This window comes from Mirounga leonina, unplaced genomic scaffold (genome assembly GCF_011800145.1).
Source record: "Mirounga leonina isolate KUSES-001 unplaced genomic scaffold, KU_Mleo_1.0 Mir_126, whole genome shotgun sequence".
Classification (NCBI taxonomy): Eukaryota; Metazoa; Chordata; class Mammalia; order Carnivora; family Phocidae; genus Mirounga; species Mirounga leonina.
This window is the reverse complement of record NW_023270314.1, coordinates 18619215-18763393: the sequence shown is the minus strand read 5'-3', so window position 1 is coordinate 18763393 and position 144179 is coordinate 18619215. Positions and strand designations below refer to the sequence as shown.

Sequence of the window (144179 nt, the reverse complement as noted above, 5' to 3'; positions counted from 1 at the left end):
AAGTACTAATAGTGACAAGAGGCTAATTAGCCAAATAAAGAGAAAAAAATAGCCTTAAGGACAAGAGCACAGCTGTCATAAACCACCTACCATGAGGTGTTGGAGGGGTCTGGGTGTACTCCCACCAAGATGGAAATACCTAAACTTGTGTTACTACACCAACTACATATAAAGAAAAAGAAGTCATACCTTGTAGCTGTCATAGTCAGTACAAACATGTTGATGGACTGAATTGTGTCCCCCCAAAATTCATGTGTTGAAGTTCTACCCCCAGTACCTAACCAGTTACTGGGTTTGGAGGTAGGGCCTTTGTTTATTTATTTTTTTAAGATGTTATTTATTCATTAGAGAGAGAGAGCACACAAGAGGGGGGATGGGCAGAAGCAGACTCCCTGCTGAGCCGGGAGCCCGACAACACAGGGGTCCACGCAGGGCTCAATCCCAGGACCCTAAGATCATGACCTGAGCCGAAGGCAGATGCTTAAGCATCCGAGCCTCCCAGACACCCCTGGAAGTAAAGAGATAATTAAGGATAAATGGAGGTCATATAGGTGGGTCCTCATCCAATATGACTGGTGTCTTTATAAGAGGAAGAGATACCAGGAAAGTTCACCCACATGAAAAAGGTCACATGTGGGTGGCTATCTGCAAGCAAAGGAAAGAGAGACTGCAGAAGAAACTAAATCTGCTGACACTTTGATCCTGTACTTCCAGTCTCCAGAACTGTGAGAAAATAAATTTTTGTTATTTAAGCTACCCAGTCTGGTATTGTTATGGCAGCCCTAGCAAACTAATACAAAAGCATGTAAATCTATATTTTATCTTTCATATGTCTGTGTGAAATTATTTTGAAAGGTCTCATGCACATTGGATTTATTTTTTTATTTACTTTTTATTTTATTTTATTGTTTTGTTAGTCACCATACAGTACATCATTAGTTTTTGATGTAGTGTTCCATGATTCATTGTTTGCGTATAACACCCAGTGCTCCATGCAATATGTGCCCTCCTTAATACCCATCACCGGGCTAATCCATCCCCCCACTCCCTCCCCTCTAAAACCCTCAGTTTGTTTCTGAGTCCATAGTCTCTCATGGTTCCCCCTCCAGTTCCCCCCGCTTCATTTTTCCCTTCCTTCTCCTAATGTCCTCCATGCTATTCCTTATGTTCCACAAATAAGTGAAACCATAAGATAATTGACTTTCTCTGCTTGACTTATTTCACATAAGTTCTGCATAAAAGGGCATTTTGTAAACTATAATGTTTTCACAAATGCAAAGCAATGTCATTAATTTTTAGGATATTCTACGAGTACATTGTTTGCAATGCATTGATTTGTATATGGTTCATAGGAATATTCTGAGAACACAAGAAAATGTAATCTGTTTCTATGTCATAAACAAATGTAACTTCACACATATTGTTTAGGGGGTATAGCTCAGTGGTAGAGCATTTGACTGCACATATATTGTTTAATGTGTCCTATAAAATCTAACATACAGTATTGGCAGGACTTCATGTGTATGTAATTATACATGAGAATATAATGGCTTCATAAAGTGTGTTCTGGCTTTTATGACAAAAGTATTAGGCAGTATGTGCTATTTTCATACTATTTATTATATTTGACTGTCGAGAATAATATTTCTATTGGAAGTAAAAGTTTATCTTTTACCTTCTCCCATTGTCCTTCGATTTTTTTCAAACCCAGCATCTTTTGCTTAATACTTGTCTGAATTTGGCACAAGCAAGCTTGTGAGAAGCTATTTCTTAATCCATTAAAGCAATACTTAAGTTGCTATAGATGTCAAGTAAGATAAAAGAATGAACATTTCTTTGTAAATTACAGAACATGGTGATATTATGTAAGTTTTATATGTTATGGCTCAGCAATTCATGTCTCTGGTAGGAGTGTAATAGTTGTGGCAAGGCGTGGTAGGAGAGGTGATGGAAAGAGAATATTAGCAGATCAGAAAAGTGTAAGGAGCTTTCATGGAAATTGAATATTAAGTCTTTCTTGTCAAATAGATGCTGTGGAAGGAGAGGACAGGAAGACAACTGGAAGAGATCTTAGTGTGATGATACAGAAGGGAAAGTAATAATGACATAATTAATACTGGGGAAAATGGCACAAAAGCATGAATTTAGATATAAAATTCAATGGCTTCCTTCTTCTCACCTTCAGCAAGGGGGGAGCTGAAAGGAGGAAAATTCCAAACAAGAAGCAGCATCCAATGTCACCTCCAAGAAACAAAGAGGCAGGGGGGTGGGGGGATGGGTTAGCCTGGTGATGGGTATTAAAGAAGGCACGTTCTGCATGGAGCACTGGGTGTTATACGCAAACAATGAATCATGGAACACTACATCAAAAACTAATAATGTAATGTATGGTGATTAACATAACATAAAAAGAAAGAAAGAAACAAGGAGGCAGAGGGTTAGTGAGTCTTACCCCAGTATTCTCCAGGACAAATGTTTCCAAATCCAGAGGAGAAATGAAATTACTCCTGCTTTCCTAGAAGTCCCTCTCTGCCACAGGAATCAATGTCATTTTCCATGTTTAAAAAACGAAATATAATTAAAAATAATTAAATGCACAGATCTTAAATATATAGCTCAAAAGGGTTTGGACAAATGCAATACCAGTGTAACCCATACCCCCATTAATAAATATTTAATAAAGAAAAGTCCTTTGTGATACTCACCAGGAAACCCTCTTTCTTCTCACCCAAAAGATACACTTTTCTTATTCTCAAAATAGATGTGTATGTGTTGTGTGTGTGCGTGCATGTGCACACACGCACCTGAATTCTTTCTCTGTGTATGTCTTTGTGATTCATTTGTGATGTTTTATGTATCCATATATATTCCTTTTATTGACAAATAATATTTCATTTGTTTTAAAAATCTACAATTTGTTTATCCATGTTCCCTAATACATAGTTGAGTTGTGCTGTTGCCAGATTGTGACTTTTATGAATAGAAATGGTATTATTTAATTTTTGTACATGTTAGAACCATATGTTTGAATTTTATTGGGTAAATAAATAAATAAATTCCTAGAAAGGAATGGTTATGTTATAGAGTGTATGTATTTTTAACTTGCAAAAATCTGCCAAATTTTTTCCCAAGTGGAAAAATGTGCAAACATTTTTTTTTAAAGATTTTATTTATTTATTTGAGAGAGAGAGCACATGAGAGGGGGGAGGGTCAGAGGGAGAAGCAGACTCCCTGCTGAGCAGGGAGCCTGATGCGGGACTCGATCGTGGGACTCCAGGATCATGACCTGAGCCGAAAGCAGTCGCTTAACCAACTGAGCCGCCCAGGCACCCGAAATGTGCAAACATTTTAACATTCCCATCTGCAGTGTATGAGAGTTCTAGATGTTCTGTGTCCTCACCAACTTTTAGTGTTGTCAGTTATTTTAAAATAATTTTAGCCATTCTACAGGCTATAAAACAATTTCTCATTGTGGGTTTATTTATTTATTTATTTATTTTAGGAATTTGCCTTTTTTTTTTAAATTCATTTGAGAGAGACAGAGTGTGCGAGAACACAAGCAGGGAGGACAGTCAGAGGGAGAGGGAGAAGCAGACTCCCTGCTGATCGGGGTGCCTGATGCGGGGCTCGATCCCAGGACCCCGGGATCATGACCTGAGCCGAAGGCAGCCCCTTAACTAACTGAGGTGCCCCCTCATTGTATTTTTAATTTGCACTTCCCTGATGATGTACACACTACTGAGCACCATTTCCTGTGCTTATTCACTATTCATATATCTGCCTTTAGGGAGTATCTATCACATCCTTTGCTATGACAGTCTGATAGGATGTACAATAAACATTTTTTCCCAAGGTGTGGCCTTTTTTTAATGGTGACTTTTAAAATTTTATATAGTATGATTTGAAATTTTTTGTTGTTCTATATTATGGTTAGTGCTTTTTGTGCTCTCTCTACTGACCGTATAAATGCTGATCTATCCTTGGATTGTCTACTCAGCTCCATTAGTTCCATTAATCTACTTTTTTTTTTACACCAATACCACACTATCTGATTACTCTATCATTACAATAATTTTTGAAATAAGCCAATGTAAAACCTCAGATGTTGTGTTAGGTTCATTGCATAGCCATATAAACTTTAAAAGCACCTTAGGAATATCTATTTTAAAACTTGTTCATGTTTTGATTGGGATTTTGTTGAATTTACAGATTATTTCATGAAAAATAGATTATCTTAACAGTATTGAGACTTTTAATCAGGGAATATGGTATAGCTTTCCATATACTTGGGTATTTTCAGTATCTCTCAGTAATATCTTGTCATTTTAATGTAAAGGTCTTAAGTATATTTCACTAAATATATCCCTAATTATGTCAAGTTGTATGATATTATTGTTAATTATAATGTTACTTTCACTTAATTACCCAGCTGCTGCTTTTATATAAAAATAAAATTGATTTTTGTATTTTGAGCCTTTCTAAATTCACTTACTATCTCCTGCTATGTCTGGTAGTTTTGGGGAGAATTCCAGAGAAATGGCTATGTGCACAATCGTGTCATATAAAAATGATAATGTTTCTTCTTCCTTTCTGAATATTATACATTTTACTTCTTTCCCTTGCCTTTGGGCCATGGATATGAAATCTAGTAAAATGTTGAATAGAAGTGGTGAGTGCACAAGTCCTTGCTTTTTTTAGAACACATGCCATAGTTTACATTTATGGATTATGAGTATAGTCATTTTCTAATGTTGCCATAATGAGTTATCACAAATTTTAGTGGCTTATGATGGTACAAATTTGTTATCTTACAGTTCTGTAGGTTAGAAGCCCAACACAAGTCTCCCTTGGTTAAAATCAGTGTCAATAGGCTGTATTCCTTTCTTTTTTTTTTTTAGGTTTGTTTATTTATTTATTTAGAGAGTGTGGTGGGAGGGGCACAGGGAGAGGAGAGACAGAATTTCAAGCAGGCTCCCCGCTAAGCGTGAAGCTCCGAAGCCGGGCTCGATCTCACAACCCTGAGATCATGACCTGACCTGAAATCAAGAGCCGGATGCCCAACTGACTGAGACACCCAGGTGCCCATAGGTTGTATTCCTTTCTTGAGGCTTTAGGGGAAAGTCTGTGTCTTTGACTTTTGCAGGTTCTAGAGGCAATCCACATTTCTTGACACGGGCCTCTTTCATCTTCAAAAGCTTGTTGAGTCCTTTACATGCTGCCATCTCTCTGACTACAGCTAGGAAATAGTCTCTACTTTTAAGGACTCATGTTCTTAGATTCACCCCACTCAGTTTATCAAGGATAATCTTCCAGTCTCAAAGTTCTTAGTTAATATTAATCACATTTGTGAGCGCCCTTTTGCCATAGAAGATAACATATTCACAGGGTCCAAGGATTAGGATACAAGGCATTGTTCTTTCTACCTTAATGATATCTATAGGTCTTTTTATAAATGCCATTTTCCAGATCAAAGAAGTTTTTTTCTCATGCTAGTTAACTCTGAGAGACTTTATTTTTATTATAAATGATTGTTTAATTTTGTTTAATGCTGTTTCTACTCTGTTGATCATGTGACTTTTCTCCTTTACTTCATTAATGTTATGAATATATTGATTTTTAAATGTAGAACCAACCTTGCTTCCTTAGGATAAATGTCTCTTGTTCATGATGTGTTATTTGTTTTATGTTAATGGATTAATGCCAATATTTGATGAATATTTTTTATATGTTCATAAGAGACTTTACTCTGTAATTTTTTCTCTTTGAAATGTCATCGTCGTTCTTCTTATCAGAATTGTGCTGACAGAAAACAAGTTGGGGAGCTTATTTTACTTTATATATGAAAGAATTTTATGATGTTAGTATTATATTTTTCTTACATATTTAATAAAACTCACCAGTGAAGCCATCAGACTTGAAGTTTTCTTTGTGAGAAGCTTTCTTTTTTAAAGATTTTATTTATGTATTTGACAGAGAGAGAGCACAAGTAGGCAGAGAGGCAGGCAGAGGGAGAGGGAGAAGCAGGCTCTCTGCTGAGCAGGGAGCCCGATGGCGGGGCTCAATCCCAGGACCCCGAGATCATGACCTGAGCCGAAGGCAGCCACTTAACCAACTAAGCCACCCAGGCACCCCATGTGAGAAGCTTTTGAAATGAAAAATAAATTTCTATAGTAGACATGGTATTATTTAGATCTTTTATTTGTGACTATATATTCTGAATTTTTTAATTCAAGGAATTTTTCAATTTTATCTACTAATGTGTTTCTGAGTTTTCACATATTTTGGAGCTTAACTAAAGACATTGCTATTGTTTATTATTATTATTATTATTTATTTATTTGAGAGAGACAGAATGAGAGACAGAGAGCATGAGAAGGAGGAAGGTCAGAGGGAGAAGCAGACTCCCTGCTGAGCAGGGAGCCCAATGCGGGACTCGGTCCTGGGACTCCAGGATCATGACCTGAGCCGAAGGCAGTCGCTTAACCAACTGAGCCACCCAGGCGCCCCGCTATTGGTTTTAATTTTAGTTCAGTCAGTAAAAGATCATAGTCTGTGTAATGAAATCCTATGAAATGTTTAAGACTCATTTTCTGATCAAGCATATATTCTATCTTGGTTAATGCTTAACATGCTCTTTAAAAAGTGTTTGTTGGAAAGTGTTGGTAGTATGTCTACAAATTTCAATTAATTAAAATGATTGATAGGGGGCACCTGGGTGGCTCAGTCTTAAGTGTCTGCCTTCAGCTCAGGTCATGATCCCAGGGTCCTGGGATTGAGCCCCGCATTGGGCTCCCTGCTCCACAGGAAACCTGCTTCTCCCTCTCCCACTCCCCCTGCTTGTGTTCCTGCTCTCGCTATCTCTCTCTCTGTCAAATAAATAAAATAAAATCTTTAAAAATTTTTTTAAAAAAATGATTGATAGTATTTTCAAATCTTCATCCTTACTGGCTTTTTGTCTACATATTCTATCAATTATTATAGGAACAAATGCCAATATAGTTAACTGAAATTGTGACTATGTCTCTTTCTCCCTTTAGTTCTTCTAGGTTTTGTTGCACATATCTGAATTTCTACTATGTCCATGCATTTCTAGACTTGCATTTTCTTCTTGATAACTCACCCTTTTTATTATCAGGGGGTATCCTTTTACCACTGGTGTCAAACTCTTGGTTGAAGTCTATTTGGTATAGAGTTACACAGCCTTTTTATGCTTAGTGTTTCTACAGTTTGAATTTTCTGCTCTTTTAATATCAATCTGGGACTTTAGTACTTAAAAAATGTGTCTCTTATATTTGCTTATATTTGCCTGTGCTTTTGTTGTCATTTCCAAGAATCACTGCTTAGATCAATGTCATGAAGTTTTTCCCTTGTTTTCTTCTAGGAGTTTTACAGTTGTATGCCTTATCTTTAAGTCTCTAATCCACTTTATGTTAATTTTTATGCGTGGTATAAAAATAACGGCCCAATTTCTATCTTTTGCATAATAAGTGGAATTATATCAAACTAAAAACCTTCAGCACAGCAAAGGAAATAATTAACAGAATGAAAAGATGACCTGTTGGATATAAGAAAATATTTGCAAACCATATATCTGATAAAAGGGCTAATATTGAAAATACATAATGAAATCTTATAATTCAATTCCAAAAACACCCCAAATAACCTGATTAAAAAGTGAGCAAAGGACTTGAATAGACATTTTTTTCAAAGAAAAACTACAAATGGCCAGCAGGTATATGAAAAGATGCCCCATATCACTCATCGTCAGGGAAATACAAATCAAAGCCACAGTGAATTATCACCTCATATCTATTGGAATAAAAAAAAAAACACCAAAGATGACAAACACTGTTGAAGATGAAGAGAAATTTGAACCCTTGTACACTGGTGGGAATGGTGCAACCCCTATGGAAAACAGGGGGGTCATGAAATTTTTAAAAAGAATTACCATATGATCCAGCAATCTCACTTCTGGGTATATATCCAGAGAAATTGGAATCAGGATTTTGAAGAAATATTTGCATTCCCACGTTTTCTGCTGCATTATTCACAATAGCTAGTATTTGGAAATTACCTAAATGTCCATCAGCAGGTATATGAATAAAGAAAATGTGCTATATACATACAGTATGCAATACAATAATAATTTGACCTTAAAAAAAAGAAGGGAATCTTGTCATATGTGACATAATAAACCTTGAGGATGCTAAGTTAAATAAGTCAGTCACAGAAGGGCAAATGCTGCATGATTTCACTTATATGATGTATCTAAAATAGTTAAACTCATAGAGGCAGAGAGTAGAATAATGATTGTCATGGGTTAGAGGGAGGGGTAAATGAGGAGATGCTGCTCTATGAATATAAAGTGTTATTGTAAGATGAGTAGGTTCTAGAGACCAGCTGCACAACATCATACCTACACTTTATACGATATCGTACACTTAAAATTCTGTTACGAGGGTAGATCTCTTGCTAAATGTTCTTACTACAATTTAAAAAAAAGTGTTTCTATTTAAATAGATATAGTGGCTTTGAGTGTTTAGTCAATTTACGTTTACTATCTTTATTTATATGTTTGTAGTTATGTCTACTACCTTGGTATTTGCTTTATATTTGTTTCTTCTCTGTTCCTGCATTCCTGCCTTATTGTTAATTATTTTTAATATTTCTGTTCTCTTTTCTGTTGATATTTTAGCTATACAGTTTTTGTATGTATGTGTGTGATTGCTCTGGGGATTGCAGTATATGTCATGATCTTATCATAGACAAATATTCAAATTATATTTTATTTTACAAGCAACACAAGAACCATAAAACTGTATGTTTCTACATAGCTCTTTATAGTCTTTTATACTATTGAAGTTATGCACTATAATTTGGGGCCATGATTTCTTTCAGTGATTTTTCTGCATCAGTCTCTCTCCTCTCTCCTTTCCTATGGGACTCAAATTATAGGATATTAGACATCTTGATATAATCCCATGTGTCACTGGGGCTCCTTTATTTTATTTCTTCTTTTTTAAAAAATCCTTTGAATCTTTGCGCTTCAGTTTGAATACCTTGTATAAACCAGTTTTCAAATTAACTGTTCATTTCTCATGCAGTTTCTGTCTTCTACTAAGTTCATCCATCTATCTAGGGATATTTTTATTTTAGTTATTGTATTTTTCCATCTTGAATTTTTATTCAATGCCTTTTAATAGTTTCCATTTCTTTATTAATATTGCCTTTATTTTTATTTATATTATCTACCTTTCCTTTAATTCATTAATCCTATTTATAATGCTAAGTTTTAATTATGTATCTGCTAATTCTGATATCTGTATTATCCCTCATTTTATTTTTATGACTGTTTTCTTTTCCTGGCTATTGTCGCATTTTTTTTTTGTCTTTTTTTTTTTTAATATAAACTTAGATTTTACGCTTGACATAGTAGATGCCATATTGTTGAGAGTCTGGATTTTGTTATCTTCCTTTAAAAAGTACTGAATTTTGTTACTGCTGGCACAGATAGACACTTTTGCTCCTTAATACTTCAGCTGCATTCTGTGCCCAAGCCAATCCGCCGTTTCCTCCACTGCTGCTGCTTGGATTTTACTTCCCTATGCTACTCTGTGAAAAGGGTTTCTAAGGCAGAAAGCTGGTGTTGATGTAGTGCTTCTGTAATTCGCTATACCCTGGGAAACAGCCTCATGCCATCTCTTGTCCAATGCCTCAGAACAGTTTTTTTGTATGGTTTTCTAGTTTTCCAGCTTATTTCCTGTGTATTTTTATGGTGGGAGGATAAGTTCAGTATCCATTAATTTGTCCTGGATAAAATTGTAGGCTCCCTTTATTATTTTAGCTTGATTAAATAACTACTATTATAGCTGGGAGGAGGGATTTGGATTCAGTAAAGCTAATCATGTCTGTGCTAACTTGCTGGGAATGGCCAGCACTCCCTGTATGGACAGATGAAAGATGACTCCAAACTTTGCGGTGAAAGAGAGAAGGCAAGGGGGTCAACACTCAGAAACGAAGACCCTTTACTCTTCTTGGCTCCCGCTTTCATTGGTCCTTCAGGATATCCTTATCACTGTTTCTCAGGCACTTGATGTGTGACAAGGAGTCTTACTGGAACTGGGAAGATTTATGGGAAAGATAAGATATGCTAATCTGTGTGTGCTAGACATAGCCTAAGGGACAATGCATACATCTCTTAGATCACAGGGCAGCTGTTTGGGCTAAGAGAGCTTTGGGGAAGGTAACTCCCTGCGGCATTCCAACGGCAGAGTGGTCATGCAGGCCCTGGCATCCCAAAGGCCCACGCTCTTCTCCGAAAGACTTCCCTCACCCCAGGCAGTCTCCTTGTTACATTTTAGCAAGCCAGGTATTGTGGCTGATTTCATGCTCTGTATTAACCCCAACACTAACTGTTCATTTTATTAATTTTTAATATATATAAAATAGCCTCTCTTTTTTCAGGATTGAATTGTTGAATTCCATGTTTCTTGTTATGCTGTGGATTTACTGTTGTGGTAACGGGAGAAAAGAATTAAGTTTTCCTTTCTCTTACACATACTTAGTGTATGTTCTATGTATGACATGGTAATTTTAGTGTTGGTGAAAGAGGCCAAGTGACTATTAATCTGTCTTTTGAAACTAGAGAGGCAGAAAATAAAATGCCAGGACCAAGTGTTATAGATATAATGTGACCGAAACTAAGATTCTCTTGTTGTTATGAGTGAAATGAAATATATTTAAATATTAAAGAATTAAGTGGGGGGGCTCCTGGGTGGCTCAGTTGGTTAAGCGACTGCCTTCAGCTCAGGTCATGATCCCAGGGTCCTGGGATCGAGTCCCGCATCGGGCTCCCTGCTCTGTGGGGAGCCTGCTTCTCCCTCTCCCATTCCCCCTGCTTGTGTTCCCTCTCTCGCTGTCAAATAAATAAATAAAATCTTTAAAAATAAATAAATAAATAAATAAAAAATAAAGAATTAAGTGGGTTGGAATGGCAGTTTGTCATTTTAAGTCCCATTATAGACTTGTGTATGTTTATGCAAGTTTAAATAGCCTTAAGTTTAAAAATATATGAAGTAGAATAGATTATTAAAAATATTACTTATGATACCAAATTTTCCTCAAGGAAATTATATTCCTTTGTTCACCAAATTTGAAATTCCTCCACCTTTTTTATTCCTATCACAATATATGTGAATGTGTGTATATTAATTCTGTCAGTTTCCATACATGTGCTCCAACATAAAGTCAGATTCTCTTGAAAATATAAAGTAGGAGTACTCTTCCCTTTTTGAATAGGAAAACTGGGAAAATAGTATTTTATTTATTCTGGGGAAAATAATATTCTGGAGACAGATTTTTTACCTTGAGGATATATCAACATTTTGATCAGGAAATTCATTACATCAATGTTTACATACTAAAGGATTAGTCTTTATTCTAGACATTTCAGTTTTTGATTAAAATTATAGAAGACATCATTAATATTATGATCAACATTTGATGATATATGGCTAAAAAATAGTTGTGGAGTAGCCAACTTTTAAGCTAGCTTAACATTTATATTCTTCTTTGATTTTTTTGAGCCACTTAGTCAGAAAATTATTTTATCCCAACATGTTTTCAATATTGAGGTTTTTAAATAGATTTTTGCAATGAAATTGATACCAATAGCATGAATTTCACACAGTAAAGTCCTCTTTTCCTTTGAACTCAACTTTATATAAGCCCCTTTTTCATATCCTTGAAATTTCTATCATAGAAGTTAGTAAACATGTCACCTCAATTATCCAACACCAACCAGACATTTTCCAATTGCCACATAAATCAAAATAAGAGATTCTCTTCCTATTATTTTTCCTGGATAAAACTTCACCGGTTGGCCTGCTTTTTCTTTCCCTTAATTATTTTTGGTGGAGAGTTTGAATTTTTATTTTTATTATTTATGAACATAGATCATGCCTTCAAGAAGCTTAAAAATGTAATAGTAAGATATTATTATTATTATTATTTTTAAAGATTTTATTTATTTGACAGAGAGAGACATAGTGAGAGCCGGAACACAAGCAGGGGGAGTGGGAGAGGGAGAAGCAGGCTCCCCGCGGAGCAGGGAGCCAGATGTGGGGCTTGATCCCAGGACCCTGGGATCATGACCTGAGCCGAAGGCAGACACTTAACGACTGAGCCACCCAGGGGCCCTGGTAAGATATTATTAATGCAGTGAAATAATTAGAACAAAACTAGGTGACTAAAGAGTAGATGACTTAAAAGTCAGAATTATAAAACTGCCCTGGAAGCGGGACATAAGTGGTAAAGGCTTCATGAAGGAGACTGAATGTAAGTTAATATTTATTAATAAAAACTAATGTTTAATGAGTATTTACAGAGTTTCAGGCATTTGTGTAATGTTTTTGCATGTATATTTTAATTGAGTTTTTACCAGGACCTTACTTATAAGTAAATACTATAAATAAGTTTCTTAAATTGCAAATGATAAATCAAATTTAAATAAATAATAATTTGACCAGGATAATATGGCAACACATGTTGCTTAGTTAGAATTTATCAGTTACTGTAACTAAGGGGCTGCTCTATTAACCACAGTACTTTGAAGCAGAGGTTAAAATTGGCCCTGTGGAGTGAGAAAATCAATACTGATGCAATACTATATAGCAGAGGTTGGCAAACTTTACCTGTTAAGAGCCAGATAGTAAAATATAAATATTTTAGGCTTTTCAAACCATACATTCTTCGTGGTAACTATTCAGCAATGTGGTTCTATCACAAAAACAGACTTAGACAATACACAAATGGGTGTGGCTGTGTGCTGATAAGCCTTTAATTACAAAATAGGCAGTGACCCAAATTAAGCATGTGGTGGCCCGTAGATTGCCAACCCCAATATATGGTCCCAACTGGTTTTTGTTTTATTCCGCCAAGGAAAAACAAATGATAATACTCTAGTTTTAAAAGAGCAATAGAGTTGTTTATACATCACAGAAATAAGTTCTATAAGACAACTATAAGGTTACATATCTTAAATGCATAGACACAACACCTAAAGATATATAATACATTAAATGCTCAATGCATAGTATAAAGAATTACACTGAGGATCCTATGTGAGTCTTTCCCTTGTCTCTTGACACCATTCTTTCATTCAACAAATGTTCTAACATCAAAAAACCTATCTATTTTATACAGATGGTCATCATTAGCTACCAGTAATTAGGTTGTTTTGGAAGCCTCTTTCTAAATTTTCAGCTCAGTTTCCTGGCATGATGGGTATTGCTGATTTTCGCTAAGTGGAGAAAAGGAAGCCAGGACTACTTTCTAAGGTGAGTGCAGTTGTAGTACATATCAGGGTAATTTGTCAAATTAGGCACTGCAAACAAACAGCAATGGAATCACTTGGTTTAGGTTTTAAGGTTATACTTTTTCACAAGATTTTTGCTAATAATTGAGTATTCAGGAGAAATATTACCCCCTTTTAATGAGTTAAGAATATTTTCAGGAGTTCTATGTGGTATTCTAATAAGCTTATTGAGTTCTGTTGGGAATGTCATTTCCTTGGGGATTTAGAATGACAATTGAGAATATCTTGTTTTGTTTGTTTGTTTTTAAAGCTCTATCACATGGACTTTACAGTTTAGTGGCAGGGTTAAGGATATATTATAATTTAGCAATAATATTGATGCTCAAGGTATTTGAGATACCGGGGCTGTTCAATAGCTCTACTTTAGAAACAAACTTTCTGATGATGATGTCTTTAAATCTGCTCCAAGTCCTGGTCAGCCTTGGCTCAGGAACAGAGCAAGGCTGAAAACATCTGTATTAGCTTGCTAGGATTGTTGTAACAATCTGCCACAAATTGGGTGGCTTAAATAACAGAAATGTATTTTCTCAGAATTCTCGAGTTTAGACGTCTGAGATTTAGTGTCAACAGGGTTGCTGCCTTCTGAGGGTTTTAACAAGGAATCTGCTCCAGTGGTTTGGCATCCGGTGGTTTGCTGGCAGTCTTTGGCATTCTTCGACCTTCCTGTAAATCCCTAAGATCTGCCTTCATCTTCGTATGGCATTCTCTCTGTATGCATGTTTTTGTCCAAATTTCCCTTGTTTTAAGAACCTTATTTATTGGGTTAGATGCCCACCCTGCTCCATTATGACCTCATCTCAACTAATTACATTTGCCACAATCCTATTTCCAAAAAATCCACATTCTGAGGTATTGTGGATTAGGATTTCAACATATGTAATTTGGGGAGATACAATTTAACCTATAACAATATCCATGAAAGGGTTTCACGTAAATAATATTCAGGTCTATGAGTCAGAAAGATTCAGTTCTCTGAGACAGACTGACCCATCTTTTGCCACCAAGTAAATATTGGGTACGAATTTGTAGTGCTCTACTTTCTACTTACTTTAATTTTAAATATAACATTGTAGAAATATTTTATCTTTAATATGAAATATTAGGGAACAATATAAGTCAATCCAAGGTATCTGAAAACATTCTAGAAACTAATATGTTATCCTTACCATAGAAAGAAAAAATACCAAACGTCCATGATTTCTTTTAAAAGGTTATGATTAATAAAAACAGGTCATTATTTAATTCCTATAGAAAATTAGTTGGGTTGTGTACATCATTTGTATATTTTTAACAGTGAAAATTTTACAAAAATCATTCTCCCACTGGTATTTATATACTATGATGTTTTAAAGTATTATTTGTCTAAGTTATAAACTATATTTCTAGTCCTTTAAAAACTTTCACATAAAGCATTTACAATTTTTTCATTGTTACAAGATTAATGATTGTGCCTCAGTTTAAAAATATTCAGTAAAATATTTTATAAAGACTAGGTATTTTAGTTTTAAAATTATCTTTTGAGTACCATATGCATTCAAAATGGCCATCACAGATTGTAGTTATACTCTCCTTATATTATATTTTAACCTGTTTAAAACTTGTTTAGCTGTGATAATAGGCCAACAGATTTTTTTGTGTGTCAATGACATAATCTTACTTTTTCTCAATGTTTAAAGAGATGATGATTACATGAATATAAATGAATTGACCTTGTCAATTCTATTACACCAGTTAGTCTGATAATGCAGAAGATACATGTATTTTTTAAAATACAATATTAGTTTTCTCTTATACTGAATTAAAATTTTCAGCATGCTTACTATTACCGTGGCAATAGGTAGGTAGTTTAGCATTGTGATGAGACTATACTTATAATTGCCTAGGACAAGTGTTTATTGCTTTGGTTTGTTATTTTGATAATACGCTTTCTCTTTACACATGAATTTCATTATAGACTGAAACCACTTTTTTTTTTGTTTTAATTTTATTTTGGAAGAATTTTAGATATGCAGTAGAGTTCCTAAGATAGTACAGAGGTTTCCTGTGTATATTTTACCCAACTTTCCCTAATGTCAACCTTTTATATAACAATGGTACTTTTCTCAAAACTAAGAAATTAATATTGATGAAATACTATGAAATCAGACTTTATTTGGATTTAACCAATTTTCCACTGATTTTTTTTTATATTCCAGAGGGATTTTTTCTATATTATCTTTATTTGTCACATCTTCTCTAATTTGTGACAGCTCTGTCTTTCCTTGTTTTTCATGACACTTAACGAATAGGGTTAAGACATTATGTAGAATGTCCTTCAATTTGAGTTTGTTTAATGTTTTCACATGATTGAATTAAGGCTGTGGATTTTGGGGGAAAATGCCACATAAGAGAAGTGCCCTACATCCTATCAGGGGGTGCATGATATCCACATGAGTCATTACTCATGATGTTAAAGTTAACCATTTGTTTAAGTGGTCTCTGTCAGGTTACTATTTTCCCTTTCCATTCTCTGTTCTTTGGAAATGAGTGATTAAAGTGAGTGACTAAGCCAGTCTGTATACAAAGGGAAGGAAATTATGTTCCACCTCTTAGAGGGAAGTATATAAAAAATTTTGTGGACATGTATTAAAGCAAGCAAAATAAGCATGTTAACTCATTTCATTAAAATGATTGTATGCATTTCTGTATTTATCTACACAAGTTCATACTGACATCTCCATCTCTATCCCAAAACTACAGTGTGCATTATAGCATTCCTCCTTACTTATTTGTAACTTCTCTGAGAGTGAGAAATCTGACTCTCATTATATACAGTCCATTTACTCATTTGTTCAATCTTAATATACATATAAGTATTGCTAAATTATAGCCTTGTGAGAAACAAAATTATCAACTAGAGTATACTGTTTGTCTTTAGCCTTACATTTATCTAGACAAAAGATTATTCCAAAATGATTTTAGTCAATTACTTTCTTCCTCATCTACTTCTACTGAAGTTATATCATAAATTTGTAACCCAGTTAATCCATTTTGCAAAATCTCCATCGCATCGTCCCCTGATACCCTGTTTTATTTTTTTGAGGTACAATTGACATACAACATCATATTAGTTTTAGGTACATGACATAGTGATTTAAAATTTGTATATATTGCAAAATGATTACCACATAACTCTAGTTAACATCCTTTACCATACGTGGTAACAAAATGTTTTTCTTGTGATGAGAACTTTTAAGATCTGTGCTCTTAGGAACTTTCAAATATGTCATACATTATTGTTAACTATAGTTTTCATGCTGTACATGACATCCCTATGACTTATTTATTTTATAACTGGAAGTTTGTCCTTTTTTGACTCCTTTCACCCATTTGGCCTACCCTCAGTCTCCACCTCTGGCAACCACTAATCCATTCTTCACATATATAAGCTTGTTTTGGGGGGGGGTTTGTTTGTGTGTTTGTTTTTTAGGTTCCACATATAAGTGAGATCATATAGTATTTGTCTTTCTCTGTCTTATTTCACTTAGCATTATGAGGACTGTAGTGATATCTCAATTTGCATTCCAATATTGGCAATTTGTGTCTTCTTTTTTTTTTGGTGAGTGACTATGGTTCTTACCCACTTTGTTCATTGTTATGTCCACTTTATGCATCTTTTCAAAGATGAATCTTCATTCCGTTTTTATTTTTTGATTTTTTTTTAAGATTTGTATTAATTTATTGAGAGAGATAATGATAGAGAGCGAGCATGAGAGGGGGGAGAGTCAGAGGGAGAAGCAGACTCCCCGCCCAGCAGGGAGCCCGATGCAGGACTCGGTCCCGGGACTCCAGGATCATGACCTGAGCCAAAGGCAGTCGCCCAAACAACTGAGCCACCCAGGTGCCCTCTTCATTCAGTTTTTTAAAAAATGAACTTTGTTTTCATTGATTTTGTTTATTGTTTTGGGATTTAAATTTAATTAAATTTAAATAATTTCATTATTTATTTTTTTTAGTTTATTGCTCTTTAGTTTCTTAAAATACACACTAAGGTAACCAACCTTATCTCTCTTTTTTTTTTTCTAATATAAACATTTAATGCTATAAATTTCCCTCTATGTCAGCTGCATTCAACAATTTTGAAAGATTTTAATTTTTTAGTTAATTTTTGTTTTAAATTTTCTTTCAGTATCCCTTATTTATTCATACATTATTTTTTCAAAAATTCTGTATTTCCAAATATTTTTGCTGATTGTTCAAACTTATTTCTGTAACTGATTTCTAGTTTAATTTGTTATGATCTGAGAACATAGTTGGCATGATATTTATTCTTTTAAAATTGTTAATATTTGTTTTTTTGCCCCATTTTGGTGAACGTGCATATGTCTTGGGAGACAACATATTTTCTGATGTTGTTAAGTTTTTTTTAACCATCAGTTGGGTTAAGTTGGTAAGCAGTATTGTTCAGGTCACCTATATCTTTACTGATTTTTTTTTTTTTCTGGTTCTTTTACTTAGACTATTGAATCCTACAACTATAATTGTGAATTTGTCTATTTTTTTCTTTCAAAGGTATCAGTTTTGCCTCATTTATTTTGTGGCAGTATTGTTAGGTGCATACACATTTACAGTTGCCATAGCTGCTTAGAGATTTTATCCTATTATATAATACCCCTCTTTAGCTCTGATTATATTCCTTGTTCTGAAATCTCCATCTTAATTTTAGATATCCTATTCTGCTTTTGTTTTCTCTGTATGGCACAACTTTTCACTCTTTATTTTAATTCAGATATGTCTTTATATTTAAAATAGGTTTCTTGGGGCACCTGGGTGGCTCAGTTGGTTAAGCATCTGCCTTTGACTCAGGTCATGGTCTCAGAGTCCTGGCATTAAGCCCTGCTCGGTGGGGAGCCTGTTTCTCCCTCTCCCTCTGCTGCTCCCCCTCCTTGTGCTTTCTCACACTCTTTCTCTCTCTGTCATAAATGCAATCTTTAAAAAAATATATGTTTCTTAAAAACAGTATATAGTTCCAAGGGGTTTCCACCTGTGTTCTACAGTGGCAGATTTTGTTCTTCTTCCTGCAAGGTTGAAATTTTCCTCCCATAGCAGAGATAAGGGAGTTGGATCTTGGCAGACTTCCCCCTCTGTTAGCCAGTATTACAAGAACAAGTTTCTCCATGTTCTTTTTGATCTTCCATGTGACTGTGACTGCCTGTAAAGTTTGTGGAGAAAAAAGTCTACAGGTAGGTACAAGTGCCTGTTTGTCTAGCAGCCTGGGGCTTTAAATTTCCATGCTATCCCGCACTCGGCCTTTAGTAATGTGTTTACGAAAACACAGCTGAATCTTTTCCCCAGCTTATATAGCCTCCAGTGGCACCTGCCCTGGTGAACCAATGCTTGGGTGACTTAATGCTTGAACTCTTGCTCCTTGCAGGTACCTCTCTATCACTCCCCAGATGCCAGGTCAGTTCTTTGACTTGTGCATTAGTTTATCATGGCTGCTGTAACAGATTTCCACAAGTTAGTGGCTTAGACAACACAGTCTATTATTTTTACAGTTCTGCAAATTAGAAGTCTGACACGGATCTTACTGGGCTAACATCAAGGTGTTGTCAGTGGTGCCTCCTTTTTGTAGGCTCCGAGTAGGATTTATTTCCTCATATTTTCCAGCTTCTAGAGGATGCACCTAGTTCTGTATCTTCAAAGTTAGCAAAGGGGAGCTGAGTCCTTCTCATATCACATTACTCTAAGCTTTACTTTTCTACTTCTGTGGTCCTTTGTGGCTACATTAGACCCATCCAAATAATTCTGGATAATATCCCTATCTTAAGTTCAAAAAGATTAGCACCCTTAATTTTCCTTTTCCATGTAATGTAACATATTCACTGGTTCTGGGATTAAGACATGGACATCTTGGGGCGCCTGGGTGGCTCAGTTGGTTAAGCGACTGCCTTCGGCTCAGGACATGATCCTGGAGTCCCAGGATCGAGTCCCGCATCAGGCTCCCTGCTCGGCAGGGAGTCTGCTTCTCCCTCTGCCCTCCCCCCTCTCATGTGCTCTCTCTCATTCTCTCTCTCTCAAATAAATAAATAAAATCTTAAAAAAAAAAAAAGATATGGACATCTTTGGGGGGGCCATTATTATGACTACTACAGTGTGTCCTCTGGCTCCTAAAGAGTCACATCTGTTCCACATGCAAAATGCTTTCATCCCCTTCGAAGGTCTCTAAAATTCTCAACATGTTATACCATGTGGACTCAGGTCTCTGATAGGCTCAAGGAAATTAATCAATTTGTTCTTTTCAGCTCTTTTTCAATTTATGTAAGTGTTTTTACTTTTGGAAAGAAATAAGAAATAAAGTATGAAATAACAGTGAATTCTTACATGAACAGGAAATTGACTTTGAAAATATGAGTAAATAATTTACTAACTACATTTGGCTCTGTTTTATTTTTATAACATTGAGTGTATTTTGATATGAAATATATCTGCTTCCTATATGTCCAGTGAGTTTAGTAATATCATAAGATCCCTTTTCTTATGTCAGTCTCATCAGATGTAGAGATAGGATATTTAAAACTAATGTAAGATATTAAATGGCTTGACATTTCTAAAATATACCTTCTAGCTGTATAACTCAGTATCTCTATTATTTATAAAATGCTTATGCTTTATTTAGATATTTGGAGTTATGGTCATGTTATCAGATAATATATTCCATGCAGCATTTAGGTAACTATTTAGATAATACCAGGTTGTACAACTGTCACATTCAGATTTTTCAATTGATACATAAGATGTCCACAGAGCACCACTAAGCACTTCAATTTGGTTTTTTGGTTCTTGGTTCACTTCTAAATATTATTAAATTTTAATTTTATTTGAAATAATTTGTAAATTCAAATATTATTTAGGAAACTTTAAAAATTGCTATGTAGTTACAGTTTCAAATCTTCTAATCTTTTAATGAGTCAAATCTTTCCTTCCTGCAATGCTCTGAATACTTCTGATTAAGTTTTTGAGCCTCACTGAAGTTCATTCTAACGTGATAACCTTTCAATTATTGTGCTTTAAATTAACTTTTGGCTCCTTTTACCCCTTAGTTTCCCTAGAAACATTGTATTGTTTGATTATTTGGTGAATTCCAACATATGAACATTATTATCATCCTCTAGAGTATTTTTGAAAGTCCCTCAAAAATTATGGTACCTATATCAAGCACAATATTGCAGATATATTCTGACTATCCAAGGGTACCCTGCAAAGAACAAGAGGCAATAATAGATTGGAGGGAGAAGTTAAGAAAGAATACATGATAAACAGATATTGATTTATTCCAGCATATGGCAGTTGCTTTGGCATGATCTACATATGGTAAATAGATACATATTGATGGATACATCAGTTATGGGATATCTTGGCAATTGTTCCCTAAGACAAAAAATAGTTCTAGAAACTTTCAGTTACAAAAGTTCAGGCATGTTCTTGAATGGGAAGGAAAGTTAAGGCTAAGCCAAGTCACTTAATCAGACTTTGGTGGCTACAAAATAAGAGTTATAGTAGATAGATGCTAACTAACTTGATGGTTTAAAATTAAAATATTAATTCAGTTTATCCAAAATAGTACTGATACAGGCATTTTCACTACCTAAATTCTTGGCTGAGATTAGAGTAGGCACTTTGAAGTGCTAAAAGCTTAAAAGTGACATTTTTGGGATTATCATATTATTTTCAAAATTTTCTAAAATATAGGTCTGGGGATATCTTAATCATTGGTCTCTACAAATTGCAGAAAATTTATATACAGCAAAATAAAATGTGTGTACACATTCAAGAATGTGATGCCCTTAATAGTCTGAGAGAAGCAAGTGTATGGTGATTTTGAGTAGCATTAGGAATTTAAATTATTAGGCTTTAGGAATTCATCATATGTCTCATAAATAGAGTGATACAGCAATAGGATTATAGTAACTTTCACATAGTATCTCTTTATGAAAAGAGAAGTGACTCCTTTGGGATACGCCAGGTATTTATTTGATTTAGTAATTCCTTACAGGAGTAGCTGTGGCTGATTTATATCTATTTACTGGTTTGTGATGTAATGATGTGCTTGGCAGAGGTAAGTTAGTTTAACAAGCTGACCTGCTGACATAGAACTTATAAATATTGCATGGGTGGAAGCATGAATTGGGTCTTTTGATTGCACGGACTGAAATGAATGGCTTTTCAGAGGAGTTTTGTACTTTCTATAGCATTTGTCAGTTTCACCCTACTCAAGGAAAGGTCACTGGCTTGAAATACCTTCTGAGCATATTTTGAATTTACTTCCTAGGCATCCTTCTAGGTTCCTGTGCATAACACAGGAAATTTGCTAACCAGTGATGAAACTGGTGCCTACATTAATCAATGAGGTCTTAGGCTCTTTAGTTTTGACAAAATGAAAGTTAGCTTCAAGAGGTTTCTGTGGAAAGTATTTCTCTTTAAGTAATTAGAAATATAGGTAACAAAGGAAATTATTTGCCTAGGTTTTATCATATGAAAAATAAATTAAAAATTTTTATCTCGTATATAACCTAGTTTTATGAAATGCAAAGCAGAGAATAATTCAGGTTTATAAATAATCTTTTTTTTTTTTAAAGATTTTATTTATTTATTCATGAGAGACAGAGAGAGAGAGGCAGTGGGAGAAGCAGGCTCCCAAGGAGCAGAGAGCCCGATGCGGGACTCGATCCCAGGACCCTGGGATCATGACCTGAGCCGAAGGCAGACGCTTAATGACTGAGCCACCCAAGCACCCCAGGAGTTTTAATTTAAATGCTACAAGTTAGCAAAACCTAAATTTTAAATACTGTGAAAATTGTATAAGATATTTAAGTAAACTAGATAGTGTAAGTCAAATAAGTAGTGGTTATTAAATCCACTCAGATAAAAATGAAGGTAAGGCCGATGTAGATAAGTAGATACAGATATATAGGTACGGTATAGATATAGATGAAAAGGAAACTTTCACGGTAATCAACCAAGTGATTTAGGTAACCTAATTATCGTAAGATTCTAGTACTTTATTGGGCCATAGAGAAATTTTTACAAATGGCCATCTACTTATTTTATTTATTTATAAATAAATATTTATATTTATTTAAGATTTTATTTATTCATTTGAGACAGAGAGATAGAGGGAGAGAGCATGAGTGGGGGAGAGGCAGAGGGAGAGGGAGAAGGAGGCTCCCCACCGAGCCAGGAGCCAGGTGTGGGGCTGGATCCCAGGACCCTGGGATCATGACCCGAGCCGAAGGGTCTAACCATCTGAGCCACCCAGGCGCCCTATAAATAATCTTATAGAAATTATAAAAGCTGTCACTGAATATTTGAATACAGCCCATGTTTTAAATTTTGAAAGTATGATGCAAAATAAGTACTAATTAAATATGCTATTAGTTTACTGCATCTCAGTGAAATCGATTTCAAAATTGATGGTGGAAAATTGTGTATTTTAATTATGTATTTAATATTGTATTTAAAGAATATTGTCTCACGAATACAATGGCATGTCTTCGTTTATAATAGCAAACAATAACTTCCTTGAAGTTTCTTAGCACAGACTATAACCCTACATTTAGATAAATTTGTTTCTTAACTACCTAGAAAGGTATATTTTCAGGGTATAAATAAGACATAGAGAACATTTTTGCCCCCATTTTGGAAATGGACCTTGAAACCACTTCTGAGACAGCTCAGATGTCTAAATGCTCTCTGGAAAACATTAAAATGCCATCTCAGTCCTTGTTTAGACATTATTGATTTTATATTACAAGTAGATGAAAGGTCCACTTGGGGAATACAGTTGTATAATTGCTGCAATGACCTAGCCGTCTAATACTACCCAGAGCAAAAGCCATTTGATCAAAATCAATGTAAAATATACATTTATCCTCCTGAGACTATTAGGGTGTAGAGGAGAGGAGACAGAAGACACCAAATATGAAGAGTGCTATTTAATAATGTGACATCAGAAGCAACTGCAATTATATCTTTACTAACTCTCAAATGCAAATAACCCTACGTGGCTCTGAATTCTGGAGCTGTGTGGCTTATCAACAACAGAATAAGCAAATCAATAACTTCTGCAGAAACTCAGAGTGTTTTGAAAAAAGGAATCTTGTATTAGTGCCAGGAATGTAGCTTTACAAACAGCCCAAATGCCATGCCCTTTTGTTTGTTAAAGCACATGGTTGGATAAAAATATATTCAGGGCAAGGCTTATATTACATCTTCCCTAGCTCTTTCCTTAGTTGGAGGACCCATATAGTCAACACTTTATATCCACATGGAAACTCTTCTCAAGCTAAGGAATATTGGTCAGATTTGTAGAATTCAAGTTCTCTATGTAGTCCAGTTTCTTATCTGATCCCAAGAACAGGAGAGTGTGGTTGGACACTGCTGATGGATATCTTTTATCAAGAGGTGCACTTACCATAAACAAATGAAACTTAAATTTCAGACCATCCTAGGCAGGACCCTTTGTGCAGCCCTGGAAAGGACCCTAACAATGTACATATATTCATACATGTTTGTGAAACATATGTTTGTAAAAAAAAAAAAAAAAAAAGTGAGGTACTTACAATTTTCTTGATTTTGTAATTCTAAATAATGCAAATACTATTATATTCATGTTTTTCTTTTTTCTTTTTTTCCTAGTATTCTTTTATTTTTAAGTTTTTATTTAAATTCTGTTAGTTAACATACAGTCTAACATTTGTTTCAGGTGTACAATATAGTGACTCAGCACTTCCATACATTACCTGGTGCTCATCACAAGTGCCCTCCTTAATCCCCATCACCTATTTCACTCATCCCCTCCGCTCACCTCCACTCTGGTAACCACCAGTTTGTTCTGTATAGTTAGGAGTCTGGTTCCTGGTTTGTCTCTCTCTCTCTTTCTTTCTTTTTCCCTTTGCTCCTTTGTTTTGTTTCTTAAATTCCACATACGAGTGAAATCATATAGTATTTGTTTTTCTCGAACTTACTTCACTTAGCACAACACTCTAGCTCCATCCATGTTGTTGCAAATGGCAAGATTTCATTATTTTTGATGTCTGAGTAATATGCTGTGTGTGTGTGTGTGTGTGTGTACATCTTCTTTCTCCATTCATCAGTCAGTGGATACTTGGGCTGTTTCCATAATTTGATTATAGATAATGCTGCTGTAAACATCAGGGTGCATTACCCCTTTGACTTAGTATTTTTGTATTCTTTGGATAAATACCTAGTAGTGTAATTGCTTGAAGGTAGGGTAGTTCTATTTTTTTTTTAATTTTTTCCTTCAATTTTTTATTGAAATTCTTGTTAGTTAACATATAGTGTAATAATGGTTTCAGGAGTAGAATTTAGTGATTCATTTACATATAACACCCAGTGCTCATCATAACAAGTGCCCTCCTTAATACCCATCACCTATCTAGCCCATCCCCCACCCATCTCCCTCCATCAACCCTCCGTTTGTTCTCTGTCATTAAGAGTCTCTTATGGTTTGGCTCCTGATCTCTCCTCTTGTTTTTCCCTTCCCACATGTTGATCTGTTTTGTTTCCTAAACTCCACATATAAGTGAAATCATATGGTATTTGTCTTTCTCTGACTGACTTATTTCACTTAGCATAATACATTTTAGCTCCATCCACATCTTTGTGAATGGCAAGAGTTCATTCTTTTTGATGGCTGAGAAATATTCCAATGTGTGTGTGTGTGTGTGCGCGTGCGCGTGTGTGCACGTGTGTGTGTGTATACACACACACCACAGCTTTTTTTTTTTTAAGATTTTATTTATTTATTTGACAGAGAGACACAGCAAGAGAGGGAACACAAGCAGGGGGAGTAGAAGAGGGAGAAGCAGGCTTCCTGCAGAGCAGGGAGCCCGATGCGGGGCTCGATCCCAGGACCCTGGGATCATGACCTGAGCTGAAGGCAGATGCTTAACGACTGAGCTACCCAGGCGCCCCGCACACCACATCTTCTGTATTGATTCATCATTCAGTGGACACTTGGGCTCTTTCCATAGTTTGACCATTCTTGATAATGCTGCTATAAACATGGCAGTGCATGTACCCCTTCTAATTTGTATTTTTGTATCCTTTGGGTAAATACCTAGTGGTGCAATTGCTGGATCATAAGGTAGTTCTATTATTCACTTTTTGAGGAACCTCCATACTGTTTTCCAGAGTAACAGCACCAGTTTGCATTCCCACCAACAGTATGAGAGGTTACCCATTCTCTACATCCTTGTCAACATTTGTTGTTTCTTGTGTTGTTAATTTTAGCCATTCTCACAGGTGTAAGGTGGTATCTCATCATGGTTTTGATTTGTATTTCCCTGATGATGAGTGATGTTGAACATCTATTCATGTGTCTGTTAGCCATCTGGATGTTTTCTTTGGAAAAATGTCTACTTATGTTTTCTGTCCTTTTTTTAATTGGATTATTCATTTGTGGGGTCTTGAGTTTGATAAGTTCTTTATATATTTTGGATACTAACCTTTATCAGATATGTTATTTGCAAATATCTTCTCCCATTCCATAGGCTGCCTTTTAGTTTTATTGACTCCTTTGCTGTGCAGAAGCTTTTATCTTGATAAAATTCCAATAGTTCATTTTTGCTTTTGTTTCCCTTGCTTCAGGAGCCATATCTAGTAAGAAGTTGCTATGGCCAATGTCAGAGAGGTTACTTCCTTTCTCCTCTAGGATTTTGATGGATTCCTGTCTCACATTTGTCTTTCATCCATTTTGAATTGATTTTTGTATATGGTATAAGGAAGTGGTCCATTTTTATTCTTCTGCATGTTGCTGTCCAGTTTTCCCAACACCATTTGTTGAAGAGACTGTCTTTTTTCATGGACATTATTTCCTGCTTTGTCAAAGATTGGTTGACCATATAGTTGTGGGTCCATTTCTGGGTTTTCTATTCTGTTCCATCGATCTATGTGTCTGTTTTTGTGCCAGTACCATACTGTCTTGATGATGACAGCTTTGTAATAGAGCTTAAAGTCTGGAATTGTGATGCCTCCACCTATGCTTTTCCTTTTCAAGATTGCTTTGGCTATTCAGGGTCTTTTCTGGTCCCATACAAATTTTAGGATTGTTTGTTCTAGGTCTTTGAAAACTCCTGGTGGTAATTTGATAGGTATTGCATTAAATATGTAGATTACTTTGGGTAGTATAGACATTTTCACAATGTTTGTTTTTCTACTCTACAAGCTTGGACTGTTTTTCTATTTCATTGTGTCATCTTCAGTTTCTTTCATCAGTGTTTTAGAGTTTTTGGAATACAGATCTTTTAACCTCTGTGGTTAGGTTTATTCCTAGGTATCCTACAGTTTTTGGTGCAATTGTAAATGGGATTGATTCTCTTGATTTCTCTTTCTGCTTCATTATCGGTCTATAGAATTGCCACTGATTCCTATACATTGATTTTTCTATCCTGCATCTTTATTGAATTCATGTATCAGTTTTAGCAGTTTTTTGGTTGAATTTTTGAGAGTTTTATATACAGTATCATGTCATCTGCAGAGTGAAAGTTTTATTTCTACCTGCTGATTTGGATGCCTATATTTCTTTTTGTTGTCTGCTTTCTGTGGCTTTATTTTTCTCACAGAAGAGTCAAAACTGTATTATCCTGAGACACCATAAATCCAGGATATGTTCCTGCTATTGATAAGACCCATGAAATTATCCAAATTACTTCAAATGATGCCATGGAAGAAATGGATAAGGAAAGAAATTCTAGAGATGAAGCCAGGGACCATAGGCAGAACAGTAACAGGAGAATCTCTCTCAAGGAGAATACAAGCCTCATCTATTATCTGTTACAAGGGATATTTTAATGCCTACTCAGCAGAATATGACCAAAAAGTAGTGCCTATTGTGGGATTTTTGGCACAATGGTCTACCTTTCTTCCACCATTATATATTTGGTGTGGGGGAAGACAGGTGCAATTAGTTAACAGGCTAATGAAGAGTAAAGAAGCCACATCTGGACCATGAAAAGGACTTTACATCACCCAGAGATCCTGAGTTTTGAGCTAGATGCAGTTCTTAATTTTAATTTTGAGCCAGATGCAAATTCTTAATCAGAATTCGGGATGTTTTCCTTACGAACAGAATAGGTGTGTTCTTCGGGTAGGAAGAAAGGTACACATTTCCCACCCAAAGTATTAAGGGTAAATTTGGTAGTCAGAAAAATGGACTGTGGGAGTAGCTGTTTCTCCCCTAGTTTCACTATGTACTTACAACTGGGAAGCAGCTACCCAGTTAAGAAACACATTCACTTGCTGTGCTTACATCTGTATTTGGCTGTGTGATTAGTTCTCATTAAATAATATAAACAAAAATTATGGCAATTACTTCTAGGCAAAGAATTTAATAAATTGATTTTCCTCTTGAACATTCCACATCCCCTTGTACTAGTAGATGCCAATATAATGCCAGGTAGAGACAACAATCCAGAAGGAATTGGGGACCCTGAGTCACCCTGTGGAAAAGAGCCACCTTGAATTATTGTATGAGCTAGAAATAAAATTGTATTTCATTTGAGTCATTTAAAAAAAAATAAGGTGTTAGTAAGATAGTATCTGATATTTAAATGTAATGCCAATAGTGTGCCCTTGGTCTAGGTGATATATTTTTTAAAGACTTTATTTATTTATTTATTTATTTATTTATTTTGAGAGAGAGAGAGAGAGAGAGAGAGCATGAGTGGGGGGAGGGGCAGACGGAGAGGGAGAGAGAGAATCTCAAGCAGACTCCACGCTGTCCGTGGAGCCTGACATGGGGCTTGATCTCAGAATCCTGAGATCATGACCTGAGCCAGAGTCAAAAGTTGGATGCTTAACTGACTGAGCCACCCAGGCACCCCTGGTCTAAATGATATTACTCAAGGTATCTCCATTCTGTTTCACCCCTAATTGACCAAATGCCAACTTAAAGGAATCAACAAGTATGAAAACAATACTCCAGTGTTATGTTTTCTAGAAAGAGTAAAACTTGTTTTTAACTCACACTAGTAGAAATTTATTTTAATAAATCGCTGTACCTTTCCAAACAGGACATCATCATTTCTAGAAATTATACGTTCCATCTGTGCTATTTCTTAAACTCATCCATGCATACAATGATATCAAAACTTTCTCAGTTGATTATTATCTGTAAGAAATAAATCTGGGCAGAATGATCTCTAGTACATGCTCTGGCATCCCAGGAATATATACAATGTAAGAACTGATCTATAGTCTATCAGGCAATTCAAAAGATTAGAAAATCCTCATCTGAGTTGGAAGCAGGAAAACACCATATTCAGACAATTTCAGGTATCAAATCTGCTCACTTTCTACTACACCATTCTGCTTTCTTCCTGTGCTCACTATGGTTTTCTATCCGAAGCATAAATATATAGCCTACACTTACATCAACTGATCTTACATCTGCAGCCTGAGAGCCTAAGGATTCACTCATTCCTTAATTCACCTATTTAAGAAATATTTATTGAGTACATTTCTGAGCCAAGCATTCTTCTAGAAATGGAGCAAGACAAATGCAGGTGCTACTTTTAAAGAACTTAAAATCTGGCAGAATTCTGGTGCCGTTGCAGTTACTACCATGTGAACCGAGATCAGTCCTGAAGAGGCAAGAGTGGTAAATCATCTACCAGGGCTTTCTACCTGGTATGCTCAGAAGACTCCTCATCTAATGAGAGGCATTTGGGGATGGAGGATGAGAAGGTATCTGTCATTTCAGGTATTACTACTGGGATCATTCTCATTATATAGAATAAACACGCGTTTGTAGTGTGGCCTTCTTGTTTGATGGCATACTAAGTAATCACAACAGAACATATTTTTATAGCATATTGAATCTTCAGTGTTTCTTAGAATGATAGAGAGATAGATAAGGGTGAGTAAGTTTTTGTGTATCTGCATGTATGTGTGCATGGGGGGGTGATCTGCTCTATCTTCTTTGGTGACTATCTGCTGGTGGTAAAGTATTTCCCAGCATGAAGCTGTAGAAAGAATCCTGGACTTGAATTCTGGTTATAGTAAGTTAAATCAAAGATCTGGCACTTATAAACTGTGATCCTAAGCCCATTGCATAAGCTTTTCAGACCTCAAGTTTTTATTCCTCACATAGAGTAAATAATACCTGTCTGACCAAGATTAGATGTCTTTTTTAATTTATGTTTGAAATATGCCTCATATATTACCACCTTGTCTCATTTAAATCTGAAAATTCACTGAGGTCAGGGATTATGATTTTCAAATCATCATTTCCCTTTCTTAAATATTAGTAATGATAACATTTACTTAGTATTTACTCTGTGGTATGCACTCAATTAACCACTTTATATACTTCACTTATTTAATGTTTACAGTATCCCTAGACAGTTGTTATGACTTCAAGTTCTACAGAGACTGCTTGACTTTGAAATTTAGCTCTTCTACTTATAAGCTGTAATATTGGAAAAACCACTTAGCCCCTCTACATCTCAGTTTTCAAATCTAATCATAGGTAGTTGTAAGACTCAGATGAATTAATAAAAGTAAAGTACATAAATATTGCCTGGAATATAGTAAGTTATTAAATATAAGATAACACTGGTTTCAGATATACCCATTTTTTACCATTATCACCTCTAACTTGAATTATTATGGTAGTTTTATTACTGTTCATTTTTTGCTCTTTTGCAGAGTTTGAATTTCTGTTCAGTAAATATTATAAGCAACAAACCTTAGCCTCACCTAGATAAGCCTAGCATATGGACTCTCTCCTTTCCTGACCCTCCTCTATGGATAGAGTATACTTACCCACACCATTGATGCTGGACTTATCTATGTGATTTCCTTGGCTAATGGAATATAATATGAAATGATCTGGTGCAAGCCTGTGCCTTAAGTAAAATCACTTGTTTCTGTTTACCTCCCTGGGAATTTCTGGGCCCATGGGAAATGCATGCCCCATATACCTGATACTCTACACACAGACCCCAAGAGTGTGAGATGTATAGAAGATCTTAATTCAATATGCAGGAAAAAGCAGAGCCACTCCAGCTGTCCAGCTAACACAGAGATCTATTAGCAAGTAATAGGTGCTTACTGTTTGCTACTGAAATTGTGTGTGTTTGTGCCTTATAATATGGTAAAGACTGGCCAGTGTACCCTTCCTCCCCATCAATTTCTCTGCTATAATACTCAAAGTAGTTTAAAAAAAAATATTATCCAAATATATACCAAAGATACCATTTCCTTCTACTTAGCATCTTTTAATGGCATGCCATTGCATTTAGACTAAAATCAAATTCTTTGTTATAGCTTAAGAAGATTCCTTTTAAGATTTTTAATTTATTTTAAGAGATAAAGACAGAGAACTTGAGTGGGGGTGGGGGAGCAGAGGAGGAGGGACAAGCAGACTCTGTGCTGAGTGCAGAGCTCAATGGGGGGCTGATCCCATGACCCTGAGTTCATGATCTGAGCTGAAATCAAGAGTCAGATGCTTAACCAGGTGAGCCTCCCAGGTGCCCCCTAGCTTATGAAGATTTTAACTACCTCTCAGATACCATATTATATTTTTCTATGCATAGGCTATCTGTGCCCTTATTCTTTACGTAGAGCATCACAAGTTCTTTGCCTTCTCGGGGCCTTCTCAGATGTTTTTTTTTATCTTCCTGAAGGGATATTCCACACTTTTCTTTCCATGCTCCTCACCCTTCAGATCTTGAGTTAAAAATCATCTCCTAATAATGCAGTTTTAATTATATATTTATTCATTTACTTATTTTTTATCTGTCTCTTCTACTATAAATCCTATGAGCTCAACACAAGAGCTAGATTTATTTACTATTGATTACCCAGAATTTAGTACAATGCCAAAAGCTTACAAGTACTAACAAATTCTATTGGATAGATTTGTTTTGTTAAGGAAATTGAGGTAGCTAATGAAATACATTTCATAGGATTATGCAACTGGTAACCAAGTGCAGAACTAAGACTCATACTCAAGTGTATCTTTGTTTGTAAAGATCCAGATATTAGGGGGAAATCATAAAAATACATATTTTATCTGTAATACATCTAGCCTTGACTTATTCACAGTTTTGGTAATTCATACCACATGTTGATGAACCAGTGATGGAATTATCCCACAGTAAATTGTGCACAATTATAAGGGTTGTATTTATACTACTTAGAATAATAGGTTTCAACTAGCCGTAAGTACTTTATAAATATTTATTATTAAAAATTCACAATCCAAATATATAGCATTATTTATTTACTTATTTTTATTTATTTATTTATTTATTTAAACAGATACCCTCAAGGTTGTCTATTATACAACTTGATCTACTTTATTTTATTTTTTTATTTTTATTTTTTGACAAAACCTCTTTATTGAAGTATTACATAATACACACTTGGAAGAGGAGCATAACTTAAGTGTTTAGCTTCGTGAATTTTCACAAACTAGGTGTACACCCATGTACCCAGCACCCCACCAGGGCTTCAGGTGGTTTATTTTTTTAAAACTTTAAAAAACTTTGTGGAAACAATTAGGTGTCCAGGGAGGTACTGTGCACCCTTCCTCCAGCCAGTGTTAACATCTTGCATACCTGAAGTACAGCACCAGAACAAGATCACTGTGACCAGTGAAGCACACCAGCCTTATTCAGTAGCATTTTACCAGTTTTATGTGCTTTCATTATGTATGTGTGTTGATGTACCATTGTGTACCAGCAATGTATGAGTTGCTCTGCATCTTCACTGGCAATCAATATTGTCAGAATATAATTACATCTATTCAACCTTTCTGGTAGGTGTAGAGTGGAATCTTACCACTGTTTTCATTTGTATCACTAAGGACTAATTTTGCCTATTTTATCTTTTTTTTTATTAACATGTAATGTATTATTTGTTTCAGGGGTACAGGTCTGTGATTCATCAGCCTTATACAATACACACCAATGTCCATTACCCAGCCACTCCATCCCTCCCACCCTCTCCACTCCAGCAACCCTCAGTTTGTTTCCTGAGATTAAGAGTCTCTTATGGTTTGTTTCCCTCTTTGGTTTAGGCTTGTTTCATTTTTACCTCTTTTCCCCTATGATTCTCTGCCTTGTTTCTCGAATTCCACACATCAGTGAGATCATATGATAATTATCTTTCTCTGACTTATTTCGCTTAGCATAATACCCTCTAGTTCCATCCACGTCATTGCAAATGGCAAGATTTCAATTTTTGATGGCTGCATAATATTCCATTGTATATATATGCCACATCTTCTTTATCCATTCATCTGTTGATGGACATCTGGGCTCTTTCCCTAGTTTGGCTATTGTGGACATTGCTGCTATAAACATTGGGGTGCAGGTGCCCCTTCAGATTACTACATTTGTATCTCTGGGGTAAATAACCAGTAGTGCTGTTGCTGGGTTGTAGGGTAGCTCTGTTTTCAACTTTCTGAGGAACCTCCATACCATTTGCCAGAGTGGCTGCACCAGTTTGCATTCCCATCAGTAGTGTAGGAGGGTTCCCCTTTCTCCATATCCTCGCCAACATCTGTCATTTCCTGACTTGTTAATTTTAGCTATTCTGTCTGGTGTGAGGTGATATTTCATTGTGGTTTTGATTTGTATTTCCCTGATGTCGAGTGACGTTGAGGATTTTTTCATGTGTCTGTTGGCCATTTGGATGTCTTCTTTGGAGAAATGTCTGTTCATGTCTTCTGCCCATTTCTGGATTGGATTATTTGTTTCTTGGGTGTTGAGTTTGATAAATTCTTTATAGATTTTGGATACTAGCCCTTTATCTGATATGTCATTTGCAAGTATCTTCTCCCATTCTGTCGGTTGTCTTTTGGTTTTGTTGACTGTTTCCTTTGCTGTGCAAAAGCTTTTTATCTTGATGAAGTCCCAATAGTTCATTTTTGCCCTTGCTTCCCTTGCCTTTGGCAATGTTTCTATGAAGAAGTGGCTGCAGCTGAGGTCGAGGAGGTGGCTGCCTGTGTTCTCAAGGATTTTGATGGACTCCTGTCTCACATTGAGGTCTTTCATCCATTCTGAATCTTTTGTGTGTGTGTGTGTGTGTGTATGGTGTTAGTAAATGGTCCAGTTTCATTCTTCTGCATGTGGCTGTCCAATTTTCCCAACACCATTTGTTGAAGAGACTGTCTTTTTTCCATTGGATATTCTTTCCTGCTTTGTCGAAGATTAGTTGACCATAGAGTTGAGGGTCCAATTCTATTCCATTGATCTATATGTCTGTTTTTGTTCCAGTACCATACTGTCTTGATAATTACAGCTTTGTAATAGAGCTTGAAGTCTGGAATTGTGATGCTACCAGCTTTGGTTTTCTTTTTCAACATTCCTCTGGCTACTTGGGATCTTTTCTGGTTCCATACAAATTTTATAATTATTTGTTCCATTTCTGTGAAAAAAGTTGATGGTATTTTGATAGGCATTGCATTAAATACGTAGATTGCTCTGGGAAGCATTGACATTTTAACAATATTTGTTCTTCCAGTCCACGAGCATGGAACATTTTTCCATTACAAAGAAATGGACAAAGAGTCTTCCTCAATTTCTTTCATGAGTATTCTGTAGTTTTCTGAATACAGATCCTTTGCCTCTTTGGTTAGATTTATTCCTAGGTATCTTATGGTATTGGGTATAATTGTAAATGGGATTGGCTCCTTAATTTCTCTTTTCTTCTGTCTCATTGTTGGTGTATAGAAATGCAACTGATTTCCGTGCATTGATTTTATATCCTGCCACTTTGCTGAATTCCTGTATGAGTTCTAGCAGTTTTGGGGTGGAGTCTTTTGGGTTTTCCACATAAAGTATCGTATCATCTACAAAGACTGACAGTTGGACTTTTTCATTGCTGATTTGGATGCCTTTTACTTCTTTTTGTTGTCTGATTGCTGAGGCTAGGACTTCTAGTACTATATTGAACAGCAGTGGTGATAGTGGACATCCCTGCTGTGTTCCTGACCTCAGGGGAAAAGCTTGCAGTTTTCTCCCATTGAGAATGATATTCGCTCTGGGTTTTTCATAGATAGCTTTTATGATATTGAGGTATGTACCCTATATTCCTACACTGTGAAGAGTTTTAATCAAGAAAGGATGCTGCACTTTGTCAAATGCTTTTTTCTGCATCTATTGAGAGTATTATATTGTTCTTGTCCTTTCTTTTATGACTGTAATGTATCACATTGATTGATTTGTGGATTTCGAATCACCCTTGCAGCCCAGGAATAAATCCCACTTAGTCGTGGTGAATAATCCTTTTAATGTACTGTTGGATCCTATTGGCTAGTATTTTGATGAGAATTTTTGCATCCATGTTCATCAGGAATATTGGTCTGTAGTTCACCTTTTTGATGGGGTCTTTGTCAAGGTAATGCTGGTCTCATAAAATAAGTCTGGAAGTTTTCCTTTCTTTTCTATTCTTTGAAACAGCTTTAGAAGAATAGGTATTAATTCTTCTTTAAAAGTTTGGTAGAATTCCCCTGGGAAGCCATCTGGCCCTGGGCTCTTGTTTGTTGGGAGATTTTTGAATACTGCTTAAATTTCCTTAGTGGTTATGGGTCTCTTCAGGTCTTCTATTTCTTCCTGGTTCAGTTTTGGTAGTTGATACATCTCTAGGAATGCATCCATTTCTTCCAGATTGTCTAATTTATTGGCATATAGTTGCTCATAATATGTTCTTATAATTGTATTTCTTTGGTGTTGGTTGTGATCGCTCCTCTTACATTCATGATTTTATTTATTTGGGTCCTTTCTCTTTTCTTTTTGTAAGTTTGGCCAGGGATTTATCAATCTTATTAATTCTTTCAAAGAACCAGCTCCTAGTTTCATTGATCTGTTCTACTGTTCTTTTGGTTTCTATTTCATTGATTTCTGCTCTGATCTTTATTATTTCTCTTCTCCTGCTGGGTTTAGGCTTTATTTGCTGTTCTTTCTGCAGCTCCTTTTCTGCAGAGCCTGCCACTCTGCCTACTTGTGCTCTCTCTCTCCTTTAGGTGTAGGGTAACCTGATCTACTTTAGTAGACATCTCTGATAAATATTTTATGTATCTAAATTTCAGTTCTTTAAAACTATTTCATATTTTGTATTTTACATTAATTTTATTTTTTAATTGCTATCACATCTTTGTTTCAGTAGGAATAAGTTAGATTGTTCTATATTAAGCCGTAATCTTAAAATAGTAAAGAACTACAACAACAAATATTTGTTTCCTACTATTTGTCTGTCATTGGTTAGCTTAGGCTCTGTTCCATATTTCCTTTTCTGCAGAACCCAACACAAATGAGTGGTTTCCTTCTGGAATTTTGTTGGTTGTCATTGCAGAGGAAACCTAAAAGGTGATTTGAGCTAGCCTTTAAATCTCCTGCTCAAGACACATGTCACTTCCACTCCTGTTTCACTGATCAAATCAAGTCATTTTATGAAGTCTGAAGTCATTGGGACAAGTATGATTCTTACTGAGGGAGTGGCATTGCATGTGGGCAAAACTAAAAGTGACACTTTGCCACCTATTTTGAAATGTCTTAAATATAGCTGGAAGTTATTAAAATCCAAAAGCCTATGATCTTTTCTTGGACCTACCATTCAAGGAAAAATGATAATTTCTAAGCAGTTGCCTTTCCCAGAAGTTGAATTAACATTTTTGATGTTTCAGAAAAGTGAGAGGCAGTTAGATTCAAATAAAAGAAAAATTTAACATTAAGTCATTGTACTTGGTCATACTTTTTTCTGCATGAAGATAAGTTTCAATAGAAAAATCACACTGTGGTCCATTAGATTTTTAAAAATGGGCAAAAAAATAACACAGATTTCTTACTATGCATAAAGATCTATATGTACATATTTTAATCCTTAATATCTTTTTTAATCCTTAATATAATCTTTGATATAGGTATTTTAATTATCATTCTGTTAAGGGAATTGAAGCCTAAAAAGATTGAATGAGGTGCCCTATGGCACATAGCTGATAGTGACTATCATGGATTAAAAATTCATACAACTTTGCTTTCAAAAACCTACACTTTCCATTTGCATCATGCAGTTTTACTTTCCATTTATACTATCAAAAATGGTATTGGTGTGTATTTGAAACATGAAAATGAGATGATACATCTGGAAATGGTACTTATATCTCTGTTCTTGAATTGTTTATACTGAGTCTAGAGTAGCTTTTTTTTCCCATCAGTCCTTCACTCCTGATAAATGTGCATACACCTCTGCAAATAACTTGATAAATCTTAAGATTTGATAGAAGGGTGCCTGGGTGGCTCAGTCAGTTAAGTGGATGGCTCTTGATTTCAACTCAGGTCATGATCTCACAGTCTTGGGATTAACCCATGCACTGGGCTCTGCACTCAGCTGGGAGTCTACTTCAGGATTCTCTCTCTCCCTCTCCCTCTGCCCCACTCCCTGCCCACATGCTTGCACTCTCTCTCTCTCAAATAAATAAATCTTTAAAAAAATATTTGATAGATTTGCACACAATGTTCAGACCACATATCATGTGTAATTGATCCTAGAAAGTAATATGTTTAAAACCTAATTCTTGAACTTGTGTGGGTTTAGGTCCTTGGGACACATGAGGCTGGAAAAAAATAGATTGAGTATAAAAATCTCCTAACATGTACAGAAAGTGATGTTATGTAGTTATTAAGAGCACTTTCTGGCATCAGACTGATTGAGTAGTATCTCCCAGTCCTGCTGCAAGTTATTTAACATATTTGAAATTTTATATTCATATCTGAAAAATGAGGATAATAGAAACACTTTATTTAAATCTTTATTCTGGGGCGCCTGGGTGGCTCAGTTGGTGAAGCGACTGCCTTCGGCTCAGGTCATGATCCTGGAGTCCTGGGATTGAGTCCCACATCGGGCTCCCTGCTCAGCAGGGAGTCTGCTTCTCCCTCTGACCCCCCCCCCATGCTCTCTCTATCTCATTCTCTCTCTCAAATAAATAAATAAAATTTATAAATAAATAAATAAATAAATGTTTATTCTGAGGATTAAATAAGATAATGCTAGGGGCGCCTGGGTGGCTCAGTTGGTTAAGCATCTGCCTTTAGCTCAGGTCATGGTCCCAGGGTCCTGGGATCGAGTCCCATGTCGGGCTCCCTGCTCAACAGGGAGTCTGCTTCTCCTCTCCCTCTGCCTGCCACTCTGCCTACTTGTGCTCTCTCTCTCTCTCTCTATCAAATAAATAAAATCTTTTTAAAAAAGATAATGTTCTTAAAGTGCTCATAAGTAGTGTTTACAAAGTACATTCTTTCAACAACAACAACAAAAGACTTACATTTTGATCTTATATAATGATTATATATATCCACTTCCATGGTCTGAATGTGGTCCCCCAAAATTCATGTGCTGAAATTCTAATACCCAATGTGATGGTGTTAGAAGGTGGGGCCTTTGTAAGGTGATTAGGTCAGAAGAGTAAGCCTTTATGAATAGGGTTAGTATCCTTAAAAAGACTCTCTGGGATACAACTAGAAGTCTGCAACCAGTAGAGTGCACTCATTGGACCATCCTGGCATCCTGATAGCAACTTCTAGCCTCAAGAACCGTGACAATAAATTTCTGTTGTTTATAAGCCACTCAGTCTGTGCTGTTCTTTTTAGCAGCCTGAATAGACTAAAATATCCACCATGCCCAAACAGTAGTCTTTAGAAACAATATATAAAAAAATAAATAATAATATATTCAGTGCTAGAATCTTAGCTTAAATAAAATAGAAAATGATCTGTAAACATTATTATTTTATACTGATTCTTGTATCAAAAATTGGATATTGGAAGCCACTTAGGAAGCAGGATGATGTTGCTACTAATATCAAGAGCCAGAGGGTGATTAAGGTTAGTGTTGCATGTGTATTTCCTAAAATAACATGTCATTAAAAATCAAGAATAATGATAAATGATAAAATTTCAGGTAAATGTTTCTGGTTTAACCTAGAATGAATTTCAAGAAAGTAGGTTTCATAAATAATGATGTAGATGAGGGGCCATCAGTTTAATTCACAGTGGTGACATTAACATGGATTAAAGTTTTCTTTTAAAGAACAGTAATAAGGATCCTCCCCCCAAAGTTTCCAAAGTTTCCAAGGTTATCAAGATGTAGACATAGAGAATTCTGAAGCTAGGAAATTGGTAGTCTAAGAAGAATGAGAAATGTTGGGATTGAATGAAAACAGTGACTGGCAAAATAGAATCTAAGTTATATTATTGGTCAACCAGTTAGTCTACACCTGGTACCGACCAGCTAGTCTGTCTTTGGTTGTAAATCAAAGGAATTCACATATTCTTGTCTAAAAATGGTATTTACTTTCCTAGAAAGCATGGAAAGCTAACCATGGCACAGTATCCAGGTAGCTTCAGTCAAGTTATTTCTTCAGTAGAATAACATACTAGATTGCTGTCGTGTCCAGATTACACACTTCTTTTTAATTTTTTTATGTGGGTATAGTTGACACACAATGTTACAGTAGTTTCAGGTGTACAATAGTGATTGATTTCTCTATTTGTTATGCTGTGATCACCACTTCTTTATTCTACGTGATTCAACTTCTCACTCTTCAGCTGCCAGCTTCTTTCCCTTAGGTGGTTTATCATGTGTTAGAATTTGTTAGCACAATTAGACATAGACTTTTCTTGTCAGGAATATGATCATCATGGGGAAACGTGTGGCTCAGAGCCTCATGTGAGGGAAAATCAGTGCTACATCTGGGTGCTGAATACTAACTTTCTTATATTTGTCTAGGCTAGTAGTAATTGAAAATACATCATAGTGTTCATGGATCCTGACTCAGCTAAGTAGAATTTCCATCAAGGCTTGTGTTTGGGGAGTGCTGAAAAAGTTGTGTTAGGCATAAGAACATCCTCTAAGTAGAATGTAGTAAGACAAGCACTTTAGACCCAACTTAATGGTCTTAATCCTCTTACAATTCCTTTTTCAATAACCTTACCTCTGCCCATCAAAAGTAGGGCTACTTTCTACTTTTTTCCTCTTCTAGGTTTCTTTCATCAGAAGTGATGTATATTTCTCATATTCACTTACTACTAAGATTTAGGAGGACTAATTTGGTCATTGGTGCAAATGAGATTTATATTAAAAGTCAGATAGATTAGGGGCACCTGAATGGTTCAGTTAGTTAAATATCCAACCCTTGAGTTCCGCTCAGGTAATGATCTCAGGCTTGTGAGATCGAGCCCTGTGTAGGGCTCTGCACTGGGCACAGAGTCTGCTTGAGATTCTCTCTCTCCCTCTCCCCGTCCCCCTGCTTGTGTGCCCTCTCTATCTCTCTAATATAAATATGTAAATAAATAGATAGATAAATTCCTTTTTTTAAAGATTTTATTTTTTGACAGAGAGAGAGGGAACACAAGGAGGGGGAGTGGGAGAGGGAGAAGCAGGCTTCCCATGGAGCAGGGAGCCCAATATGAGCAGGACCCTGGGATCATGACCTGAGCCAAAGGCAGACACTTAATGACTGGGCCACCCACGTGCCCCAATAAATTCTTTTTTAAAAAGTCAGATATATTAGAATGAGAAAATTTTATGTATACACATATCTATGATACGTATATGTATATGTGTGTGTTAACATATGTGTGGTTCTAGGTTTGGTTCATTACCTTAAAAAACTGATTTTTTAATCAAAGCAGGAATTCCATATAAAAACATTGTTAATATGATTCCTATTTCTTTCCCTTTTTTTTTTTAGATTTTATTTATTTATTTAAGAGAGAGAGAGAGAGCATGAGCAGTGGGGAGGGGCAGAGGGAGAGGGAGAAGCAGGCTTCCAGCTGAGCAGGGAGCCCCATGTGGGCCTCGATCCCAGGACTCTGGGATCATGACCTGAGCCAAAGGCAGACAGACGCATCACCAACTGAGCCACCCAGGCACCTCTGATTCCCATTTCTTTTAGAATGAAATATATTTGCAATATATTTTTGTGAAAATTCCTAATTTAGATACATATCACAGAAGAAACTTCAGCAGGGCTCTCTTAATTACTAGTCCCATTCAGTTGGTCTATTTGATAAGCTGTCAACCATTGGATCCATTTATTTAAATGTTTTAGACATTGAAATAAATAATATTAAAGTTTTCATCAGATTCTATGAATGACATGTGCTAGATTATAGTATTGTCAAAATACTTACTGTTCATTCTATTTGGACCTTCCCTATGGGAGAATTATATTTACAGGTTCATGGATATAAGACTTTGATAGACTTAAATAGACCAACTTTGAACATGAATGTGTGGGCAAGTGTCATGTGAAAATTCCAAGTGGAAGCCTTAGGAGTATTGCATGGTATCACGATGTCTCTTCCTTCAGTTATGAATCTGACAATATTCTAGATATGGGCTGTTCTGGAGTGAAGTGGTTATTGAACACACTTAGTAAAAGTAAATATTGTATAAGCCATCAAGATTTGGTGCTCAGTGTTTTTTTTTTTTAACCATAGCAAAACTTAGCCTAAGATTTATGAAGAAATATTTCCCAAAATAATGTAATACAAAGATGTAATTCAGTTGTTTAGGTTATAAAAGCACACGGGCACTAGGGATACAGCAAATACAGGAATTACGTTAATGCTAATGTCATGGAATATAGTAACAGAAATTACTGTTAGACATAAAATTAATGTCTAGTATTTACAGCTCTGGCTTTTCATACAATACAATGGGAAGGTACCTTGGTACATTTCCAAAGGGTAATTTTAAATATATGTTAGTGTTAAAATACAGCCTTTCATACAGTAGTCTGAACTTCAAGAAAAAAATAACAATACACACAAAACATATGCAGAGGAACAGTGATTTTTTTTTTATAAGAGTAAAAACATTTTGAAATAGTCTAATGTTCAAAAGTAAAAGATTGGTAACATTATCACCTGTAAAATGAAATTTTACGCAGCTATTAAATAATATTGTGGAGGAATATTTAATGGTATAAATATTTTTGACAAAGAGCAAAAAGCAAGATAGAATTGTAAATAATGCATAACTTCAATTCTTTTAAATCATAATAAACATGTACACAAAGACTGGAAAGAAATGAATCAACATTTAACAGTGGTTATTAGTACATAATATAACTTTTAAAATTAACATACATTACTCTTAGACCTGGAACATTGTTACGAAGTTCATTAAAAATAAAACAAAAGGGAAATAAGGTACGACTGCATCTTTTTTATATACAAAAAATTTCAAAACGTGCTATGTGAGTGGGGAAAGCTTTTTCCTTGGCTTTCCCTGCACCATTTGTCTATCTCTGAAGTGCTAGGTGTTACATCACCTCATCTTGACATGTTATTTTAATTCCATTTTCACTGGTCTTAAAGTTGGACTAGTGTTATTAAATCAAAAAAATCCTAAATCTTTAAAGTCAGACTAAATGCAAGTCTCTTTACTACATTATCGCTATTTCTTTTTCCAACTATTGTAGAGGTAGAGAATTCATGGTAATTAAATATTATTTTGTCATTAATTCCAGCTGGAACTGCTGATAATTACGTCCCAATATGATTTCCTCTAAGATATCTCACAGGCCATTGATAAACAGCTGAGAAAAAAAAAATCAAGGGATTAGCAGTAATTATTGCAAAGTGGTTTGCTATTAAATTAATTGAATAAAAAGTAATTGGATTATGTATGATCTTCAACAGCTATTAGAGTTTAAACTTTAATTAAATTGTCATAGTCCTCATTCAAAAATGAATGTTTAAACATAAACTATTTTTAAACAACAAGAAGAGCAGAATACTAATCAGGACAGCCTATACTGCCAACCTTAAGTTGAAAGCTCTATCAGACTGATTACCAACCAATTTCCACACATTAAAATTATCGGCAAAAAAGTGTTGAGATACAGTAATCATTTAGAGGCTTTTCAAATATTATTACTTGATAGGAAGTCAATTAGCATTGACTAAGAAAACTCATTCTTAAACAATTAGCTTAGTTGTATGCATTAAAGAAAACCTAGGCTTTTACTTTTGCCTGGAAGCTGTTAAGAGTCAGAATTCCCCAGCTAAGTCCAAAATGACAGCTTATCAACTATTTCTTTATCTACCATGAAAACCATTTTAAACATATTGATAACTTTTCATGCCCAGCTCACTCTATTAGTGTTCTAAAGTAAAAATAAATTTAAAAAATATTGTATATGAAATAATGTTTATATATATTTACATACAGATATGCATGCACACATACATTCATGCATAGATACATGCAGATAGATACACATACATACATATCATCTGGGACATCTTTCAGGCAGCTACTTAAAGGCTAAGGTAAAGGTGAAGGGAAGACAAGCTGTTCCTTTTTGCTTTTCTAGTTCTGCCCTTCACAAAGATGGTAAAAATAAGAAATTGCTTCATTCAAACATACAAATTTTCAGTGAGAACTAAAGGTGAGAATTTGAATTTTCTGACTTTAAGATTTTTTTAATACAATATCTGAACTATCTTCCAGAGAAATTTCTTTTTTTAATCTTTTTGAGGAATGCTTCATGAAATGACTCTCAATATGTACTACTTTGGATTTCTAAAAATATTTTTAATTTTTTTTTTACTTTCAAACCAAAGGCTTTCTAGAACTCCCTATGGTAGATTTGGATCATTTGACTTTTATATTAGTATTTTAAATATAGATTTTTACAGTTTTAATCTTTTATCAAAAATTTATCTTAACCTATTTCAAGAACATTTAACTTCTATTTTTAAAGGACATCAAACAAAATTAAGAAACTACATTTCATTTTTGAGTGCCATTTTATGCAGTGTATGTTATATGCTCTATTTCATTCATTTCTCAAAAAAAAAATACTGTGAGAAACTTATTTGCTTTTAAAAAGTGGTAACTGCAGTGCAGAAGGTCTCAATACTTTGTTTAAGGTCACACCGTTAGTAGATGCTAGAACAGAGTGTAAGACTCAGAACCCTGCTCATTACACTATCCATGAAAGACATGAGGATGCCCCAAGCCTAACATGGAGTGGGATGAAGAATGAGGGGGGAAGAGGTTGAAAAATCTTCTTTTCTTTAATTAGTTCCCCACAGGCAGTTCTCTACCTCAAAGCAAATCCACTGGATTGACCCTTCCCACACTCCTTGATCCTAAACTTAATTTAGAAAGATTGACAGTTCTGTGTTTAAAATTAACTTGTCACATAATTTAGGATACCTGGCAGCAAGGTTAATGCCACTGGTTAAATAAAACTAATTCTAAAAGCCACTTATGTGAATATTTAAAATAATGCTGTCAAATAAATATTTTTAAATACAATAACAGAAAAAAATGTCAAGTAGTGTGTAATCATTTTGTTATCCTGAGAGCAAATGAAGTTTTCACTGGTCATTATTAAGGCATTACTGAATATTCAGGAAATAAAATATCAGTAAGCATATGTATAACATCAGGTTACCCTTAGGTACATACAAATCACACTCATAATCAGTTTTATTCATTCATTAGTTCAGTACATTTTTATTAGCCAATTGCTTTGTGTCAGGCAGTGACCAAGGCACTGGAAATACAAGGGTGCCTGTGGTACAGAATTTGATCTTGAAGAACTCATAGATGAAAAAAGATTCATGTCATCAAGTAAAATAAGAAAAAGAGGGGGAGGTAAACCATAAGAGACTCTTAAATATACGGAACAAACTCTAAGGGTTGCTGGAGGGGAGGTAGTGGGGGAATGGTGTAACTGGGTAACGGGCATTAAGGAGGGCACTTGATGTAGTGAGCACTGGATATGTTATATGCAACTGATGGATACTAAATTCTACCCCTGAAACGAACAATACACTATATAATAAGTAAATTGAATTTAAATTAAAAAAAAGATTCATGTTATCAGATCCTTGTAAATTACTATGACAAATGCTCTAAGAGTGCTAGAATCAGAATCTTATGGTATCTGAGAAAGGAAATAGACTAAATGAACTTGAATAGACATTTTCCAAAGAAAACATGCAAATGGCCAAAAGGTATATGAAAAGATGCTTAATCTCACTATTCGTTAAGGGAATGCAAATCAAAGCCATGGTAATGTATTACCTTACACCTGTTAGGATGACCATTTGAAAAAGAGAGAGCACAAGTATTGGTGAGGATGTGGAGGAAAGAGAACACTTGTTCTCTGGGAATGCAAAATGGTCCAGCCATTGTGGAAAATAGTATGGAGGTTCCTCAAAAAATTAAAAATAGAATACCATATGATCCAGCATATAATCCATCTGGTTATGTTCAAAATCACTGAAATCAGGATCTTGAAGAGATAATTGCACTCCCATGTCCACTGCTGTATTAATGACAATAGCCAACATATGGAAATAATCTAAATATTGATGGATGAAATAAAGAGAATGTGATATATAAATGCAATGGAATGTTATTTGGCTTTAAAAAATAAAGAAACCTTGTCATTTGCAACAACATGGATGAACCTGAAGGATATTTTGCTAAGTAAATCAATCACAGAAGCCAAATACTGCATGATTTCACTTACATGAGGTATTTAAAATAGTCAAACTCACTGTCAAGCAGAAAGTAGAATGGTTAGTTATGCTGTGCATTTTTTTTTTATTGGTGTACCATGTTTAATTTGCCCCTGATATCCTTGGAGTTTTTCTGAGAAATGGAGCAGTAATACAGCATCAGCTTATTAAAATATGTTTTAAGCCTTTAAAAAAAAAAATGGTGGTTGCCAGGGGCTGGGGAGAGGAGGAAATGGGAAGTGCTGTTCAGTGCCTTGTAGTTTTCTTCATAATCTCCTTGCTTTCATTTGGTGAGTTTCTTGGATTGGTAGGTTTGTAGTTGTCATGAATTCTGGAAAAAATGGTTATAATTTCTTTAAATTTTTTCATCACTTCCTCCTTCTGAGGATTCCGATTCACAAATATTTGGCCACTTTCTGTTATCCCACACATCACTGAAACTCTTTTCATTTTTTTCTAAAACATTTTCTTTCTCTCTGTGTTATTTTGGGTAGTGTTTATTGCTATGTTTTCAGCATCACTACTAATCTTTTATTCTGTAATGTCTAATATCTCAATTTTATACAGTATATTTTTCATGTAACATGCTGTTTTATAGAAATTAAATTTGGATTTTTTTATATCTCCCATGTCTTTACATGTTCAAAATATATTCTAGTTTCTCAAAAATGTGGAATACAGGGGGTGCCTGGGTGGCTCAGTACATTGAGCGACCAACTCTTGGTTTTGGCTCAGGTCATGATCTCATGGGTCATGGCACTGAGCCATATGTTGGGCTCCCCACTCAGCGGGGAGTCTGCTTAAAGATTCTTTTTCCCCACTTGTGCCTTTATGCACTCTTTCTCTCTCTCTCTCTCTCAAAATAAACCAATAAATCTTTCAAAAAAATGTGGAATACAGTTATCAAACTGTTTTATAGTGTCCCTGTCCATAAATTCTATCATCTGTTTCATTTTTTGGTCAGTTTCAACTGTCATTTCTCCTTATTATGAAATAATGAAGTTTTCCAGTCTGGCTGATGGAACCTGGTAATGTTCTCATTCCTCCGTGAACTTCAGACACTGTTCCTTTCAATTTTTCTTCATGGGGTTCTTTCTCTGTCTTCTAATAGTTTCTTCACATTCATGCACTGAACATTACTCAACTGAATACTTGAGAAGGACTCTTTGAAGATCTCTAGATTTTTTTCTATCTGTATAAGTTGCGCTTCTCTGGTACTCTTACAACCAAATCTTCCCTCTGTTCTAAAGGACACTGTTTCCATCCTCCAAAGTTGTCTGCTATACAAACCCATTTGAAAAGAAAATCCAGAACAAAAGCCAATACAAGGTGTGCAGAAATAGGAGAGATCCATGGAGAATTGTATCTTACCATCAGACCACCATTCTGAGCCAGGCCACCACTGTTTCTCACTTGGACTGTCCTAACTGCCCTGTAAATTATCTCTACATCCATCTTTCCCATTCCAATTCTTTTTGCATATGGAAGCTAGCATGAACTTTTTAAAATGTGGCTTCATATTTTTACAAAGTCTTGGTGGATTCCCAACTGTATATAAAATAAAATGAATCAACTTACTAATCATGAGGCCTCTTTATGAGCTGACACCTCTATGTTTTCCAAATCTACTCTTACCTCTCCCATTTCATACTTTTCAGTTGCAATGTCTTTATAAAGAATTCTGAATATTCCAAGTATTCCCCACATTAGGGCCTTCATACATGCCACTGCATCTACCTAGAGAGCTCTTTCCCCGATATGACTATATCCTTCACATCATTTTGATCTCTAGTTATTAATATTCTCCTTTAAAAAGAGCCAAATCTGACTATTGTTGCTATAATCAGTACCACCCCTCTATTCAATATTTTTAACCATCTGTTTCCCTGATTGCATTTATTTATTTATTTATTTATTTATTTATTTATTTATTTAGATTTTGTCCACCTCCACTTATAATCTATAAACATGTGGGAAGGACTCATGTCAATATTATTCAGAGCTTATCACAGGTGATGATGCTTGATATTTCTTAAATACATTGATAAGTATTTAAAGGTCCTAGTTAAATTATGTTGTAATTATTTGTATATGGGATTTTCCCCATAGTTCTCCATAGTGCACTATTGAATTGTATGAGCTATACTTTATCCATCTTCATAGTCTCTGCTGATTTGCCTGACCTAAAATGTTGTGTTCAATAGTGACTTTGAATGTGATAAAACAGATAAAGTCATTTATTCTGTTTTAGGTCCTGCAAATACAGCACTGAACAAAAAAGGAAATGTTTCTTCTTCCTTTGGGTTTACTACTTAGTGTATGGAAACAAATTCTAAATAACAAATATTTGATATTTATGCTGATGATAAGTACTATTTTTTAAAAGTGGGACTTGATAAGGAGACATAAATGATGGTGAATGGCTAATATATGATTTAGAATGGTCAGGAAGAGCTTTTTGGATAAAATAACATTAAGTAAAATTATATAATTTCAGAGGGAACAACACATTTTTCTTGTATTAGGCAGCCCTGGACATAAAATGGTGCACGCATAACTCATAAACATGACACAAACAGAGGCAGTCCACCTAGCACCAGGAAAACAATATTTTTAGGTCATGTATTGCTCTAAATAGAAAAAAAAATTAACTACAAGGATTTTTTGACTTTTTATGAGAATTTTCATTTCTTTGTATAGTCTTTAAATTGTACTCATGTATATGTTCTCTATCTGTACAGAATGTAATTTCTCAGACTTTTACAAACTGTATGTATGTGTATAAAATGAAAGATGGAATGATTCTGAACTATTAGGTTATTGGAATGTGTTAGTCTATATTGTACATACAGGAAAGTCAAGTTTTTGATGTGGATTTCTCAACTGCATAGAAGACAAACTCTTCCAAGTGTATTAGGAAAAAGCATTGATTAACCACATGCTGTATCACATGATTTAACACACATAGTAAGTGATTTATATGGAAAATCAAAGTCATATTTAGTTACCATTTTTTCTCCCCCTGTAGGTAAAATAAAACCAGAGGTAAGATGTGACATGAGATTTGTTTCAGGCATAAGACACTGAATAACAAGGTGGAGTTCTTAAGTTTTGTAGATGTTGAAAATGGGGATGGAAATGAAAGTGCTGAGGCAACTTTTACTCCAAAAGTGCATCCCTAATAAAATTTACAGGGTTCAATAAAATTTCTATGGTGTCTTAGCTCATGTCAATCTTCTCATGTAACTGTTGGGATTTAAATGGACCAAGAAATTGAAAAGAGTGACAATTTTTAAAATTACAGTATGGTATTTAGTAATCAAAATATTTCTAGAAAAAACTTTGGGGAAATTTGTGATAAAGATGTTTTTCAGAGATGGTGTTTTTATTGTGGTGAGAACATTTCACGTGGAATATATCCTCTTAAATTTGTAAGTGGCAATAAGATATTGTTAAATTCAGCACTATGTTGTACAGCACATCTCTAGAATTTATTCATCTTGCATAACCGGAACTTTATACTTATTGGTCAACAACTTCACATTTCCTCTTTTAGAACCATCATTCTACTCTCTGCATTTATGAGTTTGATTATTTTAGATACCGCATATATGTAGAATCTTATAATATTTGCACTTCTGTGACTGGCTTATTGCACTTAGTATAATGTCCTCCATGGTTCATCCATGTTGTTGCAAATGACAAGATTTACCTTTTCTAGGGCTGAAAAATGTTCCATTGTATGTACCACATTCTCTTTCTCTATTCATCTGTCAATGGACTTTAAGGTTTCTTTCTATCTTCAATTATAGATAATGCTTCAATGAACACGGAAATGCAGATATATCTTCAACATCCTGATTTCATTTATTTCAGATATACCCAGAAGTAAGGTTGCTAGATCATGTGATGGTTCTATTTTTAATTTTTTGAGGAACTTCTGTACTGTTTTCCATCCTGGCTACACCATTTTGCATTCTCACTAACAGTGTACAAGTGTTCTAGTTTCCCTACATCCTCTCTAATAGTTGTTATTTTTTTAATTATAGCCATCCATAAATATGAGGTAATGTTTCATTGTGGTTTTGATTTGCAAAAATCAGCATAGACTTTGGGCACTAAACTCAAAGACTAAAAATATTGATCTGAAGGTGGAATTTTAAGAATAAAAGATCTTTGCAGTATTTATAAAAATGAATGCATTTTTGCAGGAGAGTTTAGAATCTCAAATTAGGACTCAGTATTTCCTTTTTGGATATATTTAATATGTTTGCTTTTATATATATTTGAAGCAAGCATATATATATGAAGCAAAATTCTTTTTTTTTAATTTTATTTTATTGTGTAATGTTAGTCACCATACAGTACATCATTAGTTTTTGATGTAGTGATCCACGATCCATTGTTTTCGTATAACACCCAGTGCTCCATGCAGTACGTGCCCTCCTTAATACCCATCACCAGGCTAACCCATCCCCCCACCCCCTTCCCCTCTAAAACCCTGTTTGTTTCTCAGAGTCCATAGTCTCTCATGGTTCATCTCTCTCTCCGATTCCCCCCTTCATTTTTCCCTTCCTTCTCCTAATGTCCTCCATGCTATTTCTTATGTTTCACAAATAAGTGAATCCGTATGATAATTGACTTTCTCTGCTTGACTTATTTCACTATGAAGTAAAATTCTATTATCATCTGTAACTATCCCTTTAAATCCTATTGTTATTTACATACCTGATTTATCACCTTATAAACCTTTAACTAAGGTTTTCATGGTGATGAAACTTGTTTTAAAACTAGTAGATGGTTGCTTTAGATAGTCTGTTCATGAAAATCTTTGGTCATTTTTCTGAGACAAAACTAGTTTTGAAATGGTCTTGTATTTTTCAGAAATGTTTTGCTCCACAAAGAATATATATCTATGGAAGAACTTTATCCAACCTATGATTAGTCTTGCTGTTTCTCAAATTTTGGTAATTGTATTATGTATCAAATATCACACCATGATATACTGATCCCCAGGTCTGTGCAATCAGAAACTTCAGCAAAATTTCTCAAGCAATACGAACTATTTCTTACAAATGTTGAGTATTTTTTTGCTTTATCTTAATTACTATTGGAATATCACATTTGTACATTTGCCATACACACATACATCAGTGACAGAGGCTGTGCAAATCATCTGTATGTTTGTTACCCCCATTTTAAAAGATTCTTGCCTACTATACATATACACACATTTAAAAAAATATTTTCAAAAAACATTTCTAAAATGAATTGTTTCTTAATCAAGTTTTAATTAAATTATTAAGACATATAACTATTGAACGAAAATAACTGTACTTTAAATTTGTAGCTTATGGTAATACTATGCTCACATACACACACAAACTGATTTGGATAGTTAAGAAAATAATATACAAATGCAATGACTAAGCAAATCACTTGTAACACTTGACAGAATTCATGAGAAAGTCTGCCTTTAGTTAGAAGAGGTGTCAAACAGTGGTTCTTGGAATAGTATTATAACTATTACTGGAATTTTTATCTTTAATATTAAAATAAATCAATATTTTTGTGTTATTCAGAGTATCTAGTAAGTCACAGTTATAATATGAAACTTCAAGAATGAGAACAAGGTTTATGTAGCAAAATTTTTGAATGAGAATTTAAAGGTAAAATAATTCCTTTTAGGAAAATGTTTGATTGTAAAGTCATGATTTTCAGTTGCTAGGACCATTCAGTTCATGTGGAGTCATAGTAACAGGGTCTAAGATAAAAAGAAAATTAGATTACACTTATCACATGTTAATTAATCATATGATAAGAAGTGGGCCAGTGAGGTGAGAGAACAGAACAAGAATTCGTTATATATCACAAAAAAAGAATGTGAAAAGTCAGTACATATTTGGAATCCAAATTAAATAGTCATGGCTTAGATTCATTACTATGTTTTTGGTGTGCTAGTAAATATTTTGATGTAATTGAATCACTGGCATGTATTATGGTGTGGCTATTGTTTCACTTTGTTTTGTTTTGGTTTTAGAAATATATTGAACTACCTGAAAAAAAAATAGAAATTTATTCAACAGGCTTGCCAGATGTTTTATGGGCACTGTGAGCAATTTTCTAACATTCTACACTTGGAAGAAAATTTTGCTTTATTAAATTTCCTTCAAATTACATCACACTTAGAAAAAATGGTTCCAAATCATCAGATTGAAAGTGAACTTGTTGCACACAGCTTGGATTGAAATATTTAAAATTTTAGTTAAAATGTAAACCGCAACATTGTCAGCCAGTAATTAACTGCTTTAAAAAAATACACATTTTTATAAGTGTAAATGACAGACTGAGGGGCATATTCACTCTACATCAATTATGTATGTAAAACATGTTAATATTTAGATGCAAGAAAATAAATTTTGTGTCATGTGTGTGACTGCGTATATTCAATAAAAACAAATTGAACAAATTTCTACAGTCAATAAGGATTATATACATTAAACACTGACATTTTATACCACATGATATTACATTAGTCTACAATTAAATATTGTTCCATCTCATATTCATGAAGGACTACTTTGTAAGGTAACCACACTCTTTTATGTTTTTTAAAGTATAGGAATAGATGAAATGTTTACTTGTGAGATCTAGGTGGGAAAATTTTCAAATTGTAATTAAATCTTGTCCTAACTTTATAATATTCTTGTTAATAAAAATAACAGGAGTTGATATATTCAGTGGGAAATGTATTTTGTGGTTACTATATCATAAATTAAGGAAGGAAGGAGGGAAACAAAACAAAACAAAACAGAGGAATCAACTAAAGAAACAAGGGTATTCTAAAAATATTAGTGCCCAAATGTGGGAACTTAGTAAAATCACCCTCTGGTACTATACATTACTGACGTGCAATTTTCCAATTCATTAGAATGTTTCTGATTTCAGAGACTTCAAGCCCTCTCTTTATGTCTCTCTACCAGTGAGTGGATTGACTGATAATCTTTTCTTCTGAACCCTCTTTTAGGATTTTGAAGCATTTTAGTTTTGAGGAGTTCCTTTTTGGGAAGAATATAAGATGTAAGAGAGACCAAAAGGGATTGTGCTGACAGTAGCAGAAAAGAAGAGGTAAGTACCCATTTAAATATTTTGCCTTCAACTGACTTTGAGTACAAATTCTATATAGTTCAAATAGTATTTGATGAGGTATTAAGAACTTTTTGTGCACAAGTTATGCTAAAGCATGAGCCCTAAGAATATGCAATTGATCCTCATTATTTGCAGATTCTGTATTTGCTGATTACTAGCTAAAATGCATCTGTAACTGGGAAGTCAATACACCCAGCTTTTTCACAGTCATTTGTAGATATATGTACAGCAGTGCTAAATTTGAATTTCCTGACATGAACATTCCCAGCTCAGGTGGAACATGGCAAAACTTTTTGCCTTTTTATTTCAGCTCTTACATTGTAAACAAGTGCCTTTCCAGTCTATTTACTGTCACTAAACTGTTTTCTTAATTTCCTTTTTGTGTTTTTTAGTATAGAGAAACACAACTTATTTTTGTATGTTGATTTTGTAATCCTGCAACTTAAATGAATTTATTTATTAGTTCTAAGAGATGTGTGTGTGTGTGTTCTTTAGGGTTTTCTAAATATAAGATCATTCCATCTACAAACATGTAATTTTACTTCTGCCTTTTTAATTTGGACTTCTTTTATTTCTTTTTCTTATCTAATTACTCTGGCTAAGACTTCAAGTATTATGTTGACTGGAAGTGGTAAGAGTGGTCTTACCACCACTTATTTTTCCTGCTCTTAAAAGAAAAGCTTTTAGCTTTTCACTATTGAGTATGTTAGCTGTGAGTTTGTTATGCATGACTTTTATTATGTTGAGCTACTTTTTATTCTATACACAATGAGTAAAGGATAGTATCCTCAAAAAATAGTGTTGGAAAAGATAGATACAGACATGCAGGGAAAAAATTAAATTGGACCCCTACTTTACAGAATACACAAAAACAAACTCAAAATGAATGAAAGACTTAAACGTAAGAGCTGAAACTGTAGAGCTCCTGAAAAAGCTTCTTGACTGAGATTGGTCTTCACAGTGATTCCTTGGGTATGACACAAAAAGCATAGACAACAAAAGCAAAAATAGACAAGTGAGAGTTGATCAAACTAGAAAGATCTATACAACAAAGGAAACAATCAACAGAATGAAAAGGCAACATACAGGATAGGAGAAAATATTTTCAAGCCATATATCTGACAAGGGGCCAATGTCTAAAATATATAAGTAATTTCTACAGCTCAAAAGCAAAACAAACAAACAAACAAAAAACAATTACAACCTGGGCAAAGGCCTTGAACAAACATTTCTCTAATGAAGACATATGAATGACCCACAGGTATATGAAAAAATGCTCAAAATCATTAATTAATTAGCAGGAAGAATACAAATCAGAAGTACAATAAAATATGATATTATGTATCATATGACCTGTTAGTATGGCTATTTAAAAAACAAAGAGATAATGTTGGCAAAGATGTGGACACATTGAGATCCTTGTACACTATTGGTGGGAATATAAAATGGCAAAGCCACTGGAAAACAGTATGGAGGTTCCTTAAAACATTAAAAATAGAATGACCATATGATCTAATAATCCCACTTCTGGGTATATATCCAAAAACATTAAAATCAGAAAAAATGTGTTCTCTCATGTTCATCATAGCATTATTCATAATTGTTAAGACATGGAGGGGCGCCTGGGTGGCTCAGCCGTTAAGTGCCTGCCTTTGGCTCAGGTCATGATCCCAGGGTCCTGGGATGGAGCCTTGCATCGGGCTCCCTGCTCAGCAGGAGGCCTGCTTCTCCCCCTCCCACTGCCCCTGCTTGTGTTCCCTCTCTCACTGTGTTTCTGTCTGTCAAATAAATAAATAAAATCTTAAAAAAAAAAAGAATTGTTAAGACATGGAGTAACCTAAATGTCCATCTACAAATGAATAGATAGAGAATGTGGTATATACATACAATGGAATATTATCAGCCTAAAAAAGAAGGACTCCTGCCCCTCATGATAATATGGATAAACATGGAGTACATTATGCTAAACAAAATAAGCTAGCCACAGAGGAAAAGATACTGGATGATTTCACTTATATGAATTAGTTAAACTCATAGAAATAGGAAACAACAGCTGCCATGAGGAGCTAGGTGATGGGAGAAATAGGAAATTGTTTTTCAGTGGGTATAAAGTTCTAGTTATACTAGTTGAATACAGTAAGTTCTGGATATCTGCTGTACAACATAGTGCCTAGAGTTAGCAAGTTTTTCTTTGTAAATACCTCAATAAAGCTGTTTAAAAAAAAAAAAAGTCCCAAACATAGTGCTTAACTATGCTAAGTGTTCTCCAGTGCTCCTAAGCACAAGAAGTCTGTGGTGTGCTTTTTAGAAAAAATGCATGTGTTAGATAAGCTTTATCCAGGCAAGAATTAATAAACTATTGACTGTGAGTTTAATGTAAATGAATCAATAATATGGTCCATCCAGATAAAGGAAGAGGAAATTCATCAATCTTTATGCAAGTCTCCCCTGAAAAATGCTAAAGTAACATCTAATCTGTATCATGAAACTATGGAAGAGATGAGAAAGAGGCTAAATTTGAATATTCATGAGATGACAACCAATTTTAAAAAGCATGTTGTTAGGAAATTGTAAATGTAAACAACCATGAGATACCACTACATACCTATTAGAATAGCTAAATCTAAAACATAATACCAAATGTTAGTGAGGATGCGGAGCAATAGGTACTCTCATTTATTGCTGGTGGGAACACAAAATGACACAACCACTTCCGCCAATTTCTTACAAAACTATATATACTTTTGCATAGGATCCAGGGAAATCTGCAGCCAACCAAGGTGTGCTTCCATAAGTGCATGGATAAACAAATTGGGATACATCTAGGCGATAGAATATTATTCAGCACGAAAAAAAAATGAGCTTATAAGTCATGAAAAAACATGAACACAACTTAAATGCATATTGCTAAGTGAAAGAAACCAATCTTTTTTTTTTAAGATTTTATTTATTTATTTGAGATAGAGCGCTAGAGAGAGCACGTGAGCAAGGGGTAGGGAGAGAGGGAGAAGTAGGCTCTCCACTGAGCAGGGAACCCAATGCGGGGCTCAGTCCCAGAACCCTGGGATCATGAACTGAGCCAAAGGCAGACACTTAACTGACTGAGCCACCCAGGCGACCTGAAAGAAGCCAATCTGAAAAGGTTATATACTCCATGATTACAGGAATATGACATTCTGGAAAAACAAAACTATGGAGTCAGTAGATCAATCAGTGGTCGCCAGAGGTTTGGGAAGATGGAGGGAAGTACAGATAGGTAAAGTACAGGGGATTTTTAAGTCAGTGATACTATTCTGCTTGATACTATGATGGTAAATACATGTCATTAGATACTTGTCAGAACTTTTATGATGTACAACACAAAGTGAATCCTAATGTAAACTATCGACAAATAGGAACACTGTATGCATTTGGTCTATTTTTCTGTAAACCAAAAATTGGTCCAAAAAATAACATCTGTTAATTAACAAAAAACAGAAAACATTATGGACAACGTTCCTGAAACAGAAGCCTGAGAAATTTATCACTTTGCCCCAGGTCAGGAAAATGTTAAACTGTCTTGGCCAATGCTGTCTGCCTCCTGCATTTCAAAAAGTGATATGGCATGAAAAATGTTAAACCTGCAAATAAAGCAGGTTTTGCAGATGAGGAGATATACTACATGTGGTACAGGAAAGGGTAAATTAGCAGATTTTCAATACTGATGAGACTGCCTTGTTTTACAAGGAAGTTGGCAAATGAATCTATATAATGCAAATGGCATTTCAGTTGACAAAAATGTTGTGACCTGGGCGCCTGGGTGGCTCAGTTGGTTAAGCGACTGCCTTCAGCTCAGGTCATGATCCTGGAGTCCTGGGATCGAGTTCCGCATCGGGCTCCCTGCTCGGCGGGGAGCCTTCTTCTCCCTCTGACCCTCCCCCCTCTCATGTGCTCTCTGTCTCTCTCATTCTCTCTGTCTCAAATAAATAAATAAAATCTTTAAAAAAAAAAAAATGTTGTGACCTAAGGCTCACAGAAACTTAACCTTGTACTTTCACTTCGAAAAATAGTACAGCATTTGCTAATTGAGTGTTTATGGCAACTTTAGAGAACATAACTAGTGTGAATAACCATAATTGACAAATGTCACATTATATAAGTATCAAGTTTTAACATTAGGTCATGCCGTTTGAGTAAAGAGTATGCAAAGCAGCATCACATAGATCATGCTATGCTCTATTTCAATCCATGTTAAGAAAAATTCTTCCTTACAATCTTTTGTGCATTTATGGTTTGTATATAGAGTTTGGTATCACATGACAGAAACATTTTATATAATAGAATTAGATTAATTGCCTACCAAAGATGGAATTAACTGAATTCATCAATGGTAAGTTTAAAAAAGCTATAGTTAGTGTAATTAGCTTTTCTGTTGTTGATTCAAAGGTCTTCCAAATTATCATGAGGGCGGATAAGTGTTATACAAAAAATATTCTGCTAATATTCTCCAAAGGGTCCCAAATACAAATAGATGACAGATATATATATATACACACATTTTGTTTAACTTACAATTATCAGTTATCTATCTATTATGAAATTCCCTTTGAGAAAAGTGAATTTTGAATTATATTTATATAAAGGTTATGTGCTGAACGTTTCATAAATAGGAACAGGAGTAAAAGCCAAAATGATGTATTTGTTAATAGAAATGTCATAAGTAGACATTAAGGAACTCAATTCCTTTTTTAAATCTCTTTTTAAGAAGAGTTGAAATAATTCTGTTTTTAAAGGGAGAAGGACCTTTCTTTTAAAATCTTTTACCTTCTCTGTCTAATCCTTTGCCATATATAGATCTTGTTTCCTTTGACTCAGCTTTAGTTATGTAGAGTGTGCAAGATTATTGACTATGTGACATTTGTTCTAAAGATGTAAGAAGGTATGTATTAATTTATAATATATTACCTTAATGTGAAGAATATTTTTAACCTAGAACATTCTAGGCTTTGTTTTGATAGCTGTAAAATATAGCATGAAATGATTCAATCATTTTTAAAGCAGTTGGTGAAATGAATAAACCATTACCTTAATGGGAGGGACTTAAGTGATCTATAAAATATTGAGAGGAGTAGAAATTACATTCCCTTTATCCTAATGTGCAGAAGCATTTGAAAAAGAAAGAAGAGAATGATGAACGTACTTCTGGAACTCTTGAGAACAGAATTATTTGGAAAATAACCAATTAGCTGAGAGCTATTTGAAGAAATTATTTAATTCCTAGAATGCTGTGGAGACTATATTGAAGAAAAAAGTAGCACGTGGATGTTGAGAAGAGATGAATAAAGCAGATCACAAAATATGTTTGGTGAAGCTAGCTAGATGAGCCAACTTTTGAACCAGCTTTTTGTATTTAGTAGCAATTAATTTAGCTTCAGATGCACTCCATTTCTTCCTCTGATTTTTTGGGAGGTATCTTGCAGTAAATATTTTAGTGTTTATAATTAGAAAATAAAAATAATCAATTGCTAACTTGCTGTTAAACATTTTGGTAGAAGGTATTACCTTATTAATTTTTCAGTTATGTATCTAATTTATTTTGGCACATTTTGCCAGTGCATGATAGAGAAGCACAAATGAGACAATGACCATGGCCCCAAGTAGGATTAGTTTAGTAGTGGGTATATATATAGGAAATTTAATTGACAGTGACCATAGAATATATCAGAATGAACCATATGAAGTTGCTATTTTTAAATTTAAAAAGTTTGCCTATTGGTAACTTCACGTGGCTTAATATGACGCTGTGGTCTGAATGTTTGTATCTCCTTAAAATTCATTTATTGAAGTCCCAAGCACCCCCCTCAAAAAAATTAAGAGTTGGGGACTTTGGGAGGTTCTTAGGGATGGGATTAGTGCCTTATAAAAGACCCCACAGAGCTCTCTAGCCCCTTTTGCCATGTGAGGACACAGTAAGAAACTACCAGTCTGCTATCTGGAAAAGAGCCCCTCACCTCTGATCATGCTGACACCCTGATTTTGGACTTCCAGTCTCCAGGACTACGAGAAATAAATTTCTGCTATTTATAAACTATCTAATCTGTGCTGTTTTTTATAGCAGCCCAAATGGACGAAGACACATGGCATTATAATAACTGTTATGGTGGAAAAATACATAGGGCCTAATGAAAACAAAAATACATTAATTTAAGATTGGGGGGAAAAGGGCCCCTGGGTGGCTCAGTTGGTTAAGCGACTGCCTTCGGCTCAGGTCATGATCCTGGAGTCCCTGGATCGAGTCCCGCATCGGGCTCCCTGCTCGGCGGGGAGTCTGCTTCTCCCTCTGACCCTCCCCCCTCTCATGTGCTCTCTCTCATTCTCTCTCTCTCAAATAAATAAATAAAATCTTAAAAAAAAAAAAAAAAAGATTGGGGGAAAAAAAAGGCCTTGGCATTCAGGAATCATTGACATGAATAATATCTAGTAGGCAATAGAAGATGATGGTGGGGTGGGGTGGGGTTGGGGGGGAGAGTTTGTAAAATAGCACAGGTAGTTAGGCCATTTGGCATATCTTTAGTTCTCTTTCAGATCTTCACGTCTGAATTGCATATTCTACCATAACAATAATTTGACCCTATTCTTAGAGTGACCAATTCCAGTGATACTGAAATATCATCTGAGCTGGACTTTAAAAGTCTAAAACCAAATATCTGTAAGACTTGCACTGTATCCTCAACTTGTGTGACACTACATTGGAATACAAACTAAAAGTATTTATTTGGAATTGGTAACATGAATTAAAAAGAAGTATGGTCTTTGCGATTCTTTCTGATAGAATACCTTGAAATACTCTTTATCAAAGGACTTGTATTTAAAACAAATATATCCAATGATTAGATCAATGGGCAAAGACACTCCAGTATGCATGATGAATAGCAGATATTTATTTATAGAAGCCATCTTGTTGCCTTATATATCTGTTTATTTTATGAGAATATAGTTCATTACCTCTTCAAGGTGATAGCATGTGCTCTTTATTTTTCTTCATAGATGTTGATTTTGTTATTATCCTCCTAAACTTTTTATGATGTAATAAATCCAACACAGAGTTGAGAATTGATAATAAAATATAGCAAAACTCTGTGCAAAAGAGAAAATTTTGCAAATATGCAAGTCTTGTCAATAAATGACAAATTTCAAGTTTAAGAAGCTGCTTGTCAAAATAAATCTACTAAACAAATGCAAAATTAGATCTTAATAAAAGTAAAAGTAAAACATAAACCAGTCTTTCCTTGCAGTATAAAACCCTCTCTTTTAAACACAATATGATGAAACATAATAAAACAAAATAAAAAATGGCATTGAAAATGCTAGTAATGTTTCTTCCCTAGCCAGCAAACAATGAGTATTTCTAATATTTCTCATGTTTGGCTCATGGCAAGGTCAATTTCATCTTTTAGAGTGTCAAAAGAGTGAAATAAATAATAACAAATAAATCTCACTGATTCCATCTCTAGAGTGATAAATATATTGCCAAAGTTCACTGATATATATTTCATTTCTGGGGTGCCTGAGTGGCTCAGTTGTTAAGCGTCTGCCTTCGGCTCAGGTCATGATCTCAGGGTCCTGGGATTGAGCCCCGCATCGGGCTCCCTGCTCAGAGGGAAGCCTGCTGCTTCCTTTCACACTCCCCTTGCTTGTGTTCCCTCTCTCACTGTGTCTCTCTCTCTGTCAAATAAATAAAATCTTTAAAAAAAAAAGAAATATATTTCATTTTTATTTCTAGCTAAGCTTTATATACACAAATAATTTTAAAATGTTTTATACAATGACTTGATTTGAATTATATGCCATTTGGATTGTGTTGCTGCGTTTTTCTTAACTTGTTTTCATTAATTTTAATTTTGATCTATGGTAACTTTGTAGCTTTTCTCTTTGATAGTGTTTGTAGGTTAAACTTCTATATTCTCTTTTCAATTTGCATTTCTTACATATTCGCATTCTCAAACAATTGAAGCAAACAAATGGGATGCTGTAGACTCTTTTACAAATTATTATTTGTATTCTTAGTTTGATAGTATTGCAAATAAAAGAATAATATATGGATTATGACTGAATGCAGATTTATGGGTCTGGACTTTCAAAGTATGCCATTATTTAATCTTTTTATTTGCTATGTGATCCCTTTCTTACTCACTTATCTAGTATGTATCTTCTTTTGGTCCTATGTTAATAAAACCTATTTTCTTTTTTATTCTTTTGTTGAATTATTTTCCATTTCTCTATGTTGTACAATATTATTAGCAGGAACAAATTCAGTTTTTTTATTAAGCAAGGAAAGTCTCTATTTCAGAGACTATTTCAAGAGGTTGTCAGCATTTTTTGTCTTATTATTGACTTGAAGAGAAGTTTTGCTTCTCATGAAAAGACCTTTCTATCTTATCAGTATTTATTAAACATTTTGTACACTGTTGTCTCCGTAAATCTAACACTCCTTTTGTGTTGTAGATCTTACTTACATTGTTCTTATAAAACTATCAAATTAAAAATGAATTATAATTCCTAATATGAATCTGTTCTTAAGAATAATGAGTTATAAAATAAATAGCAATTTTCATGTTAATTAAAAATGTTTGCTCCCTGTTCCATCATTTCCTGTCATAAAACTTTTTGGTATAAGATGTGCCCCATATTTTGTATTCTATATTCTCACTGGATTTGACAAGACTATGTATGATCTCCTGGCTTTTGGAATCTCATTTGAGAACTAAAAAACAAATATCATAATGGACCAATCTTAAAATATGCAAATAAGAAATCAAGGAAATCTGTGATAAAAAAGCATATGTTCATAAAAATAATTCTATTCATTGTTTACTTCATGTATGGTAGCATCTTGCTTGTCAGTTCTTATAATTAGTGCATAAAGCCTTGGGCAACCCAGAATGGGTGAGCAGCAATAAATGGAAAGCAGAAATAAACTCAGAATTTTGTATTGTAAGGGTTCCAGTCCAAACTGACATTTCTGTCACTAGATATAAGTTGAGTAGAAGTTGAAACAGACATATAAGCATTACATCTAGATTGGTAGTTGATCAACGCTAAGCTTCAAATTAAGTGAGAGTCTCACCTAGTATCCTCCACTCATTGAAGGGAAGAGAAAAAAAATTTTTTTTGAAAGTGAAGGGAACCTGTATTTGCGTCTTTTTTGCAACTCATACCAATTCTTATGCATTCTACATGTTTGTTTTGAATTCTAATTTTTACTTCCTCAGTCAAACAAATAAGGTTTGATATTCTTAGCACTAAGTCACATAAAACCTAGGCAAGCTCTACTTCTCAGTTACTTGCCATTTTCAAAGTGCCTGTGATTTCTTTGTCAAACACGTTTTTATTTTAAAATTTGGGGAAGCTCTTGTGTGTCTCTGATCTCTTGTGAAATCATGGCTAAAGAATAAGAAATCGTATGGCTACACTAACTGCACATGATTAAATGGTATAATGAGGTTGGAGAGTACTTGGCAGAATTAGATTTTAAGCCCCTGTTATTAAAAACTTTAAAACAAATCCTTTCAAGTCTTTTTTTAAGTAGATAGCATAGTGCAGTGCTTAAGTGCATGGATTTTAGAACCAGACTGCCTGTTCACATACTGTTTTTATCTATGTACCTTTCAACAAGGTATTCTCCTCCCAAGAAAGAGGGGGAAAAAAGTTGTCCAAACTACTGCAGATTCCAGCTTATAGATGGCTAGACCTGATGGAGGAGGGGAAAAATTTACTCTTTTTTAAAATTTTATTTACTTATTATTTGAGAGAGAGAGAGAGAAAATGAGTGGGAGGAGGGGCAGAGGGAGAAGCAGACTCCTAATTTGCTCAAAAAGCTCTATTTTTTATATTTAGCTATTACATGTTTTTGAATATGTTTGGATAATTTCACTTTTAAACCAGCTAGCTCCACCTATTTTTGTTTCCACCATAACATTTGATAAATAAAACCTTGTAGAGGGAAAGGAAATATTTTCTCTTTGGGTGTAAACTTATTCATGATAATGTCATTTTGTGAGCAGGTTAACTTATATGAGATGTGGGTACTTTGAGGCTGCAGGCTAGGAAGAACTAAACTAGTTCATGTGATTGACACCATTAATAACTTCTATTATGTTTTCTTATTCAGACTATCATAACATTACTTGGTACTGCATGCCTTCTTTCCTCTACAGTACCCTTTATAGAAAATATAAGTTGAGTTCAAAGCCCATAACTAATCAGAACAATTTCCCTATAGCATTTGTTGGCTGGAGATTCAATACTACATTTTCATATAGGGTTTCCAGTCCCAGGTGAAGAAGTACTATAATAAGTCTACTTTCAAATTTTACAGATAAAGATATATGTCAGTGCTTTCAATATAAAGTGTATTATTTATAAAATAATCAAATATGCTTGTAAAAATTAATGGTATATACTGATGATACCAAAGTGCATATTGACATAATTAATACGAATATACATACTTTGGGTGGATATATATAGAAAATTGTATTATTTTGTTTGTTTCTGATATATTTCAAGCACTGTCATGTTACCTACTTCTATAAACTGCAAACCTGAGGCCTATATTTACAAAATTATACAGTAATTTCTACAATAGTAGGAATAGTAATAAATGTATACCAATGGTATACACTAAATATATAATAATGAAACATATATGTTAAAATATTTAAGTATGTAAAAATACTTAAAAATTAAGTGTAAACATGATATACATACCTATATTATTCAAATTAGCAACACAAATCAAAAAAGTTAAAGATATATAGTTATAGTTCTAAATATTTTGTTGGGTAGCCATTCACAAAGATCATATTCTTTTCTTTTTTTTTTTTTTTAAGATTTTATTTATTTATTTGTCAGAGAGAGAGAGAGAGCACAAGCAGGGGAGTGGCAGACAGGAAGAGGGAGAAGCAGGCTCCCCGCTGAGCAGGGAGCCCAAAGTGGGGCTCAATCCCAGGACTCTGAGATCATGACCTGAGCCAAAGGCAGCCGCTTAACCGACTGAGCCACCCAGGTGCCCCCATATTATTTTCAATATAATAAAAGAAGCATCATTAGATTTATAAATATTCAAAATTATTTTAAAAGTTACTGTTAATTTTTTACAAAATTTGTGGCCCTTCGTTCTTTATGAAACCACTCCATAAATTCACTTCCCAATTCCACCTTACTTGCTACTTAACTTAAAGCATATTAATATGTAACTATTGTTTTTTATTTAGTACCTGCCTTTTTTTTTTTTAAAGACTCTTGTAGAGCACTTTTAGGTTTTCAACAAGGTACAGAGACTTCCCATATATCTCCTGCCCCCGCATATGCATACCTTCTCCATTCTCAACATCCCCCACCACAGTGGTACATTTGATAAACCTACATTGACACATCACAATCACCCAAAGTCCATAGTTTACATTATAGTTCACTCATGTTGCTGTACATTCTGTGGGTTTAGACAAATGTATAATGACATAGATCCACCATTATAGAATCATACAGAGTATTTCCTACCCTAAAAATCCTTTCTGCTTTGCCTATTCATTCCCCCTCCCCACGAGCCTGCCTTTCAAAATATTTCATTTTTGGGGGCGCCTGGGTGGCTCAGTCGGTTAAGTGGCTGCCTTTGGCTCAGGTCATGATCCCAGGTCCTGGGATCGAGCCCCGCATCGGGCTCCCTCCTTGACGGGAAGCCTGCTTCTCCCTCTTCTACTCCCCCGCTTGTGTTCCTGCTCTTGCTATCTCTCTCCCTCTGTTAAATAAATATAAAATAAGATGAATAAAATAAAATTTAAAAAGTTTCATTTTTTTCAGAGCCTAGAATGTCCTAGTCATCCACAATATGACTACTGTTTATTAGCTAATAACTTGTCTCAGACAATATGTTCAGTTAATTACATGTAGTATCTCATTTGTTTTACAATATCCCTGTGAGGCTGGTTATTATCATCATCATCATCATCATCATCATCATCATCATCATTATCACTTAAATTTTAAGTGTGAGGAAATTGAGCCATATGAAGATTTTTTTTTATAACATGCACAAAACCAAATAGCTTAAAAGCAACTGAGCCAAGATTTGAATTAATTCTCTCAACTCCAATGTTAAGCTTTCAGCCACCATACCTACTTCTATGCCAAAAGACATTAGAAACATTTATTCTGTCTAGACAGTTGGGGGGAAACTCTGATGCCATAGTAGCAAAGTCATCAACTCTAACTTTAGAAGACAAGAGGGAATTGTTAATTAATAGATTTTTACCTACCAGGAGTGTCCTATTTTCATGGAAGCCTATTATATTAGTTTTTCATGGAATATTTCTAACTCACTCTAGCTAATAAAGCATATATTTGCCAAATACTGTGAAGTTACATTTATGTAAAGTACCTTTCAGGGGCGCCTGCGTGGCTGAGTTGAGTCTCTGATTCTTGATTTCAGTTCAGGTCATGATCTCAGAGTCATCAGGCTCTGCATTCAGCAGGGAGTCTTCTTGAGATTCTCTCCCTCTCCCTCTGCTCCTCCCCTCCCCCCGCTTACACATACTCTCTTTCTTTCAAATAAGTAAGTGAATAAATAATTTAAAAAGTAAAGTACCTTTCAGAGCCTTTCCATCCAGTTTTTATTTTCTAAATATGTTTTTTTTTTTTTTTAATATATTGAATGGACAGTGTTGGGAGAACAACCTACAGAACGGAGTTATTGGCCTTTCCATCCTGTTTTTAAGAAAATAGAAAATTCAATAAACATAATTTGGGCAGAAACACATGTTCTTTTTAAAGCTACGTTATAAGACGGTATTAATAAAACTCTCAAGCTGATTCAAATTCGTGTATCCTAAAGGTTGTGATAAAGTTTGTAGATTTAACATTGTTCTAGGAATAAATTAGACATTTCATTTCTTTTATTATTGCCAAAAAAAATATTAAGAGGAAAATGCAAAGAAATATCAATACTGTAACAGTATAATCATAAAAAATCAGATTTAAAAACCAAACTAAGACACAGAACAATTGAGAAGGAGTTACATGAAGTCTGTGGGATATAAGTATGGTATAAAAGATAATACTTTTAAAATATGTTATGCATATTATGAAATGACTTATTAAAGATATGATGGAAATAACTTCCCCTAAATTACCTAGAGATAGCCTGGAAATATTTTTTATCAACCAAAAGGACACTTTTAAGAATGAAAATGGGCACTATTAAGAATTACACTGGGGGGAAATCTTTAAAAAAAAAAAAAAGGGGGCGCCTGGGTGGCTCAGTTGGTTAAGAATTACACTGGGGGGGCGCCTGGGTGGCTCAGTCGTTAAGCGTCTGCCTTCGGCTCGGGTCATGATCCCAGAGTCCTGGGATCAAGCCCCACATCGGGCTCCCTGCTCAGCGGGAGGCCTGCTTCTCCCTCTCCCACTCCCCCTGCTTGTGTTCCCTCTCTCGCGGTCTCTCTCTCTATCAAATAAATAAATAAAATCTTTAAAAAAAAAAAAAAAGAATTACACTGGGATAACAGGCATACAGTGAGACTGGCCCTGGGTAAACCTGGACCTTTGATCATCCTACTTGAAAAGAAAGATGCCTACGTCTCTGGTGTAGTTGGAGGTCTCCATCTGGAATCTCTTCTGTCTTTTAGTTATAGAGTCTCTGAAGTATACCACACTAGGAATCCTTATATATCTGTGAATGTATTTTCATTGTAAATCCATGCATTGTAAAGATAAGCCCTCTAAGAATTCCCAACATAATTCCAAAATCAGATCTCAGGCTCTTCACTGTAAGTTACAGAGAAAAACAGCTATTTAATGCTCCATACAAAATCCCATGTGTTACTATAGGAGCAGAGGTGGACTAATTTACCACTTGGTTATATATGTCTATTGTTGGGGCAACTCAGAGGAAGCTTATAGCATTTGCACTAAATTGTCACCTAAATAATCTGCACTTGAAAGATTATTTATAGAAGTAAAAAAAAAAAATTCAAGTCAGTAGTGTTAAGTGTCTATGATAAATTGTTAATAAGGGGCCTAAAATTTCAGAGTAAAAAGGTATCTTAAAGAAAGTCAGGCTAACACCCTTAATTTATAATTAAGCAAACTGAAGTTTTAATCAATTAAGTGATTTACCAAAATGAAATAAAAAATTGGTAAGGAGCTTACTAATCTTGACATTGCACATTCAGTGCTCTTTCCACTACAAAAGACTGTTCCCAATGAAGTGTCGTGGCTACAGTCTTAATTTGCTTTTTTCCTGTTCCATCACGAGGAAATACTAAATATCCAAGGATCTGAATGCTCCATACTCTGTATTTTGTTAGTCCCCTCCATGCCCCTCTTTGTAAATAAAGGGGCACCTGCTCACTATAATCCAAAATAGAATTTCCTTCCATTCTTAAGATCTCCATAAGTAGAAAGGGTTCACTCTTAAAATTCTACAATGATCTGAACAATACTGGTCTCTTTCCAAAATGAATAATTCTACAAAATACAGTGATAGAATACAGAGTACAACACAGCAGAATAAAAGGTTAAAGTTCAAATGCTATAATTTCAAGCTATTGATCAATGGTAATTTTTGGCACCTCTGGGTTAATTCACTGGCATATAGCAAACAAACAAGTTAGATTAAGTATGAATGATTAATATCAAAGTAACTCAATTACATCAAAATAAAAGTAACTCATTTATTTTAATTTTCATAGATTTACTAAGCCAATATTTTCTTTCTTATTCCCATGGTTGGTCTATACTTCTAATCCATCCATTCATTTGTTTGTTTTTGGAAAATGTTATTGCCTCTAGTTAGAACTAAAAGAAGAAGCAGCAGCAGCTTTAATTAGGACAAAGCTAGAAAAAGAACTATCTTTAAATGAACCACTTGCTAAAAAAATTAGATCAAATTTCATCTTTCTAAAGGTATGATTAATCATCAAATATCTCATATTAATAAGACAGTATAGCAAAAACACTATCTGTTGATCACTTTTCAGTTCTCAAAAACAAGTACGTTGCACTTTTTTACCTGCCACTTTGAAACATTATAAACTAAAGTTATCAATCAATTAAAATATATTAATATTCTTCAGTTCAAATGCCATAGTCTTCTGCATGTAAAAGGCTACATTTATACTATTTATATGTATAATATAATGGAATACAAATTAAAATTATTAATATTTGAAAAGTGATTTTGGAGTATTTTGAAGGTGATTTCCTCAGAGCTATAAAAATTGTTAATTATATTGTTGTTTGATGTATTTTCCATGATAGTTTAGCACTGTTAGATATTATATGTTTTATTTCTAACTATAGTGAAATAAAAAAGGTCAGTATGAAAATTCACATAGAACTTAAGGGAATACAAATCTGGGTTAACACGTGAATATATTTATTTTGAAGTTGGAAATAAAGGCCAAAAGCTTTTGTATTTCACCTAACCTGCTCCTATTTATTAAGTCCAAAGTAACTTAGACAGGTTTAATGTAAGTATGAGGAAGTCACCAATCTGCTGCTTTTATTTCATATCCACGGTGGAGGCTTCACTGAAATTTTTAGTGCTTCACGTCTTCTTTTTGCCACCTTTTTGGTTGTTTTTTTCCTGGAGATGTCTCTACAGGAGAGTTTTTGGCAGGGATAGGGAAGTAGACAAGCCCTTTCCAAACAGACCCCTCAGGAAGCAAGGTCTTTGACCTTCACAATGTTTTATGATCACAAATCCACCATACTTCAAGGTAAATCTTTTTTTGCACTTGATAGATTTCTAAATTTGTTTAAACAAAGTACATGTTAACAATTAGTCAGACTTCACTGGATCCTTCAGTTAATGAATCCTCTGAATTGTAACCCCTTTATAAAGATTTTGACATTTTAAACAAAGGGAATAATCAGATATCTTGGCAAGAAATGTTTTCCTGTTTTATATGTTGAAGAGTTGTTACCAGTACCAATTTATATTCTTTTCTCTACTTCCCTAACCCTTTACATACAAATATACATATGCACACATACACATATGCACAACATGCAAACATGTATGTGTATCATTTGATCCCTCCCTAGGAGCCTGGGAGGAATAGAGTATAGATAAAGAAAAATTTGGCTCAAAATAACAGAATTTTTAAAAAATCTCATCATCTAAATTTCAGCTCAAAGAAAGAACAATTACAATGGTATACTAAAGGGGCCACTGCTTATATGTCGATTCCTTCTTCAGTAACTAACCAAATTTGTCCATCACCATAAATAGCACATATCCCACGAGATAGAATAAATAATAAGACATGGAAAGAATAGGTTTGAATATTTATCTTTTGAAGCATATCATATTTAAATCTATATCTTCATCTTAAAGTATTTGATTTTTCCTCATCTTTGGTACCAGTTGAGACCTGATTTGTGACCTGGGATGTGATCTATTCTGGAGAATGTTCCATGGGCACTAGAGAAGAATGTGTATTCTGTTGCTTTGGGATGGGATGTTCTGAATATATCTGCGAAGTCCATCTGGTCCAGTGTGTCATTTAAAGTCTTTATTTCCTTGTTGATGTTTTGCTTTGATCTGTCCATTTCAGTGAGGGGCATGTTAAAGTCCCCTACTATTATTGTATTGTTGTTGATGTGTTTCTTTGATTTTGTTATTTACTGGCTTATATAATTGGCTGCTCCCCTGTTAGGGACATAGATATTTAAAATTGTTAGATCTTCTTGTTGGATAGACCCTTTAAGTATGATGTAGCCTCCTTCCTCATCTCTTATTATAGTTTTTGGTTTAAAATCTAATTTGTCTGATATAAGGATTGCCACCCCAGCTTTCTTTTGATGTCCATTAGCATGGTAAATAGTTTTCCACCCCCTCACTTTCAATCTGAGGTGTCTTTGGGTCTAAAATGAGTCTCTTGCAGACAGCATATCCATGGGTCTTTTTTTTCATCCAATCTGATACCCTGTGTCTTTTGATTGGGGCATTTAGCCCTTTACATTCAGGGTAACTATTGAAAGATATGAATTTAGTGCCATTGTATTGCCTGTAAGTTGACTGTTACTGTATATTGTCTCTGTTCCTTTCTGGTCTATGTTACTTTTAGGCTCTTTCTTTGCTTGGAGGACCCCTTTCAATATTTCTTGTAGGGCTGGTTTTGTGTTTGCAAATTCTTGTAGTTTTTGTTTCTCCTGGAAGCTTTTTATTTCTCCTTCTGTTTTCAATGTCAGCCTAGCCGGGTATAGTATTCTTGGCTGCATATTTTTCTCCTTTAGTGCTCTGAATATATCTTGCCAGTCCTTTCTGGCCTGCCAGGTCTCTGTGGATAGGTCTGCTGCCATTCTAATGTTTCTACTGTTGTATGTTACAGACCTCTTGTCCCAAGCTAGTTTCAGGATTTTCTCTTTGTCTCTGAGACTTGTAAGTTTTACTATTAGATGTCAGGGTGTTGACCTATTTTTATTGATTTTGAGGGGGGTTCTCTGTGCCTCCTGGGTTTTGATGCCTGTTTCCTTCCCCAAATTAGGGAAGTTCTCTGCTATAATTTGCTCCAATATACCTTCTGGCCCTTTCTCTCTTTCTTCTTCTTCTGGGATCCCAATTATTCTAATGTTGTTTTGCTTTATGGTATCACTCATCTCTCGAATTCTGCCCTCTTGATCCAGTAGTTGTTTATCTCTCTTTTTCTCAGCTTCTTTATTCTCCATCATTTGGTCTTCTATATCACTAATTCTCTCTTCTGCCCCATTTATCCTAGCAGAGTTTTGATTGCACCTCATTCATAACCTTTTTGATTTTGACTTGGTTAGATTTTAGTTCTTTTATTTCTCCAGAAGGGGATTCTCTAGTATCTTCTGTACTTTTTTCAAGCCCAGCTAGTATCTTTATAATCATCATTCTGAACTGTAGTTCTGACATCTTACTGATGTCTGTGTTGATTAGGTCCCTGGCAGTCGGTACTGCCTCTGTTCTTTTTTTGGGGGGTGAGTTTTTCTGTCTTGTCATTTTGTCCAGAGGAGAATAGATGAATGAGGGAACAAAATGCTAATAGGGTAACAACGACCCCAGAAAAATATACACTAAACAAATCAGAAGAGACCTGAAACTGGGGGGGGGACGGGGTGGTGGCGGGGAAGAAAGGGAAAAAAAAAAAAGAATATGATCAGGCTGGTGAAAATAACAGAGCCACACACTAGATTTGGGGTGTATTTTGGTCTGTTAGAAGAAATTGCCTCTCAAAATTTTAAAGAAAGAAAAACTTATATATATACAAAAATAAGGGTAAATGCAATGAAGGGATGGAATATGACTGTAAAGATGAAAATTAAAAAGGATTTTAAAAAAGGAATTGATAAGAAGTTGGTTGAAAAAAAGAATGAAAAAATTTTTAAAAAAAGAGAATGTGATCAAGCGGGAGACTAGGACAACATCATACACTAGATTTAGGGTCTATTTTGGTCTTTTAGAAGAAACTGTATCCTAAAATTTTAAAGAAAGAAAAACTTATATATATACAAAAAATAAAGTTAAATACAATGAAGAGATAATGACTGTAAAAATGAAAAATTAAAAAAAGATTTTTAAAAAAGGAATTGATAAGATGTTGGTTGAAAAAGGAAAGAAAAAAAATTCAACTAAAAAAATAGAAAAAGAGAATAATAAAGAAAATTTAAGAAATTAACTTTGAAAGACTAAAGCAGCATGAGGAAAAAAGCCATGAATTCTATGTGCTGTATTCCCCTAGCGCTGGAGTTCTGCCGTTCTCATTGATCAGTAAACTTGGTCTTGGCTGGCTGTTCTTGCTGATCTTCTGGGGGAGGGGCCTGTTGCTGTGGTTCCCAAATGTCTTTGCCGGAGGCGGAATTGCCCCACCCTTGCTGGGGCCGGGCTAAGTAATCTGCTTGGGTTTGCTCTCAGGAGCTTTTGTTCCCTGCAAGCTTTCCCTACACCTTTGGAGGATGAGAGTGAAAATGACGGCCTCCCAATCTCTGCCCCAGAGGAGCTGAGAACTCGGGCCCCACTCCCCAGTGCGCCCACAGAGAAAAACAGTCAGTCACTTCCGTCTCCCCAGTCTCCGGCCGCACTCCGTGCTCACCTGGCCTGTGACCAAGTGTTTCTATCTCTGGCACCCGACTTGGTCCCATGCTGCTCATCCCAGGGGAGGAAGGGGAGTCTCCCCAGATCTGCGGCTTGTTGGATCCCTGCTGGAGGAGCAGTGGCCCGGCTGTGCCGCAGATCATGGTTTATGGCAACCCTGAGCTGAGAGCCCACTCCTCGGCTCCGTCTCTGCAGCCGGTTTCCCCGCTCCAATACCTGGAAGTTCTGCTGCATTCAGGCACCTCTAGTCTTCCTGTGACCCCGAGGGTCCTGAGAGCACACTGTCCCAGCAAGGGTTCCACCCCCCGCTTAGCCACTGGAGTGACATCCCTCAGTGTAGCCGAGTTCTAAAAGTTCTGATTTTGTTCTCTGCTGCTCTATTCTGTTTTCTCAGCTGTTATCTGCTGACAGAGGCCCCCTCCCCTGCAGTCTATCTTCCTGAATATCACCTCGGATTCACTTCTCTGCATGTCCTACCTTCCAGAAAGTGGTCACTTTTCTGTTCAGAGAGTTGCTGCTATTTTTTTCTTTGATCTCCTGCTGAGTTTGTAGGTGTTTAGAATGGTTTGATCCCTATCCAGCTGAATTCCTGGGACCAGACGAAATTTAGGTCTCCTACTCCTCTGCCATCTGGCTCCTCCCCCATTTTCCCTCATCTTTGAAATGATCAGTTAAAAAGCACAGGTGTAATTTCAGAGTCAGTTGAAAAGGGCCATATATCCTTTCTCCACAATGCCTGTCATCTGTATGTCAGAGTTCCCAGGAAACTTACATTGTGTTGGATAAATTTGGATAATCACATCTTTATATTTAATTATCAATGTGAACTATAACCTGAGAAAATGAAAATACATAATAAGGGGGACTTAATTTTTATCACAAAATGTCATGGCCAGAGAAGCAGAAGGACACAAAAAGGACTAAACAAAAACAAAACAAAACAACAAAACCTGCCTTATTAGGTTTTTGGTAAATCACTATTTATTACATAGCCCTCTGATTATTCCAAAAAGAAAGTGGTTAAAATAAGAAAATTCAGAAGTTTTCTATATCACAGGCCATTTATGAATTTAGGCCTTAGAGCAACAAAGGCAGAAGTTGTTACCTATTTATTTTGAATAGCCAGTTATAAAAAGCAGTAGAAAACTTTCAGAGTAACTGACAAATATGTAAACCATTTCTATGTGTGTGTATGGATGGCTGACCATATACACACACACACACACACACACACACACATACATACATACACACACATACATAGAGAGAGAGAGAAGGAGAGAGAGGAGAGAGAACTGTAATTCTCCTAATGGTACTTGATACATTGTCCACACATCTGTTTGCCATAGAATCTTCAAGTGGGTATCTCTGAGTCTCTGTTTTGACATCTGCTCTCTAAGTGGCAATGTCTAGTCCTTTTAATTCTATCCTGAAGAAGGCAGGTACTATACTTTCATTTTGTTGCATCCTTCTAAATTGTATCAAGTTCTGTTCTGGCAAACAGACAGTTTGATGCCCTCAAACCTTGGTTTCAAGCATTGTTAGGCAGGGTCAAGTCTATTCTTTACTTAAGGGCTAGAGAGGCCTTATTTCTAAACACCTTTCTCAGGTTACAGTAGAATGCTGCGTTTGATGAGGTATCTCCACGTTGGCTACTCATGTGTCTGTATTCTCGCAACAATGTGATAACCTCCAGAATAAGCATTCTTCTCACTGCTCTTCTCTGCCCAGCCCCACAAGTTTGTCACGGTGCACACACAGGTTGGTATCCATTCAGAGCCTTGAAGGGGACCCTGTGCAGTGCTCTAGATCTGCTTATCTGTGCAACTCCTTCATCACTGATTTCCTTTCTTCCAAATTCTGGCAGAGTCAGCAGCCCCAGCCCCTGCGTATCTTCTAGATAAAGCAGATTCTTTAGGCTCTAATCCCTGTGTCACAGTTTGGGTGGTGACCCCCACAGAAAGCAAGGGTGAATGTGGAGGTCCCTTCTGAAGTTCCTTTCTCTCTAGCATCACAGCCCAGTGTTGTTTAATGTCTGATGAACGGGTGTTTCATATGTGCTTACTGTCTTGGCTTCTCGTTATTTAAGGCAGGACACATGTAAAACCTGCTACTCTGTCAAGGCTCCATATGAAGTTCCTTTCTACTTTTTTTTTTTTTTTTTTAAGATTTGCTTACTTAGTCTGGAAGAACCGGTTGGGGAGGGAGGAAGGTGGCAAGATGGTGTTGGAAAGCACTACGGTTTACGTGGACAACAGTGAGTATATGCAGAATGGGGGACTTCTTACCCACCCGGCTGCAGGCTCAACAAGACGCTGTCAACATAGTCTGTCACTCTAAGACCCGCAGCAACCCTGAGAACAACGTGGGCCTCATCACACTGGCCAATGACTGTGAAGTGCTGACCACACTCACCCGTGACACCGGCTGCATTCTTTCCAAGCTCCACACTGTCCAACCCAGGGGCAAGATCACCTTCTGCCCTGGCATTCGTGTGGCCCATCTGGCCCTGACGCAGCGACAGGGCAAGAAGCACAAGATGCGCATCATTGCCTTTGTGGGAAGCCCCGTGGAGGACAACAAGAAGGATCTGGTGAAACTGGCTAAATGTCTCAAGAAGGAAAAAGTAAATGTTGACATTATCAGTTTTGGGGAAGAGGAGGTGAACACAGAAAAGCTGATCTCCTTTGTAAACACATTGAATGGCAAAGATGGAACCAGTTCTCATCTGGTGACAGTGCCCCCTGGGCCCAGCTTGACCAATGCCCTCATCAGTTCTCCAATTCTGGCTGGTGAAGGTGGTGCCATGCTGGGTCTTGGTGCCAGTGACTTTGAATTCAGAGTGGATCCCAGTGCTGATCCTGAGCTGGCCCTAGTCCTCCGTGTCTCTATGGAAGAGCAGCGGCAGCGACAGGAGGAGGAGGCCTGGCAGGCAGCTGCAGCCTCTGCGGCTGAGGCGGGGATTGCTACAGCTGGAGCTGAAGACTCAGACAATGCTCTGCTGAAGATGACCATCAGCCAGCAGGAGTTTGGTCACACCGGGCTCCCTGACCTAAGCAGTATGACCGAGGAGGAGCAGATCACCTATGCCATGCAGATGTCCCTGCAGGGTGCAGAGTTTGGCCAGGCAGAATCAGCTGACATCGATGCCAGTTCTGCCATGGACACATCTGAGTCCGCCAAGGAGGAGGATGATTATGATGTGATGCAGGACCCCGAGTTCCTTCAGAGTGTGCTGGAGAGCCTTCTAGGCATGGATCCCAACAATGAAGCTATTCAAAATGCCATGGGGTCCCTGGCCTCTGAGGCCAATGGATGGCAAGAAGGACAAGAAGGAGGAGGACAAGAAATGAGACTGGGGGCAGGGGTGGCTGAGCTTGCTCAGGGGGCTGCATAACTTGGGCAGGATGTAGGGTTAGATATGTTATCTGTAACCAGGACAACCTAAATAAAGCTTGGCAACTTTTGTTTTAAAAAAATTTTTTTTGCTTACTTATTTTAGAGAGAGAGAGAGAGAGCACAGGGAGAGGGGCAGAGTGGCAGAGAAGGTCTTAAGCAGAGTCCATGCTCTTCGTGGAGCAGAGTCCATGCTCTTCATGGAGCAGAGTCCATGCTCTTCGTGGAGCCCAGCATGGAACTCTATCTCACGACTCTAAGATCAGGACCCCAGCCGAAACCAACAGTCATTCCTTAACGGACTGTGCCACCCAGGCACCTTGATCTTATCTACTTTTAGTGCTCCTTTGCTTTTTTTCATCCTCCTCTGATTTGTCTCTTTAGTAATACCCGGAAAATTATGCATGTGTTCCTATTATTAAAATCTGAAATTTTATAACCATGATTTCCCAAACTACTTTAAAAAATGCATTACTCCTGATACCTTCCATTTTAGATAAAATATTTAAAATGATTTTACTTTTTCTTTTCCTCTTCACCAATGATGTTGTTTTAGAAACAAAACTAATGTAGTTTTATATTAATATATTTTCCTTCAGGGATTATTTTTTAGCATTTGTGTTATCTCACTTTTTAAATGAGATTTAGGTATTTTCTTTGTTTTATCCCCATAATCAATATAACTCCTTTATACCATATTTTCCCATTGCTGAATTTTCTATTACATGAGATAAAGTGTGGGAAAGCCTGGCCCAACACAGGCATTTCATGAATATCTGCTGTTACTGCTGTCATAATCATTGTCATCATTATTAAACGGCACCACAATCACTATCAACATCAAAATTTCTCAAGCTGCAAATTTCCTTTTGAATTCATTTACCAATCACAAAGATGATAGATCTAAGTCTTTTGAAAGAAACCGTTCTCTCTCCCTTCCTATCTCTCTCTCCCTCTGTCTCAGAACATTTTGACAATTAGTTGGCTATACAAATAAATAATAGTAGTAGGGGAATAAACAAGTTCTATCGTATATTTTTTATAAGATTGTGGTTCTAAGGACTAAAAATTTCTGTGAGATTATCTGATTTATGGCCTACTTTAGAAAATTTAAGGAGCATCAGTGTCACTATAAAGTCACTATCTAATTCTTTTGCAGAGATAATTCACATCTATAAATCACCATGATTATTTTAAAATAAAAACACATGCCTTTCTATTCAAAGAGAAATACTGCCTCAAATAGGAGGCATACTTATCATGACTTTGACCATAACACCAAGGACTTTGAACCTAAATTATCATTAAGAACTTTTCTTGACCCAATTCTCTCAAAAAGGATTGCAGTTATGAGTGTGGAAGTGATTTACCGCTGGATTCCAATCTGGTTTTATGTCAAATATCTACCTTAATTAATGGGAATAATGATGAGTTTCAAGAAACCTGGAATTAGAATGCCAAGCCCTAACTTTCCCGAGTACTCATTCCATGTATAAGCTGGAGGAAAGAATACGTTTTGGATTTGTTATCAGTGACAGGAGGAAAACTAAGACCAAAAAAGCATGTTGATTACCATGTCTTTCCATTGTTATTCTATAAAGATTTTATTATATGTCAGAGATGATTTACTAAGCTCTTCTCCCATATATGTAACTTTTCTGAGGATGCATTTATGTATCCAACAACAAAACTGCACCCCTTATATAAAATATGTATGGAAATTCCATTAATAAAAGTTTGAATGAATATTGAAACTGTTTAGAAGTCCAAGTCAGTGGTGGAATATATGTGCAAACTTAAAGTTATGAATGCATTTGCATTTTTAAGGGAGCTTAAATCAATTCTCTTTATACATATCTGTCACAATTTGGGTTTAAGTTTTCTAAAATATAGTGTGAGAAGTGCAGGTCATGTAGCCCTTGTAAGACACGTTGTTGTTCCCATCTTAGTGATGATATAATGAATCATGTTCATAATAAATCATTACAATAGCTTTCTCTGGTGGAATTCAGGTTCACACTTTGCTTTAGTACTCGATTCTTTAAAAAGGCTATAGATTCATGGGCTGAGAAGCCACTTATGGGGCTGGTGTTGTAGTTCTCTGTATGACCTGATGATAGAACATAAACAAATATGGACAATAAGGAAAAGTAGGTTTTTGAATGTGAAAACTTATTCCCAAAATCTTTCCTCAAATCGGAAAACTAAAATTTACATATACAATTCCCATACCTCAGCATCCTCATGTAAAATTACAGAGCTGATTATGATTATCTTCAAATTTACCCCCCAGCTCAAACATTCTATAATTTTATGAAAAATTCAGTTATACAAAATTGAAATCCTTCTTACTGAGACTTAAGGTTTTCTAATAAGAATTTTATTTCCTAGAATATATTAGTGATACAGATTTGGAATCTCTTTTCCAAAGGATCTTAAAAACCATGATGAATACTTGTCATTCTGGAATTTTTCAAATATAACTGCCATTTTCCAGCTATGTTATATGTAAAAATCTCACTGAACATATCTAATTCCTTACATATAGAAGGGACACATAATTTGCCTATGTAAAGGGATTTTCTTCAGATGGTGTATCAGTTTTCTATTACTGTCATAATAAATCACCACCAATTCAGGAGCTTAAAATGATGCAAAGTTATTATTTTATAACTGTGCAGGTCAGAAGTCAGACATGGGTCAAAGCAAATGTGTTGGATGTCTGCATTCCTTTCTGGAAGGTCTAGGGGAAGATCTGTTTCTTTGTCCATTCAGATGATTGGTAGAATTCAGTTCCTTGCTGTTATAGCGGGAAGTCCCTGTTTCCTTGTGTGCTGTCAGTTAAATGCCATTCTCTCTTCTCCACCAAATTCCTTAGCTTGTGCCCTCCTTCCACCACCTTCAAATCTAGCAAAGGCTGCCCAAATTCATCTCAAGCTTTGAATCTCTACTGTTTCTTGTTTTGTCACATCTCTCTGACTCTATATGTGTAAATTTTTCTCATTTTAAGGGCTCATGAGATTAGACTGGACACACTTGGATAATCCAGGATATATCCCTATCAAGATCCAAATGCTTAACCACATCTACAGAGTCCCTTTTGCCAAGTAATATAATATAGTCACAGGTTTCAGGAATAAGGGTATGGGCAGCTTTGGAGGGCCACAGATAGTCTTTCAAAGATCTTCCAGTTCTAAAATCTGTGATTGTACAATATTGCTTCCTTACTAATTGCTCAACTTTCTGAGAAAACTCATTCTGTACCCCAACTCCTTGAAGCCCCTTGAAGAGATGTTTTCTTCCTGCTTTAAATTTCACTTGGACTAAACTTTTTAATGTCCATTTGTCACCTATTGCATTTAACATTTTTTTTTACTTTTATCTCCATACAAATATACTAACACATATTTTTTTTTCACATTCCATGCAGAATGAATATTGTAGCTCTGTGGTGATTAAGTCTTTCATCTGTGATGTTTGTGTTCAAATCTAAGGACCATCACTTACTGACTGTGGTAACTTGCTCAAGTGACTTAGTTTTCCTTGTCCCCAGTTCCTTCATCTATCCTATGAGGGTAATAATACTATTTATCATACAGGGTTACTTTTGGTTAATAATTAATAAAATTAGGGGCACCTGGGTGGCTCAGTCAGTTAAGCATCTGACTCTTGATTTCAGCTCAGGTCATGATCTCAGGTCATGAGATAGAACCCCATATCAGGCTCTGTGCTGGGCATAGAGCCTGTTTAAGATTCTCCCTCTCTACCTCTCCCTCTGCCCCTCCTTCCACTCTCTCTCTCTCTCTCTCGAAATAGTAATAATAATTAATAAAATTAAATGTAAAAGACAAGTTAACAAGGTTTGGAAGAAACTTGGGGAAATCCGATACCTAATGAGAGCAAAATAATTGTTAATTGATTAGCATATACGAGCAATAAACTAAAAAGTTACATAAAATGTATACATTCCAAAAAAAAGTATACATTCCACTTAATAAAGTAGGTTTTTATAATTTGTGATCTAGACAGGGCATGCTCTTTAAATTATTATATATAAAACCAGTGAAAGAGAAATAAGTAATCCCAGTTCTCTTAACTTCTATGGTGATAGAGCTTTCTATCATGAATCATCCTGCCTCTTTGATTTAAATATATATTTGTGTAGTTTCAAAATGTTAATGCCTAAGATTATGAAAAGTCTAAATTTTCAGTAGGTTTGATTTAGTTTGATTCTCAAATTGGGGGCATGAATATTGCTCACACTGATTTTTGTGTATTTTAGTTCACCTTGTTTCATAAAGAATTTAAATAGTCCACAAGAATACAAGAGGCTTTTTAAGATAATATTACTTAAAATGGTGATAAATAATAAAGAGAAATAGGAATGAAACATATTTGAACTAGGAAAAAGGTCACCTTATGTGTAATAATCTGTTTTCCATAGTCAAAATGAAACAGTAAATCCATTATCTTACACAGTTGTCCATACACATGAAAAAATATAACTATTACATCTTCTAGAATGTATTCTCTAAAGGTGGGGATGGTTGTCTGTTTTGCTCTTAGTTGAGAGTCCTGTACTTCAAACATAATATACATTTGTTGAATAAGTGTTTAAATAGGTTTTTCTTACCGGAAAAATACCTATAGGGAAGAACACATCTTGAATTGATATGTGTGGCTCAGGCCAAATACACAATGGAAAGTTTTCTAATACCTGAAAAAGTGTGTTAACTGTCATCTCTTGATAAATAACATCCATGAATGCTATTTATCTTAATTGAATTTCTGAGTAATCTTGTGTTGCAATTAGCTTAAGTTTTGTTTTCTTGGTCAGATACATATAAGGCTGTTACTCTTTACTGTCCTTCCCTCCCATCCTGATTTTACTGTTTTATTCCCTGGTGGCTCTAGAGTGCAGGAGTGGAAAAGCTTGACTATTAAATTTAAGGTATCATTTATGACATATGGTGATACTGTTATTAGCAGTAACATTTATATTCCTTTAGTTTAATAATAAAATTAGTGAACCTTTCATTTTAGGAATTATCTAACCTGAAATAAAATTAGTTTTTACACAAAATTTTTAAAAATTGCTTTAAAAGAGGACATACCCTTTTTTAGGCATAGAATTTTAAATTCATTATGAGTTACTATTTACTTATTTATTGATTGATAAATGATCTTTCTCTTCAGTTCATGATGGCACAATGTATTTGTTCCTATAGGTCCTAAAAATCTAGACCTGAAAAAATTTGGGAATAAAAATAGTTGTGGTGAGGAAGGGAAATATGGTGAGAAGGGTGGAATACTAGGCAATAATGTGTCAATCATTCTTAGCAAAGCCATTAACTTTACCTGTTATTTTACCAGCCCAATTAATGGAATAAAAGGGTTGGATTGTCATACCAGAGCTCTCATAGAAAATGGGGAGTATCTCCTGTGCTGCAAGTGAAGGAAACTGTGGTTCATTTTGGTTTTCTGGTCACTAACCAGATAAGTTGCCCTGTGATATGAGCTCACCTACTGAGAAAAGAAAAAAAAAAAATAATAATAATATAAGAACAAAAGCAAAAAGAAGCCCCTCTGTCTTGCCTGTTTAGTCTCCCAGTAAAAAATCATCACATCCATACATAAACTAATAGCTTCCCTGGGCCTACACGACACAGTAGCTTCAACAGTAGACTAGATCACATTATAAGTCATACCAATTTGAATCCCACAATTTAATACTTTCTGCGAGAGAAGGGCCTAAAATCGAGAAGTCTGAAGCAAGGGCATATTTGGAGTCTTTAGGTAGACAGTGGTTAAGAAACAAACTTTACTATCTCTGTTTTTCTTTTCTGAGAAGCAAGAAGCCCCCAAGGAGTACAATGGGAGTAATTCTGTCTATGATGGTTTACAGTCATCCAGAAGCCTAAGGTTTTATAATAAAAGATGACTCCCTCGCCTTCATTGATGAATGGCTATAATTTTCTATCGGACATCCTGAATCGGCTACCCTGCCAGAACAGGGAAAAAAGCTCTCTAACTCTGAATTGAAGGTATAATTCTAAAATATAAGACTTTACTGTGCAACAATAACATGTTTTCTGGGAACCCTTGACATACAAGCAGTTGTAGAGAAAAATAACAGGATAGGTATTTACAGGGCACAGGCATTTAGATAAATTTACAAATTTCATTATAAAGAACAAAATGATAATGAGATAAGGAAACAAATATTCAAAACACAAAAGTCAGAAATTCAGTAAAAAATGACCTTCAAACAAAGCTATCATGTGAGACACCATCAGTCAGAGCATCTTAAGTGCCTGTTTCTTTCTCAATCTTGTAATAAAAAAAATATGGTGGCAGGGACATGCACCCACTTCTACACAGGCCAAAATCTCACATTCTATTTTAAAGAACATACGGCATATAATAGATAAACTAGTTGATAAATGCCTAAGTATGAGCATGGTTATTTTACTATAGGATAAATGATGCCTCTTACTTGGAGCTTATAAACTGTCTTTTTGCTTACATTTGTTCCTTCCCTATGTCACGGTGCTCCTGAAAGTAGTTACTCTTCCTCTATTTTAAGGTATCCCAAGTTGATTTATGCATTCCTTTTTTTCTGAGGGGTCAACAGCAAAGCTATTTTTTAAACTACTACAGCATTAACATTAGTAACTGTATTGCATTTAAGAGACCTATATTATTATTTTTTTTAAATCAAAAGTTAGTAATTTGGTCTAATTACTGTAGTCACCTTGCAATTTGAATATTAATATTACATTATAATACATCAGTATTGGCAACTACTGAACAATTTTCCCATTCAATGAACAGGAGACGCAGTATGTAAACAAATACATATTTCCAAGACAGTGCTAATGCTGAAGAAACAATAATATAACTGAACTGAATAAGTAAGAAAATTGCCTGAGTTTCTGTTGACAAATTGGTTATTTAATAGTACTTCTGTGTAGAAGTATTAAGGCTTCTCTATGTTTCTGCCCAATGAATCCTTTCAACTTGGATTCTAATAGAAAAGTAGTTTTTTCCCCAAACAAAAGCAGAATATTACTATGCCAGTGGATGAAACACATGGTTCTCTAATAAAATAGATGGACAGTTAAGCCCATATAAACAGAGTTCATATGGGATAATAGAGCTGCGGCACCTGGCAGCTCCTATGTTTATATAGAGAAACAAGCCGTAGATAACCAGGGATACTCATTGGAATCAGAGGTATTTGCTTAGGTTGTGTACTTATGTGGAGTAGCTCACGGTACAAGGTAGATTATTCCCAAGATATCCTTTGATGTCCACTTACCACATTACCACACAAAGAAGACAGACAATTAGTTCCTAAAGTAACTAATAAAAGAGGCAATCAAAATTTTAAGGTTTGGGAATAAGCAGTACTACTTAAGAATGTAACAGTGCAGTGAACTTTGAACAGATTCACTGAGAAAAATTAAGAATGTGAACTCTGATAAGGAGACATGAAAGTATAAAGTCTTAGAATAGAAAATTGCAACAAAACAGACAAAAGTCATATTAAGCATTTTTAGTTGACGTCTCTATTATTGTGTTAGAAAACTATATTCTAGGGCGCCTGGGTGGCTCAGTTGGTTAAGCGACTGCCTTCGGCTCAGGTCATGATCCTGGAGTCCCGGGATCGAGTCCCGCATCGGGCTCCCTGCTCGGCAGGGAGTCTGCTTCTCCCTCTGACCCTCCTCCCTCTCATGCTCTCTGTCTCTCATTCTCTCTCTCTCAAATAAATAAATAAATAAATAAATCTTTAAAAAAAAGAAGACTATATTCTATCCTTCGGTTAGGTGATTGACTCACTTCACCTGTCATTACATGAGAGGAAATTAAGACTTTATAACAAAAGTCCCAAATTTTAGTATTTAAAAACAGATGCATGGATCTTTGTATGTATGGTAAATTTGAAGTAATTAAATGTAGTTTTCATTCAGTAAAGTTTATTCATTATCAAAAAAATTTTTTTTTCATAAAAAGTTTCCTTAAAAATATCTGGTCTACTAGTAAGCTGAAATGATCTGACCTACGTAATCATCAGTTTTGTCCAGGTTCAATCACAGGATGGATCCTGCATGGCATGTGTAACAGGAACATCAGATTGTTCGAAGACTTAATTAGACTCTGTTTTTAAGCCCTGTCACACCACTAGTCTATAACTGTGGTGCTGTTTCACACGCCAATGACTTGAGTTTACTGTTCCTTCTCTTGGAATGTTCTCCTTATTCTTGTCCCATGTCTGCAACTCTATTCATCCTCAAAAATTTTATTAAAACTCTGATTTTGGTTTTTCTACTCTGCTCTCCCATATATAGTTGGCCAGCACTTACCCTCTGTATATCTGTTCTTTAAAAGTCCTATATATTATTTCAAATCACAAGCATTGCTATATTTATATATAAAATATGTAACAAATGCAACATATACTATCATATAATATTTGTATATTATGTTGTGTATTAAATGTATGTTTTATGTTTTACATATAAAACATCATATATTCTATAATACATAAAGATTTATGTGTGAATTGATAATATAATTTGCAAGTTTAATCTCTCTCTCCTTTTTGAATGATAAATCCCCACCCCCGCGAACGACAAGGTTAACACTCATTTTTTACTTTGCTTTTCTAGAATCAAATAAACATTCATTAAATCTATGTTGACTCAAATAGAACACCTCCCTAATATTTAGATATAGTTGTAAGTAAACACCAGACAGAGAGTAAACACCAGAAACAACTTCAAAGTGGGAAACTAAATTGAGTGAATTTTTTTCTTGCTCGGATGAAAACTTTGAGGTCAAAATATAACTGGAAGTACTAAATGTAGAGAAAAAATTAATTTATCTGTTATCTTCTGTATTAAAATTAGTCTCCAGTGCTGGTCAGTTGTGTTTGTTCTGGAACACATTTAACATGAACAAGAATTGAGGCAAACAGTATGGAGAACCGCTGGAATTACAGCGATTGTTCACTTGCTGTCGAAGGCTCTTGAGAGCTTTGTGTTAAACCCAAATACTAAAATGACTCCTGCTACCCAAAATACATACTCAAAGCAAGAAGAAAGAAATTTTAAATCCTTCGATAAGGAATGAAAAGTGAGGCCTGTAGCTCTCTTTGAGGGAAGGATAGTTTCCTCTTTAAACTACTGCTAAATATCAGATCACATAGTAGGATTACCTGAAAGCGACTAAAAACCTGACTCACACCAATGAGGTTCAGGAACTAAAGCTCTTGGGACTGATAGATAATCAAGCACAGCAGGCCTTGGGCTTGTAGAGGAAGGACATTTTTCTTTTCTTGTTATGCTAAAAATTACCCCAGGGAAGAATAGGACCTCCTCAGAAACAGTACAGGAAAGTAAAAACAAAACAAAACAAAAACACCCCAATCAAGTGGAAATATTATACACCTAGAACTAGAGAATATTTTGAGATTGTACCTTTTCTGTTGCCTTGGATTTATATAGCTACTATTTGCAGTAAATTTTTACAAAATGAGCAACTTTGTTTTAATGGGAAAACTATATTACTTCTTAAAAGTATAATACAATGCTTGGGACTTAGTCTTTATAGCCAGCATACTTTAAAAATAAAATGTTCCTTACACAATTCACAGCACTCACCATAGCACATACCCTACAAATTTAGAGAATTCAAAGCTGTTAGACCCAAAACTGATGAGTGATGGGGGATTCTGGGAAGAATGCATAAACCTAAATCCTCCCTCTTCCCTTACTCTGCTGGAGGCATATACACTATGATAGGCCAGTGGTGGAAACTGGAAAAAAGAAAAGAACAACAACAACAACAACAACAACCCATGATAGTGCTACAGTGCTGACTCTTTAGTTGATAAATGTTGGTCTGGGGTACAAATGTGTGTATAAAGGGTAGAGAGGCCAGAGAGGGGAAAACAAAATTGAACATAGATAAAAATTATTTTTTTTAAGATTTTATTTATTTATTCTAGAGAGAGAAAGAATAAGAGAAAGAGCAGGGGGAAGAGCAGAGGGAGAGGGACAAGCAGACTCCATGCTGAGCATGGAGGCCATCTCTGGGCTCGATCTGAGGATCCTGAGAAAATGATCTGAGCCAAAACCAAGAGTCAAACGCTTAATCCAGTGAGCCACCCAGGTGCCCCATGAATATAGATATAAATTCTGAATGGAGCCAGGTGGGTAAACCACTAATCCCTCTATTGGGAGAATTACTTAGATGACTTTGATTATGCCCTTGAATTGAGCTGCGTTGGCACTGCTAAATTGTTTATGTCATCCTACTTAATTGTTTCTACTAATGCCTACAGAATTGGAGGTAGGTGTAGTTTGTACTGACAAGTCTTCCTCCTTTCTTACTTCTGAATATAGACGTGTTGTCCCCTCTAAATCTCAAACGAGAGGCCAGAGCTTCCCAAGCTGAATTCTATAAAATTTGAGAAGTAAGGGAACTCATCCTCTTCTACTACTGTTTACCAATCCACAGCTACCTGTAGATCTCATCAGGCAGACTCACCTGGGGATTGAGTGGTCCCACACTGGACTTAAATAGGCAAAAAATGAGTGCAAACCATTTATGAAGGGGGATCAAGAAACACAGGTCAGTGAGTGAGTATTGCTGTGGTAAAGCAACACAGACTCTACAGCCTGATAAATAACAGATTTACCTTTCTTTTTCCGCCATTTACTAACTTTGGAGCTTTGGAAAATTACTTAAGATCTCAGTGTCTCAATTTTTTATCTATAAAAAATGAATTGCTATGTCTAGATGATGGAGCATTTTAAACAATTAAATAAATTGATCTTTATATATAAAGCCTTTATAACACTGTGCATACCAAGTATTATATATGTTAGATATTATGATACCCTAGCAAAATAGTTGAATTAGAGGATCAATAAAAATAAAAGCCAAAGCTTCTAGATAGATACAATATAATATACTCAGGAAAGAGAATTATAAAATTATCAGTCTTTTGATGTGCAATATTGAAAATAACAAAAATAAGTGAACTAATATTAGACTATTGTAAGAAATGGCGAGTAATTTAAAAATGAATTACCTAGCTATAACATCATTCAAAAAAGGGTAAAATACATTTTTGGATATGCAGTTATTCAGAAAACAGCATTCTTGTAGTATTTTTGAGAATAATTCCACAAATTATCCCTTTTTTTAAAAAGATTTTTATTTATTTGAGAGAGAGAACAGGGGGAGGGGTAGAGGGAGAGGGACAAGCAGACTCCCACTGAGTAGGGAGCCCAATGTGGGGCTCGATCCCAGGACCCAGAGATCACGACCTAAGCCAAAGGCAGATGCCCAACTGACTGAGCCACACAGGTGCCCCGATAAATTATCCTTAAAAAATAAATTTAAGTTTATAAAAATGTTATGCCAGAAATGGTAAAAATAAAACAGATGAACAACATGAAAGAACAATATATAGTGAAAAATATTATAGCATATTAAAATGATGATGAAATCTGAACTCTAATATATGCTAAAGTATGGATTATTAAAATATTTTTGAAGATTCATGGAAGGCACAAAGAAAACACAATAATAACAATAACAACAACAGAAAGCCTAAAAATATCTTGTTGAGGTTAAAGTTGGAAATTAAAATATACCAGAGAGGGATATAGTCATATTTTCAATGTTATCTATTGATAAGAAATAGGTTTTCATTGATAGGAGCACCATTGATTGATAATTTCTAGCTGCAGCTCCTTTCAGTGCACTATGGAGTTCATTCTGAGGCCACTCTAACCTTGACCCAGTTCTAAGAGATTAGAGACCTTTTTATTAGGTGACTTTGCTTGAAGACTTCCCAATAGCCTCACACACTAAGACATTATCGGAACTCTGAATAATCAAGCCTGGAGAAAGATAGGCATCTAAGCACTTTTTTAAGATTTTATTTTAAGTAATCTCCACACCCAATGTGGGGCCTGAATTCACAACCCTGAGATCAAGAGTTGCATGCTGTACCAACTGAGCCTGCCAGGCACCCCAGGCATCTAAGCATTTTTGGAATGTCAGCATCAAGTAATGGATCTCCTCTAAAAGCTAGCTTTAGAGGGGCACCTGGGTGGCACAGTCAGTTAAGCATCCGACTCTTGGTTTCAGCTCAGGTGATGATCTCAGGGACATGAGATCAAGCCCTGTGTCGGGCTCCACTCCCAGCCCAGAGTCTGCTTAAGAGTGTCTCTCCCTGTCCCTCTGCCCCTCCCCCACTCGTGTGCATGCACACACTTTCTCTCTCTCAAATAAATACATTTTTTAAAAAATAAATAAAATCTAGCCTTAGAGTGACTCAGATGCAGACCCCTGCATTTCAAATTCTGAGAAGAAATAATCTAATTACTAGGCTTGGGTATGATGTTTAACCTTAGGTCTGATATACAGCCCTGGATCAGTCAGCCATGCATGGGATGAAGCCCCTGACCGAGGTAATGAGAAGATTATGCTGTGTTATCTACTATAGATATGATTGTCACACATCTATGCATAACAGGTTCTTTTTTTTTTTTTAAAGGAGAATCTCATTTCTTATTGCTGTTTACATTTTTTTGTGAGTCTTAGAAAAAATAAGCAAACATAAAGTAATTATTTCTGAATTCATCTTAAAGAGATGAGTTACTGAGGCTCTGTGCTCTTACAAATGAAAAATTCCAAGAGAAAGGGTAGAAGTAGAAGTATAATAAGTGGGGGAACACTGATTGGGTTTGTGACTAATATGTTATACATCTTCCCCAGTGATAAGTTGAACTTTATAAATTTTCTGAGAAATGTACAGAAAAAAGCAAGCAGAAGCCAGGTCACAGTCTTGGTCAAACATGGATCTTTAATTCCCTAGCTGCTCTCCCCTATATCCTTCCCAATGAAGAATGTCTGAGTCAACTGTCTTCAAATGCAGACATAAAAAGAAACTTGAAGGATCAGTAGTTCATGTCATTTCTTTCCTTTCCTTCTTTGTCCAGTGGCTCAATAAATATGCTTCTTTTATTGCTGCTACTTTTTTTAAACCGACATTTTAAAGTGCCATTTTAGTCAAGGAACGTGAATGTGTTGAAAAGAATTAGAGTAGATTTTAATTCCTCTACCTGATTCAGAAGTCCAGTTTGATGGCCAAAAGAAAGTTTCTAGCAAAACAAGGCAATGAGCAAAGTTGGATTTTATTACACCTTTTAATAACTTTAATCTTTCCTTCCTATCTCCTCTCACCTCCAGGGAGCCCATCAACTCATTTTATACACAGTGAAAATTTTCCCTGTACTGTTCTCAGAGGGGATTACTTCAAAATTGTACAATTGTCACATCAAATGATCCAATTCCCCAAGGGTCAAAATTTCAGCTACCTACCCCAGGAAATAATCACATGAACAATTCTGAGACCATGGCTGATACTACTGAATGTTACATAATTTCAGTTTGTGGTAGCTAGGAGAATGCACGTGTGTAGAGTCAGCTTTCTAAGGAGTAAATAGAACATGGGTATTATTAGATAAGGAAACAATAACTTTTATCCCCTTCAGTTTTTCAAATGTATCATTCTCTGTGTGTGTGTATGTGTGTTTGTGTATAGTTTTAGATATTTTCCCCATAAAAAGTGATTGAGATTGTTTTCATATTTCTAACTCCAGAGTAAGTTGCTTCTTAAAACCTGTTTTCTTTATTTTCTTTATTTATTTGAGAGAGAGCGAGCATGAGCAGGGGGAGGGGCAGAAGGAGAAGCAGGTTCCCTAATGAGCAGGGAGCCCAACATGGGGCTCTCTCCCAGGACCCCAGGATCATGACCCTAGCCAAAGGCAGACGCTTAACTGACTGAAACACCCAGGTGTCCCCTAAAACCTGGTTTTTATTAATCATATGTATTCCTTCAGTATTATATTTCAAGCATTCTTAACATGACAGAGAACATAGTGTCCATAAAATTTTGTTATTATCCAATGTAATCTTTATTGAGAAATAATCATGCAGAGTGCATAATATGTATATATATATAGTCAAAGAACATTTATGAAATGAACACCTAGTTAACTGTATTTGATTACATCCCTCTCACTGTCTCTAGAGTTAACCACCACCTTGACTTTTGTGATGATCTTTGTCTTGATTTTTTAAAGTTTTTCCAAATAATCCAAAAATGGTTTCATTTTTACCTATTTTAAATTTCATTTAAATGAATATCAAATTATATTTTCTTTTGTGACTTGTTTTTTGTCTAATATTGCTTGTGAGATTTATGTAGTTTAGTGTGTTTAATTATATTTAATTTTATTTGTGGATTTAGTATCCTATTATAGGATACACTGTAATTTATGTATCCACTTGCATTATTCTGGTTAACAACACCCTGAGGTCCACAGAAAGACCCAGGTTAAGATGTCAGGAAGTAACACCTAAGGAAGCGGACAATAAACACCACTTCCCTGGATCACCTTCTATTCATTTTCCTTCAATGTGCTTCAAGCAGTGACTCTCAACCATGGAAAAAGGAGTGGATGATATGCTGTATTTGGTCCAGGTAATGGACTGCTATCTATCTCTGTCTTTGTCTCTCTGTCTTTCTTGGCCTCTCTCCCATCCCCAGCCCTGATCCCAACTTTGACCCTAGCAAGTGCATCAAATGACCACTGCTTGTGGATATCAACACAGGGATTGAAGTAGTCTTACGATCAGTGTTTGGCAGTCTGTAGCTAACTCAACACCTTTTGAACCAGAGAGTAAATGTTTGGTGTTATTTAGCAAGGTTAGCTTATATGCCAAATGGAAGGATCCTGAGACTTTAGAGTGCATCTAACATTTTATTGGTCTCTTGTTGCATCAACCATATTCTGATTGATTACACTCAGTGATATGTAGCTCCTTACATATGTTATATGACTGATTTACATATTATACAAGTTTTCAACAATACATTCCAGAACATTCTGGTACTTTCCAAAACATATTTACTGCAATTGTCTACAACTTTGAGGTAACCACTTTTAAAAGAAAAAATGTGTTGTCTAGCAACCAAAAATTTCTAGGGGGAAAGTCAAGCAATGAATGTATTTACACTGCTATATTAAAATGTGAGATGAGGCATGCTTTATAAGCTTCATTTGACACATAGTAAACAATTCAGCAGTTAGTCATTATATTAATTCAGGTCTTATGAGAAGAGAAGTAGACACCAAGAGAGTGTTAAAAATGCAAAAAATTTGGGGTGCCTGGGTGGCACAGTTGGTTAAGCATCTGACTCTTGGTTTTAGCTCAGGTTGTGATCTCAGGGTCATTAAGATTGAGCCCCATGTCAAGCCCTACATCAGGCTCCATGCTCAGCTCAGAGTGTGCTTGAGAGTCTCTCTCCCTTTCCCTCTGCTCCTCCTGCTTGTTCTCTCTCTCTCTCGAATAAATAAATAAATTTTTTCTAAAAATGATTCATTGGGTGATATTCTGTTAAGAGTAAAGTAGAGGCAAAAGTTTCATGGGGTGATATTCTGTTAAGAATAAAGTAGGGGCATGTGGCTGGCTCAGCCAGTAGAGCATGCAACTCTTGATCTTGGGGTTGTAAATTCAAGCCCCACGTTGGGTGTAGAGATTACCTTAAAAAAATCTTAAAAAAAAATAGAGAGGGTACTCAGGAGAAACCTTCATATTATGACGGAGATCAGATGGCAGTATAGGAAAGGATTGAGCAAGAAGAATCTCAGACTACTGGGCAATTCTAAGAGTTTTTAACAGATTAGTGGGGGGCGTTCCCAGAGCCAGAATTGCTCATTTTAAGAACATGTCCTGCAGACATGGGCCAGTGGTGGCAACCTGCCATGCTCAGTCATTGGCTGACTGCAGCCTGGTGAAAGTGTAGTCTTGGTGTGAACATTGTGGTGGTTTCACAAGGTTGGTAGTAGGGCCATTGGTCAGCTGTGCTCCCTGGAGCCATTCGTATTGATGGAAATTGAGCATCACATGTTTACTGCTGCCAGAGTCCACCATTTGTCCCACACAAATGCATTTCTCCCAGGCATTGCCAAGCAGCTCCTTCATGGCTCCGTTGAACCTCTCCTTCTGGGAGGAAATAGAGAGAAGAAAGTGTAATAAGTAAAATAAACTCTGATCTCTGTTGCTGTAGTGGGTTGTGAATCTGCAAATGTTATCCATTCTTTCCATCCTTCCCTATTCTTTTTAACTTTCCTTTATCTTCAGCTCTCATCTCAATGGGTCTTCATTTCGGTGGGATGACAGAAACCTTCATTTTTCTTTTTTGCAAATATTTGCAATAATTTGTTTTATTTTAAAAGATGATATTATATTACTCCCAAGGGGTTTTTAATGACTATTAGAATCATGTTAATTTTATCAAATATATTCATTTTATTTTGCGATTTTATTTATTTATTTATTTTTCAATATAGTTGACACACAATGTTGTATAGTGATTCTACATCTCTATACGTTATGCTGTGCTCACCACCAGCTACCATCTGACACCTTACAATGCTATTACAGTACTATGGCTGTTTCCCTATGCTGTACCTTTTATTTCCATGATTTATTTATTCTGGAATTGGAAGCCTATATCTCCCACTCCCCTTCACCCATCCTGCCCCTCCCCCTCTTCCCTCCCCTATGATAATCATTAGCTTGTTCTCTGTGTTTAAAGATCTGATTCTGCTTTTGTTTGTTTACTCATTTCTTTTGTTTTTTAGATTCCACATATAAGCAAATCATATGGTTTTTGTCTTTCTCAGTCTGATACTTAGCATAATACTCTCTAGGTCCATCCATGTTGTAACAAATGGCAAAATCTCATCCCTTTTTTGTGGCTGAGTAATTCCATTGTATATGTACACAACATCTTCTTTATCCATTCATCTATCAATGGACATTTGGGTTGCTTGCATATCTTGTCTATTGTAAATAATGCTACAATAAACTTAAGGGTGGATGTATTTTTTCCAGTTAGTAATTGGTACCCTTCTCAGGGCATAGGTTTGATATGTGTCTAGTCACACTTATAATAATGCAAGCAGTATCAAGAGACATCAAGACAAGTAGAAAGTGAGATTTCACACATGTTTTGTTTCTGTTCTATAAAGGCAATCATATCTTCTCCTGCTGATCAGGTTCAATTACCCTTGCTCAGATGACAACTTTTCTTTTTACCTTCAGGTTTCTGGATCAAAAAATATCTGAAGAACACTGGCAATAGTTGTAGCTTGTAGATCAATAGTAATCTTGTAGTAACCCCTTTGGGGAGCTCTGAATTGCAGAAACAAATAACCCAAGTTTCCTACTTGATCGTTAAGATTGTTTGTAGGTGTGTCCAGCACCTGTTTTGCCACTTGGTTTCTAAAACCCAGCACTCCTTTTGACACTTGGTTCTTCTTCTTGAGATCCTAGATACTGTAGAAACCTCTGGGTTGGTGTATATGCTGGATTCTGAAGACACCTATCATTTAGAATATTTCTTCCAAGTGAATTCTTCACATGTGCCCCCAGTTGGGCAGTAGATCCTGTGATTATGGTCTACTCTTACATGTCATTCTCTGTGTAGTGGGCCCCTTGATTAGAAGCTATGTTATGTGGGATTCTATATCTGTGAAGCAGTCCTTTAATAAGTCCCTAGGTATTGATGCTAACTGAGACTCTGGGCTGGAAAGGAAAAACCATATCCAGAAGCAGTATCTATTCCTGGAGGACAAACTGATGGTCCTTTTGGAACGCAAGGTGCGTAATATAGAGTACTTGCCAATAGTGACCAGATGAGCCTTAAGAAATGTTGCATTAGGGTCTCACCATTGGTCTTGATAGGTGGAAGTTGAATATTCAGAGACATTAGTCATATTCATCTCAGTAAATGGGAGTCAGTGCTACTGAGTTCACACATACACTTCATATGTGCCACTATGGCCACTTTATTCATGTGTCATGCCTGATCTGAGATATCCAATGAAGATAAGCTAATATTAATTCTACTTGGATGTTAAGTGTCTGATATTTACATTTTGCTAGGAATTAACATGTAAATACATATCTTCATACTTCATACTCACTCTCATATGTTTGCTTACATACCTGTACCCTAAATTCCTTGTCTCTGATCCTACAATATTTTTCTTTCCAGCCTCCTGCCATTAAACACTCCCCAGGAATCTAAACATATTGTTATCTCAGCCCATTTTTCTTTCGACATAAGGCAGATTACCAGGTGTATCACTCACAGCTCTGCCCACTAGGAAATTTTTTAATCTTAATTATCTTTTAGGGCCTTCCCTGAATGTGACGGCAATGCAGCTGCCATCTCTTTAGGGCTTGTACCCAAGCTGACTCAACAACAAACCAGTCTCAGGTTTTTTCTTCCCTTTTCTGATGGTCATATGAGGAAGGTAAAATCATGGTAGGTGCCATGGTCTTCTGGGCTACTCATGGCTACTTCTGCCTCCTACTCATAGTTTTTTATCTTGTTTTTCCTCGACCCTGGATCTATAGACTGCTGTTGGGCCTTTCCAAATGCAAAATTTGATAGGCCAAATAAAATCCTCCTAAAAACTGGAAGTTCTGAATACGGGGCCTTTTCGTGCCCCATGAGTTAAGCATATAACTCTCCACTGCAGATGGAATGGCCTTGCTCCCAACCCCAAAGGACTTACGTATAATTCTCCCACTGGAGCTTGCCATTGAATCCATACTTTATCCTTTCCTGACTCTGTCACAGCCCACACAGCAGGGTCTGTGAATAGTATGTTCCAAGTGTAACACTGCATTCTGTACTTGTACAATTTTTTTGTATTCTAAACCCTTCTCACACAGGGCCATCTCTATTAGCTGGTATATTCCTAAGTGTGGACTCTGTGGTATCCAGAACCCAAAGAGTTGTATAAGACATGGTTATTATTTCTTTCTGATGAGGATATGAGATGAACCAATGTTTTATTGTTGTTGTTGTTGATTTTAGAAGGGATATCTTGGCATACTCCTCACCACTAAACACCTAAAAATTTTCTGAAGTAGCAGGTACTTGAAATTCCATAGGGTTAATCTCAACACCCTCTGGAATACCTTTGTTCTTAACAAGAGTTTCAGGATACTTGCCCTCACTTGCTTGACTTGCTTAGTCAGCCTGACATGTTTGCTTTATTGTTATGATCAGAGTTGTGGTTTGTGAGATTTCCCAGTTATCACTATCTCTTTATACCATATTCAGAGAAGATGGCGGGGGGGATGACATAGCCCTGGAATAGAACTGTAAGTGAATATTGCTATCTCTCCCAACTGAATGCACCATTTCTAACCCCTCCCCTTTTTGTTAGAATATAAATAATGATATATTTGCCAAATCGGTGGCCATATATCATGTATCTGAGACCATATTAGTCTGCTTTGGCAAAAATGCCATTTCTTGGCAAGCAGCTAAGACCAAAGCTACTATAGACATTCCCTGATATGCACAGGAGTTAATTTCTATAAGGTTACCATGAACACTGAATTAGCTGAACTGTCACTTCTAGAGGAAATAATAGGGTTAAGTTTCTGTGAGGTTCTGGTCATGACATCTTTTATCAACCAATAAGTACATATGTTATTTTATGTGTGTTTCTTTTTGGAGATAACTTATTTAATGTATATTGTTGATACATTAACTTTGAACTCATACCCAACAGAACTATAGCTCATATTTGAATGAAGCTTATCTAACACATGTATCTTCTCCATTAGGCATATCATAGCCTTCTTGCACTTAAGAACACTAGACACTACTTTAGCCCTATGCTTAGAGACTATTCTAAACAACAAAATCACCAAAAAAAAAAAAAATTGTTAATGTATCACTAAATAAACCACAAAAAGGATACTTATTTACAGTATGAGAGCTAAAACAAGAAAGTAGAATGTCATTTTGTTTAAGCTCAGCTAGTAACATATGTGTTGGGTGACTTAAATTTTTCACCACTCTGTGCATGCCCATAAATGACCACAAAAATGCCACAAGTATTAATTTTGGAGTTACAAATACATTTTAATGAAAAGGTAAATTTGCAAATATGGAATGAATCCATAAATAATAAGGATCAACTGTACCTCATTAAGCTAAAAATATTCTTTACTTTATGAGGCAGGATCCCACCATTTCTTCAGAGACCAGAAAGCCAAGTTAAACAGATGCGTAATAGGGCCACCATCTCTGCATCCTTCAAGTCAATAATAACAGCATTACTGTCCTCACCCACATGATACAATATTGTTTTTTTATTTATTATCTTGGTGATGATGGATACTCAGATCTGAAAGTGGGCTTAGGTGCAGGATTGAGAACTAGATCTTGACTTTTTACTAGGATGATTTCTCTCATTCTTCTGTAATTCCATTCTTGCTTTCTATGTTTTATAGATTTTAGGAAATAACTTGGTTGCTTGCTCATCTATTTTTTTCAACTAAGATCTTTTTTTTTAAGATTTTATTTAAATTCAAGTTAGTTAACATATAGTGTATTATTAGTCAGGGCTAAAATTTAGTGGTTTATCAGTTGCCAGTGCTCATTCCATCAAGTGCCCTCCTTAATGCCCATCACCCAGTTACCTCATCCCCTCACCCCATTCCCCTCCAGCAACCCTCAGTTTGTTCCCTATAGTTAATAATCTCTTATGGTTTTCCTCCCTCTCTGTTTTTATCTTATTTCATTTTTCCTTCCCTTCCTCTATGTTCATCTGTTTTATTTCTTAAATTCCACATATGAGTGAAATCATGTGGTATTTGTCTTTCTCTGACTGACTTATTTCACTTAGCACAATACCCTCTAGTTCCATCCATGTCATTGCAAATGCAAGATTTCATTATTTTTAATGGCTGAGTAATACTCCAGTATACCACATCATCTATTTTAACTGTGAGAACTTCAAGCTGTACTAGTAATTTCTACAACACTTTGTCAGTCAAACATCTTGGCTGTTCTTCTGATCATGCTGGTTGGTACAGTAATTTTGGCCCCCTGACTTCTGGAGTAAAATGCCACCACCTGGACACACAACTCTGGAATCCCATTAACCTTGTGACTTTGACTGAGTTAAGCTCAATCAATACATCCCATCAGCGCTGGTTTTACAGAAGAGCACCACTGGCATTCTTAGTGATGTGGTGCTCCTCTCATCAGCATATTCCTGATGTCCTTGGAGAGTAGTTTGACTCCTGGTCCCTCCTGTGGAACATAATCTGCTGAATCTCCTGGCCTCACACATTATTAAAACAAACCAAAAAAAAAAAAAAAAAAAAAAAAAACTAATTATATATGAACATTGAGATCTTTTAAAAGGTGAAATCTCTAAAGTTTTTAATTTGTAATTAATGTCAGGGGAAAATAGTATTGGTCTTATAAAAATATAAATCCATTTATTTTCCTCCAAAGAACATAAGTAATAAAACCCCAAAATAAAAATATGTCTGGGTTAACTGCAAATTTGCTTAGAAGCAGGGATTTGTGGCTCACAGCAGATTGCATGAGAAACACCTTGATCCTGTTCTCCACCCTTGGAAAGACCCTGGGAACTGGCAAGGAGACTAGGTCTTTGATCTGGCTGAATGCTCCATGGAGAATGCTGCAATTCAGTGACCACCTCCCACACTGACACACCATAAACCAAGCATTTGTAATGTAGCTTGACATAAGAAGAAGTTAGGGATTGATGCACAGAGAACACAGCATCTTCTGCAATGAGTGAAGGACTCCCAGGGGTCACTAGAGTAGAACCTACCTTCCATATACCTCAGAAGGGGGGTAGACACAGAATGAGGCAAGGAGGGGTTTTAGTTGAGGGATGAAAGAAAAGAAGATGTTTTGTCTCAAACAATAATCCTACATTTCTTTTATGGTGACTACCATCCATAAATAGAGATTGTTTCTTTGAGTAAAGACATATCTCCAATAACTTCCTGTTAAATTATGAATATCTCTTTAAAAAGGGACTATTCCATTAACAACTTCACATGAGATAGTTTAAAAAATTATTTCCCAAAAAGATTTGCCTGAGTATTAATAGAAGCATCCATGCATTTTGAGATGGTAATGGAAAAAAAAAAAGACAATTTATATTGTCAACCCTCTTCAAACAATTTACCATCACTTGCAACAAAATAAAGTTGATATCCTTGGCATGGAATCTAAAATATTTCCTAATCTAGACCTTGCTTACTCATATATTCTTTTTTATCACCTGTTTCCCATTTATAGATCATTATTTAGCTATATCAACTTTTTACTGTTTCCATTGCCTCAACCTGTCCCCTGTCAGTTAACTGATAATGAGAGTCCCAAAACTGCAACAGAGATGTAAAATCAAAAATACTGCCTCAATCAGATATTTTGCTGAGAGTCACCCTAACCAAAATATATATGTATTTATATTTAATATTATATAAGTAATACATAAGTACACACACACACACATAGATCTATGTATTGCTGCATAGACCCCATGCCCCATAGTAGAATGAAGTTAGCTCTAGAGCTCTCTTGGACAATTACTTTTTTATAAATCATCAGAGAAAAGATCCAGAAGTGATAACTCTTTGAGGAATTTACAGTAAGCAGTAACACTAAAATAGAGTAAACTTACTGGTACACATTATTAAACATTTTTTTTCTTCTTCAAATTTTAAATTCCTTAACTGCATTTAAATATTTAAAGCTTATTTGTTTCAGAGGTACAGGTCTGTGATTCAACAGTCTTAACAATTCACAGCACTCACCATAGCACATACCCTGTACCTCTGAAACAAATAATACATTATATGTTTAAAAAAAAAGAAGATAGTAGGAAGGGTAAAATGAAGGGGGGGAATCAGAGGGGGAGATGAACCATGAGAGACTATGGACTCTGAGAAACAAACTGAGGGTTCTAGCGGGGAGGGGGTGAGGGGATGGGTTAGCTTGGTGATGGTATTAAAGAGCACGTATTGAATGGAGCACTGGGTGTTATACTCAAACAATGAATCATGGAACACTACATCAAAAACTAATGATGTAATATATGGTGATTAACATAACATAATAAAATTTTTAAAAAATAAATATTTAAAGCTTAGACTCTGGAGGAAATGAAGGCACCATTGATGTCTCCAATGAGGTACTTCCACCCACTGCTCCTGAACCAATGTCAATATTTAAATGTTTTAAAAGTCATCTTTGATCAGAAGAAATTTTTCATCCTAAAATAGTTTGCCTTTGGTGCAGCCTAAGAAACTACAAATGTTTATTTCAGAATCTATATGAAAAACCCTCTTCATTTATAATGCAAGTTAACTTGCCACGAAGTCACTGATGTAAAATTCAGCTTCCATTTTCCACATCCTTTGCTTCTTTTTTAATTGAGATAGTAACTATTTATTGAATGCCTTCTTTATTCGAGGGCTTTATATGAATTATCTCTAATCCTCACCCCTAATTAAGTATGCCATCTTTATTATAGAGATGAGGGAGGCCATGATAAGAAGGGGTAACTGACTCAAGTAGTAGCTGCAAATATCTTAGGGTATAGAATTATAAGAAGAAACTTTTCTGGGGAGTCAGTTGTTTAAAACTATACTAAAAGTAAACTTTGATATTTGTAGGAACAAAGATGAAAAGCAAAGAGAGAGGCCTAAAAATAAACACACAATCCCAGTAAGAGAGTGTGGGACAAGAATGTTTGTGACATGCAAGAAAGGATTAACAGAAAACAGATAATAAAAGATGCTATCATGAAAGATGCTATTCTCTTATCCCAAGAGTTTTCACTTTTCTTTGTGAGGAAAACTAGAAATTTATATCAAAATCTCACATTACATTAATCATTATTTTTTTCTTTAGTTTATGTATTTGCTTTCAGAATATGTGGAATTATTACTGTAAGAAATTATTTTATCACTTCCAATCATTAGATGTTAAAATGCCTTTCCTCCCTCCCTCCCCTTCCCTCCCCTCCCATCTCCTTTCCTTTCCTTTTTCTTTTCCTTTCCCTTCCTTTCCTCTTTCCTTTCCCTTTCCTTTTTCCTTTCCTTTCCCCTTTCCTTTCCCCTTCCTTTCCTTTCCTTTCATCTATCTATCTGGGTATATATATATATGTATGTGTATATATACATGTAAGAGAAATAACTGATGACACCACAGAAATACAAGGGATTATAAAACAATATTATGAAAAATTATATACCAACAAATTGGACAACCTGGAAGGATACATATATTCTTAGACATATTAGTAAAATATATTGACTCTAATACATGCATAATGTATGTATGTATAATACGAGTATTATTATAGTCAAAATTATAAAGATGGAAATTAAGTTATTTAGGTGAATAAAGCCCCTAATAATATGTTCCTGCTCACTTAGATTTGTTCATTTAATTGTTTTTTGAATTATATAAATGTTAGGTCACTAATTAGTGAAGGTTGGTAGGAAAAATTTGAGTATCGGACATAAAGCAAAGAGGAAGGAAGGAATGGAAGATAAGTATGAGAAAGAGAAAGACAAGGATAGGAGGAGAGAAAGAGAATGATTATGAAGCAGTTTTACAGATTTTAAATTAAAGGTGTAAAAATACTTTGACCATATATGAATAAGTTAGATTATGGTGGGAATGCTATAATCATTTCTAGTTTATTTATTATTTCAGCTGAGTCACTGTGCAGGAGAACAATGAAGATATGACTATAAAGGAAGATTATTTTAAAAATTAATAGTTAATCTGAGTGCTTATATATTTAGGAGATTATTTAGGAAATCGACTTATTCTACCAATAATAACTTTTAAAATTACTGCTTTAAATACTAGGTTTAAAGATGTAAATGAATTGCCTCGATCCCAAAATACACTGTTGAATTATGTGTCATAGAAAAAAAAAAAGCGTAAAATGATACCTAGAAAGCTAATACACCTTTGCCAAGGCTAGTAAACAGAATACTTTATCATGAGCATACCTATCATTGGCCAAGAAAAGATCTGCAGGTGAAAGATGCCTCACCATTAATAGTTTGCTAATTGAAGTTGTATTGATGCCAAAGAGAAGTTTCATCTATGATTCTTATATGGCATATACAACATTATACAGTCAGTTTAAGCTCTCAAAATTATATATATATATATTACAACCCAGCACACTGGAGTGGTTATTTTGAAAAGCATAGATGTTAAGAAAAGAAAACGAGGTGCTCAATAATGTCTTATAAGACTCTCATAGTGTTGGTCACAGAAATAACTTTGCTATGTCCCCAGAGGATAATTCCTTTTGTAAGATTTCCAAGTTCTGCAAGAGTTTTTGAGAGAAAAACTATACAAAATATATAATACGAAACAAAAGAAACAACCACAAAAATATCTTTTGGAAAGAGCTGAAATTGGAGAACCAAGGTCATTAGCACATAATTGTAGCGATCTGAAATAAATCATATCACATGAGCAAGAAAAGTAATGGCCACCTTGCCAGAACATTCTCTAGTTGCAAAATATTGCTTATCCCAAAATATGACTTACCAACACTTTTGGTGCTTAAATGGCCACTAGAAAGTTTTCACTCTATTCTATCTCAATGAATAATCATCTATAATAAAAAATTATAGTAATGATAGTAATGCCACAAATCTTGACATCACCGTTAAAGTCTCAGTTCAAATGTCGTGTATCAAAGATGCCTTCTAAGATTGCTTAAGCCAAAACAGTTATCTCATTATTTCTAGTTTTTGTCTAGTTCATTAGTCTCTCTGATTCATGTCATAGTACCTAATCCTCTCTGGAATTACTATAATTATTAATTTGATTATTTATTATACAATCTCCACTCTTAGTTGCAAGATTAATTGGTAACTGGGGCTTTGTTGTTCCGATGTCTAGGGGTTAATGTATAGGCAGTTGCTTAAGAAATTATTGCTCAATCAATAAATTACTGTTCAAAACTATTTTTAAATGTTTAAAAAATTTTTTAAATAAATTACTGTTCAAATTTATTTAGGTTGTACTATACTATGGTGCAAAGTTAAGCATGTTATATTTCATCAGAGATAATTTTAATAATGCAAAATTACCCTTCATAAGATACTATTTTAGTTATATCAGCTAATATCATTCATGATAGTAAAGAGAAATTAGAAAACAAATTTAGCACTCATTCACTATCCATATGACAAAATGTGTTATTGTCTTCTATATACTAGATATACAAAATTTTCATTTTACATAGATTTTCTGACTTAATCCTCACAACATCTGTGTGAGGTGATTATTTTGTCATTAGTGTAGAGTAAGGGAAACAGAATTCAAAAAACTGCAAGTAGTGAACCACCATAATAAAGCAAGAATCAATACTTTTAATTGTAAGACACTGTTCTATGTTTTACTGTATTTTTTTTTTAATTCCAGTATAATTAACGTACATGGTTGTGTTACTTTCAGGTGTACAATGTAGTGATTCAGCAGTTCTATATATTACTCAGTACTCATCACAGTTAAATATGCTCTTAATTGCCTTAACCTATTTCACTCATCACTCTATCCACCTCCCCTCTGGTAACCACCAGTTTGTTCTCAATAGTTAAGAGTCCGTTTTTTCTATTTGTCTCTTTTCTTCTGTTTGTTTTGTTTCTTAAATTCCACATATGAGTGAGATCTTTTGGTATTTGTCTTTCTCTGACTTACTTAACTTAGCGTTATATTCTCTAGACCCATCTATCCATGTTGTTGCAAATGGCAAAATTTCATTCTTTTTCATGGCTGAGTAATATTCCAGAGAGAGAGAGAGAGAGAGAGAGAGAGAGAGAAATTATTTAAACATTCATCTAATGATGGACATTAAGATTGTTTCCATATTTTAGCTATTGTAAATAATGCTGCAATAAACACAGGCTTGTATATATCTTCTTGCATTAGTGTTTTCATATTCCTTGGGTAAATACCCAGTAGTGGAATTACTAGATCATATAGTAATTCTATTTTTAATTTTTGATGAACTTCCATACTGTTTTCTGCAATGGCCACACAAGTTTGTATTCCCACCAACAGTGCACAAGAGTTGCTTTATCTCCACATCCTCGCCAACAGTTGTTGCATATTATGTTTTTGATTTTAGCCATTCTGACAAGTGTGAGGGGATATCTCATTGTAGTTTTGATTGAATTTTCCTGATGATCAGTGATGTTGAGCATCTTTTCATGTGTCTGTTGGCCACCCAAATGTCTTCTTTGGAGAACTGTCTGTACGTGTCTTCTGCCCAATTTTTAATTGGATTATTGGGGGGAGGGTGTTGAGTTGTATAAGTTCTCTATATATTTTGGATATTAACCCTTTATCAGATATATCATTTGCAAATAACTTCTCCTATTCAGTAGGTTGTTTTTAGTTTTGTTGATTGTTTCGTTTGCTGTGCAGAATCTTTTTATTTTGATGTAACCCCAATAGCTTATTTTTGCTTTTGTTTCCCTTGCCTTAAGAGACATATCTAGTAAAATGTTACTGTGGCTGATGTAGAATAATTATTGCCTGTGCAGTCTTCTAGGATTTTAATGGTTTCATGTCTCACATTTAGGTCTTTAATCCATTTTGAATTTATTTTGTGTATGATATAAAAAGTGGTCCTGGGGCGCCTGGGTGGCTTAGTCATTAAGCATCTGCCTTTGGCTCAGGTCATGGTCCCAGGGTCCTGGGATTGAGCCCCGCATTGGGCTCCCTGCTCGGCAGGAAGCCTGCTTCTCCCTCTCTCACTCCCCCTGCTTGTGTTCCCTCTCTCGCTGTGCCTCTCTCTGTCAAATAAATAAATAAAATCTTTAAAAAATAAAAAATAAGAAAATAAAAAGTGGTCCAGTTTCATTCTTTTACATGTTGCCATCCAGTTTTGCCAACACCATTTGTTGAAAAGACTGTAATTTTCCCATTGTATATTCTTGTCTCCTTTGTCATAGTTTAATTGACCATATAATTGTGGGTTTATTTCTGGGCTCTCTCTTCTGTTCTATTGATCTATGTGTCTGTTTTTGTGCCAGTACCATACTGTTTTGATTACTAGAGCTTGGCAAAATATCTTGAAATATGCATTGTGATACCTCCAGTTTTGTTCTTCTTTTTCAAGATTGCTTTGGCTATTGGGCTCTTTTGTGGTTCCATACAAATTGTAGGATTATTCTAGTTCTGTAAAAAAAAATTCTATTGGTGTTTTGATAGGGATTTCATAAAATCTGTAGATTGCTTTAATAATATTTGTTCTCCCAGTCCATGAGCATGGAGTATCTTTCCATTTGATTATGTCCTCTTTGGTTTCTTTCATCACTGTTTTATAGTTTTCAGAGTACAGGTCTTTAATCTCCTTGGTTAAATTTATTACTCAGTATATATATATATATATATATATATATATATATATATATATATTCCTAATATATAATCAAGTGTATTATTAATGCAATTGTAAATGGGATTGTTTTCTTAATTTCTCTTTCTGATACTTCATTACTGGGGTATAGAAATGCAACAGATTTCTGTATATTGATTTTGTATCCTGCAACCTTATTGAATTCATTTATCAGTTCTAGGAGATTTTTGGTGGAGTTGTTAGGGTTTTCTCTAAATAGTATTATGTCATCTGTAAATAGTGAAAGTTTTACTTCTTCCTTACCAATTTGGATGCCTTTTCTTTCTTATTATTTGGCTGCTTGTGGGTAGGACTTCCACTACTATGTTGAATAAAGGTGGTGAGAGTGGATATCCTTGTCTTGTCTTGATCTTAGGGGAAAAGCTCTGTTTTTCACCATTGGGTATGATGTTGTCAGCTGTGGGTTTTTCATATATGGTCTTTATTATGTTTAGGTATGTTCCTTCTAAGCCTACTTGGTTGGTGGTTTTTATCATGAATAGATGTTATACTTTGTCAAATGCTTTTTCTGTATCTGTTGACAATCATATCATTTTTATCTTTTCTCTTGTTAATGTGTTGTATCATGGTGATTGATTTGCAAATATTGAACCACCTTGCATCACAGGAATAAATCCACTTGATTATGGTAAATGATTTTTTAAAATGTACTGTTGAGGGTGCCTGGGTGGCTCAGTCGTTAAGCGTCTGCCTTCGGCTCAGGTCATGATCCCAGGGTCCTGGGATCGAGTCCCTCATCGGGCTCCTTGCTCAGCGGAAAACCTGCTTCTCCCTCTCCCACTCCCCCTGCTTGTGTTCCTGCTCTCACTGTCTCTCTCTCTGTCAAATAAATAAATAAAATCTTTAAAAAAAAATAAAATGTACTGTTTAATTGGTTTCCTAATATTTTATTGAGGATTTTTGCATGTGTGCTCATCAGAGATATTGGCCTGTAATTCTTTCTTTATAGTGTCTTTACCTGGTTTTGGTATCAGAGTAATGCTGCTGGTCTCATGGAATGAGTTTGGAAGCTTTCCTTTCTCATCTATTTTTTGGAATAGTTTGAGAAGAATAGGTATTAACTCTACTTCAAGTGTTTGGTAGAATTCACCTATGATGCCATCTGGTCCTGGACTTTTGTCTGTTGGTAGTTTTTTTTATTACTGATTCAATTTCTTTGCTGGTAATCAGTCTATTCAAATTTTCTATTCTTGATTTAGTTGGGTAGTTTGTATGTTTCTAGGAATTTATACATTTCTTCCAGATTGCCCAATTTGTTGGCATATAATTTTTCATAATATTCTCTTATAAACCCTTGTATTACTGTGGTGTTGTAGTTATTTCTCCTCTTTCATTTCTGATTTTATTTCAGCCCTCTCTCTTTGTCTTTCTCTCCCTCTCTCTCTCTCTCTTTTGATAACTCTGGGTAAAGGTTTATCAATTTTGTCAAATTTTTCAAAAAACAAATCCTGCTTTCATTGATCTATTATGTCTTTGTTTTTGTTTTTAGTTTCTCTTTCGTTTGTTTCTGCTCTAATCTTTATTATTTCCTTTATTCTACTGGTTTGGGGTTTTGATTCTTCTTTTTCTAGATCCTTTAGTTATAAGATTAGGTTGTTTTTTGAGATTTTTCTTACTTCTTGAAGCAGGCCTGTATTGCTATAAACTTCCCTCTTAGAAGAGCTTTTGCTGTATCCCAAAGATTTTGAACTGTTGTTTTTTTCATTTTTATTTGTCTGCAGGTATTTTTTTATTTCCTTTTTGATTTCTTGGTTGACCCATTCATTGTTTAGTGGCAATGTTACTTAGCCTCCATGTATTTGTGTTCTTTCCAAATTATTTCTTGTGGTTGATTTCTAGTTTCATAGCATGTGGTCAGAAAAAATGCATGATATTTTTTCAATCTTTTTTGAATTTGTTGAGACTTGTTTTGTGTCCTTACATGTGATTTGTTTTGGACAGTGTTCCATGTGCCCTTGAGAAGAAGGTGTATTCCCTTGTTTTAGGATGAAATATTCTGAATATCTCTTAGATCCATCTTGTCCAATGTGTCATTCAAAGCCACTGTTTCCTTGTTGATTTTCTGTTTGGATCATCTATCCATTGATGTAAGTGGGGCATTAAGGTCCCCTACCATTAATGTATTAGTATTGATTACTTTTTTATGTTTGTTATTAGGTGCTTTATGTACTTGAGTGCTCCCAAGTTAGGTACATAGATATTTACAATTATTATATCTTCTTGTTGGATTGTTCCCTTTATGATATCATAGTGTCCTTCTTGGTCTTTTGCTGTAGTCTTTGTTTTAAAGTCTATTTTGTCTGATACAAGTATTACTACCGTGGCTTTCTTTTCAGTTCCATTAGCATGTGAAGAGCTATTCATCCCTTCACTTTCAATCTGCATATGTCTTTAGGTCTGAAATGAGTCTCTTATATGCAGATTATAGATGAGTCTTGCTTTTTTATCCATTCTGTCACCCTGTGTCTTTTGATTTCAGCATGTAATCTATCTACATGCAAAGTATTTATTGATAGGCTTGTACTTATCCCCATTGTTACTTGTTCTGTGGGTTTTTGTTTTGTTTTTGTTTTAATTCTCTGTTCCTTTCTTCTCCTGCTCTCTTTTCTTGTGTTTGATGGCTTTTATGATATACTTGGATTCTTTTATCTTTATTTTTTGGATATCCATTACCTATTTTTGATTTGTGGTTACTATTAGGTTTATATATAACATCATATGTATATAGCAGTCTATATTAAGTTGATAGTCATTTAAGTTTGAACACATTTTTTTACTCCTCTCCCCTCCACATTTTAGGTGTGGTGTCATACTTTGTAACCTTTCATTTTGTGAATCCCTTGACTGATTCTTATGGGTATACTTCATTTTACTGATTTTGTGCTTTCTTCTTTTCTTACTCCTACTTATGTTATTTCCTTTCCACTCAAAGAGTTCCCTTTAACATTTCTTGTAGGGCTGGTTTAGTGCTTATGAGTTCCTTTAACTTTTGTTTCGGAAATTCTTTATCTCCCCTGTTTTATGAATGATAGCCTTGCTGGATAGAGTATTCTTAGTTATAGGGTTTTTTTTGTCAGCACTGTCAATGTATCATGCCACTCCCTTCTGGTCCACCAAGTTTTTGCTGAAAAATCAGCTATTAGCCTTATGGGTTTTCCCTTGTATGTAACTGTTTTCTTTCCTCTTGGTGCTTTAAAAACTCTTTTTCACTACTCTTTGCCATTTTAATTATTATGTGTCTTGATGTGGGCCTCCTTGGTTGATTTTGTTGGGGGCTCTCTCTGCCTCCTGAATCTGGATTTGTTTCCTTCTCCACATTCAGAAAGTTTTCAGCTATTATTTCTTCAAATACATTTTCTGTTCAAACCCCTTTCTCTCTCTTCTTCTAGGATCCCTATAATGTGAATGTTATTAGGCTTGATGGTGTCACTGAGTTCCCTTAATCTACTTTCATATTTTATTATTCTTTTTCATCTCTCCTGTTCAGCTTGATTGCTTTCCATTACTCTGTATTTCAGGTCTCTGATCCCTTCTTCTGCTTCCTCTAGTCTACAATTATTGCCTCTGGTATACTTTTAATTTTAGTTATTGAGTTCTTCATGTCTGATTGGTTATGTTTTCTAAGTCTAAGAGTCATGGACTCTTAAGTCCAATCAGTGTCTTTATAACCATTATGACCATTATTTTAAATTCTCTATCAGGCATATTGCTTATCTCTGTTTCATTTAGCTCTCTTGCTATTCTGAAAGAGACATATTTGGGACATATTCTCTACTCATTTTGTCTGACTCTCTGTGTCTAGGAAGAAATCATTGTCTCATAAATATCTCAAAAGCTTCGAAATGCTTCAAAACTCTTAATGTGTTTTGAAACATAATGAGCCAACCTCTTATTTGGATTAAACAAGAGGAATTCCCAATATCTTAAAAGTGATGACTAAATATCACAAAGAACTGCTTCAATAATATTAAATAGCTCTTTTTTCTAGAGATCTTGCTCCATTTCAAGCATTCTGCTCGCTTGTTATGAGCCCATGAGTAGGTTTAGTCTGGACTTAGTAAGATTCAGATGCAAGAATGCATAAAACAATATTCTTAATTCAAAATTTGTTTTAAGAGAACCAGTAGAGCAAGAAGAAGGGTAAAAAAGTTTACATATTTACATACTTGCATATACTGTTTACATTATTCAGAAGTGCTGTAATCTATGGTGGGAAGAAGGGGAAGCAAAGAGATATATGCAAACATGAAAATAGGTTTAGAGGATGACTTTTACAATTCAGGGTTTTGAAGAGATGAGAAAAAGGAAGCATCTCTTTAAAGCTATAAAAATTCACATTTGTCTTTATATAGGTGTGATTAATGCAAGCAGACTGTAAGATTCTGAATTTGTATTTTCTCTCATTTCACTATCATTTTTTTAACTCTAAAGATTCAAAACAACAGCCCTACCATCTTTGAAAAAGTAATAGAAACTTACCTTTCTTGGGGGAGGTATTTGAAATCTTTGGGGAATAAGAAGATTATCAAGCCAGTATGCCAGCCCACAGATCAGAGAACATTACAACAAACCAGAAGGGAAACTCCTACATGAGCAGCTCAAAGCCACTCAGATTTAACCACATCCAGGGCTACCTCTCTCTAAAAGGAGGAATAAGATTAAAATAGGGAAAGGACATGGCCATGAGTTGACAGAGTGAAGCTTTTTTCAGAAGTGCTAACTTTCCCACATTATTATTTATTTAGTAATTTAACAAATATGTGCTTCCTTTGATAAGTATCCAGCAAATTGTGCTTTTAAATTTGATTATCAGTAAAAAGGCTAGGAAATTATAATTGTCAATATATAGCAGATAGTATTAGAATGATGCCGATTATTTCCAAGATCATATATTGTAAATACCTGCCATGTTTCAAAGAAAGCAAGAAAAAATAGGAACTGAATTATTTTTCTCATTCTGGGAGATAGGAATATTCTGGGCATTTCTGATGCCCTAATATATTCCAGCATAACTAAAATATTATTTATTGTTTATAAATATAAATAATTCTAGTCATTAAACTTTGGAACATAGCCTGAAGGAAGTTTCTCAAAGGTATATAGCCTCATACTTGTAACAGCCCAGAAAATAAACCAAATCCTAGCCTTTACAGAACACACTACTGAATTAAGTTTCTTTTCACATGGTATAAATATCTATGGAAAAGGGGAAATATATTTGTTCTGCATATAAAATGCTGTTTTCTGGGGGGGGGTACATCATGAGATATAGTTACTATTTATTTGTTTTAATGGAAGTCTTTTGTCATCTTTGCATTTTCACAACTTCATGCGTATGATGGGGATGAAGTTCAGGCTACACAATTGTGTTACTCTAATTAATGATCTTTCATGATACTCAAGTGGATGATATATAATTATCATATGATACATAATTATTATACATCATTTAAGTTTCTATGATCTCAGGGCGCCTGGGTGGTTCAGTCAGTTAAGTTTCTATGATCTTCATGTTAATTAAACATAAAATAGTTTATTTTTCTCTTTGACAAGAGAAAAAATAGTTAGGTAATTTTTACCTTCCCCATTAACTGTAGCAAAGTTAATCTGTCAATAGACTCAGATTCTTAGTCAGGTGTATGTGTGTGGGTGGAGAAAGTGACAGTAACTTGTAGGCAAACTGAAAAGGTTAACAGAGGTTTCATATTTACCGCCCATATAACTGTGCCTTCCTAAGAATGGAAGAAAAGAATAAGTTAATACAGTTCAGTGGGAAAGGTATAGGTATCACAGTGCACAAAGGGAAAATGTTACGTAAATACACATGTCCCAAAAGCCAAATCATTGTTCTCTGTTCCCTTTCAATACCATATTTATTACAGACTGGTTCCTTCTTGGATTTGTAAGCACCCCATCCCTTCTGCTAGCTTCATTGGCTCTATTGTACCCACCTTGCCCACAAGAGAAAATTGTGTTTATGTGGCTCCTCACAGTGCTGCCCAGCTCTTCTTACAAAATTCTGCCTTGTCACAGCAAGCTGCAATGACTGCTTTAACAATCAACCTTCTTTTTACAGTGAAGACTCACCTGAATTTGGTGGAACAAAATGTTATCACAAGTATTCAGCAGCTCAACATTCCATTCTTCTTAAAACACATTTTCATCTGGCTGCTAGGAAGTAGCTCTCTGCTGTGTCTCAATTTTCTTCAGAGGTTCCTCCTCCCAAGTCCATGAACATAAGAGTGCCTCGGGAGTCAGAACTTATGCTCCCCTTGTCTGTCTATACTCATTTATGGGAGGATGGGAGGCAGGAGACCTCATCCATCTAATGGCTTTAAATACTGTGTACATGCCAGTGATGCCCAAAGTTTCTTTCAAACTATCAGTCATCCATGACAATTCAGCACCTCCATTTCAGTGCTTTATATATAATTTATACTTAATATGTTCTAAACTGTACTGTTTTGTTCTGTCCCTGATATCTTTCCCCTGTCCATCTTCCTTACCTCTGTAAATGACAGATCATCCTTCCATGTGTTCAGGAGAAAAATCTTTGGAGCCATCCTTCATACTCTTCTTTTTCTGATATTTCACAGACAATCCATCAGAAATTCTTCTTAACCTCAAAGTATATGTTGGTTTTAATATTTTTCCACCATTGTTTTTGGTTCTTTATCACTGTAATCCAAGTCATCACTCTCCTCTAAAGTATTATAACAAATATCTATTATAATCTTGTTCTAAAGAAACCTATTCAACATTGTTTAATGCAGTGTTTAAATAACCTGACCATGAAACTCCTTTTTTTGGTAACATCTCTTTTGTTGGAAATAGAATATATTTTGGAAAATAAAAAAAAATGCTCATTTCTTAGGGCAACCCCAATCTCTTTTCTTTACTTCCCTTTAAGTAATTTCCCTTTCACATTTCTCAGTTTAGCTAAATTTTGCTCTTTTTGTCCCTCCTTCCTGTCATATCTTAACAGGTCACAAATCAGATATAACCTCTGTGTGGACATACATGATTAGTGGCTACATATACATATCAGTCTGAAACCCAAGGACTTCCCTTTGTTTGCTCATCCATGAACAGTCATGAAGATGTTTTTATCATGTTTGAGTTTGAGTCTTTTTATATTTGGCTCATATGACTGCTATTGCCAGCTATCCTAAACTCTAAATATTACCTTAATATGAATAATATTTAAAAATTATATTTGACTTCTTCACCACAAAATTCAAGTAGCATTATGGCATTCTAAAAGAAGAAAAGGGGAATTAACTTATTTTCTTTTATTCAAAAAGAAGAAAACAGGAATGTATTTATGACCCCAGACAAATTCTTCAAGCAGATGAAACAAATGGTATATTTTACCCTGCCACTCATTTTATGATCCCTTACTGTTTATTGACTCAATTGAGATTTTGACCACTTATCTACATGTTTATCTCTCTAATCAGGCTATTCTTTCATGGAATACAGTGATCATAACTCATTAGTTACAACTCTATTGCATGACAAAGTGTAGTCACTCAATGAAATACTACTGAAGGAAACTCTTAGGTTAATTGACAGTCTGAGATTCAGACTTAAGAATTTACAAAAGAGTATGAATAATATAAAAGAGAAAGCTTCCATATATGCAGTAAAAAAAAAAAACTCACCATCAATTTAATGATGAATTTTATCTATATAGTTAGGGAAAATAAATTATTTCAATGTATTTAAAATAAAATGTTACCAATGCTTTTAAAATTGCTACATAGTATTTAAATGTGAACTGTGTTATTGATTTTTTTTAAATAAATTATAAATGTTTTTATGAATTATTCCACAGTTTTAGAGACTCATTTAGAAAATAGGTTTGATAAAATAATCCAGTCCTAGAATAGTGATTAATTGGGAGAAATACATTATAATTAAGAAGATAATCTATAACAATTACCTGACCAAGAAAAAATAAGAAAGTTTTTCTTCTTTAGAAGAAATCAAAATGACTCTTTACAAAGTATATAACCAAGTAAATTTGATAGTAGTGTGATACGTCCCTTTATGTGGTCTTTAAAATATAAATTAGGGTGTGGTTGAACTGAATGACTTTTTAAATTCTTCTAGTTTGTTGATTTTTACATATGAGAGTATTTCTTTTCACTCACCCTCATATTGGAGGGATGCTGCCTTAGAGGTTTAGTGACTCATGGATTTAATCCTGAGTCTGAGAGGTCAATGGTTCATAAATGAAGCCTCTATCTAGTCTGGCACAGTTCTGAATATTTGGCAGGATTTATTTAAAATAGGTCCAAGATGGGAATAGCCGAGGCATTGCTGGCAGAAACATACAGGGACGCTTGCCTTCTCTGTTCTTGGCTCTAGCTGGTGCTATTTAGCTATCATTTTATAAAAACATGAACGCAAAGCTCAGTCATGCCTTTATAAATGGAGAAAAAAGCTAAGCTAAAAATAGGCCATCATTTCATTGAGCTTCAGTCATGCAGTCTTACCTGGTGTGCATTTGTTGTTGACTGGCAGACTTCCCCGAAGTAAATGGTGGAGTTTTCCTGGCTTATCCTTTCATGTATAGATATCACTCAGACTATTATGTTTTATTCAATTCTCACTGCTCTGGACCAAAAATTTGCCTTGTAGCAGCATAGTGAATCTCTATCAACTCTGGCTGTGGAATGATTTACTCAGATCTAGGTACAGAGAGTGAAATTTGTTTCCTTTTTAAAATTTAATGTACAATATTGTTGAATTTGTCTTCTTATGACTAATTTGATTCTTCTAACACATCTAAAAGAATGGGATCTTTACCAAAAAATACCTTTGGATCTAGGTGCTCAATGGGCATTTTTCAATGATATTTAAGTTTGATCTCATTGTGGGGGAAAAGAAAACAACCCTTGATAGATTGTTGAGAGTATATAACCATCACTTTTTCCACCTACATGTTGAATACATAATCCATTTTGCTTCTAGTAACTAACATATTTTTGGAAGTGAGTTTTGCTGATCATATGAAATAAATTTAGTAGATTTTCAAGAAATATTTCATATTGTTTTATTTATTTTATTCTCATTTGTTTATTTCAATGTTTGCATCAATTATATTCTTATCAAGGCAAATACAATAAATGTAAAAGTTTTTAATTTTTAAAAAATTTTTTTATTAGCATATAATGTATTATTTGTTTCAGGGGAACAGGTCTGTGATTAATCAGTCTTACACAATTCACAGCGCTCACCATAGTACTTACCCTCCCCAGTGTCCATCACCCAACCACCCCATCCCTCCCACCTTCCTCCACTCCAACAACCCTCAGTTTGTTTCCTGAGATTAAGAGTCTCTTACGGTTTGTCTCCCTCTCTGGTTTAGGCTTGTTTCATTTTTCCCTCTGATCCTCTGTCTTCTTTCTCAAATTCCTCATATCAGTGAGATCATAAGATACTTGTCTTTCTCTGATTGACTTATTTCACATAGCATAATACCCTCTAGTTCCATCCACGTCATTGCAAATGCCAAGATTTCATTTTTTTGGTGGTGGCATAATATTCCATTGTATATCTATACCACATCTTCTTTATCCATTCATCTGTTGATGGACATCTAGGCTCCTTGCATAATTTGACTATTGTGGACATTGCTGCTATAAACATTGGGGTGCATGTGCCCCTTTGGATCACTACATTTGTATCTTTGAGGTAAATACCCAGTAGTGCAATTCTTGGTCATAAGGTAGTTCTATTTTCAACTTTTTGAGGAACCTCCATACTGTTTTCCAGAGTGGCTGCACCAGCTCGCATTCCCACCAACAGTGTAGGAGGGTTCCCCTTTCTCCATATCCTCGCCAACATCTGTCATTTCCTGGCTTGTTAATTTTAGGCATTCTGACTGGAGTGAGGTGGTATCTCATTGAGGTTTTGATTGGTATTTCCCTGATGCCAAGTGATGTTGAGCACTTTTTCATGTGTCTGTTGGCCATTTGGATGTCTTCTTTGCAGAAATGTCTGTTCATGTCTTCTGCCCATTTCTGGATTAGATCATTTGTTCCTTGGGTGTTCAGTTTGATAAGTTCTTTATAGATTTTGGATACTAGCCCTTTATCTGATATGTCATTTGCAAATATCTTCTCCCATTCTGTTGGTTGTCTTTGTTTTTTGTTGACTGTTTCCTTTGCTTTGCAAAAGCTTTTTATCTTGATGAAGTCCCAATAGTTCATTTTTGCCCTTGCTTCCCTTGCCTTTGGCGATGTGTCTAGGAAGAAGTTGCTTCAGCTGATGTCGAAGAGGTTGCTGCCTGTGTCACAATTAGTTATCATTTCATCCATTTTTAGTCTATTTGTGTGTATGGTATAAGGAAGTGGTCCAGTTTCATTCTTCTGCATGTTCCTGTCCAATTTTCCCAACACCATTTGTTGAAGAGACTGTCTTTTTTCCATTGGACATTCTTTCCTGCTTTGTCTAAGATCAGTTGACCATAGAGTTGAGGGTCCATTTCTGGGCTATCTATTCTGTTCCACGGACCTATGTATCTGTTTTTGTGCCAGTACCATACTGTTTTGATGATTACAGCTTTATAATATAGCTTGAAGTCTGGAATTGTGATGACCCAAGCTTTGCTTTTTCATTTCTTTTTCAACATTCCTCTGGCTACTCGGGGTCTTTTCTGGTACCATACAAATTTTAGAACTATTTGTTCCATTTCTTTGAAAACAGTTGATGGTATTTTGATAGGGATTGCATTAAATGTGTAGATTGCTCTAGGTAATGTTGACATTTTCACAGTATTTCTTCTTCCAGTCCATGAGCATGGAACATTTTTCCATTTCTTTGTGTCTTCCTCAATTTCTTTCATGAGTATTTTATAGTTTTCTGAGTACAGATTCTTTGCCTCTTTGGTTAGATTTATTCCTAGGTATCTTATGGTTTTAGGTACAATTGTAAATGGGATCAACTCCTTAATTTCTTTTTCTTCTGTCTTGTTGGTGTATAGGAATGCCACTGATTTCTGTGCATTGATTTTACATCCTGCCACTTTACTGAATTCCTGTGTGAGTTCTAGCAGTTTTGGGGTGGAGTCTTTTGGGTTTTCCACATAAAGTATCATATCATCTGCAAAAAGTGAGACTTTCACTTCTTCTTTGCCGATTCGGATGCCTTTTATTTCCTTTTGTTGTCTGATTGCTGAGGCTAGGACTTCTAGTTCTATGTTGAACAGCAGTGGTGATAGTGGGCATCCCTGCTGTGTTCCTGACCTTAGGGGGTAAGCTCTCAGTTTTTCCCCATTGAGAATGATATTCACTATGGGTTTTTCCTAGATGTCCTTTATGATATTGAGGTATGTACCCTCCGTCTCTCACTGTGAAGAGTTTTAATCAAGAAAGGATGCTGTACTTTGTCAAATGCTTTTTCTGCATCTATTGAGAGGATCATATGGTTCTTGTACTTTCTTTTATTAATGTATTGTATCACATTGATCGATTTGCGGATGTTGAACCAACCTTGCATCCCAGGAATAAAACCCACTTGGTCGTGGTGAATAATCCTTTTAATGTACTACTGTTGGATCCTATTGGCTAGTATATTGGTGAGAATTTTTGCTTCCATGTTCATCAGGGAATATTGGTCTGTAGTTCTCCTTTTTGATGGGGTCTTTGTCTGGTTTTGGGATCAAGGTAATGCTGGCCTCGTAAAATGAGTTTGGCCATTTTCCTTCCATTTTTTTCTTTGAAACATCTTCAGAAGAATAGGTATTAATTCTTCTTTAAAAGTTTGGTAGAATTCCCCTGGGAAGCCATCTGGCCCTGGGCTCTTGTTTGTTAGGAGATTTTTTATTATTGCTTCAATTTCGTTGCTGGTTATGAGTCTGTTCAGGTTTTCTATTTCTCCTTGGTTCAGTTTTGGTAGTTTACACATCTCTAGGAATGCATCCATTTCTTCTAAATTGTCTAATTGCTGGCATATAGTTGCTCATAATATGTTCTTATAATTGTTTGTATTTCTTTGGTGTTGGGTGTGATCTCTCCTCTTTCATTCATGATTTTATTTATTTGGGTCAGTTCTCTTTTTTTTTTGATAAGTCTGGCCAGGGGTTTATCAATCTTGTTAATTCTTTCAAAGAACCAGCTCCTAGTTTCGTTGATCTGTTCTACTGTTCTTTTGGTTTCTATTTCATTGATTTCTGCTCTGATCTTTATTATTTCTCTTCTCCTGCTGGGTGTAGTCTTTATTTGCTGTTCTTTCTCCAGCTCCTTTAGGTATAGGGTTAGGTTGTGTATTTGAGACCTTTCTTGTTTCTTGAGAAAGGCTTGTATTGCTATATACTTTCCTCTTAGGACCACCTTTGCTGCATCCCGAAGATTTTGAACAGTTGTGTTTTCACTTTCATTTGTTTCCATGATTTTTTTTAATTCTTTTTAAATTTCCTGGTTAACCCATTCATTCTTTAGTAGGATGCTCTTTAGCCTCCATGTATTTGAGTTCTTTCTGACTTTCCTCTTGTGATTGAGTTCTAGTTTCAAAGCATTGTGGTCCGAAAATATTTAGGGAATTATCCCAGTCTTTTGGTACCAGTTGATTCCTGATTTGTGACCCAGGATGTGATCTATTCTGGAGAATGTTCCATGGGCACTAGAGAAGAGTGTGTATTCTGTTGCTTTGGGATGGAATATATCTGAGTATATCTGTGAAATCCATCTTGTCCAGTGTGTCATTTAAAGCCTTTATTTCCCTGTTGATCTTTTGCTTAGATGGTCTTCCATTTCAGTGAGGGGGGGTGTTAAAGTCCCCTACTATTATTGTATTATTGTCAATGTGTTTCTTTGATTTTGTTATTAATTGGCTTATATAATTGGCTGCTCCCATGTTAGGAGCATAGATATTTACAATTGTTAGATCTTCTTGTTGGATAGACCCTTTAAGTATGATGTAGTGTCATTCTTCATCTCTTATAGTAGTCTTTGGTTTAAATCTAATTTGTCTGATATAAGGATTGCCACCCCAGCTTTCTTTTGATGTCCATTAGCATGGTAAATGGTTTTCTACTCCCTCACTTTCAATCTGGAGGTGTCTTTGCATCTAAAATGAGTCTCTTGCAGACAGCATATCAACAGGTCTTGTTTTTTTATGCAATCTGATACTCTGTGTCTTTTGTTTGGGGCATTTAGCCCATTTACATTCAAGGTAACTATCAAAAGATATGAATTTAGTGCCACTGTATTGCCTGTAATGTGACTGTTACTGCATATTGTCTCTGGTCCTTTCTGGTCTGTGTTACTTTTAGGGTCTTTCTTTGCTTGGAGGACCTCTTTCAGTATTTCTTGTAGGGTTGGTTTCATGTTTGCAAATTCTTTTAGTTTTTGTGTTTCCTGGAAGCTTTTTATCTCTCCTATTTTCAATGAGAGCCTAGCTGGACATAATATTCTTGGCTGCATATTTTTCTTGTTTAGTGCTCTGAATATATCATGCCAGTCTTTTCTGGCCTGCCAGGTCTCTGTGGGTAGGTCTGTTGCCAATCTAATGTTTCTACCATTGTAGGTTACAGACCCCTTGTCCCGAGCTGCTTTCAGGATTTTCTTTTTGTCTCTGAGATTCATAAGTTTTACTATTAGATGTCAGGGTGTTGACCTATTTTTATTGATTTTGAGGGGGGTTCTCTGTGCCTCCTGGATTTTGATGCCTGTTTCCTTCCCCAAATTAGGGAAGTTCTCCACTATAATTTGCTCTAATATAGCTTCTGCCCCTCTCTCTCTTTTTCTTCTGGGATCCCAATTATTCTAATGTTGTTTTGCTTTATGGTATCACTCATCTCTTGAATTCTGCCCTCGTGATCCAGTAGTTGTTTATCTCTCTTTTTCTCAGCTTCTTTATTCTCCATCATTTGGTCTTCTATATCACTAATTCTTTCTTCTGCCTCATTTATCCTACCAGTTAGAGCCTCCATTTTTGATTGCACCTCATTAATAGCCTTTTTGATTTCAACTTGGTTAGATTTTAGTTCTTTTATTTCTCCAGAAAGGGATTCTCTAGTATCCTCTGTGCTTTTTTCAAGTGCACCTAGTATCTTTATAATCATCATTCTGAACTCTAGTTCCGACATCTTACTGATGTCTGTGTTGATTAGGTCCCTGGCAGTCAGTACTGCCTCTTGTTCTTTTTTTTCTTTTCTTTTGAGGTGCGTTTTTCTGTCTTATCATTTTGTCCAGAGAAGAATAGGTGAATGAGAGAACAAAATGCTAAAAGGGTAACAACAGCCACAGAAAAATATACACTTCCAGAAATTGGTCGTTTTTCTGTTCATACAATTGCTGCTATTCTTTTCTTCGATTTCCTGTTGAGTTTGTAGGTTCTGAATGGTTCTGAATTGTTTGGTAACTATCTAGCTGAATTCCTGGGACGAGAAGAAATTTAGGTCTCCTACTTCTCCACCATCTTGCTCCTCCCCCACCCTACTTTTCATTTTTTTAGTGTACTTTGTTCTACTGTATCTATTACTTAGGCAGTCTTCATTTATCATTTTTCTATAGCAAACATTGCTAAATAAATGCCATTTATATATCTTTATGGACTAGAAATTTTATATGATTTATAGACTCACTAAAAGTAGGATTTCTGTATATAGGGAACGGGCACTTTAAATTCAACACACTAAATAATTAAATGTATGTTATTTTTTTAGTCTCATGGTTTCAGGTTTAGGATTTTATGTGATAAATGCTTCCTTCCTGAAACAGTGTATCAGTACAGTAATAGACACATAAAAAATCATATGGAATACAGAGCATGAATCAGCCATGCTGTTTTATAGAAAAAAGAAAAAAAAAAGAAACAAAAGAAAATCCACTCCAGCAAATTTAAGTACAATAGAGATTTATAAAATATTGAATTTGTCAATCAAGGCTTAGATACAACTCAAAAGCATGACCAAAAAAAGAAAGAATAGGTAAATTGGACTTCATAAAAAAAAAAAAACTTATGTGCATCAAAGGATCACACTATCACAAATGTGAAATGACAATCCCTAGAATGTGTGAAAATATTTGCATATCATATATCTCATAGGGGTTGAGTATCCAAAATATATGAAGAACATTTACAACTCAATAACAAAATGGCTAACAATCCAGTTTAAAAATTGGCAAAGGATTGAGTAGAAATGTCTTCAGTGAAAATATACAAGTGTCAACAGGCATATGGAAAGATTAGCATTTACGGAAATATGAATCAAAACCCACAATAAGATACTACTTCATATTTACTAGGATGGCTATAATAATAATTTTAAGAAATTGACAAAAACAAATATTGACAAGAAGGTGGAAAAATATAAACTCTTATGCATCACTTGTGGAAATGTATATGGTGTAGCCATTGTGGAAACAGGTTGGTGGTTCCTCAGACAGTTAAACATAGAATAAACTTATTACCCAGAAATTCTACTCTTAGTTATATGCCTAAAAGAATTTAAACAAGGTATTCAAATAAGTACTTATACTCAAATGTCTATTGCAACTCTGTTCACAATAGCCAAAAAGTGGAAGGAACCCAAATTCTTTATCACTGGAGGACAGGATAATCAAATGTGGTATATCTATACAGTGGAATATTATTCAGCCATAAAGAAGAATGAAGTACTGACACATGCTTGATGAATCTCAAAAACATTATGCTAAGTGAAATAAGCCAGGCACAAAAGGCCATATATCATATAACTGCATGTATATAAAATATGCAGTATATTTAAATCCATAAAGACAGAAATCAAGAGGAAGTAGGACTGACTGCTACATGTGTGTGAAAAACCAAAGAAGTCAAAAGCTGGTGGCTTGAGGGCGCCTGTGTGGCTCAGTCATTAAGCATCTGCCTTTGGCTAGGGTCATGATTCCAGGGTCCTGGGATTGAGCCCTGCATCGGACTCCCTGCTCAGCGGGAAGCCTTCTTCTCCCTCTCCCACTCCCCTTGCTTGTGTTCCTGCTCTTGCTATCTCTCTCTCTCTCTCTCTGTCAAATAAATAAATAAATAAATAAAATCTTTAAAAAAAAAAAGCTGGTGGCTTGAAAACATCAATAAAATTGATGACTTCTGGGCAGATGGATCAAGAAAACAATAGACAAAACGTAAATTTACCAATATCATTAATTAGAGGTGATATCATTACAGAGTCTATAAATACTTAAAAGTATCAGAAGGTATTGAGAACAACTTCATGCCTATAAATTTGGCAACTTAAATGAGATCAATAAATCCCCAAAAGGATGCAAACTAGCAACAGTTGTTCAAAAAGAAATAATCTGCTCAGCTTAATCTTTATCAAATACTTTATTTGTATTTAAAATCCTTCCCACAAGGAAAACTCCAGGTACAGATGGTTTCTACAAAAAATTTTAAGACAACTGAAAAAGAGAGAATAATTCCCATGTTATTCTGTGAAGCCAGTGTTACTGTGATACCAAAACCAGATAAAGATGTAACAAGAAAATATTTCTCAAAATTTTAGCAAACTGAACTCAACATTATGTAGAAAGGATACTATAACATGATTAGGTATAGTTTATTCCAGAAATGAAAATTTGATCTGATGTACAAAAATAAATCTACGTAATTAGACACATTAACAAATTACAAAAGGAAAGCCATACAGTCATATTAATTTATGTAGAAAAAGTATGTAAAAAAAAATCCAACATCCATTCCTGATTAAAAAAACAAAACAAAACAAAAAAACTTTTAGCCAAGTAAGAAAAGTGGAGAACTTCCTTAATCTGCTAAAGGACTTCTGTAAACACACAAAACCTATAGTTAACATCATACTTAATGGTGAAAGAATGAATGTTCTCACTCTAACCAGAAATAAGTCAGCAATGTCTGTTCTTACCACTTCTATTCAACATTGTACTGACTGATCTTGTCAGTGCTATCAGGCAAGAAAATGAATCTTTAAATATCCATATTGAAAATTAAGAAGGAAATCTATTCATGTGCAAATGATCATTATACAGAAAATCTGTTAGAATCCATAAAAGAGTTACTAGAATTAATAAGTGAATTTAGCAAAATTATAGAAATTAATATATAAAATCAACAATATCTTTGTATATTAGTAAAAACAAAAAATTCAAATTAAAAGTAATTACATTTACAAGAGTACAAAAATATATGGAGTATTTAGGACTCTATTTTGACGAATGATATGAAAGACCTGAATGTTGAAAATTATAAAAACAGGGGTGCCTGGGTGGCTCAGTCATTAAGCATCTGCCTTCAGCTCAGGTCATGATCCCAGGGTCCTGGAATCAAGCCCCGCATCAGGCTCCCTGCTCCACGGGAAGCCTGCTTCTCCCTCTCCCTCTCCCCCTGCTTGTGTTCCTGCTCTTGCTGTCTCTCTCTCTCTCTCTGCCTCTCTCTCTCTCTGTAAAATAAATAAAATCTTTAAAAAAAATTATAAAAACATTGTTGATGGAAATTAAAGACCTAAATAAATAGTGAGATATACAGATTTATGGGCTGGAGGACTCAGTAACTAAGATGTAAATTTCCCTCAGATTGATCTATAAATTCATACAATTTCACTCAAATTAGCAACAGACATTTTGTTAGAAACTCTCAAACTGAATCTAAAATTAATATAGAAAAGTGAAGGACACATAGTAGGTAGACCAACTGTGAAAATTAAAAAAACAAAGATGGAGAACTAGTATTACCTGCTTTAAAGATTTAATGTAAAGCTGTAGTATTCAAGATAGTGTGATGTTGGTACAGATAGATAGATAGAAAAATGGAACAGAATCAGATCATACATATATGATGAACTGATTTTAAGGAAAGAAATAAAGGCAATTTGATAGAGAAATTATAGCCTTAAAAATATTGCTGAAATAATTGGTTTATGTAATTGGATATACAAGAAAAAAAAAGACTCCTGATCTATGCCTGACATCATATTCAAAATATATTTCAAAATAAATCTTACACCTAAATGGAAAACCTAAAGTTATAGGAGAAAAATAAAAGCATATATCTATATGAAAACTTCCTATGAATGTTCATAGTAAAAAACTAATAACAGCCCATGTCTATCAATAGCTAAATATATAAATGAACTATTATATATGCACACAGTGGAATGCTAGTCAGTAGTAAAAATAATGAACTATTGATACAATCTACAACATGGATCTGTCTCAAGGTAATTATGATGATTGAAAGAAGCAAGACAAAAGAATACATATTGTATGATTCTATTTAAGTCAGTATCTAGGAAACAAAATAATTTATAGTGACAGAAAACAAATTAGAAGTTACCTAGGGATGTGGTAGGATATCATTTTAGGGAAGGATTACAGAGGTTCATGAGGAAACTTTGGGTTGATGGCTATCTTCATTATCTTGATTGTGGTGATGTTTTCATGGTTATGTATACATGTCAATACTTAAGAAATTTTATACTTTAAATATGTAGAATTTATGTATACTAAGTCTTCATAAACTGTTAAAATTGGAAAAATTTGATGTTTGGAGCCTAATGGTTTTTGAACTTTGATTTTTGAATGTAAAGAAAGATAATAACATTACAGAGTAGGGAATGATACATATAAATGCTTGAGTATTGTTTACCAAATTGTGTCCAAAAAGGCAGATTGTGCTTTAACCTTCATCACTTCTAAATAGTTCATTTGTTAGAAAGAATGCAGGTATCAGATGTGCTATAGATTGTAGTTTATATAATATAGGTTGATCAGTCTGGAATAATAGGGGATGGATGGATGGATGGATGGATGCATGCATGGATGCATGGATGCATGGATAAATCCATAGCTGAATGTAGGAATGGGAAAATATATTATAGATAGCTAGATAAATAAATCAATAAATGCACACTTTAGTCTAACCTTGAAGTTTACATTTTTGAGTGTGTGTGTAATCCAGGGTAAACCAAATGCTTTTTCAAATTCCTTTGTCATGCCAGCAGAAAGAATCACCATATGGATGGATTCTTAAGCACAGGGGAGTCTCATATGCAACTGATAAGCCACAAGAGAAATGAAAATGTGATTAAGCTAACCATGTACAACACCATTCTGTTTTTATCTTTCTACACATTACCTTTCCTGCAAAAAGAATTTTTTAAAATGATGCTATTACTTTAATAGCTTCTATTTGCATTCTGAATTTTCATTGTGCCAGTTATCCAATTCCACTTATATGATGAAATTTGTGGGCCTCATGGCTATTTTAATGTGATGCCTTTTATAATGTAATTGAGAGAAGTCTCCAATGAATAAAATAAATGGTTTCAGAGGGTTCTTAAGCCCTCAACAGACATCCGCTAAAATGTTAAGAGTGCCTCCAAATCCCACTGGTGCTATATTTTCTAACCATGAAAGAAATGTCATTATTGTAAATTCCCAGCTTTTGTCTGAAAATCTTGTACTAGATCCCTTGAGCGCCAGTTCAGTTAATTAATTCAAACAATTTCCTCTCTAATCTCTAAAACATTTTCATATTTAAGACAATAAATGAGGTACTTAAGGGGCTCACTCATTGTTGGTCATTAATATGCCAGGGAATTAGAAAAATTACCCCTAGTCTTCAATGACATGAATAATGTCTTTTTTTTTTTTTTTTTTCTTCCAATGGTTCTGACCTGGACAAGGTTAAAAGCATGGTTTCTCTGCAACTGAATTTAAGATAATCCTATTTTCCACTTGCTTTGGTTTTAACACATATATCCAAATACTCTTCCTTTTCTTTCAGCAATAAATTTAATACAGAGTTTGATAGGTTATACCAATTTAAAGATTAAATTAGTTAATAATAACTTTGAAATTGGTGATTAGTTTAGAAGAAGAATAATTGCATTTTCCTTGAACCAGTACATAAGGTTAATGTAGTTGGGAATGTGATGGCTCCAGTAACTTTGACACTAATTGGCGATTGTGTTACATGTTAAGATAAGGAGTCAGCATGAATAAATTCTCATGAGATTTGCAGGAAGACAAAGCTATTTGTTCAGAAACCTACTTTTCTCCATTTGAACGATTGGTTTAATTTCATAAAATGTTGGAATGTGACCTTCAGGATAAAATTTCATAGCATTTCATGCCATTGACTCTAGATTATCAAACTGAAACAAAGCATAGAAAAAAACTTTTTATGTAAAGCAGAATCTGCTGTCAGTATATGAGTCTAATTGTTTAATTTCCTAAATTGACTATCTCTTGAGGGGAGGGGGGAATGTTAGATGAAAGGAATACCAGGCTTGTAATTGTTCATAATGCTTTGTGTTTGTATAGTCCTTAACCTCAAAATCTTCTAAATCATTTTATAACAATTATAAGTTTAATTTCTTAATGTAAACACACACACACACACACATTCCTGTAAGTGTGATTTTGAAGAGTTGAAGAAGACTCTAGATATTTGGGGCTAGGGTAGCAGAATTATGCATAGCAAATTGCCCATGAGATAACTGAGGCAGAAAAGATCCAGATTCCATAAATTCTAGGGCAGGGATGTATCTGTTGTGGGGTCAATCTTGTTTCTGGCTATCAATTGAAAGCAGCAATGTTTCAGTTCTAAACAAAAGCTCCCTATTATATTTTTTCATTTGTAATTTTTTAAAAGTTTAGCCATGTATCCTAGTCATAGATCAATGTTTTCCTAATCAAACTGTTAAAATTTGTCATCAAAAAATGTATTATTTATTTATTTGAAACATTCATTCACCTATATATCATCCTTATAATAATCAACATTTTCATAGTGAAAAACATGTTTAGGCAAAACAGTGATATAGGTAGATGCTACAAATATATTGCTTAACCTGTTTCTAATTACATAATTGAGCTATTTAACAATATTACATTATAAGTAACAACTTTTAAAAAATTATTTGTAGTGTTGAGGAAGAAAAATTTTTTCCCTACCCTTCCTGGTTCTTTGGCTGGTCTAATAATAAAATTAGCATAGGGCATAGTAACAGAAGAAAAACAAATTTAGTTACATACCTTTTGGACCCCGTAAGAATATGAGACACCACCTCCCCCAGGCATTGAGGCTTATGTGCTATTCTGAACTAAGGAGAAGGGGGTAGGTGTCAGGGACTTCAAAGGGGTGGACAGTAATTCTCAGGAAGATGGGAATAACAAATATTTGGTAAACAAATATTTGTCATGCTGTGCAAAGACAATATGAAACAGAGAGGAATTTTATCTCCAGGCCGTACTGAGCCTCCCTTCCCCCACCCCAGCTTATTGCCCCACCCCATATTCTTTGTAGTTATCTCCAGTGATGTTCTCTTCCTGGGCCAGGCCCTCTATCTAAATTCTTGTAGGGAGCAATGGAAAGGCAAAGGTTTCACTTGAATCTGCTGGGTCTTGATTGCCTTCACCTCAGAATAGTCCACATGCCAAAGTGGCACATTTTGGGAAGACTTGTTCTGATCTTGTTCAGTGGTATGTGTACTTGACATTGCTTTTCCTCACCATATATAATTTGTTTTTGTAATTTTAAGGGCTCAGGCAAATATTAAGATATTGTTCATATTTTCCATTTTCAAACAGGTTTTAAAATTAATTATTTTGGGGGGATTCTTTTCTTTTAGTCACTAAATGAAGGTCACGGCTAATATGGTTTTAATATTAAAAACTAGAGACTTGTTTTCCCAATAACTGAAATAAATTAAATATAATACAAATTAAAACATATAAAACCCATGGAGGGAAACTCCTTAAAGGAAATATTTGAATAACTTTAAAAATAACACATCTAATTATTTTCTGATCAAATTCCAACTAAATCCAGTATTGAAAAATAAATATTTTCTTGGGGCGCCTGGGTGGCTCAGTTGGTTAAGCAACTGCCTTCGGCTCAGGTCATGATCCTGGAGTCCCGGGATCGAGTCCCGCATCAGGCTCCCTGCTTGGCAGGGAGTCGTCTGCTTCTCCCTCTGACCCTCCCCCCTCTCATGTACTCGCTCTCTCTCATTCTCTCTCTCAAATAAATAAATAAAATCTTTAAAAAATATATAAAGAAAAATAAATATTTTCTTAAATATAATTCAAACAGGTATAGCCAAAAGACTTTGCATTAAGATGGATATGCACTGAAGTCACAGTGTCATGAAGGTTTAAAATGTTTTGTGTTGATTTAGAGAAAACAGAACACATCTGAATGATAAGTTGCCTACTGGCACCTGTGTTACTCAATCTGAGCAGCCTATAATTTTTCATTCTTATTTCTGCTTCTTCCTCCAGAGACTGTTTTATTCTAAAAATAATAAACAAGAAAAATGGGATATTCAAAGAGAATAAGAACTTTTAAACAATGTAAGGAGAAAAGTAAAAATATAAAAGATAAATACAAATTCAATATGGGAATACTTTTTAAAGGTTTTATTAGTAGGGAAGATAATCAAAATTTATTTAAACATATTTGAACATATTTTTCAATAACAAATTAACAGTTAGACTAATTGCCTTAAGCATATTTTAGTAATTCTGTGTGTAATTCTTACTACTTTTAATTTCAAGTTAACTCTTAGTGCTACTTGTCTAAAATATATGTATGTAAGAAAAACATAAATAACTTTGCTACCACCTCCCTCACCACCCTCATCACCACTTTTTAAGTGTATCATAATAAAGAGTAGGTGCAGTACCATTGTCTTGTTTTTTGGGGTTTTTTTTTTAATAGATTTTCAGGAGTTGAGTTGTTGGCACAAAACATAGGCTGGTTTCTAATGTTAATAGATCATGCAAGAATCATTCACAATAAAATTGTAATAATTCACAGTATCCTTAGCAATGGCGAGAAATATTTCTTTTCCCTGTTTTCCTGATTTTCTAACATTAGTAGATGGTATTTAACATCATGTTTTGTTTGTTTGGGTTTTTTGTTGTTTCTGTTGTTTTTTGTTTTATCCTTTGTTTAAAAACAATGCTCTTTTACTGTTGGGTTTATTTGCTCTTTTTTTTTAAGCCACCAGTGAAGTATCTTTTCTTAAATTAACAGTCATTTGCATTTCTTCTTTTGTGAAACATCAGATTCTTTCCTTTTCTTTCTTTTTATTCATAAATATTATATTTCTAAGATTATAACATATATTTTTTTCAGTGTGCTCCAGAGAAATAGAACCCATAGGATATATCAAGAGGGAGAGATTCAAAGGAAACAAACTGAGGGTTGCTGGAGTGGTGGGGGTGGGAGGGATGGGGTGGCTGGGTGATAGACATTAGGGAGAGTATGTGCTATGATGAGTGCTGTGAATTGTGTAAGACTGTTGAATCACAGACCTGTACCTCTGAAACAAATAATATATTATATGTTAAAAAAAAAAAAGAAGATATCAGGAAGGGAAAAATGAAGGGGGGGAAATTAGAGGGGGAGATGAACCATGAGAGACTATGGACTCTGAGAAACTGAGGGTTCTAGAGGGGAGGGGGATTGGGGGATGGGTTAGCCTGGTGATGGGTATTAAAGAGGGCACCTGCTGCATGGAGCACTGGGTGTTATACGCAAACAATGAATCATGGAACACTACATCAAAAACTAATGATGTAATGTATGGTGATTAACATAACATAATAAAAAAAAAGTTGTTTGTAAAACAACAAAAAAAAGAAAGGCAAAAAAAAGAGGGAAAAATTTATTTTAAGGAATTGGCTCATCTAATTATGGGGCAGACAAATCAGAAATTTGTAATGCAGGTTGGCTGGCTGGAAATTGAGATAAGAGTTGAATTTGCAGTATTGAGTCTGAAATCCATAGGGCAGGCCAGCAGGCTGAACTCAGGCAGGAGTTCTATGTTATAGTCTTGAGGCATAATCTCTTCTCCAGAAAACCTCAGTTTTTGCTTCTAAGGGCTTTAACTCATTAAATGAGGCATACCCACATTATGGAGGGTAATCTGATTTACTTAAAATGATTATAAATTCTAATCATACTTACAAAACACCTTCACAGTAATATCTAGCATAGTGTTTGACAAAACAACTGGGCAACATAGCCTAGCCACATTGATACATAAAATTAACCATTGTATTTGCACGTCTCTACTTCATTCATTATGACTACTGTATAATAGTCCATCGACTGAGGCTTCCAGTTTATTCATCAACTTTTGTGTATTTAGGTTGTTCCTTGGTTTTTGCAGTTGTGCATAGTGTTTCTATAGATATTCTTATACATCTATTCTTTAATAAGCATTACAGTTTTTCTTGGGTAACTAGTACAATTCTAAATGAAAAGTAGGGAGTTAGGCCTTGCCTTATAACATGTCAAGACCTGTTATAAACCTAACCTAAGTAACAGTATGGTAAGGCATAAGGATAGATAAACTGATCTGTAGAATAGAAATGAGAGCCTATGCATGTATGGTATTTTAATGACATATCAGATAAGTTGGGAATATAAGGACTTTTCAATAAATGTAAATGGAAGAAAAATATCCCTATGAAGACAGATGAGTTGAATTTCAACTTCCTATTGTAAGGAAAAACAAAGACACTAAATAAAATTAGAAGATGATGGGAATACAAATGGGAATAGAATGTCATAATACAAACTTGAAAAAATACTAAAAACATATGTTAAAATACCCTTTACAAATTAGTAACAAAAGCACGAACAATTCAAAAGTACCATAGGTAAGGGACATAATCAATACAAAGAAAACATATATAGAGCAATGCTAAACATTATTGTGATTCATGAAAATTAAATCAAACTCTCAAAATCATTCACACACACAAAAACCCTATAATCATTAAATTATTCAGTTATATAATATAGGATGCCTTTATTTATAGAAATTTACTGTGTTTAAGGGATGCTGCTTTTTGCCTGCTATATGTGTTAAACCATATTTCTAGTGTATTATTTGTCTTTTTAAAAATTGTTGCTTATATTTTATAATTTGGTGGTTAATATAATTGAGCATTTATATTTAATGTAGCCAACATGTCTACTTTTTTCTCTGCAACTCAATATTACACAAATAATATCCTAATTATTAATTATAACAAAAAAATTCACTCAAAACCACCATGAAAATATCTTACTAAGTAATGGAATTTTGAAAATCGGTTCAATAAAATCTGACAAAAATATTCAGGATGACAATTTTCCCAATATTATTCAACACTGACTATGTTTTTAGTGAAGACATACACAGAGTAGTAGATAAAGCTAAGCTCCCTTCCCATTGGGTTTTTAGAAAATGTCATTTGACAGGTGACATAATTATTGGTGGGAGGCATTATTTTAATTATAGCTGTTTCATCACTTGGGCTTTATTGTTCAAAAATACTGTGACTCACTTTAATGGATCAGTTGGAAATTCCAAATATACCCCAGATATCAGCTAAACTGAATCTCTTTGAGATAGAAATAAAATGTCCTAAAACTTTTATTACAGCAATATTAAAAAATGCATTGCCCTCCACAGGATTTCTGAAAATTCCCAAAAGGCATATGTTCTTATAATTATGTATAGCTCATAAATCCTGCTTCTGCTAAACTCCTTCAGTTTAGCAATCATATACCATTGCATTTGGACTATTTTTGTTCTCCACCACATGTGCCCAACTATAAAACTTTGCTCTTTAGTTTCTTTTTATGTATACACACACACACACACACACACACACATCACAAACCTTGTTTAAGTCAACTCTGTGTATAATGTGCTCTAGTGAATGTCAGTAGACAAGGAAAGATGCAGAGTATATATTATTTCAATTTAAAATGCCATATTCTGATCATTACCTCCTATTTTCCAGCTCATTTCCTCTAATAGTCCAACTTAAACAATCCTCAAAACAAATCTGAACGTTCTTTAATCCTTAGATCCTTTCTGGTTTTCACTGTCTATGACCTGCTTCATACACTTACTTACCTCCTTACCTATCTTATACCACAAGGAAAATCATAATCACCTCCTCACGTAAAGCTCTTAAATTCTTTCTACCTTCATAGTACTGAAAAGGTTAAATCACAGTCCTGGTTAAACCTAAAATTCTACTCTTCATATGTACTTACACAGGTGAACATAGCTGACAAAAACATGTGAATTGCTTTCATCTTAAATTCATGATCAAAACCTCAATCGAGCACTTAAGTTGGTGACAGACTGCATTGAATTTGGATATTCACATTTTTATTTTTCAGTTCTTTCATAATTTATTCTCTTTCATCAAACTTCATACTTCCTTTCCCATTATCACATCAAACTGGTGACTTTACTGCTTATTTCACTGAGAGAATTTCTCACTACGACATCTAACTACTTTCAGTCCATTTACTCTTTTAACTATCCTTTCTCATAACTAAGGCCAACCACTTTACCTATACAGTACATCTCAGTATTTCTCACTTATTCAAATAGTTTGTTCCAGAAAACTTTTACTTCCTCCTGCATCATTCATATTTATGACTTTTAGATTATTACTATAAAGCATATAAACATGCTATTATTTTCCTACTTTAAAAAATTTGCAAATCTTTTCAGTTATGACCAATATGGAGTAACTAGAATCATACTTAATTCTTTCTGTTATTAATTATAAAAGATCTCTATAATATAAAAACAACTGTTTCCAGAATTTGGACAACAGTTGGCAAGTCTACAATCAGTGGAGCAAAGGAAAAAGAGAAACAGTCAATGATTCCTTATATTAATTTAGGCCTTCTCTGGGAGAGCATTTTCCAGATAATTATGGAATAAGAAATAAGAATACAGCAGGGATTTCAAGTTACAACTGTCTTTCTGAATAGAGAAAACACAGATTGGAGCCAGAGCTGTTTTGATGCTTTGGACTCTTTCTGAGGTCAGGATCCATTAGAGGGAGACTTGCAGAAAAGCAACCCCTTAAATTTGTGTAAGAATTTGCATGGTTGCTTGGATGACCCCTATTCTTGTATATACAGGGTGAAATTCTAAGAGACTTAACAGAGAACAACCACTATATGTTTGGAATACCTACCAGAAATTTCAGAGGTTGCTCAAGGCTGAGAAAACATTGAAGTTCAAACACATCTAGAATGGAGAAAATCTCTTTTCAAATGCACAGGGAACATTTTCCAAAATAGATCATATGCTGGCCGTAAACAAAGTTTTGACAGTTTTCAAAGGATTGAATTTATACTGGGTATGTTCTCCGACCACAGTGGAATTTAATTAGAACTCAATTACAGAAAATTTCCTAGAAAAAAAATTTTAAATTAAGCAGTATTCTTCTGCATAATCTATATTTTGAAGAAGAAATCAGAATAGGTATTAGATAGTACTGAACAGGGGCACGTTTGTGGCTCAGTCAGTTAAGTGTCAAACTCTTGATTTTGGCTCAGGTCATGATCTCAGGGTCGTAAGATTGAGCCCCACTAGAGAAGCAGCTTGATTGTGACTTATCTCTTATCTCCATAAAGGGCCAGATAGTAAATATTGTAGGCTTTGTAGGTCATGGGGTCTCTGTTGTAACTACTCAGCCCTGCTGTCGTAGTGAAGAAACACCCAGGAACCGTACTTAAATGAATGAGCTTGGCTGATGTTCCAATAAAACTTTATTTACAAAAACAAAAACAAAAACAAAAAGCTCTGTGTGGAGTTTGGTTGAGACTCTCTCTTAAAATAAATAAAATCTTTTTTTAAAAAAGTACTGAACAATAGCTGAATAATAGTGAAAAATACATTAGAACTTGTAAAAATACAGTTGAAGTAGTTCTAAGAGGAAATTTATAGCTTTAAAGGCATATATTGAGAAATAAATTTTTTTAAAATGAATATCTGAACCTCCAATTTACGGTGCTAGAAAAATAAAAGAAATTAAACCTGGGGGTGGGGGGGCACCTGGCTAGCTCAGTCATTAAAGCATCTGCCTTCTGCTCAGGTCATGATCCTGGGGTCCTGGGATGGAGCCCCTGTGTCAGGCTGCCTGCTCAGCAGGGAGCCTGCTTCTCCCTCTTCAGCTCCCCCTGTTTGTGTTCCCTCTCTTGCTGTCTCTCTCTCTTTGTCAAATAAATAAAAAAATCTTAAAAAAATAAAAAGAAATTTAAAAAAAGGAATTAAACCTAAAATAAATAGGAGGCAAAAAAATAACAATAACAACAAATAAGTAATCAATTTAAAATAAAACAGAGAAATCAATAAAGCCAAATTTGTTCTTTAAAAAGTTATCGAAGTTGATAAATTCCTAACACATCCAATTATAGGAAAAAAAACATAGATTGTAAATATTGAAAGTTTAGATGAAATAGATGAAATAACTTGAAAAATATTTTAATATAATAGGCACATGAAGAAATAGAAAACATAAATAATCATATATCTGCTAAAACAATGATCCATAATTATAAACGTTCACAAAAAGGAAATCCAGGTAAGATGGCTTTAGTAGGGAATCCGTTCAAATACTAAAGGATAAATTAATAAAATTTTTCATGAAGTTTTTCAGAGCATACAAAAAATGAAAACAATTATGAGACAAGCTTAAATGAGTACCAAAACCTTAAATAGACATTAAAAGAAAGGAAAATAAGTTTATATACCTCTTGTGAGCCTTGAGACAAATATCATTAATAAATTATTAACAAAGCAGAATAAAGAGATCTATAAAAAGGGTAATATACCATGATCAAGTCACATTTATTCTAGGAATGAAAATTGTTTTACACTTCAAAAATCATTTAATGTGGTACTCTAAGAAAAAAAAAGGAAAAATATATGATTTTCTCCACACATGCAAACAATGCTGTCTCATATTTGTATATGGTATGATTGTGTATGTGGAAAATCCAAAGAATCAAAAACATTTAGAAATAATAAGTAAATTTTGCAACATTTCTTGACATAAAGTCAATATTTTTAAATGGATTTCTGTAAATTAGCAGCTAAAAATTAGTGAATCTAAAAATATAAATGCGTAATAGAGTCAAATATATTTAATAGTTAACAATATGTATAATGAAAGGTATGCAAACTTCCACATGGACAATTATGAAACATTAACATGAGAAATCAGTGATGACCTAAATAAAAAGAATCTACCATTTTTTTTTATTTAAAAAGTCAATATATTAAGGTTTCCACCCAAATAGCTCTATTGATTCTATATAATATCAAAAAAAATTTGACAGGTCTGTGGGTGTGTGTGTCTGTGTGTGTGTGTGTGTGTGTGTGTGTGTGACAGAGAGAGAGAGACCTGGCTTTATATTTTATATGGAAATACAAAATACCTAGAATAGTCAAGGTAACATTATAGAAGAAGAGAAGTAAAGGTATTATTATACTCCTGATACTAAAACTTACTATTAAGCTATTATCATTAAGACAGCATATATTGACGCAAATATAACTACAAGTTCAGATAAAGTGAGGCAATAGAACAGAATGGTGTACACAGAAACAGATCCACACATATACATTATCACCTGATTTATGACTGCAATTTAGTATGGATCTTTGATCTTTCTCAAAATTGGTAGTGCAATTCAGTGTGGATCTTTGATCATTCCCAATTGTTTATCTCCTGCATTGCATGACAAACAAAAATCAATTCAATCTGGCACATGGATTCTGCTCTAAGCGGTAAGACCAAAAATAAAACAAAAACAAAAAAAAACTTTTAAATGAATATGCAAGAGAATAATTATATTTTTGATATAGACAAAAATTTCTTAAGATACAAAGTCAATAATGAAAGAAATATGATAAAACAGACTTCAATAAAATTAAGCACAACTGTACATCAAAAGTCATCATTGAAGAAGTTAAGATAAATACAAATTATAAGCTGGGAGAAGATATTAGCAGTACATATATCTGAAAAAGATCTCATATCCAAAATACATGAAAACCTCTAATGAAAAATTTTTTAAAATACAGCCAACTTCATTAAAAACAAATGAAAGACTTGAACAGGAACTTTGCAAATGTGGGTTTCAAAATGGCCAATAAACAAACAAAAAAAGTTCCGTTTCATTATTCATGTGAGAAATGCAGCCACCAGAATGACTCAGTCTGAAATCTGACATTACCAAGTGTTGATGAGGATATGGAGCAGATGGAATATTCTTACACTGTTAATGGGAATGTAAATTGCTACAATCACTTTGGGAAACTGTTTGAAAGTAGCTACTGAAGCTAAACATATTTATTCCCTAACACCTACAAGTCTATTCCAAAATATTTTTCCAGAAATAGTATTAATGTCCATGAAAAGATATGTACATGAATGTTTATAGCAGTTTTACTAATAGTAATTTCAAATTAGAAACAACCTAAATATCCATCAATAGCAGAATGGGTGAATAATTTCTGTAGAGTCAGAAAATGGGTACTACACATTGTGATATTAAACAATGAAAATGAATGAAGCTTTTCACAAAAATGTGTGTGAATTTATACAAATATTTTATATACCTCTTATTAATTTTCAGATTCCTGTCTTTGATTTCTGTGCTTCAGATTATAGTCTCCTGCCATGTTTCTCAGGCTCAGCCTCTTGCATTCCCTCCCGAGATGTTTTATGAACTTCGACTACTTCCAAATCTAAAATATAGAACAAATCAGCTCTCTCAATTCCCAAACTCATATCCAGGCCCTCACTTTCTTATCCAAATCCATGGAGATTCTCAAAAGAAAAAGAATCCTTTATTTAATGACATTTACCCTCCTGAAAGAACAGTTGCCTTTCTGTTACATAAACATGGCTTAATTCAATTTCAAAATATACATAGATATATCCCCCTCCCCCCCGCCATTCTTGACATCCGCTGGGGTATGTGAATATCTTCTCAACAGGATTGTTTCCCTTATTTTTATTCATGGAAACTGATGGAAAAAATCTCTGTAGGTTTTGCGATGGAAGGTAAAATCAGGGTATTACTGAATGTATATATTTTTATATAGAATATGTAAGGCAGGAAATACGCAGAACTCAGAAGATCAATAGGGTACTAATTCGCTTTTATAGGCCCAAAGTATACAATATCTAGATTATCATATAAGTAATCAGAACAGAAAGAAAAGGAATAATAGGTGCTACTAAGGAATAGGTGAATTCAAATGATTGTTTTAATAGAGGAACATTTTCCTCTATAGACAGAAAGAAATTAGTAAGAGTCAAGGTGGGAGCATCAGGAAAGAATTAAACCATTCCTGTTATTTTGAGATCGTGCCTTCTCTAGAGATAAAACCTTTTAAGTCATAAGTTATAAAGATAGCACATTAATGCCTGATGCCATATCAAAGACATCTTTTCAGGCATATTAAGAGTACATTTTCATAAGACATCAATTTATGTTCTGTCAGTTACATCTGCTCCTGAGAGATTTCATCAGTCACATTGTGTTAAATCACATGACTGTACATGAAATGATTGATAGCTTACAGATAGAACACATCCAAATATGTAGGTTTCATTAAAAATTTTAAAATAACCTGTGAGAATTTCATATAGGCCTCAAATACCAAGTATTTTGGCATGACTTTATTCTACAAACAGGTTTTAACTCAGTTAAATAAACAAAACATAGCACATTAAAGGGTCAAATTAAAAAGACGATTTTTTCCTCTCAAAAAAATGAAGGCCTTATGGAATTTTTTCTTTTCTTTTTTTTTAAAGATTTTATTTATTTATTTATTTGAGAGAGAGAGAGAAACAGCATGAAAGGGGAGAGGGTCAGAGGGAGAAGCAGGCTCCCCGCGGGGCTGGGAGCCTGATGTGGGACTCGATCCCAAGACTCTAGGATCATGACCTGAGCTGAAGGCAGTCGCTTAACCAACTAAGCCACCCAGGTGCCCCTGGGCCTTATGGAATTTTCTTGGAAGAAAGCAGAATATTCAAATCTTTTAGTGATTTAAAAATAGCATTTCATTTCAAATGATTATACTAGTATTATCAGGTCCAGAGTGTTCAGTTACCAAAATCTTTATTCAAAGGAGCCAAACACAGTGTCAGTGAAGGAGAAGTCATATTGAATGAGGTTTTGGTGAGACTATTCTTATGCAATTCATTTTATTATTACTTTACATAAAATCTGTGAAAACTGCCTCTCTAATTCCTTACCTATTTCCTCAATCTCCTGTTTTCATTATCTTTTGAGATGTCATAGGGTATATTACCTGCAAGAAATACACTGAAACTTACTTAAGAAAAAGGAGACTTAGTTTAAGAATATCAAACCTATTAAAAAATCATGTTAAATTTAACAGGAACTAGAAATCCATACAAGAAGTCTCTCAGTCTCCTTCTCTTTTCTGAGGCTGTGCCATCCTCCTTTCTGTAGACCATCCCCCTTCCTCTATAAGGTACAAGTCTTTTCCATAAATTTCTTATACACCTTGTTTGGGAATGTCATGAGGTAGACTTGTGTCTCAGAACTACTTAACTTTATGGGTCCAGTGTTCATCAGTTTGACGGATTCAAGTTCTATCCTTAAATCCTATTTCCTAGGGGAAAAAAATCTAATTGGTGTAATTTTGTCCAAAGGTATTTAGCTCCAGAGCAAGGTTTCTAAGAAATAGTTAAGGTGACATAAAATGATGGTCATTTTTAATACCCAGGACCCAAATATGCTTAATTTTGGCAAAGGTATGACAAGTCTAATTTTGGCCTAATTTTTCTGCACCCAGTATTTATTATGTCAATTTATCACACCATTCTTCCTTTTGGTAACCCTTTTCTTGAATGTTTGTTAGAATAGAATTGATTTTTAAATCCATGACTTTTAATCATTATCAACAATTGTTGGACATTCTTTTAATTAGCAAATTAATTATATATCGGACTTGTAAGTATGGCTTACTATCCCCATAATCCCAGCTATACTTTGCCTAATGGCAGCTCTCAAATATTCTTGTGAAAAAGTGTGGTTTAGTGGGGTGTCTTATTGCAATACAGATTTCAAAACTGTTTTGGCTGAACTGATATTATCATTTTATTTCTTAATTTTTTCAGGCACTAATTTCTACAAAATCGGCTAGATAAGAAATAAACCCCAAACAAAATGTCGTATATAAAATGTGACTGGAATATCAGTTTTCAGGTAGTTAAAGTATTTGTGTTTCAAAATCTGTCCATTACCTTCCATTTATATCTAATTTCATCATTCATTTCACAATTAATTGCACACTAATTTATGACTTTGCAGTATTACTGGGTGACTCTTCAGGTTAGTCTTGTTCAGGATGATATAATGAGTTGTGAATGATCCTATTAAAAGAAATTATGGAGGTTTCATTATAAGATGCCAGACCCTGATGAGGAGTTGTAAATAGCCAGCCAGAGAAGGGAAGAGCAAATGGGAGATTTTTAATGGGAACCTCATTATTAAGATACTACATGGGGCACCTGGGTGGCTCAGTCGTTAAGCGTCTGCCTTCGGCTCAGGTCATGATCCCAGGGTCCTGGGATCGAGCCCCGCATCGGGCTTCCTGCTCTGCGGGAAGCCTGCTTCTCCTTCTCCCACTCCCCCTGCTTGTGTTCCCTCTCTCACTGTGTCTCTCTCTGTCAAATAAATAAAATCTTTAAAAAAAATAAATAAATAAGATACTACAGAAGAACCAATATCTGGATCCATGATACACAGAGAGCCCTGATAAGAGAACAAATAGTATTTTTCATGTAATACTGTGCTCTTTTCCTTTACTTTTCCCTCTTCCCTTTGCCCAACAATAGAGGAACCAGAAACAGCAGCTTTAGAGTGATGAAAGAAGGAAATGAAAGGAAACCCACACACTCTTCTCTTCCTCAGCACCTAACAATAGGGAGTCAGGTCAATTTGTTGAAGGAGAGACACATGGAAGTGAAGGAGAGGGTACATTTTTAATTTAAATAACAGTAGATTACGATGCCCACCTTTGATTCATCTCCTCTCTATGCTCCTTCTTTTTTTCTTTTACTATTTTGGTAATATCTCAGATGATGTTTGAATGTGTTACAAACTAAGCTTCCTTACTTGTTAAATGCAAATAGCTCCGTGAGGAGTTTTTACTTTTCTGTGACCTACCTGCTTCAACTAGTTCTTGTACATTCTATTTTTCAAAATTCTGATATATGAACTTTGGGCCCCTGAGTAAGAAAGAACCGTACACCTTAAGGAGACCAGGTCTGATGATCTGAACCTAAATATAAAACAAGGGTAGTCATTCCTAGAGTACAAAAAGACATTTTTGGTACACTTGGAACACTCTTCATGATCTTATCCTGTGCAATACCTGGTTCCTCAGATGTGATATATTATGAACAATTCTTGACACTTCATCCGTTTGCTCCTTTGCCATTATCAGACCTTTCTATGTTGCCAGAGCAACCAGTAATCACATCAGAACTTATCTTTCAGGCTCTCCTTGACACTTACATAAGCAATAAGGGAAATCCTCCATAAGAGACCCTTACTTCTTGAATCATAGGGAAGAATCTAAATATAAAAATTAGACTTTAGGATGCCTGGATGGCTCAGTCAGTTAAGCTTCCGACTTCGGCTCAGGTCGTGATCCCAGGGTCCTGGGATCAAGTCCTGAATCAGGTTCCTTGCTTGGAGGGGAAACTGCTTCTCTGTGCCTGCTGCTCCCCTTGCTTGTGTTCTCTCTCTCTCTCTGACAGATAAATAAATCTTTTTAAAAAATTAGACTTTAGCTTGAAACAAATAATTACAGAGATTATGAACCTATGATCAATATGCAAAATATATATTTAGCACAAAGTTTTCAAAAAATTTTAGCAAATATTTTCATACAAGGAAGTTTTGCATAAAAAAATCAGATTTGGAGATTATCATGTGACTATGCTCTTAAGTCTACACTCCTACTTGTCAAAAATCAAAAGAGACTGAGTATGGCTGTATACTTTCTATAAGCATTTTCTGTCTTGTTCAGAGTCCCTATAGTGTCACTACCTTTTTTTATAAAGTAATATATAGTTGTTACTACTCGGGTTCTCCAAAGACACAGAACCAATATATATGTAGAGATTTATCATGAGGAATTGACTTATGCAAATATGGAGGATGAGAAATCCCAAAATCTGTAGTTGGTGAGCTGGAGACCCAGGACAGCTAATGGTGTAAATTCTAGTCTGAACGCTGGAAGACTCAAAACCCAAGAAGAGCTGATTTTTCAGTTTGAGTGCAAACACAGGAAAATATCAATGTCCCACCTAAAGCAAGCAGGCAGAAATTTCCTCTCTCTCAGCCTTTTTGTTCTATTCAAGTCTTCCGTTGACTGGATGAGACTTACTCATATTAGGAAGGGCAGTCTGCTTTATTCATTCTGTAAATGTTAATCTTATCCAGAAATACCCTTAGAGTACACCTAGAATTATGTTTGACCAAATGTCTGGACACCATAAAATTAACCATTACAACAGGCATAATCCAGAGGTCACAATTTTACAAGGCTTTGGAGATAAAATTGGAGATAAAATCTCATTCAAGTGTCCAATAGTGATTCAGGCTAAGTCACAATTCTTGAGGAGTTTGCATTCTACTTAGGGAGTAAACAATAAATTAATAAGTTATAACTAATGTGTAAGTAGTAAACTTTCTGTATCCATTTGGCCTTACTATAGCCTTATCGGCCAAATATCTGAAAAGTGTGGCAAGTCAACCTCACAACTGCAGTAGTGTTAATCATGCTGTTGCTTAGGGACTGCTTGATTGCTTGACAGCCAGTCTTTGGCAACTCTGGATAGAAATCTTGTAAATGTTTACGTGAGGGTTTCAGAATATAAAATGGTCATATCTAAGTCAGTACCTACCACCCATGGTCCCTTCCAGAACTTATGTCCAGGAGGATTCTCAAATTCTCCAATTAGGTTATGGACATCAAAAATTCCCATCAAAACCTAACCATCCACAAACAATAGCAACACTCTTTTACACTCAGATCCTCCAGGAAAATGGGGAAAGAAAAGTGAACACAGATCATCTCCTTCCAAAAGTATCAGGTCAGAACAATTGAGTTTGTATATCCAAACAAATACATTCATCTAAGAAAATCCCTTAACATAGAGGAGGAAACATTTTGACAGTATGAACTGTAACCTTGAAGTTAACATTAGAGGTAGCAAGTTTAAAACAATTATCCTATAATTATCAAACCAAAATTTTAATCTGAAAATATATGTTTCACAGAAACATTAGGTTATTTCTTTTTACCTTGAGAATTTTTTTGCAGTACATACATGAAATGTAACAGAGTATGAAACATTTAGTTTTAAGTATTTTATCATCAAAATTATGCTTATTAATTGGAAAGAAGTCACAGAAGAAAAATATGTTAAATTGAGTTATCATAACTATTAAATTTCTTTTTAACTACAAAAGATTAAGGAAATATTTGGTTTATTTCCTTCATTAGTATAACATTGAAAAGTATGTCTACTAGCCAGACTGCATTGAGTTATATTAAGAGATAGTAGTATTGGGGCGCCAGGGTGGCTCAATTGGTTAAGCGACTGCCTTCGGCTCAGGTCATGATCCTGGAGTCCCGGGATCGAGTCCCACATTGGGCTCCCTGCTCAGCAGGGGGTCTGCTTCCCCCTCTGCCCTCTTCCCTCTCGTACTCTCTGTCTCTCATTCTCTCTCTCTCTCAAATAAATAAATAAAATCTTTAAAAAAAAGAGATAGTAGTATTAATATTGTATATATGTTTTTTGTCTGACTTTTTAAGTTGCTTAACAACATTTGTCTTGGTTGCTCTGAGTCAATTTTTTTTTTCCCAGATCTAAGAGCCGTTACTCAAAGTGCCTGATTTAATTAAAATCTCTTTTTTTGGTAGTTCTAATAGATTATAACTAACTTAAATATTCACTGTAGTGTCAAACTATAATGTTTGAGCTAAGCATTATAAATCATGCCCATCCAAAATGACATTAGAAAAATTATTAAGAGTAATTTTATGTCAGCTTAAAACATTAGTTATATATAGAAACACATGTATTGTAATATTCCAACTTGAAAATACCCGGTGGAGGGTTGCTGGCTGGCTCAGTTGGTATAGCATGTGACTCTTGATCTTGGGGTCATGAGTTCAAGCCCTACATTGGGTATAGAAATTACTTTAAAAAAAAAGAAAAAGAAAAAGACCTGATGAGATTTGGTGTTCCTAAAAGTAATGTGGTTTATAGTTAAGAGAAGATTAATCTTGTATGTGTTTAAAAAGTAATGTGTTCCTAAGGCACCTGGGTGGCTCTTGGTTTTGGCTCAGGTTGTGATGTCAGGGTCCTGGGAACCAGCCTCAAGTCAAGCTCTGTGCTTAGCTTGGAGTCTACTTGAGATTCTCTCTCTCTCTCCCTCTGCCCCTCCCCACCCCCCTCTCTCTCAAATGAATAAATAAATCTTTAAAAAAAAAAGTAATGTGTTTCTTATGTTTCTTATTGCACTTAAAAAGTGGCTATGTTGGGGCGCCTGGGTGGCTCAGTCGTTAAGCGTCTGCTTTCGGCTCAGGTCATGATCCCAGGGTCCTGGGATCGAGTCCCACATCGGGCTCCCTGCTCAGCGGGAAGCCTGCTTCTCCCTCTCCCACTCCCCCTGCTTGTGTTCCCTCTCTCGCTGTGTCTCTCTCTGTCAAATAAATAAATAAAATCTTAAAAAAAAAAAGTGGCTATGTTGAAAACCATCATCCAAAACAAATTGGATTCCTACCTTCTGGATTTATCAACCTACAAACACAACTGTTGGGATTGGATATTCTTTTACTCCACTGTTAACTAATGTCTGAGTATCACCGTAGAGGCCTTAATATACACCTATATCCATTGTTGTCTACTGAGTACATGGGAAGATTACACTTGCTTGTTTTTATTTATGTAGGATCAAATAACCAGTGCTGACCAATGAAGTATATGTATAAATAAAGTATGCCCTTCTGGGAGAAAGTGTTTAATTGCTAATACAGGAAACTCCAGCAGCCACAGAGGCTACACATTTCAGATAGTGCAGTGTCAAGATAACAAAACTTTCCTATCCTGTATATCTGAGTCACTATGTGTAGCAGAGGCTACAATGATTCAAGATAGACATGTTGTGTGAGCAAAAAATAAATCTTTGTTGGGTTAAGCTACTAGGATTTAGGGGATAATTTGTTCCTGTGGAATTATCTAGTCTAAACTAGTACACATGTGTTTGCATGTATTAGCACCATTTAAGCATTTAATAAATAGCAGTATAAATTTTGCCTCTTCAATTGGCCATTAAAGATGATTCTATTTACCTTTTTCCATGAAAATCCAATTATTTTATGTAGATATCCATTTCTCTTCCATATTTTCTATCTTCTGAAACTAGTCTCATAAAAATTACTAAGAGATTAGCTTCTTTATTCAGTGTTATTATTAATTTATCTATTGGTTTACTTAGGGTCTTCTGAATTTTGTTTTCTTTTTTGTTTGTTTTTATAGCAAATGGGGAAGAATTGTTCATTGCTGCTTTTTATTTAAAGAATATTAGCTACCACTTTTACAACAAAAAAATATTCTGCAACCAAAACTATATCTTATAAAATATTTTTTCAATATTTAGCCTTTTTAATAGAGTCACTGCACCTTAATGTGTCACATGGATAGCTTTACTATGAACAGTCTAACCACCTAGAACATCTAGATTCTGAATCCCATCTCTATTCAATATTAACTACTTTTTTAAAAAAAAAAAGTTTCCCTTTTTTCAAGTTTTCCTTTTTTCCTGGACTCCATGCACTATAGACTCCAATCCTGTTCCTTTCTCTAAATGTATCTGATTCTTCAGGCTTAGCCACCTGCTGCTTCTTTTTTTTTTTTTTTTTTTTTGCTTTTAGTGCTTTATGCTATTATCTAACAGAAATATATTTTATAGGGTGTATACTTAGTGATATTTTCAAAAAATGTTTCTTAGAAAATAAATTAGGACAGATCATAATTTTTCTAGATAATTTTAGATAAACCAAGATAGGAACAAATCTACTTATTAATCAATAAAATAATGCCAATTACTTTATATCTTTTTGTGATCCATGTATATTTCTCAACAGTTGGTTTCAGCTATAAGAAAAATTTTCTGTTCCTTGTTTCCAGGACTTTATGCTTACTTAAGTTAAAAATGACAACTGCTTGAACTATTTCTTATATCCAAGTAAACATAAAAGAAAGGATATTGTGCATTCATAATGATTAAGTAATACTTCCCTGATAACATTTATTTACATTTCTCTAAGGAGCCCTTAAATTTGACATTTCATCATAAAACAAAGCAATATGTGTATAAAGCAAGCTTTGAGTTTGACTCAAAGCAATATATTTTGAAGTCTGTGTTAAAGTTGTTTATAAATGATGTGGTTCTGTGACATAGTTTCTATTCTTAGAAAATGAACTAAAGTGGCAATAGAGGGAGTAAATGGCAGTTAAACAGGAGTCCTTCTTGGAAACAAGATTATAGTTTAAACTTAATATCATATATCAAATTAAAATTAAGTATTTTATTCTTCTCTGTCATATTTTGCTTAAGGAAAATACTTTAACTCAGAATAAGAGCATCAATTAGGACAACTGATAAAAGACTGTTAAAATTTTGAGTCAAGAAGAGTTGATAGCATAGTAGTAGGAGTACCCTGTACTTGCGTCCCTCAAACATAGCTAGATGATTATCAAATCATTCTGAACACCCAGGAAACGGATCTGAGGACTGAGAGAACAACTGCACAACTAGATGGAAAAAAGAGGACACATTGTGTAAGTTGGAGGTGCAGAGACATAATTTGGTGGAGAAAAGAATCACCAGTGCTGTGGAGGGGAGGGAACCCTGATCATGGAGAGAGGAGAGAGAGGGCAAGCAGGGAGCAGGACATTGCACAAGAAAAACTCTTCCCCAAAACCACTGATGGGAAAAATGAGAGGGACTGATTATGGCAAGTTTTTACAAGGAGCAGAGCTCAAAGACTGAAGTTTTAGAAGTCTGCACCATTGCAGGGTGGAGCCTGGGAGGCATATTGGTGCTCCTGTGGAGAAGAATGGCAGAGGACTGGGAGCAGACAGTGTGGTCTGAGGATCCCCTGGGTCACACTGAGAGTGATAGTTTCCCTTCTTGGAGTGCATTTAGAAGAGGTGGCACTGCCTCTCAGGGGTCAAAAGGGCCGGTGGGCACATTGCCGTGCCCTGTTCATTAGCTTATGAGCAGAGACACCTGCTGAGGTCAGCTAACCTGGACATCTGCTTTCTGCTGCACTTTACCATAAACTCCAAGGCCCTGCGTGTTTGTGTGACTGCCCTTCTGGGACAAACTGGCACCAGCCGCAGCACAGTGAAACACATCGCCCCAAAGGATCAGCACAGGTCCCTAAAATTTGGAGTTTTGAGACCGAGCCAGCACACCTGAACTAAAACACAGGAGCACTGCACCACTGGGTGGGCAGATGGCTCAGACACAGGGTAAAAGCAGCAATCTGAGGGATGCCTGGGACACATGAGGAAAGATTGTTTGCTCTTCTGTGAGGGCTTCCTGAGCAGCAGCAAGTGGGAACTCCCCTCTCCCGGGATGAGAGGGCTGGCTAACACCATTTATACCCCCACCTATCAGCACAAATGGACTTAAGTGAATGTCATAGTGCCCACAGTGGAGACTTGAGCCACTTACACCAAGCCCCATCCCCTGCTCTCTGCAGGTGTATCTGAACTAAGGCAAATGTGCCTGAGAATCAGAGCAGCAGTGGGTCCCTCCCCACGAAGACCAGCACAACCACCCCCACATGCACCTAGTCTACTTACCATAGAGTGCTGCAAAGCTTCATCTCTAGAGGAAATAGGATCTAGCCTCTTTTAACAAGCAGACCAAAACACACCTAGTTAAAACTCGACACACAGTGGACAATGTCCAAACACTTCCCAGTGCAGGCAAGGAGAAACTCTGCAGAGGACTGACCTGAGGGAGAGAGCAGCCAAAACACAACAGCAGAGTGCACACAGCATACACCAAAAACACTTCCTGAAGCACCAGGCCCTGGACAGTATATGACCTCTTCTTAATATAGCTATTACTCTCAGGAGCAGGAAACATAACAGGCTTTCCTAACACAGAGAAGACAGAGACCTAGACAAAATGCCAAGATGGAGGAATTCACCCCAAAAGAAAGAATAAGAAGAGGTCATGGCCTGGGATCTAATCAAAGCAGATATAAGTAATATGTCTGAACCAAAGTTTAAAACAGCAATCCT

The 144179-nt window shown here is 35.1% G+C and overlaps 1 pseudogene; it reads left to right on the top strand.

The window, feature by feature from the left end:
• The first annotated feature begins 73402 nt into the window (after positions 1-73402).
• On the top strand, positions 73403-74535 carry LOC118008422 (annotated as a pseudogene).
• The last annotated feature ends 69644 nt before the right edge of the window (positions 74536-144179 follow it).